Source organism: Lethenteron reissneri, chromosome 31 (assembly GCF_015708825.2).
Source record: "Lethenteron reissneri isolate LAM-NWPU_2019-01 chromosome 31, ASM1570882v1, whole genome shotgun sequence".
In the NCBI taxonomy this organism is placed as follows: domain Eukaryota; kingdom Metazoa; phylum Chordata; class Hyperoartia; order Petromyzontiformes; family Petromyzontidae; genus Lethenteron; species Lethenteron reissneri.
In genome coordinates this window covers 6,708,798-6,852,976 of record NC_083809.1, presented here as the reverse complement: position 1 = coordinate 6,852,976, position 144,179 = coordinate 6,708,798, and the positions used below count along the sequence as shown (strand labels likewise).

General features: G+C 47.0%; 3 protein-coding genes across 4 annotated transcripts; all 3 read right to left on the bottom strand.

Annotated features, from left to right (window-relative positions):
- Nucleotides 1-28,844: 28,844 nt before the first annotated feature.
- LOC133349726 (kinesin-1 heavy chain-like) lies at nucleotides 28,845-71,462 on the bottom strand. 2 transcript variants are annotated; one of them, XM_061563420.1, is made up of 28 exons: nucleotides 70,648-71,462; nucleotides 70,085-70,493; nucleotides 62,472-62,559; nucleotides 60,906-60,979; nucleotides 54,725-54,829; nucleotides 53,728-53,776; nucleotides 53,299-53,354; nucleotides 51,955-52,042; nucleotides 50,876-51,000; nucleotides 50,567-50,671; nucleotides 49,340-49,488; nucleotides 47,927-48,075; nucleotides 47,215-47,471; nucleotides 46,338-46,406; nucleotides 45,698-45,904; nucleotides 44,889-45,035; nucleotides 44,040-44,228; nucleotides 43,153-43,270; nucleotides 42,917-42,990; nucleotides 41,570-41,679; nucleotides 39,555-39,656; nucleotides 38,705-38,765; nucleotides 37,111-37,182; nucleotides 35,473-35,571; nucleotides 34,534-34,741; nucleotides 33,524-33,653; nucleotides 32,860-32,925; nucleotides 28,845-32,346 (listed from the first exon to the last, which is right to left on the bottom strand). In XM_061563420.1, exons 2-27 carry the CDS (start codon nucleotides 70,217-70,219, stop codon nucleotides 32,892-32,894), a joined length of 3,000 nt encoding a protein of 999 aa, XP_061419404.1. In that variant the 5' UTR covers nucleotides 70,220-70,493; nucleotides 70,648-71,462; the 3' UTR covers nucleotides 28,845-32,346; nucleotides 32,860-32,891. The 2 variants fall into 2 exon arrangements, with proteins under 2 accessions (XP_061419404.1, XP_061419405.1); XM_061563421.1 differs by having other exon boundaries at nucleotides 41,570-41,676.
- Nucleotides 71,463-74,040: 2,578 nt separating this feature from the next.
- Nucleotides 74,041-109,956, bottom strand: LOC133349725 (activin receptor type-2B-like). The gene is made up of 11 exons (XM_061563419.1): nucleotides 109,144-109,956; nucleotides 97,150-97,399; nucleotides 94,639-94,751; nucleotides 91,382-91,542; nucleotides 90,324-90,467; nucleotides 89,527-89,670; nucleotides 88,816-88,961; nucleotides 86,410-86,524; nucleotides 84,927-85,065; nucleotides 82,535-82,665; nucleotides 74,041-81,437 (listed from the first exon to the last, which is right to left on the bottom strand). Exons 1-11 carry the CDS (start codon nucleotides 109,205-109,207, stop codon nucleotides 81,144-81,146), a joined length of 1,701 nt encoding a protein of 566 aa, XP_061419403.1. The 5' UTR covers nucleotides 109,208-109,956; the 3' UTR covers nucleotides 74,041-81,143.
- A 12,358-nt stretch (nucleotides 109,957-122,314) lies between these two features.
- Nucleotides 122,315-128,771, bottom strand: LOC133349724 (uncharacterized). Its single transcript, XM_061563418.1, has 3 exons — nucleotides 128,552-128,771; nucleotides 125,044-125,365; nucleotides 122,315-123,969 (listed from the first exon to the last, which is right to left on the bottom strand). The coding sequence occupies exons 2-3, from the start codon at nucleotides 125,308-125,310 to the stop codon at nucleotides 123,163-123,165; spliced, it is 1,074 nt and encodes a 357-aa protein (XP_061419402.1). The 5' UTR covers nucleotides 125,311-125,365; nucleotides 128,552-128,771; the 3' UTR covers nucleotides 122,315-123,162.
- Nucleotides 128,772-144,179: the final 15,408 nt, after the last annotated feature.

Sequence of the window (144,179 nt, the reverse complement as noted above, 5' to 3'; positions counted from 1 at the left end):
AGCACAACAAGTACATTAGTCTCAACCAGGTCACAACCACCACATCAGCCTGTTGAACCATGCTGCCCAAGAGCTTCTCGAGACGTAAGAAGTGTATGAACGGCGTCTGTAGATTTTTCAGCAACGTTTCTAGGCAGAATCGGAATATTTATTTATACTGGAGGAATCCGATGAGCTATGAAGCTTTTTTTTGCACGGATGTCCAGGAGGGGCGGGTAAGAACGTTACAACATTGAACAATACAAACACACGGCAGCAGTGCAAAGGGGCCGTCCATAAATTACGTCACGCACCTGGGGGGGGGGGGGGGGAATCAGACATTTGTGACGATGTGTGACGAGGGGGGGGGGGGTGAGAAATATGACGTCACGTCAAATTGCGAAACTTTAAATAAAAATAGACAACACGTTCTACTTAATTGAATAGACGTTTTAATAAATGTTTCCTCCTACAACATCAGAGTGCAGTGGCACATTAAATACGCACTACAATGACAATAGTTTAAAGCGATTTGAAGCATGTTTAAACAAATTTGGGGGGGGGGGGCAGAGCTTTGTAACGTCATATTTGAGGGGGGGGGGTCTGACTTTTTGTGACGTCGTGTGACGAGGGGGGGGGGTCAAAAATCGTCCAAAATCGCGTGACGTCATTTATGAACGGCCCCAAAGTTCGAGAAAACTAAACAAATCACCCAACAACACACACATACAACACGAAACCATCCCCACTCGATCTGGCAAAGCCCACTGAGGATATGAGGCCGAGTTAGCATTTTCACGGGAGAATACCAGGTGTTATAGGCTTGGGTTGTGAGAGACGGTGCTAGGTGATACAAGTAACGCCGAGGCTAAAATAAACTCCACGTAAATTTACAGGGCGGTCCGGATGTCTTGTGATCCCCATTTCATTCTCTAAAACGGCATACAATTTTAAAGTAAAGTTTATTTAAAACAGAAATTAACATGCAAAGGGAGAAACAAACGCAGGGGTCAATTAATTGGGGGCTCACAAGACATCTGAGCCACCCTGTAGATGAGATTGTTGTTTTGTAATCTTTTTTTTAAAGAATAATTTCTCAGTAGGAGCCCCCGGTACAAAGCCTGTTGAGAATTAAAAACAATTTGACTGTGCAGTGTGGAGGGTGCGGACCACATTGTTTAAGTGGTGGCGGGGTGGGGTGTGATGACGAGCAGGTTGTTTAAGGAAATTAATTGGCATTGGAACCCCCCTCCCCCCTCGTGTATGACGAGGTAATTCCAAACAGTTACGGGAGGAGGAGGGGGGGGTGCATGTGCTGTAAACGATGTTCCGGCCACGTGTTAGACTTCATTCCGTTCACAAATTAATCAATGAAGCAAGCCCAGCCCAGTCCACGGCTCGTGCGTGTGTGAGGATCTCGCTCGAGAACACGATCCACGCACACACACAGACACGTGTGTGTGAAGAAGCCAGAGCAGAAGGATAACACCCGCAAACAGGCTCAGCCCAACATCCAGCCAGCAGTAGAGAGAGAGAAGAGCTAAGCAGGGAGAAACAGCCAAGCTTCATGCTGTAAGTAGCTGTGCATTACCAGCGGCTGTTTGGTCAGATAATCGTGGGGTTTGTTTTAAGTTATGTCTGTTTAAGACGTAGGCCTTTTCGCGACCAATATTATTCATAATCAACGTTTTTGAGTTTAGATCGCGTTATTTATAAATGTGTCGTAACCCTCCACCACCCGACACGGCCAATCAGCAAAAAAGTGTCACGTTGACAAAAGACAAATAGTTCACTGCTTTAGCCCACCGGTGTGTTGAAGCGTGAAACCACAACAATTTCAATTTTTTAGTACTTTGAGTACGACGTTTCGCTGGTAATTGCATCCAGCATCATCGGGCAAATTCGATTAAATAACAGGGTCAGGGTGGTATACCAGCAGTCCCTGTGTGTGGGTTGATGGTGGTCGTTTAGTGGCGGAGTGGAGACGAGCAGAGTGCAAGCCGGGGCACAGCAGGGAGGAGGGGGTAGTCGTATTGATTATAATTAATTGACATTTTACCAGAGAGAACACAATCTCATTAATATTCATGTAAGGGCCCCCACCACCACCAGCCTGATGAAGCTAGTTGTAATTGCGAAACGTCGTACTCAAATTGTAAATGTTGTGGCTTTGCTCTCCAACACACCGGTTAGTGCTGTACTAGTGACGCATTGGCATGTTCTGTTTACGTGACAACCCTTACTAGTTGGCTGTGTCGGGTGGTGGTGGGTTTAACAACACACATTTACCCGATCTAACCCAAAAAAACCTGTTATGGACAGACTCAATATACAGGCGTCGGGATCGAACCCACGACCACCTGAATACCAGGCGATGTGATTAACATCTCGCTTACCGCGGTCCACGTGTACAGGGAACTTGCTAAGAGGTACGGGGGGAAGCTTTTGGTGATGGGGTGGGTAGCATTGCAATCTCTAGGGGTTATCTGAACGTCACGGCCCACTGTAAGGGCACGCGGGCCAAGCAACTGGTGAAAACCTCTGGCCATCAACGCCGAGCTTCACTTCTTTATCTGCGGCCACAGATCTGTGACCTCTCTCGTTGCTTTATGCATTGATATACACCGAGGCCAAGTCATGGGGATAATTTGAAGGACGCTGCCCATTGTGAGGTTCCAAAGCGCCACAGAGAGTGACGATTGAAGCTCCGGCATGTCCCAGAGCGCGTGCATTCCTTCCCCCAGTTCAATGCAATAATTAAGCCGTGGTATTTTGGTGATGCAAGTGCAAGGTGAAGAGTCTCCTTGCTGAACAGCGGTGAGCTGATGCCCATCTGTCGGTCGGCCCTCAAGACAGCGGTGAAACATTCCACATCCCCCATGGCAGAAGTCGCGGCGTACCATGCTTTCAGCATGCTGTTCGGTGCGGGCCTTGTTGAAATTGGGTAATGCCCGGGACGGGTTTATGCACGACTCTAAACCGTGGCCCCGCAATCCAATTCGGGTCTCCTGGGTTCAGAGCGCGGTGTCGCTAACCGCTCTGCTGCGCCACAGCTCCATGCCGACAACCGATATATTTCAAAACCGCCTCGCTCAACCGAACCCAGCCAGGCAGCTTCGGCATTGGGGTTACCTATCCATCTCACTTCACCTGTCTCCCTCTTACAAAGCGGTGGCAAGCAAAGCTTTGACAGGTGCGCACCGAGAGACGGAATGCCTGCCCGCCTTCTTCTGGCCAATGATTCATCGTCACACATTCCCTCTCCCATCGTCGTTTTACAAAAGCCGCCCTAGAGTCGATCCGCTGCTGGACGAGGGGCGTCCTGTGCGGGTCGTGAGGGTTATTGCGACGTTGCTTCGTCGTGCTCTTACGGGTCGGTGAAAACTTATATGCGGGAGCACAGAAGTACGCGATTGCGCAACGATGGATTCTAACCCCCCCCCGCCCCCAACGCTGCCCTCCGCTGCCCTCCGCTGCCCACCATCTCTGCACCACAGCCTCATGGCAAACATCTTTAATGCGTGGCAATCGCCATCTCTGTAGCAGAGGTCGCAAACGGGTTTTGATTTCTTACCCGTACCCGTACCCGGCCGTACCAGGGTCGCAAATGGTTACCCGTACCCGGCCAGGTACGGGTTCCCGTTCCCTACCCGTACCCTACCCGAAATGAGTGACAAACGGTTACTCACTAGTGACTTACGGCCTACCCGTACCCGGCCGCACCAGGGTCGCAAACGGGTACCCGTACCCGGTCAGGTACGGGTAGCCGGGTATCGGGTAGGGTACGGGTATTGGGTACCCGATTGCGACCTCTGCTCTGTAGTCGAGCGCGCAGCCCGACAGCCTATAACACCTGCGATGCGTGGTGTGGTCACCCATCCCAAGGATGGTATCCGGGCCTAACTCCTCTTGGAGCAGGGACATATTCCGGGTGATTTTATTTTTGGTGATTCCTCACGGGACCGATGGGTAGCGAGCACGTTTGTTCCCGACGACAAGAACCACCACCACCTTTTTATTCCATCGCGGCTGCAACGTAATGTTTAGAGCAGTGGTTCTCGATCGGCGGGTACGTGGCAATGTCCCAGGGGGGGAAGGTGTGGGGGGCGCGAAATTATATCATACGATAAATCCCATTGTTGAATAATCACGGATGAATCTGCCAATATAAAGTAAAAAATAATTATATCTACTTGGCTTTACCGAAAAACCCAAAGAATATGATTTCCAGCAGTCACGAAAGCTTTAAGTCCAGATTTAATATAAAGTAACTAAGATTAAAAATGCAATCCGTACGGTAACCTAGAACGATATAAAAGACCTTTCTAAACTCGTCGATCTTTAACAAATGTTTGTTTCCAAGAGCGACCGGCGAGCACGAACGAATTTACGTCGCTCGGAGCAGAGCGTCCGTTGATTTTTTTTTTGTTTGAGTCGTTTGCAGTTTCTACTTGTTCAGGATATCAAAATGAAAATTGGCTAAAATATTGACGCTCACTATTCATACCATTTTATTTCTCAAAACCATGTTGGGTCGGTCAAGGTGCGAGGGGGGGGGGGTTACTCGGTTGACACATTGTTGAGAACCACTGGTTTAGAAGACGCAGAACTCCGATCCGTTGCCTCCATAATTATCATCAGCCGCGTAGCTTGGCACGCCGCGTGGCAGTCCTGGCGATGGCAGCTGCCAGTCTCGAATTCGTTTGTCGGTGCCATCGGCGCCCGTGGCTGCGGCAATGAATGTCGCTCGCTCGGCGTTTTGCGCCGCTGAACGCGAACAGAAAATACGGGGGGAGGTGGTTCGGCTCAAACCAACACCAAACAAAATCCCACTCGCATCTCGGCCAGTGTCTTGACCGACCGCGGCTCTCTCAATCTCTCTGTGCCACGCGTGAAAGCCGCCACTGCTCGTGTGTGCCGAGCTGGACGAGGGGAGAGAAGAAGACGAAGAGGTGGCGGTCGGAATGGAGGGGAGATGGGGGGGGGGGATGAAAGTCCGTGTGATTGTTGTTTTGTGTGGAATTGGCCATGAGTGTTGTTGTGGTGGGGGTTTGGGGGAGGGGAATAGGTTGTTGTGGTGTTTGTCGAGATGTGAAGATGTCGTGGGAGCCAAAGGATGGAATAGCAGGTGCTCTAGATGGATTATTGCATCTTACGAGCGTGAGATTGACAACATCGCTGTGCATGTATACGAGTCCATGTTGTTTTTTCTGGGTCTAAACCCCTTTCGTTTTTGGGTGCAGGCCCGCGCACGTTTCCCCTCCCATGGTGATTCTTATCATCTGGAGATTATTATTATTATCATAAACTAGGACGTACATCTTGAGGGGAGTCCCTTCCCCAATCGAGTTTTTTTGGTTAGAAAAAAAACCCTCTTATGGATGATATTGGTCGCGAAAGCCAACGAGTCCCTTCCCTGTAACATCTCGTTAGTTCACCAGCTTTGGTTCAAGCAAGCCTCGCTCTGCTGATGATGTGCTCTGTCAATACGGATCCAGATTGTGCATGTATTGAACCAGTGCTCGTGAAATTGCGCACACCCAGAAGGCGTTGTGGTTGACAGGACGTGTCAATTATTTTGTATCACGTGACGGAACTATCTTGTCTGCTTGTTTATTTCATGACTTGTATCCCTCCACAACGACGCTGATTATCTGGAGAGCGAGTCGGCCCGTGTGCCACGCTCATTAGGGATATTACAGCAGATTAATTGGATGCCAATTTAAGCATATGCAGTGGTGCAGAATAATACCGTTCAACTTACAATAGCCGCACTTTATCGCACAATTCATCAGGTCCGCCCAGATAGCAGGGACAGACGAGACTAAGTGGTCGAGTAAAGGTGCATTGTCACTCAAGGCGGAAACAAATTAAATGCAATGTCCTTTATTTTAACAACGTGGGTGGAGCGGTGGCACAGTGGTTTGGCACCATTATCGTGGTTCGTCGAGGGTGTTACGAGGAGCACGATTGATGTGTTCGGATATCACTCCCCACCAACCTTGATGTGTTCGCCGTGGCCGAGAAGCTCAACTCCTGAGTGCGGCGGCTTCTTGGTGCCACTCCGCTCCCCTCGTAAGGGGGCAGCGTAATTAATCGCACGGGGGAAATCGCTGAGTGCCTGCCGCGACAACAAATCTACTCGGGGGGGGGGGGGGGGTGTCGAGACGGCCGCATCCGACAAAAAGTTTTTTCTGTTTGATCGCGACATTTTGCTTTCATGCGAGAGAAGCGCCACTCGGTGCCGCCGCCGGCGCCGCGGCGCGCCCCCCACTTCCCGGACCCCCCCTGAAAGCGACACGAGAGAGCCAAAAACGACGAGAGGGGAAGGGAGGGGGGGGTCCCCTTGTTGAGCCGGCGGGGTCCCCTTGTTGAGCCGGCGGCGCGCCCGTTCATCATCCGGGCTCGCGAGAGGGGTTCGAGCACTCGTCTCGCTCCGCGCTCGCTGCCTCCACGGCAGGGGGGGGGGGGACCTCACGAGCATCCTTGACGAGCTCACTCGATGCATCGGTGCGGCCAACGAATGCCCTTCGCCCGTGGTAGGGGAAGGACCCAACGCGCATTTAGAATCGACGCGCTGCGCTTGTAGAGTATTTGCTGCTATGAATGTGACTGCAAGTGATTTTTTTGTTTGTTTGTTAAAATAAGCCCCTTTCGCTGATCTCTCATTTGTGATAGCCAGACCGCTGCTGATCAAGAGCTACTATTTAGCTCAGTGGGCCCTTACCTAGTAAAATTAACATTATATTTGTTTAAATAGTTTAAGAACACTGCTTGTGAACAACCAGGTGAGATCACCCAGGGTGTACAGTACACTGGCTGCTGGCAAAAAAACAAAGGTCCCCATGGCAGAGCAGGCAGCGGGTTGCGTGCGCACGCCGTGGGTTGTGTGCGCACGCCGTGGTTCTGCCTGCACGCCGTGGTTCTGCTTGCACGCCGTGGTTCTGCTTGCACGCCGTGGTTCTGCTTGCACGCCGTGGTTCTGCTTGCACGCCGTGGTTCTGCCTGCACCCCTACGCTGGGATATTGACACCGAACGTCCGTAGGACGTCGCCGGACGCCCCGGTAGTTGAGATGTGCGTCTTGCTCTGATCACGAGCGGAGAGGAGTTGGGGGGGGGGGGGCTTAAGAGGAGCGCAGTGGTGCGTGGCTTGCCGGTCTAGAGCTGTGGTTATCAACTGGGGGCGGAGGGGGACCGGGCGGGGGGGGGTTGGCTGGGGGGGGTACGCGGGCCCCTTGGGGGGGGGGGAGGGGTACGCGGGCCCCTGGGGGGGAGGGGTACGCGGGCCCCTGGGGGGGGAACGTGGCAATGTCCCAGGGGGAGGGTAGGCGAGGTGATTTTTATGAATGTGCATTTTTAGACTGTCAATATTCATTGTGCTGAAATGTTCTTACATGAGTGATGTTCATTATTCAAACATTCTATTTCTCAGAACCACGTTGGGGCCGGCAGGGGGTGGGGGTGGGGGTGGGGGGGTAGCGTGGCCAAAGAGGTTGAGCCACTGGTCTAGAGGAGCTCGGGCAAGAGCAGCGACACCCACGGGGCCACCGCCTGAGGTTACCGAGACGGATGGCTAACACGTCCAACAACCTCGTCACGCACACACATCGCCTTGCTAACCTCACCTACAATGAAAACTTTATTTCTCTACGACTGTTTTTTGTGAATTATTTTTCATTTTCTTGGATCTTTCGGTAAAGTCACGTAGAATGGAAATAATAAAATAATAAAAATACAACATAATAAAATAATGTTTCTTTCGGTAAAGTCACGTAGAATGGAAATAATAAAATAATAATAAATAAAACATAATAAAATAATTATGTTTTATTTCCATTCTACGTGACTTTACCGAAAGAACCAAGAAGATGAATCCCTGCAGTCACGAAAGCTTTAAATCGAAATTTATTTTTCATTGTTTGTACCCCCCGCCCCCCGCACCTCCTTAGCACGCTTGGCTACGTACGGTGCGAAAGAAGTTCAACATACACACTGCCCACATAGACTCAACACTGCCCACAGACTCAACACTGCACCTCCGATTAGCACGGTTCGTTACGTACGGTACGAAAGAAGTTCAACATACACACTGTCCACATAGACTCACCACTGCCCACAGACTCAACACTGCCCCTCCGATTAGCACGGTTGGCTACGTACGGTGCGAAAGAAGTTCAACACACACACACACCCCTGGGCGAGTTGCAACGAGAGGGCAGCAAAGTGCATGCTGGGATAAGGACGGGGGGCAGGGCGTGCTCCCATGCTGGGGTGAAGTGGGAAGGGGGGGGATTTTCACGTGAATGATTGACAGCCCAGCTGAGCACACTGATCCATTGTCTCGGAGCGGCAACCGAAGACGCGTTGTTTGCGACCGCCGAGTAAAGATTTTGCTATTTCGCCTGAAGGACCGAATCGGCGGCCGGAATTCGTCCCGAATGCCCATCAGATCGCGGTCAGATAAAGCGGGCAAAGAGAAGAGGCCGCATGGGATGGCTTCCCGATAGGAGACCACCGTGCAATGCGATGCAAGGTAATAGGGAGGGTCGTTGTGGAGAATATAAATAACCAAAAATAGATAAGCGGACTATGTATATACCTCCAGCGCATTGTCACCTCCAGGAGAAAGCCGCTATAGAAGTGTACATTCATATTATTATTACGCAAATGTCTCTTCACGTCAAAAATAAATAAAAAATGTTTCTGCCACAAGCCGATGAGTTGTGCACAAAACAGATCGTTACAGGCCGTACAGCAAAATCCATCGTTGGACTGTACTTCTACGCTGCCCCCCTTCTACTCATCCGCACTAACGAGCGTAGGGAAGCATGGTGAAGCAGTCTGCGCGACGCGCTCGGCGATTTGGCTCTTTAAGTGATCGAGCCACAACGCTGAGCTGCTCGATGATTCGAGTTGCACCGCCGCGTGTCGTTCGGCACGATGTCCGACGTTTCGCCCCACGTGCCTCTTCGTCGGATATCGGACCGAATAACCCGAAAGCGCGCGAGCGCTGTACAGCAGAACCGCGACCAACCTGCATGGTAAGAATACAAAACAATCGTGCAAAAGTTGCAGGTGATTGTAGTAGATATTGGTGGGTGTTAGACCATCCAGGGTGGTGGAGAGGCGAGTACAAAATCTTATCACTTGAGGGCAATGCCCAAGGACTCGGGTGCCATGGGACATTTCAAGTTTTGCTCGTTGGTTAAATATCCACAGCGGCAAGAATGCGCTTAAATGCACGCAAGAACGGTTGACAGGACAGGGGCATGTTTCCCTTGGGCAAAGTGAATTTTAAAAGGGGCTGGGGAAAAAGCCCCCTTTTTTAAGGCGAGTCTACAGCGAGGACGGCCTAATGGGTGCAGAGTGAATGGGTCAATAGTTGCAGCTGCCCTGCATCTCGAATCTCAACCACGAGCTATGATGTAGAGTAAATGTGAGGACGTAATTAGTTTCGTTTTTTGGGGTTAAATTGTGTAGGCAAAAAATGTAAGTTTTTTTTTACTAATAAGGGGTTTCCCCTTTTTTCTGGCAACAAAACTGACACCTTTTGCAAGGAATCATGCTTACATTAACCACAATACTTGCAGTCAAATGCAAACAAAAACAATACTCTGATCATTTATGCATTGTCTTTGAAACTGATTGGTCCACACCAGAGACAGCTTTCTTTAGAGCCTAGTCTCATATGGTGTTCGACCAGATGACGCCAAATGGCGCACTTGTTTGGATTTGACTGCAAGTATTGTGGTTAATGTAAGCATGATTCCTTGCAAAAGGTGTCAGTTTTGTTGCCAGAAAAAAGGGGGAAACCCCTATTAGTATATTTTGGTACTGGCAAAGGAGGTCCCATGATGTTGCTGCTCACCCCGAGCTCTCATTACTCTGGTAGTGCGTTGTCTTTGAACTGTGCGCCTTTTGGCGTCATCTGGTCGAACGCCGTATGAGACTAGGCTCCAAAGAAAGCTGTCTGGTGTGGACCAATCAGTTTCAAAGACAATGCATAAATTATCAGAGTATTATTTTTGTTTGCATTTGACTGCAAGTATTGTGGTTAATGTTATCATGATTCCTTGCAAAAGGTGTCAGTTTTGTTGCCAGAAAAAAGGGGAAAAACCCTATTAGTATATTTTGGTACTGGCAAAGGAGGTCCCATGATGAAGTTTTTTGTTGTTGTTCTAACTATTGCACTCCTCCACCTTGATTTTATTGATCGTGGAGGGTTATGATTTGATTGGCTCTGTCAATCGTTGTCACGTGTGGCCAAATGACGTTGGGTTTGTGCAACATTGGAATGTGCCGAAGCAAATACAATTTCAATAATTTTTCAATGGGACGTTTTGCTGGAGATAACACCTAGCATCTCCGGGTGTTTCAACTCGAGAGCTTAAGCTTTAGTTAACTGCTTGATGATGCTTGATGCTATTTCCATTTTATAAACGTATGGAAAGTGTAAACATTTGTGGTTGGTTGTCAACATTCCAGTTTTGATAGCATATTTCACGTAGGCTTTCGCGACCAATATTATTCATAATCAACGTTTTTGGGTTTAAATCGCGTTATTTATAAATGCGTCGTAACCCTCCACCACCCGACACGGCCAATCAGTAAAAAAGTGTCACGTTGACAAAAGACAATTAGTTCACTGCTTTAGCCCACCGGCGTGTTGAAGCGTGAAACCACAACAATTTACAATTTGAGTACGACGTTTCGCTGGTAATTGCATCCAGCATCATCGGGCAATTCTGGCGAATTGCGATTTAAACCCAAAAACGTTGATTATGAAGCATATTTCACGCGTGACAACCTGATTTCGTTGGCTCTGTCAGCTGTAGGAGGGTTTCGGTAAAACCAATTGCATTATACCTCCACGATCTAAATCAAAATAAACGGATTATGAATTAAAATATTTGTCGTGAAAGCTTCCGTATAACATTAAATGAGACAATCGAATATTATAGTTGCTTAATATTACAGTTGGGTAGCATTGTTTTTAAAGCAAATCTAATCCGAACTCCAGACCAATACGGTTCAGCAGTGATGATTTAAGCCAGAAACTCCTTGAGTATCATCGGAAAAGTCATGCTTGTTAAAAAATATATAATGCTGCCCAGTTGCCAGATGTTATATTGGCAAATGCACTCTCTTGAAGTCCGGTCAAGTAACCCCCAGCTCCCGCACGGTATGGGGAGAGGCCCACATCCAGCAGTGGATTGACAACAGTGTAGTGCACGGACACGTAGTTACATGCTAAATACCTCTTGATATGCAAATTATTTTGTCTAGGCGCTCTTCCCCCTCCAACCCAGCTTAAATATACGCTCCAAGCCTGGGGTGTTTCATTCAGACGCTGTCTTCCCGACAGACCTGTTCTTCACCTGAGGACGGCTGCTTGCGTTGTGGCCGAAACGTCGTGAGAATTATTTAATTATGTTTTATTTTTATTATTTTATTATTTACCTTCTACGTGACTTTACCGAAATAACCAAGAAGATCAGCTGTTTTCTCCGAATATTGGCTGCAAACGGCCACACTACACCTGGCACGGGCAGTAGCCAGACGCATTTGTCAATAACACTTGTCTGCAGACGCTGTAATGTGCTTCCACACTTCATTGCATTAGCGCCCATTGTTTTCGCCCAACCGACCAGGAAATGACACAGTATTATTCTAGGTGGCCGAGTGGTTCAGACGATTAATGTAATGGCCATTGTCAAGAGCACTAGACCCAGGACCACCACCGAGACCATGGGGGTTTGAATCAAGGCTGTCGAGTAAAGCGAGTTTTGAGAGTCTCGGTTCAGATCTCAACATATTCATTTTAAAACACAGAGGTCGGAGCATCGACCTGAAGCCACTGATAATCTGAGTTCATTACTGAGCAGCTCGATTTAAAAAAAACTGGCTTCTTCAGCGTACAGAGTTGATGGTCTGTCTCGGCGTGGTCACCAATGACTGCACAAATAAATCGCCACAATACATTTGGGTTTGCACTTACTATGATTAGATTCCATCTCCCTGAGCGTTCAAACATATTGGGTTGACTGTCATGCAGCGAACATTGGTTTCGTACGCAGAGTGCTGTCTCTTCCACCCCCACCCCTCCTCATGTGAACGGGATGTAGTTCTGTGATCCCCACGTCAGTGGGCCACCTGCTCACACAAAGGTTGCGTCTCTGCGTGAGAGATCCGAATAGACACTTTGTCTCATGAAATGAGACATGCAGAAGTGACCTTGAGTAGTTATGCGACAATATCTACCAAAGTCATTCTAGGTGCTTTGGGGGCCAGATGTTATCTCACGCGACTGCTACGCAGGAGGTCGTGGGTTCGATCCTGACGCTTGTATACTTGGAGTTTGCATGTTCTCCCTGTGGTTGCCTGTTTTTTTTTTTCTCCAGGTCCTCCAGTTTTTGTCCTCGACATTTTATAAACATGCGTTTTAGATTATTCGGTTGGCACTCTAAATTCCCACGTGTGATATAAACCACTTTGATGGGCCACCGTGTGTGGCCAGGTAGCCTCGTGAAGAAGAGCTAATAACTCTGTAGGCTTTCACTGCTAAACAAAATAGCTTTAGTTTATTCTCAAACACAGGGTGGTGCATTGCCAGCTGTGAGCAGTCCAAATGGAAGTGTCTTCGTCTCGTGATTATGATGCTGATAGTACAATTGCAATATGATGGTGGAGAAAATCCAACGTGATTTTAACCAGACCCCTTTTTTAAAGTGGTAACTGGGCCGTTGATAAATTACCCTCGGCAAGACGTCTGTATACAGAAGGAACTTTGCCAGACTTCCTGTAAAAGCGGCAATGATTCATTTGCGTGTTGCTAGGAAAGGCTTTTAAAAACCCGGGATGCCCTCTATACATCAAGGTACATATGGAACGCAGTGTAAATGTGTGCCACAATCGGCGTAAACACATCAACGAGATGTATCTGGGCACACTGCACGTGCATAAACCACAAGCGATACCCTACCTACCACCTTTGCTGGAAAACTGTATAACCAACAGGATATCCAAACATGTGGTGGCTGCTGACACGTGATATCCAGTGCTTTGGAGGCAAGGGTTGGTGGATCACGGTGAGATTTGTGAAACTTTCGAAACCCCGTTGGACTTCAACATGGCCATGGGATAACAGCACAGCAGATGGGTTTTAATGCACCCATCTGTGCGAGCTATGTGAGAGTGATCCACTTGTAGAGTTTCTCCTGCTTCTGCTTTCTCCTTGTATGCAAAACATTAATAATAATAATAATTGAAAATGTTGTGGTTTCACGCTTCAACACACCGGTGGGCTAAAGCAGTGAACAATTTGTCTTTTGTCAACGTGACACTGTTTTACTGATTGGCAGTGTCGGGTAGTGGAGGGTTACGACACATTTATAAATAACGCGATCTAAACCCAAAAACGTTGATTATGAATAATATTGGTCGCGAAAGCCTTCGTGTTAAACTTAATAATAGAAGTTATTGGTCAATCATCCCAATGCGGGGACCCTCCTGAAAACATCTTGAGACTCGCTGAAGCTTTTCAGGCAACATGAATTAGTCTACTACCTTGTGATATTACTTATCGGTTTCAAAGTACTCTAGGTTTTACAAGGAATGCAACATATCCCAAACGCCGTTTCCCAATTGTTCAATGTTGTGGCTCGCTCTCCATCACACACGCAGTGGTGGTGCCGACGCAGCAATACATGTGCACGTTTGTGCATAACGTGACAACTCCATTAGATGTTTTGCCGTTGGGCCGAGTGTACGACGCGCACACTTTTATTTGACCCAAAAAATCAACGGTGAATCCTCGTACATTTCTTTCTTTAAAAGTATGTCTGATTCCTATGCTCTTTGCATGAACGCATTTAAATTTGGTTGGAGCCTCAGAAATTAGCAGCGCTACCTCCTGGCCGATAGGCGTTGTAACCTCTGACCTTTCGTGCCTTCACCGCTTCTTCACTCGCGTTCACCCAAGCTGCCGACGTCATCCTCATTAATTTCCCCACTTCAATTCTCCACACTTTTTAAATGCTTTATATTAAGTTCACTTGCTTGCGCGCTTACGACCGTGCAAATCTTTCGGTCGTTTTTAACCCACTTCCCGTGATCCAATCGAGCTGACATTTTGCACACAGACTCGTTGTGCGTGACAATTTATTTTCGTGAAAAACATTTCCAAAATTTTACACTTTTTAGGAAAAAAGAAAATTATATTTAATTACCAATTGCTTAATGGTGGCAGGCAATCATCTGACCCATAGGCGGTAGCCATCTCAAGCCAGAGGACGAGAGGACTCTAGCCGCCACGCATATAAAGGATTTATAGTGAAAAACTTTGTTTTTACGGGTTAATTTTTTATGTTCAAATGACAGTAACCCTGAGAAGTTAATCGACCGATGTGACATTATTACACTCATTTGATTAAGCTCAACATCGAGTAATAGTTTATTACACTATGTAACAAATAAGTGTTATTAATAATGAATATTTTCTAATTGCTTATGCCTCAAAAGTACATAAACTGGCTGTTATTCCCCACAAACTTTGCTTTTGTGACCAGGACAGTGATATTTGGAAATGTACCTATTTTCAATGAGAAAACATGGTGTTCATTTGTGTCATTGTGACCAGGACATAAAGTCCTGGTTATAAAGTCCTGGTCACAAAAGCAACGTTTGTGGGGGATAATAGCCATTTTCCACACTTTTGAGGCATAAGCAATTAGAAAATAACACTTAGTACCCAGGAACGAACATCGTGTTACTGGCAACCAACTGTGAGACATCCAGAGCTCAAAATAATCACGGGCATCGATGAGGAAAATTATACAAATAACAAGTTCAGTAGGAAAATGTCTCCTTCACGTGTCTGTTACTTCACGTAAAAATGTTAAAAGTGTTCAACTAATCGGCCCCCACGGCCTTCTGGGGAGTGGATCATTTCAGCAGCATCGATTTAAATACGAGCAAACTCCGAAACGGCTTCGATACTGCACCGGATTAGCAAACAGAGTACAGTAACCGACCCGATGACGTAACAATGACACCAACACAGCCCACATGCGTGTGAACTTCTTTCGCACCGTACGTAGCCAACCGTGCTAATCGAAGGTGCGGAGAAGGACCACAAACTGATGATGCTGGTTGTCATCCCCGGCAAATCGTCGCCTTAAAAATTGTAAAAAAAAAAATCCTCTGCTTTGAAACATTCCAGTTTTGGCGAATAAACCAAGTCAACTCGCATATTTGCCCACGCGGCAACTTGATTTTGATTGGCTGTGGTGGGTTATAGTTCTGGCTTATAGTTGGAAAATAATGTTCTAAATCAGTGGTTCTTCACCTGGGGTACGAGATGCCCTTTCTGGGGGTGCGAGACATGACCAGATTTTTTTAGAAGGTAAATAATCGAAAACACAAATTAAGTAACAACTTGCTTTGTTTAATCAAACCCTGTGTGTTTATTAACGTTATACATTTTCTAACGATTAAGAACCAAAGGGGGGAGGGGGGTGACAAACTAAACACAAAGAAGCCGTTCCAAAAGAGAAGAGTTTAAAAAAATACTTCGACGCAGCAGTATCCGTACAAAAAGGCCAATCCATGGCATGACTGTTGTCTTAAAAAAAACAACGCATACATAAATTTTGATTTCAAGCTTTCGTGACTGCAGGGATTCGTATTCTTGGTTCTTTCGGTAAAGTCACGTAGAAGGGAAATAATGCAAATATAAAACAATAAAAATTCTCACGACGTTTCGACTGCAACACAAGCAATCATCATCAGGTGTGAAATCAACAGCAAGAAAATTTGAAAAAAGTGGCGGTTTTTCATACATATTTATAAATTTACTTAGTCGTAGCAATTACCCAAAGAGCAACACGACCCATAATGACGCGCCCACCTCCTCCCCTCCCTTACACACGGCGGATCCTTGTTTCCCAGGATCCCTCACTGCCCACGGCTGAAACGCGAGCCCCATTTCATCCTCGCTTGGCTGCTGCTCGGCAGCAGTCAATTCTGTGCGATCGCGAAACGTCAAAACAGGGGCCGGGTTGCAGCAGCAGCAGCAGCAGCAGCCCAGAGCAGTTTGCAGCAACGACGGGAAAAACGAAGCATAAACAGGACAACCGAATTTGCCAGGGAAGACCCACTGAGCTGTTGTATAGCTCTCTTTCTGAAGCAACAAATGATAACCCAACGAAGTTGGACCTATCACGTGGAAAATTTGTATCGGCAAAATACTCCAGCTCCCATGCTTGATTTATAAATGTGGAGGGGGAAAAACTCCGGAGGACCAGGAGAAAAATCCCAGCGACCCACTGGGCGAACATGCAAACTACATATATACATTTCGATTTAAAGCTTTCGTGACTGCAGGGATTCATCTTTTTGGTTCTTTCGGTAAAGTCACGTAGAAGGGAAGTAATAAAATAATAAAAATAAAACATAATAAAATACAATTCTCACGACGTTTCGGCCACAACGCAAGCAGCCGTCCTCAGGTGAAAAACAGGTTTTCAGACGCTGTCTTTCCGACAGACCTGTTCTTCAACTGAGGACGGATGCTTGCGTTGTGGCCGAAACGTCGTGAGAATTGTATTTTATTATGTTTTATTTTTATTATTTTATTATTTCCCTTCTACGTGACTTTACCGAAAGAACCAAGAAGTTACATATATACATTCGTCAAAGCTCGGATTGAACCCACACGACCAAGTGAGGAAGTAAACATTTCGCCTCCGAACCAAGTACCAGAGGCTGAAAGAGTTCTCCCACGTGTTGTGTGGCTTCTACCTCCGCCTACCACCTGTCCCTGTTCCCAGGAGATTATCCTCTCTTTGTTACCTCGTTCCCAGGATGGTTCTCGCCTCTTCCCAACTTTTTTGTGTGTTTCTGGTCCTGGTCCTCCTTATTGAGCTAGTTTCACACGTAGGCTCTCGTGACCAATATTACACTGGTCAACAACAACAAAAACATTTTATTTATGGCCTGGACTTTTGCAGCTGTTTTAGACTAATTTCAGGGTGCTGATTCCAAATCTGATCTCAGATTTACTCTATCACATCTCATTTTTATGCTATCGGCATACCCCATTTTCATTGATTTTACCCGAAATGTACTCTGTCACTTATGATTGCAAGTTGTTGCGAGTAAGTGACTGCTTTAGTGTTAAAATATGGTGCTGCATTTTTAGGATAGTGTGTTTATAATATCATTTAATGTAGATATCCACATTTATTTAATATTTTTCTTCTGCAGTTTTGATTGAAAATGCAATATTTGATATCTCAAAAACCTGATGTGATAGACAAAAACTGATGCCAGATTTGGAATCAGCACCCCAAAATTACCTTAAAACCGTTGGAATACTTTATTCCAAAAAAAGTGTGACCAGTGTTATCCCTGATAGAGGTGTTTGGGTTAGATCGCGTAAATATGAATGTGTCGTGAAACCCGCCACTAACTCTGGCTGTCGCATGAGGCTGGTTGTAATTACCGGCGAAACGTCGTACTCGAATGGTAAATGTTGTGGGTTTACTCTCCAACACACCGGTGTGCTGAACGAGTAACGAATTGGCATGTTTTATTTACGTGACGAACCTTATTAATTGGCTGTGTCGGGTGGTGGCAGGTTTCACGACATTTATATTTTCTAACCCAACAAAACTTCTTAATAAGGATAACGGTCCTGGGAAATTCTATAAGCCTTCCTGGGACCTTAAGTCTTGGTATTGTGAGTTGCATAAAACATAATGCAATACCAAGACACTTTGTGTACTCCCCTCTTGTGAGATCTTATTTTAATATGTATAGTGCCATGATGTGTATCCCGGGCTCTTTGTACCTCCCGGAAATGGCAGCATTAGTTGTTGCGGACATGGTGTTTGGGATGTTCAACATTTTCGCTCCACGCTGGGAACTTCTTATTCAGGAACCGAACTTAGTTCCTGAAGGTGAGCGTAGAAGAACACACATCTTCCTGAAGAAGCTCCCACGATGTGGAGCAAAACCATCAGACCTGTTGCCAAATTTGCCGAGCCGCCCCTACTGGACTTGTGTGAAAAAGAGGCTCATCGGAATTCCTCCCCAGGTCCAAATAGAAATTCTGATTCTGAAGCAAATTGCGGCACAAACCCGAAAAACGCATTTTGGAGAGGCACGTACAGCACGAGCACGAAGACCTACAGATTGGAGGCTTTGAAAATTTTAATTCTCCACGGGCTGATATCTGCATATAAACATGATGGATCATCTCAGACGTTGGATCCTCGTGACGGCGTTCCATCGGTGTCTTGAATGTTCACCTTCAAAGTCGTGGGACCACCAAGTGTCCGCATACTCGCGTGAGCGTGGGCTGATGCTTCTCCGTGGGTGGCCGTGAACTTGTGGTGACCTTCCATAGTATGCAAGCAGGGCTAAGTCTGTTCATGCAACAACAACCACCGTTCAATTCTCACAAAGTGGTATTCGTTTTATCAACCCTCCTTGAATAGATGATGATCTGAATTTAGAAATTACTGCAGCTGTGAAATTTGAGATTTGGGCTCTAGCAATGACATAAACTGGCCTCCACGTGCCATGGATGTACAAGGATCTTTAACATTTGCTTTTGGAGATGAAGTCATGCTTTTGGTAATTCCCCGCAGAAATTGTTGGACCGCTTGATTAATTCAACTGATTCTGTGTGAACGGGTCCTGTGCGATTTGAGCTTAGGGACCACTCGGCAAACCTTGCCGCCCGACATAAAAAAAAAAGCAAAGAAACCGCTGCTAATAATTGTAAGAGCGCAAAAATAAGCTTCAAAATGCCAGCCTCGATTAAGCAATCCAAATAACACAACGCGTGGGCAGCGGCACATGAAACAAGACCTGGCGAATGTGAATCGACGGCGTCAAAGAAATGAAACGAGATTGTGACTGACACCATCTTTTGAACACGTTAACGACCGAAGTGGTGAAGAGAAATGCGCGCGTGTGTGTGTGTGTATGACCATGGGGTGGGAGGCGAGTGAGTGTGCGCGCGCGCGTGCATGTGTCGGCTGCTCGCTCGCGCGCGCAGACATTTAAACGCGAAACGCGTGGGAGGCCTCGGATCGGCAGGCGGTGCTGTGGGGGGCAGGGGGGGGGCAGTGCCGTGAGTGGGACGAGCCCACGCTTTGCCAGATGCCCCATTGTAGGGCAGCAAAGCCCGCGGGTCACAGGGCGGCGCAATTAGGGGCGGCCTCATGCGGAGTCGTAAGCGAGAGCACGGTGGTGGCTTTTTTCTTTTGTTTTGTTCCTCTGCTCCGCTGTCCCGTCTACGCAGTGGCTTTAACATGCGAGGGGGCACTCGAGCTTAGCGGATGGCTGGGCTTGCGAGGTTGGGAGGGTGATTTTTTTGTCGGCTTTCTGAAAAGTAAACGTGGAAGTCCATTTAATCGGCGGCTCGATTCAATTGAACGGCGGTACCAAAGAAATTAATCGACTTGCAACCGATGCCTGGCGGAATGGGGGAAAGGAATCTAGACGTCGATTTGAAACATTTTGTTGTTGTTCCGAAAAGCAGGTGCTGATCTCTGCGACGCGCCGTACGGAAGAAGACGACATGGTGTTTGTACTTGGCATGGTGATGCTTAACCCCCATGGTGATCCAATGAATAGCTCGCGATTCGGTCACGATTATATTAGTAATAATGAATTGTCTTTTCATGTCTTTGTTCATATTGTTTTTTTCCCATCTCTTATGTTTCCTTGGTACACTTTTGGGTGCGCTCCACGAGCCGAAATGTAATGGACATCTCATTTGCGTGATTAGTAAACTAAAACACTTAACTGTTTTATTTTACCAGGTAAGGCCCACTGAGGTATATAGCTACTGGCCACAAATGATAGCTCAATGAAGTGACTTTTCAAGTGGAAATTGTATTGCAGCCAAATACTCACCACGTGATTCTCAATGTGGAGGGGAAAAACCGGAGGACCCGGAGAAAATTTATACGCGACCACGGGGAGAACACGCAAATTACAAATATACAGCAGGCGTCAGGGTAGGAATCGAACCCACGACCTCCTGTATACCAGATGGGATGGTTAACATCTCTCCACGGAGCACAACTAATCTAACGGTAAACAATAGATTATTGTGCAAACAATTCTAGAGCACGTATCGTGCTTTTAAAATAATTTATTTTAATCGACCAAATCGATGCGTTCTCGGGATTACTGATTGCATGAAGTTGTCGAAAGAACAATGGAATCGCGTGCTTGGTATTTATAAAGTACTCCGTGAAATATTCGAAAATGTATGCGGTGTTCCATAAAATGAACATTAATTTAAAAGAGGCACAATGACTGCTAGCGATTCTCCCAACTCACTATCCATGCTCAATCCTTTGGAGATTGCCATGGCTTTGATTTCGACTGAAACGTAATGCTCGTCCAAGTTGCTTTTTAAATCCTTTATATTAAGTTCGCGTGCTTGCTTGCTTGCTTAGGACCGTGCAAATCTTTCGGTCGTTTTTAACCCACTTCCCGTGATCCAATCGAGCTGACATTTTCCACACAGACTCGTTGTGCCAGGCAATTATTGTTCGTGAAAAAAAATTCCCAAAATTTGACACTTTTTAGGCAAAAAAAATGTATTTTACACATATTCAAATAGAACGCATTCATGGCTTTGGCTGAACGTCAGAGTGTAAGAGCCCAGAGCGTAACCCCTCCACAGGCCGTGGTGGAGTAGCGCAGTTGGTAGCGCCCTCGCTTCCCATGCCAAAGGTCGCGGGATCGATCCCCGCGTCCTCCACAGGCGAATATATTTTTTAATCCTTTATATTAAGTTCGCTTGCTTGCTTAGGACCGTGCAAATCTTTCGCTCGTTTTTTAACCCACTTCCCGTGATCCAATCGAGCTGACATTTTCCACACAGACTCGTTGTGTGTGACAATTAATTTTCGTGAAATTTTTTTTCCAAAATTTTACACTGTTTAGGGAAAACAAATTAAATATTTAATTACCAATTGCTTAATACTGGCAGACAATCATCTGACCCATAGATTGCAGCCCTCTCAAGCCAGAGGACGAGAGAACTCTAGCCGCCACGCATATAAAGGATTTAGAGTGAAAAACTTTGTTTTTACGGGTTTACTTGTTTAGCATTGGCTATGTTTAAGGAGCCATCCATTTAGTATGTACGCATGGAGGGGGGTTAACCCAAATGCGTACGCTTGTGTATGGGGGGGGGGGGAGCCTACTGACAATGTACGTACGCATAGGAAACGGGGGAGGGGGGGGGTGAAGCCTCGATAATAATTTGTCTACATTGGCCTTCAAATGAGCCACAGTTCAGTGTCTTCAGCTGTCAGACAACAAGTCCTGCCGGGAGAAGTGGGACTGTGGGAGAGGTGTCACCCGTGTGTCATCGTGCCCCTGACTGCAGCTGTCACGCAGCTCAGAAAAATAAGTGGCCAAGGTACGCGACTTAATTCTTTAATGCAGCCGGCGGTGGACTATCCGTTTGCTTAAACACGTTCATATTATTCATCCTTGATCGTTTCTGCGTGGATTAAATACCGGCCGTTCTGTAGGATTCGGGGGGGGGGGGGGTGTAAAAAGTCCGCGTGCGTACAAGGAGGGGGGGGTTACGTTTTGACAGATTTGTGCGGACCTACTCAATGGATGACCCCTAATTTGGTGGAGCTACAACTGGCGTGTACAACGCACTTCGCTATAAAACACTAAAACCCAAATTCCAACCAGGCTGCACACTTCTACAAACCTGCATTGACCAGTGTGGCGAAGTATGGTCAAATGGCGCCCCAAGCCGTGTGCGATTGTTGAAAGAACCACAAAGAGGTCAAAGATTACATTCTTACCGTGTGCTGGATCAGAAACGTGGTTTATAGTGAATAAAATTGAGCTGGAAAGGGGTGCAGAGAAGCATGGAGAGATGCATGCTTGCAATTACATTGACAGGGGATGGACCATAGCCGCTGAATATTATAACGATTTGTGTCAAGGACAAGTCATTTTTTTTTGACACCCATAAAACTCCGCTTTTTACAGACTCGACTAGGTTCAAAAGATTAATGTTACCTGTACGCCCACGCGCGCACAATAGCCAACAAATATTAGCCACAGAAAGGAAAAAGGGGGAGGGGGGCTGCACAAAAACGGAGCAAACAATGATACCCGTGGCGCATATGGTGGGCACAACAATGGCCTGCCGTCCTGCTTATGTTGGGCAATTTGCTGCGTCCGTAAGGCGCCCTACGAAGCGACTCGGGAAAGCAATGAATCATCGACACTGGGCGGGGGGGGGGGAGGAGGCTCGCGTCTTGTAGGCGCTGCAGCGTCTTTGTCCGCTATAGAAGAGAGAGAGACGTTTGACTTAGAACAGAGAGAGAGGGGAGCAGGTTCAGTCACTCAGGTGTTGTGTACGGGGCCAAGTGGCCGCATTCCCCTTTCACTTTGAAACAAAATCGTCGCGCGGCGCAGATCGATGTCGACGGCAATGTTGGCAAACTTTGGCCTCCCTTAGAAACTTGACGGACAGGGCCAAAAGCTACAAAGAGGAATTCTTACATCGTTGTGTTGAAAGAGCAACCTTCAACTGATGTTTTTATGCAGGTGCGCGCCTGCCTCCTGACATGAGAAAAAAAAACACTAGCTTTTTTTACTTTTCTAGAATTGCCTGACAACTGGATATATACAGTCCACAGTTCTCCATATACACAAGAGTACTGTAAAAATAGCGGTGGCACTTTGAGGCATGAACCTGGTGACCCAGGGTTCACTTCCCGGCCACAGCTAATTTCATTGTTGAGCGATTATCTGAACCAGACCTGGGTTTCCCTTCATCAACCCAAACTGGGCAACGCGGTGAAGTATGGTCAACGACCTCCTTGACCGACACGGGATTGTGAAGACCTTCCAGTAGTGGATTGACAAAGGTCTGGAAATAATTTTCAGAAAATGTGTTAATCTTGATTTTGAAGCTTTCGTGACTGCAGGATTCCATACTCTTTGCTTCTTTCGGTAAAGTCACGTAGGTAGAAAATAAAACAAATCACGACGTTTCGGGCGCAACACAAGCGTCCAACAGCAGGTGGGAAAACATGCTTTCATCATGTGACCAAATATAGTTTGCTTCGTGCATAAGTAGGCGAATGTACCCGATATTTTATAGCACGTTACTGGTCGATGTTCACACACACAGTAAGTTACAGCTGCACTGTTTGTGGGCAGTACATTGGCCAGGACAGAGACATGTGACGTCTTACTCTATACGAACTAAAGCATCCTGAGACCCACGTTCAAATCCCAAACGGCATCATGATAATTGAACCCAATTTCGAATTAAAGCTTTCGTGACTGCAGGGATTCATCTTCTTGGTTCTTTCGGTAAAGTCACGTAGAAGGGAAGTAATAAAATAATAAAAATAAAACATAATAAATAATATAAAATAATATAATAATAAAATAATATAATATGTTTTATTATGTTTTATTTTTATTATTTTATTACTTCCATTCTACGTGACTGTACCGAAAGAACCAAGAAAATTGAACCCAAGTTCTCAAAATGTAGGGCGTTTGATCGTCGCAGCCTAGCGATCCGGTCACTGCACAACAACGTTTGGGAGACTTGTGTAAGAAATGCACATAAATGATTTTTTAAAATATATATATACACCTTGCGGCTTAAGTTTGATAGCAGAACTGTGACGATAGAATAATGGTAACATTCAATGCAAGATATTTTGATCCATAGAAAGGGACACATTGATATTCTAGCTACTCGGGATAATTCTAACGTCGTCACATTTTTTATAATGCATACGTCCAAAAACATTTCAGTTGCCGCAAAGCGAAAGTAATATACGTATAGAAATCTAGCCATGCGTGTCATCATTTGTGGCATTTGTACATATTTTGGGGGATTTCTTGTATTGTTCTACTAATACAAACTCGACCGTCTAGACAGGGTATCGGCCCAAATTAATCCAGATTAGAAGCAGCTTTTATATCTGGGGTAGAACTCGGCTGGTGGAGCAGTGGGGTTTCCAATTACTCGACCGTCAATTCAGATCCCAGCCAGGATTTACTTGTCATCATTGACTAATTACCCTCCCTAACATAAAGAAGATATGAATAAAGGGGTAAATTATCGCGTGCTTTTATGTAAAAAACGTTCATCGTTCCTTCATACGTCGAATAAAAAAACATTGGTATCTATATTTTTAAATCCATTTCATGGTATCGATGTTTTTTTTCCCCATACATTTGCATTTATCCACCTCTACGATTATTAAACCTCGTAAGAAATTAACTTTTCAAGCCATTTATTCCGGACAGTAAAACAAAATCGGTTATCCCTGCCGAGAGCCATGGAGCGATGCTTGAGCTACTCGTCGAATTCCACATTCCCATGGCAAGTCCAGTCTACCCATTAGGACGCAAGGTTAGATAATAATGTAATGAGGTTTGTAGATCTATAATACTTGGTAGGAGACCAGAGCTTAATGCCATTCGGGGTCTGCACAAGTTGGCTGTCTTTCCGACAGACCTGTTCTTCACCTGAGGATGGCTGCTTGTGTTGTGGCCGAAACGTCGTGAGAATTTTATTTTATAATGTTTTATTTTTAATTATTTTATTATTTCCCTTCTACGTGACTTTACCGAAAGAACCAAGAAGAAGATGTTGGCTACCCAATAGATATATCCGCACCCGGCACACGACATCCAGTGAAACCTCTCGTTACACCTTTTTGCTACCAGCCCACGCGTCTCTCTCCTCCAGGCAGGGTGGGCCAGCGACAAGCATACCTTTTTTTCATAAACCCATGATCCTACCTGTGACCTCGAGGGGGTGAGGCCACGTAAGGGCAAAGGCAGCGGGGGCTATCGTTCCTCTGGGCACCGACTTAAAACCCGCGGCTGCATTCACCTGTGACCCACGTGAGACGTTTGTCGGGCCCAGACGACATTCCACCGTGGTGTATCGCCTTAGCCCGCAGAGGAAAGCCCCCCCCCCCCGCCTTGCCCCGCTCTCTTTTATTTTTTTATTACGATCAGTGGAAACAAGAAGATGCTCGGTGTATTCGGCACTTTGCTTCGTTCATCATTTCGTATTTTTTTTTAAACTTAGCTTTATGTAAACCCCAACCTCTCGCTCACTCTCTCGCTCACTTTCTCGGTCACTCTCTCGCTCACTCTCTCGCTCACTCTCTCGCTCACTCTCTCGGTCACTCTCTCGCTCACTCTCTCGGTCACTCTCTCGGTCACTCTCTCGGTCACTCTCTCGGTCACTCTCTCGGTCACTCTCTCAGTCACTCTCTCGCTCACTCTCTCGCTCACTTTCTCGGTCACTCTCTCGGCTCACTCTCTCGCTCTCTCTCTCCGCTCTCTCTCTCGGTCACTCTCTCGCTCACTCTCTCGCTCACTCTCTCGCTCACTCTCTCGCTCACTCTCTCGCTCACTCTCTCGCTCACTCTCTCGCTCACTCTCTCGCTCACTCTCTCGCTCACTTTCTCGGTCACTCTCTCGCTCACTCTCTCGCTCACTTTCTCGGTCACTCTCTCGCTCACTCTCACTTTCTCGGTCACTCTCGGTCACTCTCTCGGTCACTCTCTCGCTCACTCTCCCGCTCACTCTCTCGGTCACTCTCTCGCTCACTTTCTCGCTCACTCTCTCGCTCACTTTCTCGGTCACTCTCTCGCTCACTTTCACTTTCTCGGTCACTCTCTCGCTCACTCTCTCGGTCACTCTCCCGCTCTCGCTCTCTCTCTCGCTCACTCTCTCGCTCACTCTCCCGCTCTCGCTCTCTCTCTCGCTCACTCTCTCGATCACTCTCTCGCTCACTCTCCCGCTCTCTCTCTCGCTCACTCTCCCGCTCACTCTCCCGCTCACTCTCTCGCTCACTCTCTCGCTCACTCTCTCGCTCACTCTCACTTTCTCGGTCACTCTCTCGCTCACTCTCTCGCTCACTCTCTCGCTCACTCTCACTTTCTCGGTCACTCTCTCGGTCACTCTCTCGGCTCACTCTCTCGCTCACTCTCTCGCTCACTCTCACTTTCTCGGTCACTCTCCCGCTCTCTCTCTCTCGCTCACTCTCTCGGTCACTCTCCCGCTCACTTTCTCGCTCACTCTCTCGGTCACTCTCTCGCTCACTCTCTCGGTCACTCTCTCGCTCACTCTCCCGCTCACTCTCCCGCTCACTTTCTCGCTCACTCTCTCGCTCACTCTCTCGCTCACTTTCTCGCTCACTCTCTCATTCACTCTCTCGCTCACTCTCCCGCTCACTCTCTCGCTCTCTCTCGTTCTGCACGCAGCCCTTCTTGCAGTCCGACGGCCTCCGACGGGTCTCTCTCTCTCACGAGCAGTGGGGATGGAGTCGAAGCTAGTGCGGAACATTAGGACGTTGGGGGGGGGGGGGGGCATGCACGCACACGCGCCTTTAAAGAAACGTGACCTCGTGTTGCCGCAGTGTGGAAACAAAGACGGCGGCAGCGGCAGCAACAGCAGCAGCGGACTGGCAACACAGACGTCGGGAACTGATTAAGACGAGGCGAGCAGTGGATATTGTTCAACAGAAGCAATATCCACTGCTAGACGAAGGCCTCCCCTCCCCCAAGCTGTCGCTGTCGTTCACCGCCTCGCGATCTGACAATATCATATGCGGGGGATTTGATTGGGTTTTTTTTGTTTGAAAAAAATATACATTATTTTCGTCTGTTGGTTCATGTGACCCATGCAGCCACGAGAGGCCACTGCACCACATTGTTAACACGAACCGATTCTAGAATCTAACCGCAGCAATTGTGGGGAGGAAGGGGCGCGTGCTGGTGAAATTGTTACATCCATGGTGGTCAACTCGATGTTTGTACACATCAGAAGGCAGGGTTCCAACACCGAAAGGTCGGTGGCGAAGACGCGATTTAAAGTTTTCCGGTCAAATTTCAGCAGGTGTCTCTGACGTCCCAACGAGGCATGTTGACTGCTCCTCCTCTGCAGGTGCTCAGGTGTCGTCGTGGTGGCCTTTAATAGGCGCTCGCTAACTCGCTTCGCTCCAGCAGTGCCTCTCACTACACGTGCACCGAGAGAACGAGCGTTGGGGGGGGGGGGGGGGATACGTCTGCCGGTGTCTGTGGAATGGCATCTCAATGAAAATCCCATTTTTATGCTACCGTCCTTTTGCAAACCCCCCCCCCCCCACTTCGCCCTCCTTGAGCGGCTTACAATGTTCACTGACTAGACCCTTCACAAATACTTGTGGGCGTGTACTTTAAGACTCCCTAAACTCTCTATTTTTTTTTGCTCGCTCACTCTCTCTGCTCTCCTTCCACCTCCCCCCTCTGGGAGAGTCAATGACCCCGGCTACCCTAAACCCTTGCTCGTGACACACCAAAAAAGGGGGATAAAACAAAAACCGGCTCTTCGGCTAAAAAAAAAGAAATCTGACGCACCGCCACCCACTTACCCCCCCCCACTTACCCCCCCCCGCCGCCACCCCTCGTTGTGTGTGTGCAGGTTTGTATTTTTCATCGCGGGAGGAGCCCTTTGGGTCGGGCGAGATGCGAATCGCAGATCTGTCAGTCGGTGGCCGCCACAGTTTAGCTGGGGGAGTTGGCGGCGTGGGGGCGGATGGGCTGGACTGAGTAGCCACGAAGCCGCGTTAATGCATTCCAGCAAACGGGGCAGACTTTTAGTGGCGACGGCAGATAGACCGAACTTGAAACGAGGCGAGGATTACCCCGGGTAATCCCCCCTCGTCGCTTATTTGCTGGGACGAGGGTGCCCATCGGTTGCCAATTGAACGAATCCAAGTTGTGTGTTTTGCTTGTGTTGAGCCAATTGCTGCTCGACCCAGAGGTTTTGTTTTTACATGGTACAAAGTAGATTGAATGTATACTTTGTGTCGAGAGACGTATATGGGGAGGACGTGTAGTTTTCTGCTGATGCATTAGTTATATTCTGCACAACGGCGCTCATGAGTGGTGTTATGGTTTTGCATAAAACAACGGCTGCCCCGTTAATACAAAAAAAATGCACCCACACTTTTCTGTACGCAGTTTTCTTCAGGTGCGGTGACATTGAGACGTGACTTTAAATTCAGATTTGATTTGTAATTGTGTAGACTCTCACATAAACCCCAGAGATTGGTATAGAGACGTATGCTGACCTGGCCCCGTGAATAATAATAATACGCTCACTATGTCCTGGTGGCTTGAGATGGTGACATTTGTAGATGCCATAAGTCCTTGTTGTCTTTGTATTCTGTCATTGCGGATCTCGCCAAGAGCATCAACCATCACGTGAACTCTGGTGGCCCTCGCAGCGGCGGCTTGTGGCTGCTGGCCATCCACCAGACGGTCACTGCATCGCGTGGCGCTTTCTGATGCGCTTTTGCGGCCATCTGGAACGTTCTTCCTTCCGATATTAGGAAGCCCCTGGAGCTATGCACTTTTTTTAATCTTGATAAAAAAAACTAATTTCTTTAGAGCTGTTGTCCTCACCCCGCACATCAGCATGGCTGGCTATGTACGGCGCAAAAGAAGTTAAACATAAACATTGTATTACAATACAATTTTTAAAAGGTGGTGTTGTGATACATGGTGCGAACCACAACCGCCTACGTTCGCGAGGTCCAAATCCTGATAGAGGAAGCCGAGCAACAGCAGTTGGGGTCCTACCAAAGGAATGTGGAATTTCCACCGCCTGGCTCGGGACCACCAGGGATGAGCAGCGACTCGTGCAAATTTGACCTGGGACAAACGTGAACTTTCTTTGATTTGAAATAAAGGGAATGCCCCCTACAGGTGAGTAAGCAGGTAAAAAAAACACTCGAAACACAGTGGTGACAAAACATTTAATCGCCGATTTACAAGCTCGCTGACCGCTCGCACTAAAGGGATTAGCAAACTTGAGCGGGGCTGATGGACGTGCTTCACACTTTTAAAGTGACTTCTTTCAACACTTACAGTGCTTGCACAAAGGTCTTGGCTCGAGTGGGATTACGCTGTGCATGTACCGGGCACTTTATTGTTTAGACAGAACTGAGAGAGACCTGCCGGTCTACACAGGGTGTATGTATAACCTAGGCCCCCCCCCTCTGGCACGTGGGCCTAAGGTGCAGGTTCCACTTTTCCACAGGACTGGATCTAGACCAAGATGCTTTACTTGTCGATACTTCCTCTGTGATAGAATGTAGTTGCGTCTAGCGATCACAATGACGGAACAAACACAACCCACTTATTATTTTGGGTTTGCACTTGTTTTAATTCTCTCAACTTGAATTTAGATAAATTACCAAGACGGACCGTCATGCAATTACATTTCTTTGTGTTTTTTACAGAGTCCATGTACAAGTGCTGCCACCTAGTGTGGACCAAACTCTGCTTTGCAACATTCCAGTTTTGCGGAATAAACCAAGTCAACTCGCATATTTGCCTACGTGACAACTTGATTTTGATTGGCTGTGGTGGGTTATTAGTTCTGGCTTATAGTTGGAGAATAATGTTCTAAATCGGTGGTTCTTAACCTGGGATACGATGCCCTTTCTGGGGGCGCGAGACGTGGCCAGATTTTTTTAGAAGGTAAATAATCAAACACAAATTAAGCAGGGGCACGTAAGTAACAACATACGTTGTTTAACCACACCGATGTATTTAATAACATGATGCATGTTCTAACGATTGAGAACCAGAGGGGTGCATGCTGCAGAAAAGGGGTTAAGAACCACTGGTCTAAATGTTATGAAAAATATTGCTTCGACCCCTTGCAAACAACGGTTGGCACTTGAGATAAATTGATAGACCGGTGACTTTTTATTTAAAACCAGGCAGGAGCCCGTTGAGAATTCTCCTTTTTCAATGGAGACCTGATTTTACGAAATTAAAACACCGTACAGCAAAACCAAATGTTGCTCGCGAACAAAAAAAATCACACGGATCACCGAATAAGATAAATACACCAAATGACGAATTCAAAAGCATACATTCGAGGCAAACAAAAACACATTACGCGTACATGATAGAATACACATTCTTTGGTTCAAACCCTGGGCTCTCATGTGACCTAAACCCCGATTTCTTGAGTTTTATAGTTTATGCATCCAGTTATTGACATCAAAAGTGGAAAATTAAGATTGTGCAGTTTTGCCAAATTAAGTTGTGAACATTGAGAATTGTGAGCAGGCAGGTAACATTAAGCCTTTCAACCAGAGTACTGTGTGTCAGATGAATCTGCGTGGCTCTTGTGTGGCATTTACATGCTTTGTACAGCTATCTTGTCAGTCAACTGCTGGATGAGAGCCACCCACTACCGTGCAGGTCATGGGGGTTATCTGACCGTACTTCACCTTGCAAGTCATTGCGGGTTTGTGAAGGTGAGAAGCAGAGGACATGGAGGCATAGGAAGTGCATGGTGGTCACCCATCTCCGCACGATCCAAGGTCACATTTTCTGGGCATCCAAGGCCTAAATGAGATTGGGCACATTTCTGGGCGATCTGATGTGGTATGGGGTTACGAAAAACGGTAAACTGTCAGCCTCTTTGGCAAAATATTTCTGTAAAAAACAAGATCGGCGGAATTGAAAAAAGGCATTTTCCTACACAATTGCAACGTTAAGCATTGTTTTAATATATAGCCGAGCTCTTGGCTGAGCAACGCTTCTATAGCTGTTCCAGTCATCTAGAACTCGCTGCACGTTCTCTGCGTCTGATCACCATCCACCCTTCAAGCGACAGCTTAAAGGTTCTCGTTTGTTGAGGCTCACCTGTTCAGACCCGGCTTAGGATAAACTTGAACTCCTCTGCCTCCCACGTTTCTTTCGAACGATGCGTTCGAATCGTGGAAACGTAACGCGCGTTATACAAGTTGCGTTTAATTATCGCGAGCACTCCAGTGTAAATGTGGCGAAACCTGATGAATCGCCGTTCGATCGCCACCTCGTGATGCACAGATCTGAGATTGCATGAGAAGTTTAAGTTGCCCAAGGGAAGCTCCCCTGGTCCCACCCTTGGTGAGAACTCAATAAGAGTTCTCCGATGTTCAGATTCTTGATTGTAGACTGGGGGGGATCTGAGCTGTGAAGCTCATCACAGATGTCCAGTTCATGTTTTGTGGACATTCAAGCAGGAAGAGCCCTCGCAACCGTGCAGATGTCATCGTGCGCAGACGCATCTTTATCGCATCGCTTAAATACTAAACTGGGTTGGAAAATCATCACGGCAATTATTAAGGCAAGTGCTCGAGTCAAATTGGCATATTTCTCACAACAATTAATTTATATTGCTACGTTGTCAGAAATGTTTCACGATACAGTAACATTTAAAACCGAACAAAACCCGCGCGTGTTTTTTTTGTCCTTTTTCTACTGCGCTTGTTTGGCCAGGCGGAGCACATCGTCTCACCGCAACACGCGTCACGCGGTTCGCGCAGCATGTCGACGGGCGGCACTCGTGGTTGGTGTTGGTGTGCCGTGGTGGTTTGCGCGAGGGCGCTGCAATTTCTGCAGAACCGCGTTCAACTCCTGCTCGTGATCGCATGCAACGATCCGCGTCTAAAACATCCTCTGAACCTCCCACTGGATCGCGACGGTGGTGAGATGTTAACTGCCTCGCCTGGTATGCAGGAGGTCGTGGGTTTCCATCTCGACCCTGAAGCCTGCTGTATATTTGAAGAATGCAAGTTTCTCTCTTCCCGTGGTCCCGTGGATTTTTCTCCGTGTCCTCCGGCTTTTGCCTTATTTAGAATCGATATGCGTTTTAAGAGTATTTGGCTGCTATAAATTTCCACACAAGCCACTAAGTTGAGCTATTTTGTGGCAAAGTCGCTTCTGAGAAAGCTATAAAGCTCAGAGTGGGCCTTGGCCTCGTGAAATAAAAGTTTAATTGTTTTTAGTTTAGACTGACTCGGCCTGAAAAAAGTAATGTGTGGTGCATTGCGGTCCTTTAAAATCCGCGCTCGTGGCTAGGTGTGTGTACTGCACGTGATAAAGCTCCCAGCGTCAATGCCGGACTTGACAGGAGCTCATTAACATGTGCCCCCAGGCCAAAAAGAAACGCAAGATGCAGCCCTGCAATTTTTTGCTCACAGAACGGCCTCCACTAAGCGGCAGCTCCAGAGGTCCCTCTAGTAGTATTAGGCCTACTCTTCCATGCTGGCGCGACCGCTTAGAAAGACGGAGCACCCACACTTTAACCCCACGATATGGGTCATGGACAGAGAAACTTGCCCCATTGTTTCAACTTCCCCAGGGTACGGGGGTATTGAATGAAGGATCTGTGTGTGTGCGTGTGTGTTTGCACGCACGCACACGATTTTGTGGTGTGCGATTACGAATGTCCAGACTTCTGCTTGAGTCTCAATGCAACGTCGTCTGTACAAAGCAAACAAAAGAAAACAATAAACAACAACAACGTTCAGATACAAGTCTCAAACAAGACGTGAAAAGCCCCATTAGCATTTCCTTAAGTGCCTCATTGTCCTTTTGGTCTTAGGTCCACATCAACATATATTTTGGCAAGTTTGGTGGATTAATAGGTGGCAGCAGTGGCAGACAACTGGTGGACCAAGAGGGGTAGGTAAGGGGAGGGAGGGGTTGTTGTAGGTGTGGAGGGAGGAGGGAGGTGCTGATTTAGCAAGTTGCCTTCCACAAAATGGTACCTATTTTATCTACCCTCGAATACTATTTGGCCAAGTTGGTCCCCCCCACCTAGATTTGAACTCCCAACCATCTGACTGTGAATCATCGGGTGCCCAAGGGCATCAGAATCTTTATCAGAATCAGAATATTTCTATTGGAGAAATCGGATGAGCTATAAAGCTCTTTTCACAGATGTCCCAGAAGCCAGCCACGAACCCCATGTGGACAGACCATTCATCCCGTTACCTTGACTGTGTCGCCAAGGCTGCCGGAAGGAACTAGCTCCCCGCATCGTCAGTCTCTGGATTAACGCTGCCGGATAAAGATGGGAGAAGCAAACCAAAGGCATTGTTACAACACAATCTACTCTGGCGAGCCGTCTAAATCACCACCACTACCATCATCATCATCCCTCGCTGGTCATCTCACAATAACCAGGTGTCTGGGTGGACAGCCAGACCTCGGCAAACGTACAAGGTGTGTGCTTGGGTATCATTAATAGGTTTATCCCACTGTGCAGCCTCATAACTGACGTACTGTGGGAACTGCCCGAACAAAGGCCCTCTTCATGGGATCTACTTAAATACCACTGTGCCCTGTGGAAGGAAAATGTAGTTCAAAAAATAGTTGTAAATGTGCGTGTACATTTTTTCGAAACCGGTAAATTTGGACCATGACCCCCGGCACACATGGCCGACTAAGGATCCAATATCGTGACGGGATCTTTCACGTCCACCGCAAAGCAGTTGTCTCGTGGTATTTCGCGGTTAACGCCACCGCAGTATTAACCGGAGCGGCCGCTGGGCTCGAACCGCAATCATCCGAAACTAAACGGCAAAACGTGCCACAGCTCGCCAAAGTCGCCGCCCCCCCGTGTCGCTGTGGCGATGCCGACAATGCGGCTTTTTACCAGCGACCTCCTCCAGCACCACCTCCGGCTCCTCCACCTCCACGCACGGCGATGTGATGGCTCACGACAAGGGCGCCACCTCCGCGGATGGCGGTGGTGCACGGAGGCTGACCCGGCTGCACGCGCTTAGCTGCAACAAAACACCGTGCAGTTTAACACGTAGGAGACTTTCACGACCAATATCATCCCTACTAACAGGTTTTTTGGGTTAGATCGCGTAAATATATAAATGTCCAAAATACGTTTTTTTTAGGTTCCATCTGATGAATATATAAATGTGTCGTTAAACCCGCCGCCACCCAACACAGCCTAATGAGTAAGGTTTGTCATGTAAACAGAACATGCCAATACGTCACTAGTACAGCACGCCGGTGCACCAGTGTGTGGGAGAGTAAACCCACAACATTAACAATTCGAGTACGACGTTTCGCCAGTAACTACAACCAGCTTCATCAATGTGCGCAGTTTGGTAGTAGGCAAAGCCGTGACGCGTCGATTTCGCGGATCGGAATCGACAATTGCGCTTGCGGTGGGCGAGTTCGCTGGTCTTGTTGATCCACAGCTGGGCGAGGGCCTCCCCCATGGCGCATGGGTCGCGGGGGTTTGTAGTTCAGGTCGTGTTGCCGAGACTACCTCTCGATGGATCATGTTGGACTATCACTGGGTCGTGCTGGACTAGCACTGGATGGATCGTGTTGGACTAGCACTCGATGGATCGTGCTGGACTAGCACTCGATGGATCGTGCTGGACTAGCACTCGATGGATCGTGCTGGACTAGCACTCGATGGATCGTGCTGGACTAGCACTCGATGGATCGTGCTGGACTACCGTCCGCTCACTTCCCAACTCGGCGTCTCTGGCATGTTGAACTTCTTTCGCACCGTACATAGCCAACGGTGCTATTCGGAGGTGAGCTAATCGGAGCGCGGGGGGGGGGGGGATCAACTGGGCACCAAACGCCGCCCAGATGTGCTGGGGGCAGCCGTTCAGGTCGGGTGGCGCCACTCACGAGCGTTGGCGCGCCGCGCGGCGCCCTTGGCCCGCACGCTCTCCTTGATGCGCTCCATCTGCAGCTGGTGGCGGCTGCGTTCGCGCACGGCGCTCTCGCGCGCCTGGGCCAGCGCCCCCTCCAGCGAGTGGACGCGCTCCGCCGTGCCCCGCAGGCGCCTTTCGAGACGCGGCAGCTCCCCGCGCAGGTCGGCGTTGTCACGTTCCAGCTGTCGCGGTGAGAGGCGGGGGGGGGGCGGAGGGTTCATCGATTTTTAGCACGGCTGGCTATGTACGGACGAACACCGGCTCAAATGTAAAAACTAAACTATTTAAAACTTTATTTTAGCAGGTAAGGCCCATTGAGCTATATAGCTCTTTTTTCAGAAACGACCTGGCTATCACAAATGACAGCCCAACGAAGTGGCTTATCGTGTGGAAATTTACAGCAGCCAAATACTCTAAAACGCATGCCGTTTCTAAATGTGCAGGGGAAAAAGCAAAGGACGCGGGAAAAAATCCACGTGTTCTCGGGAAGCGATAACAAGCAAACTAAAAAAACAAGTGTTAGGGTCGGGATCGTACCCATGAATGCCTGTATACCAGGCGAGGTAGTTAACATCTCGCCACCGCTGCCGATCATCATCACACACACCCCCCGCACAGATGGATCTAACAATCGGCTGCTGTACTACCACCTCACGGGCCCCCCTTGAAGCCTAAGCCCACATCATTCGGCGTTTTCCCGAAGCAGTCTCTTATCCTGCTACGAACCTGCTTGGCTTCCGAGGTGTGACAAGATGAGGCGTTCTCCACAGTGATCTATCTGTAGGCCACCGATGAGTAGGGTCCCAACGATTATTTGAGCCCTGGATAAACTTCAAGTTTTTATTTTCTTCCGAAAACGGTACATATACAAAGTAAAAAAAAAATGCAACATTCTCACGAGCACAGTCCACACCTGCTTGTGGATAGATGTGAGCTGGCTCAGGTTTGACTCCAGGAAGCCGATCTTGTGAGTTCCGTTGGCCGCACTTTCCATCGGGTCCGTCCCCGACATCTGCAGAAGTGGCGGAGGACGAGGCAGACATCCCATCGCGGATTCATTGTTAATCCACTGCTGGATGAGGGCCTCCTCAACGCTTAGTTGACCATTTGGTGAAGGTGTTCACAGCACCCTCTGCACACCAATGCTTGTCTTGAAACAATGCTGCCGAAATGATGCACCCCCAGAAGGCCCTGCGGCTAATGGGATGTGTAAGAAATCGTTAAAATGTTTTACGTGGAAACAGATATGTGAAGGGTACACTGTCTGCTTGCCTGTTTCGTTATTTATATTCTCGACGACGACGCTCATTATTAATTTGAGTTGATGTATCACGGTGTCATTTTGACAAACTTGAACCCCACATTGTAAAGACAGGGTCCTCGACTCTAAGATGATGGGCAGTTCACGAACAGATTCAAGCAAGCTGATGAGACCCTGAATGTTAGAACCGGCCCAGAGTTTGCTCGTCTTGATACAATGCTGCCGAAACGGACTCCCAGTAGGCTATGGCGGCCGATGTGTCGCGTAAGATATCATTTTGTCTTTTACGTGGAGACAAATTTGCGAAGGAGACATTAGTTTATCACCAAGAAACAAGCAAAGATGCTCAAATACAAATGGGTTTGTTTGTTGTTTAAATTTATTTTAAATGCGTTCCCTGATGGCCAGAAGCTTCAGCCATCCAAGACCATGGACCCCCTCCGAATAGCCCAGCTAGCCAGAGCTTTAACTCTGCAGAACAATGGATTCTACTGCACCGCCCTCTGCTGACAATGCAGCCTCACAGCTTGACATCTACGATGCGTGGTGGTCACCCCATCAAAACACCATCAAGGGTCAAACGTGTGCGGTTTCTTGGAACTGATCAGATTGGATGATGCATTACAGATGATTTGGTTCATAGGCAAATTCCATCACGTGACGTGACAACATTTGGCCAATTATAGTAGTTTTTTTAGCATTCATTGGTGACCACTCCGAGCATAAACTCTCTTCAACTGAGAACTCGGTTTAATCAGAGGTGGCCATCTGGATTTGAACCGGTGGCATTGTTCATCCTGTGGTTGAGTGGATCTTTCTCCGGGTCCTCCGGTTTTTCCCTCCAGATTTAGGAACAACGTGCATTTTAGAGTATTTGGTTGCTATACATATACACGTGATAAGCCACTTCGTTGGGCTATCATTTGTTACCCGATCACTTCTGAAAAAAAGTTTTATAGCTCAGTGGGCCTTACCTGGTAAACTAAAAAAAATTGTAAAACAATAATTGTTTACTGCTTGTGAACAACGAGGTGATCACTTAGGGTGTACAGTACACTGGCTACTGGCAAAAGAGGTCCCCATGGCAGACCAGCAGATTGCGTGCGTGTGGCATGTTTTGCTTGCACGCTGCCCTGGGATATTCACAGCGACCTACGTACGCTGTCGGACGTACGGTAGCCAAGTTGTGTATTTGGCCTGGTAAAATGAAAATGTGAGTTTAGTTTAGAACGCAGGATCCCAGCTGGTGGTCTGACCTCGTAGCCGCCATGCCACCCCCTCGCCCGTTACCTTCTTAACGCGGGTGGAAACATCGTGCACAAACAGCCTCCGAAGGTTGTGCAGAGTCTGCAGCTCTTTAGCCTGCCAGGAGAAGGGGGGGGGGGGGCAAGACACAAAAGCAATGAACTGTGTGCACAGCGGCAATACCCAAGCCAGCCATCCGCAATTTCACAGGTTGCCGCACGAAGACTCCTGACATGGACCGGTGTCCAATCGGGCAAGAGGAGAGGAATGTTTATGATAAATCCCCCTCCAAGCCGGTCATAAATAGCAGGGCCCACGTGGCACGGTGGCAACTATGTTAAACGGAATTACTCGAATGTATATCTATTGACCGCTCTATGATGTTAATCCTTAACAAGTATTGTATTCAAATATAATAAACTTTCTTCATTTCAGCCGTTGCCTGCATGATCAGTTTTGTTGCGTTTAATCAATGGGGTTTTTTACTTGTGAATGCCAGGCTTGTCCAAACTTAAGACATTGAAGGGTAAATCCATTTGCCGTTTAAGAATAATTATTGAAAGCCCTTGTCAACTCCACTGCTGGAAAAAAAGGTCTCGACCTTTGCTGTGCGCTGGTCATGGAGGTTGTTTTTCCACACATCATCACACTGACCAATGCTCGATTAATTGATTAAATTATTTTTTTATAATCGTATACTTTGTGTAATTCATTCACGTGACATCTGCGACCGCTAGTAAGGCACGCAGTGGCAGCACAATGTTAAAAATCGACTTGAAATTGAAGCGCGACCCTGAAACGTGACAATCCATCGAATTTCCATCGGCGTCAGGTTCCAAATTTGCTAAGTTTGAAACTTCCACCGCAAATTACTTAAATTGGAATTACAGCTATTCCCTCGTGATTCACCAACTTGCTATCCGCGATTTTGGATGTCCGCGAATCGCGTTTGGAACTCTACACGACAGCATTGAGAGAGAAAGTGATGAGAGAGATAGGGAACTTCGATGCTTTAGAAGCATCTGCAGATGTTGCGCGTACGGTGTCCGTAGGCTAATGCCGTTATCCACGAACTTTTTGGTTCTCTCGGTAAAGTCACGTAGGTAGGAAAAATAATAGATCACGACGTTTCGATCACCACACAAGCAATCGTCTTCAGGTGGGAGGCAATCGTCTTCAGGTGGGAGGATTGCTTGTGTGGCGATCGAAACGTCGTGATCTATTATTTTTTCTACCTACGTGACTTTACCGAAAGAACCAACGAGTAGGGATTCCTGCAGTCACGAAAGCTTCAAATCAAGATTGTCCACGAAATTTGCCAATCACGAGCATCTTGGGAACGTACGCCTTTGTGAATAGCTGCAGTAAACCTCGACACTAAATACAACTCCAAGAACAAATGTTACCACGAAACAAAACGTCGCGATTCAAACCCTTCAGCAGAATTCACATTGCGATGGGACGGACGAAACGCATCACGGGGAGGACAATTTGCCCCATACACCTGCGGCATTCAATGCTCCCTACTGGCAGCAGCTGTAACTCTTTCAAATGAGCCGATGCCGGTCTCTTTTGGGTTCCCGCTTTGTTTCAACAACACTGGAGCTTCAAGTTGAACGCGAATAAACTAATTGTATACCACCGTCTCCTCCAGCTCCTTGAGGTCCTGCTGAGCTTGATTCCTGCGGTCATGCACCAACCTACGAAGGGCAGGCGAATATTAATCGTGAAGCAGCGAATACAAACTCGTGCTCTAATCGTGTTTATGAACAAAGCGATTTTAACAATCCACCCACCCCTACCTTGCCATTCAATGAACGGTCACAATTGGAGGTTATGATTCGATGAAAGGGGCAGGGCCCTGACTGGTTGAGATATATAATAATTAGCCACTGATACCATTGGAACCACTGATAGCCGTAATAATAAAAATAAATCTCCACAGTGCAGTGTGCTACCACTCAGAAAAATACAAATTTCGTGTCAATATGGCACGCAAATATAAATAAATATTTAAGCCCCCCCCCACCATCCTCTGCATCAAAGGTCAAAAATAAATGTTTTTAACAATATGCTGAATTGTGAAATCACTAGAAGGGAAAACAACTTGAACTAAATTTTAAACTCAACAATTTTTATTGTACATGGGAAGGCCCACCGAGCTGTCTAGCTCTTGTCCAGAAGCGGCCTGGTCACAAACGATAGCTCAATGACAGTGGCTTATCGTCATGTAGACATGTAGAGCGGCAGCCAACCACTCTAAACGCCTGACGTCGATTCTAAACGCTGACGGGGAAAACCGGAGGACCCGGATACAAACCCACGCGGCCACGGGGGGAGAGAGAGAGAGAGAGACACGCAAACCCCAAATACACAGGTGCCAGGGTCGGGATCGAACCCACGTCCTCCTGATTTGTGGTGTGGGCTTGGGTGGGGGCTTGTGTGGGGGGGGGCTTGGGAGGGTGGGGGGGGGGGCTTGGGGGACCCACGTGAGCTCGTGAAGGCGGCTGCTCTTCTCCTGCTCCTCGCTCCGCAGGCGCTCGTAGTCGGCGCGGAGAGCGCCGTGCTGCAGCGCCAGCTCCGCGTTGGTGCTGCGCCACCACGCCACCACCACCACCACCACCCCACCACGCACGCACGGCAGCGGCGGCACGAGCACCGTCGACGTCACAACAACAAAACATCACCGCGCGTGACGATCGTAATAATGTCTTACTTCATAAAGCGCCTTTCATATTCAAGTATGTCAAAGCGTTGGTACGCCTGTTCCCCGCACGTTCATTTTAAGCACCACGGTCAAGGCTACCGACGGAGTGTGAACTCCATCGCGTTGGCATCATGATAATAAATATTATTTCGGCAACGCACGAGATTGTCACATGAAAAGCGTTAAATGCGCCACTTATTATATTTCGGCTCAATAATACGTCGAAGAGCAACACTCTGGCCACATTTAACAATTATTGACAATTCAGTAATTCAGATATCGCATACAATTGATAACTTTGGCTGCGAGTAGTGTTCTTCAGCTCAGTGGTGACCTCAAGCAACGCGAACTGGCTGCGTAGTACTGGTAGGAACCTCCTGGTTACACCAGCCCACAGGGGATTATTGTGTCCGTCCGTCCGTCGTGCATCCAAAAATGGGAGGGGTGGGGCTGGGTAGAGAGGGGAGGGTGGGGAGGGGCTGGGTGGGGAGGGTGGGGCTGGGTGGGGGGTGGGAGGGGTGGGGCTGGGTGGGGAGGGGCTGGTCACCCCGTGGTGCCCTTATAAAACTCAACGTTTAACCTACTCACGCTGGCTTGTGCCCGCCCCACAGTCGGGTATATTTGCGGAATACACCACGCCGCCGTTGACCCTAGCCATTGACCGAGCAACCCAACGTTCCTACCAGCTCCCTGCGTAGGAATGTGTTTAAACACTCGTACAAACGACAGCTTTCACCTGCTCATTCTGTCGGGTGGTGGAGGTCCGTACGACATAAACCTGGGCCAGATCATTACGTGGCCTCGCGCAATGTCTACAGGAACTGGTCCGCACGTTGACTCTCCAAGGAAGTGCCCAATATCTCCGTATCGCCTTCTTCTAAAGACCCCGAGGTTAAAGCTCGGTTCCTGGGGTGGTCGGGCTGTTTACAACTGCGCAGTTCTCAAGCTTCGAAACGCCTTACATTTGCTCGTAAGACGATCAGAGTCGTTAGAGATAGTTACGCCTGTCTTGAAAACTCGCCCATTTAATCTGACCTTCACCCCCCCACTAGTTCTGGCCGTTTATCCTGTGCAGGTTCTGTTCATTTCTCGGCTTTCCAGTGCACGGTGGCGCAATGGGATCTACGGACAAAACGCACCCCTTTATGAATGTGAATTATTAACATCATAATATTGTCCGCGAGCTCTCGTGTGCGTGAAGTTGATCAGAGTAACCGCGTCAGCTGGAGAACATCGGCAGAGGTGGACGGCGTGTGCGTGACTGCGTGCGTGACTGCGTGCGTGACTGCGTGCGTGACTGCGTGCGTGACTGCGTGCGTGACTGCGTGCGTGACTGCGTGCGTGCGTGACTGCGTGCGTGACTGCGTGCGTGCGTGACTGCGTGCGTGACTGCGTGCGTGCGTGACTGCGTGCGTGACTGCGTGCGTGACTGCGTGCGTGTCTGCGTGCGTGCGTGACTGCGTGCGTGACTGCGTGCGTGACTGCGTGCGTGCGTGACTGCGTGCGTGACTGCGTGCGTGTCTGCGTGCGTGCGTGACTGCGTGCGTGACTGCGTGCGTGTCTGCGTGCGTGACTGCGTGCGTGTCTGCGTGCGTGTCTGCGTGCGTGTCTGCGTGCGTGACTGAGTGCGTGTCTGCGTGCGTGACTGCGTGCGTGTCTGCGTGCGTGTCTGTGTGCGTGTCTGCGTGCGTGCGTGTCTGCGTGCGTGACCGCGTGCGTGCGTGACCGCGTGCGTGCGTGTCTGCGTGCGTGTCTGCGTGCGTGTCTGCGTGCGTGCGTGTCTGCGTGCGTGCGTACTCGGTGAGTTGGTCCAGCAGGGCCTGGCGCCCGGCCAGCTCGTCACGGAGCCGCGCCAGCTGCAGGAGATGCGCCTCCCGGTGGCTCTCCAGCTGCTGCTCCACCAACTCCTGGGCGGACCACACCAAAGTGCTCAGGGTCACCGCACGCACGCATGTCTGCTTGTGCGCGTGTGTGCGTGTGTGCGTGTGCCTGTGCGCGTGTGCGCGTGTGCGTGTGTGTCGAGCGCTCATGGTGCTGGCCACCCACCCCCTCGTGTGCCGTGGGGAGCGGTAGTGCCAAGGTTTGCGCGCTGCGCTACGAATCCGGCCACCCGAGTTCGATTCCCGCTCGCAGTCAACACCGGTGATGATTATCTGAACTGGTTCTGGGCCTCCCCTAGGTCGACTCAGCCTAAAATGAGTACCTGGTGCAATGTGTAAACATCGCCACCGGGGAGACAAAGGTGGTCGGGCGTGGTGTTGGCCACCTACCCGCCCCCATGTGTACTGTTCCGGCCTTCATAGGTGCTCGCCAACAGCACTTTCCCCAACAGTGCGTTCAGGCTATACGGGGGATCTTTGTCTTTGCGAGTGTGTGTGCATCAAGCGGTCGTGGTGCTGGCCACCCACCTCCGAGTGTGCCATGTGTCGGCTATCACAGGTGATACTCGCTAACAGCACTTGCCCCACCAGTCTGCTAAAGGCTATACGGTGAGTGGCAGATGTCACGGCACTTGTGTGGTGAAGGACTCCCCTAGGAAGGATGTCTTGGGGCTCAGCTCATTCAAGGTACTTGGTTGCTCAAGGATGCCCTGGGACTCGCTGGTGCTGCTCTGTGTATGGCGACTTCACTGCGAGTGCCGGTTGGGTTTGTCTCGAACTGTATCGTGGTGTTGCTATCTTGTCTGTTAATGCCACGGTGGCAAGATGTTAACTACCTCGCCTGGTATACAGGAGGTCATGGGGTCGACACCGACCCTGACGCCTGCTGCTGTATATTTGGAGTTTAAATGTCTCTCTCTCCCCTTGGTCGCGTGGATTTTTCTCTCCAGGTCCTCCGGTTCCCCCCCCCCCCCCCCCCCCCCCGCATTTAGAAACATGCATTTAGAGTATTTGGCTGCTATAAATTTCCACGCGACAAGCCACTTAATTTTGCTATCATTTGTGCCCAGGTCACTTCTGAAAAAGAGTTACATAGCTCAAGTGGGCCTTACCTGGTAAAATAAAAATCGTTTCGTTTTAGTTTAGTCTCTCTCCCCCGTGTCTCCCTGCCTTCGCTCAACGGCAATGCACAGGGCTTGGATGCGAGAAACTAAATTTGACAACTTGAGAACGAGAGAAAAGCGGCGTGGGGGAAGGACATTACCTTCATCTCCCTCTCGCTCTGCATCTTGTCGAGATGCTCCTGCTCCTGGTCTCTGAAGGCCACGGCGCGCGCTTCTGTGGGGTTTCAGTCGGCCGTGTCAGAAACAAAACAAGAAACATTCATTCAGTCTCTCGGCAGTGCCCACAGAGAATCAGAATCTCCATCGTGGAGAAATCCGATGCGCTCTGGAAGCCCCCTTTTCACAGACCCTGGTGTTGGCTGGCGAGTAGGACCACCTTGTGCTCGCAGCGTCACAACCTCCTCGTCGAGGGCATCGAGGGCCTCCTGCAGGTGCCGCTTGCTCTGCTCGGACGCCTGCAGGTACTCGGAGAGCGATCGCACCTTGGACTCGTGCTGCCAGGGGACAGCAGCGGCACACAGGGCACAAGGCAAAGTCACCGGGGGCTACTTCCAAAGTCACCGGGGCTATAATAGAGGATTTTGGGTTAGATCAGGTAAATATGTGTCGTTAAAACCCGCCACCACCCGACACAGCCAACTAGTAAGGGTTGTCGCGTAAACAGAACGTGGCCAATTCGTCACTAGTACAGCACACCGGTGACGAATTTGCACGTTCTGTTTACGTGACAACCCTTGCTAGTTGGCTGTGTCGTGTGGTGGCGGGTTTTAACGACACATATATTTACGCGATCTAACCCAAAAACCTCTATTATGAATGATATTGGTCGCGAAAGCCTCCTCCGTGTTAAGCTCACTGGGGCTACTTAACAAGGTCATCATCGGGGCTACTTCCAAAGTCAGACGGGACGATGACAGCCGGAGGTCGAGACTAACGATGGAGTGGCAGCCCAGAGGCAGGAAGACGCCCGGACGTCGGTGGCCAAGGGAACGACCGAGAAACCCGATGGCGGCCGGGACCAGACTTGACGACACGTTGCGGGATATCGCAGAAGGCGGAAGAGAAGCAACGACGAGAACATTTGAAAGCACCGGCCGTTGTCGTCGCAGAGTCCCAAATTGAGAACCACCCACGGCCAAAACCGGCGCGAGTGGTGCGTCTCAACACGCGGCTCGAGGGCCGCAGCGCCACCACCCTGCGCTTCTCACAAACTGACACGCGCCGCCGACGCCGCCGCCGACTCCGCCCGCCGCCCGCGCTTGCCTGCGACGTGACGAGACGCGCGCCCTCCAGCTCCAGCGCCGTCGCCCGCGCTCGCCGCTCCGCGTCGGCGTGCTCCGCTTCGAGCTGCGAGGCGCGGCGCGTCGCCGACTTGGCCTCCGACTTGAGCTTGGTGAGGACGAGGCGCACCGTGGACAGCTCGTCCTCCGCACCGCCCGCCTGCTGCTCCGCCTGCACGGGACCACGGGACGGGCAGCGTCAGACGTTTCAAGCCCAGGCCAACGGCGGCGTCGCCCGTCTAAAGACGCGGTACGGGGGGTCTTGCCAACGCACGGGGCAGGGAGGACCGACGCCGTGCCGAGAGTAGATGGGCAGTAGATGGGCGCCATGGTTGGCGAGATGTTAACTAACTCACCTGATATACAGAGAACGTGGGTTCGAATCCTGACCCTGATGATGCCTGTGCATTTGGAGTTTGCATGTTCTATCGTTACTGATTTATTTCACCAGGTCACGCCCACTGAGCTATGCAGCTCTTTTTCAGAAGCGACCTGGCCACAAATGATAGCTCAACGAAGTCGCTTATCACGTGGAACTGTACAGCAGCCAAATACTCCACGTGGCCACGTGACGATAGAACATGCAAACTCCAAATGCACAGGCATCGTCAAGGTCAGGATCGAACCCACGATCTCCTGTATACCAGGGCGAGGTAGTTAGTCTCTAATTTTTCTCTCGTCGTGTTTTTTTGTTGCTGTTGTAACTTTCTGAACCCCGCCCAATCTGCACATAGGTTGACAAATCGAGCTTCATAGAGCTCATCGGATCCCTCCCTCCCTCCAAATAAAGATTTCCGATTCGGCGGGGACAAGGGCCCCCCCCCCCCCCCACCTTGCCGTCTGCGGCGCCACCGAGGGCGGCGTGGATCTCGGCGACGTCGCGCAGCAGCAGAGCGGCGCTCTCGGCCGTCTTCTTGCGCTGGAAGGAACTCGACTCGTGCAGGCGGAGCAGCTCGGCCTCCACCGTGCTCAGCCGTGCCTGGACACGCGCACACACGGACACGTGTACACACGGACACGCGTGACGGCGTGTGCGCGAAGACACGGACAAGCGTGACGACGGACGCGTGGAGACAACGGACACGCGTACACACGGACACGCGCACACACGGACACGCGTACACACGGACACGCGTACACACGGACACGCGCACACACGGACACGCGCACACACGGACACGCATGACGGCGTGCGCGTGGAGACACGGACAAGCGTGACGACGGGCACGCGGAGACAACGGACACGCGTACACACGGACACGCGCACACATGGACACGCGTATACACGGACACGCGCACACATGGACACGCGTACACACGGATACGTGTGACGGCGTGCGCGCAGCGACAACGGACACGCGTGACGACGGGCGCGCGGAGACAACGGACACGCGTACACACGGACACGCGCACACATGGACACGCGTACACACGGACACGCGCACACATGGACACGCGTACACACGGACACGCGTGACGACGGGCGCGCGGAGACAACGGACACGCGTACACACGGACACGCGCACACATGGACACGCGTACACATGGACACGTGTGACGGCGTGCGCGCGGAGACAACGAACACGCGTACACACGGACACGCGTAAGATGCGGGGTGCACGACCCAGGGCCGTCCCTCACCGTCTTGCGCTGGAGATCGAGGCGCAGCAGCGCCACCTCCTTGGCTCCCTCCTCCGCCTCCTGCGAGCGCGCGTCGTAGTTGAGCGCCAGCTCCTCGAGCGCCTGCAGCACCTCCTTGACCTCGTCGCGCGACGCCTCGTTCTCCCGCTGCAGCCGCGCCAGCTCCTCCCGCAGGCCGGCGTCGTCCCGCCGCGACCACGCCAGCATCTGGAAGGTCCCCATCCCCGTCCCCGTTCCCGTGTGAATCTCGCGCGCGCGCTTGCCGTGGCGAGTGCCGCTCGCGAGGATCCGTTAAAGTCGCAGCGACCTTAATGGATCCACGTGGCCAAACCCCCCCCCACGCAAATCGCTCATGTTTAATATACACCACGGCAGGCACTCAATTCAGGCCGAGTCAACCTAACGGAGGGCCCAGGATTGGTTCAAATATTCGTCGCGGCGATTCATTGGTCGCGAGCGGAAATTGAACTCTGACCGCCAAGTTCGTAGCGCAATGCGCGAACACACTGCACTGCCCCCCCCCACCCCCCCTACATTTCGCAGGCACGCAAGCACACACACAACAGTCGCACACACAGGATAAAGCCAATACACGAGGTCCTGAGAGTTCTAATTTAGCCCAATGCCCGGGGTTGCTCACCTCATCCTGCTCCATCAGCTGCTGCTTCAGCTTCTCCACCAGCAGAGCCTGCTGGGTGATGTCATCGTCCTGCCAACGCAACCGCACGCAACGCCACCGCGGTCACTCGCCAGCGTCGTTTTTGAGCGCAGCAGTGGTCAGCATGCTGCGCGACATAAGCCTGGCAAGCAGAGTTTAATTCTCAGCCGTGGCGAACGTAAGCGACACAAACCTGCTCATCCCCCTTTCACCGACACCGACCGGCGTTGACTGGCGCGGTGCAGTATGGTGTGGTCAAACAACGCCCAATGACCAGGTGGAGAGGCCTTCATCTTTGAGTGTGTGTGCGGGCGTTCGTCAAGAGGGTGTTGGCCTAGCGTGTAGAGCAGCGTGTACCGCAGTGTAGAAACCCAGGTTCGATTCCTTGCCAATAAAAAACTCCAGTGGCAATTGGCATCCGAGCCTGTACATGCAAATCCTTACCCCTTTGTGGACCTGGCCACAGGTTGTTTGAGAGATCATCTGTAGCTCAACCATCACAAGCCGATTAAAACCTAAAAACTGCCGGGTCATATGCACACCCTGTCCACCCGCCCAATCACAATCGTCATCATCATCATCGCTTAATATTCACACCGTGCCTCCCCACGCAGTACACATCGAGGCACCGCAGGCAGGGAACCCCCCGGGGGCAGCCGTCCCTGCCTGGCACGAGGTGAATGCAACACCGGCCATCGGGCGGCAATGTTACCACATGAATGATCAAATTCGGCAAACTTCGGACCATGACGCTCGGGCACACCTGAAGCAGATGTCAGCTACCGTCGCAATAAACACACCCGCACGGGGGTCCGCGGGCATTAATCGCGAACCCTCTTGCAACGGGCCTCTCGCGCACCTTGTCGTCGAGCTGGCGGTAGAGCTTGCGGAGCCGCTCCTCGACGACGCGAGGCTCCGCGTCGTCCAGTCCGGGGTAGACGCTGATTCTGCCGCTGCCGCCACCGCCGTCTCCCGCCTGCGGCGACGCCGGCGGCGACGCCGACGGCACGGTGTCGCCCCGCGAGGGCGGAGCGCCCGGCGCCGTCTGCGCCACGTGGGGCCTCCACGCGCCGCGCCGCTCCTCCTCTTCCGGCGACGGTGGCGACATCATCTCGCCTGCGAAACACAACAAGCATTTCTGAAGAAATCAGAAGGAAGAGCGTTCCAGACGGCCGCAGGAGCGCATCCGAAAGCGCGCGATGTGGTGACTATCTTTGTTCGATCGCCAGCCAAAAGCAAGCCGCTGCCGCGAGGATGGCCGGGAGGATTTCGCGTGACGGTCTATTCTCCTCCACGAGATCGGCAAGGTATCGTGGTTCATTTGTGCGTAATGAGTGCGACCTTGTAATGTATTCGTTCGGCAAATGGAAGCAAATGCAGCTCGGCGAGCACCGGACCTTACAGTTGCAAGTGAATGCCCCATCCAAGGCTTTGTTGGTTTTATTTTATGTTATCACAACAACAATAATAATTAATCAAATATAACGGAACTAAAATACTGACGCGACCCCACCAGGCTACAAACAATGGGGGGGGGGGGGGGGCAGCCCACGACCTCCGACCTGCCGTACCATTGCGCCACCGCTGGAGCTCGGCCTCGAGGCTGCGGATGGTGCCCTGCAGGCTCTTGTTCCGCTCCCTCTGCTTCTCGTATTTCTTCTTCCACTGCTCGGCCGTCAGCTCCAGGTTCACCGTCACCGTGTTCTTGATCATTTTCGCCCTGCCGAGGTTCCACCGGGGGTGGAGCGCGTGCACGGGTGAACACACGAACACACACGCGGGGAGGGGGGGCACGGGGTCCCCCATCGCTTTCGCTCGCCGCTAAGACTTTTAACCGGGAAGGGGTCCATCCCCGTGACCGGGTCGCCGTGGGAACGCGCCCGGCAGAGGTCGCAACCGGGTACCCGATACCCGTACCCTACCCCATACCCGGCTACCCGTACCCGGCCGGGTACGGGTAGCCGTTTGCGACCCTGGTGTGGCCGATTACGGGTACGGGTAGGCCATGAGTCACTGGTGAGTAACAGTTTGTCACTCATTTCGGGTAGGGTACGGGTACGGATAGGGAACGGGTACCCGTACCCGGCCGGGTACGGATACGGGTACCCATTTGCGACCCTGGTGCGGCCGGGTACGGGTACGGGTAAGGAATCAAAACCCGTTTGCGACCTCTGGCGCCCGGTCTTCGGCAGGCCGTGGAAGCTAGTAAGCAGGGCTGAGCCTGGATAAGGGGAGAGGGTGTCTTGGACCGGCAACCAGCGCGCAAGCACGAAACCTGGATGTGTTCAATTTATTTCACACCCTACGTAGCCAATCGTACTAAATGGAGGTGCAGTGTTGAGTCTAGGTGCAGTGTTGAGTCTATGTGCAGTGTTGAGTCTGTGGGTAGCATTAGTCTATGTGCAGTGTTGAGTCTGTGGGTAGCGTTAGTCTATGGGCAGTGTTGAGTCTGTGGGTAGCATTAGTCTATGGGCAGTATGTATGTTGAACTTCTTTCACATGGTACGCAGCCAACCGTGCTAATCCGAGGTGTGGGAGAAGAACGTCTAAAACATAAAAAAAACAGTTTTAAAGAAATTCGTTTTCAATCTAGATTATTTAAAAGTGCATAGCTCCAGTGGCTTCCTAATATTGGACGGAAGGGCGTTCCGGACGGCTGCAGAAGCGGCGCATCTGAAAGCGCCGCACGATGCGGTGACAACAAATCTATTGTTGCATCGTACCATGCTCTGACGTGCCCTGGTCCAAGCTCCCCACCTGCACCATCCCGTTCTAAAATATAATTTTCTTTCAGAAGGAATTTCCCGTTTTAACTCGACCACTTTTTACCAAACCCCCCCCCCCTCCCACCCATTGTCATCGATGCAAAGCGCCTTTGAGGTTTGACGACGAAAGGCGCCGCTACAGAAGCTGCGACCGTCGTCGTAACGTCACCGCCACCGTGGCGGTGGCGGCGCTCGCTGTTGCTGCTGCAGCTGCTGCACCTCTGTCCGAACATCAGCGTGGACTTGGTCTCCGCCTCGCTGCTGGCGCAGGGCGAGCAGCAGATGATGATGGTCGTGCGGCAGTTGCCGCCCAGCGAGTCCTTGAGCACGCGAGTCATCTTGCTGTCGCGGTACGGCACGTACGCCTTCTGCGGCTCCGCGGAAAGAGTGGCAACAATGTACGTGAGTATGCGCGAGCGTTGAACTTCTTTTGCACCGTATGCCGATCGGAGTGTTGCGACCGTGCTAACCAGAGCCGCGAGAAGTACAAAGACCCCCCCCCGTATACCCTGTAATAGAGGCGAGTGAGACTGTTAGCGAGCACCTATGAAGGCCGTCACGGCACACGAGGGGGTGCGTCGTGGCCAGCACCATGCCCGACCGCTTTTGACTCCCCGAGCGTGCGATGTTCACACACCGCACCAGGTACTCATTTAAGGCCGAGTCGACCGATGGGAGGCTCAGGGCAGTTTCAGATACTCGTCACCGTTGTTGGCCGTGAATGGGAACCCAACTCGGGTCGCCGGGTTCTTGGTCCAGTGCGCTAATCGCTACACTACCGCGCTCCCCATAGCAGTGGCGATTTAATCACCCCACACGGTCATTAAAGAGACTCTCCCCCCCCTCCGTCTGCTCAAAACCAGCAATGGACTAGTGCCCCTTAAACCATTGGAACAGCAATGGGGAATTCCACATCCATATGGGACGTTTACGTCTCTCAATAGGAAATTAAATATGCAGTTCCTATTAACCCTGTCCCGTTCCGATGACGTGCGTGTGTACGTCATTCAAACGGAAACGGATATGTTTTTTTTACATATAAATACTTTATCGGTACCGAGTCTCCCACAAGGCCAATACGGCAGGGCATGTGGCACAGTTTGGCGCCAGCTATCATAGTGCGGTCATGTCGCTACAGTTGTCTGCGGCGAGTACATCGTCGTTAAAAACGACGGCGCTCCGCCACCCCTCTAAATATAATGAACTGCCCGCGCGTTCCGAGATTCAGCGGTGAACGGGCGAGACACCCACCCCGCAGTCGCCTCGGGACCGGAAAGGGTTAAGTGGCACTTATTTTTGGGCAAAGAAAAAAATGTCGCGCTTGATTTCTCGCTCAGTATCCCCCCGGCTGGCTGTTTGGGCCTGATTAGACCACGTGTCACCCCCCTGCCCTCACCGTCGTCACTGCCGAAAGGGGTAAAGGAAGGGGACCAACGGGAGGCTCACGTTTCCCTCGGACAGCGCGGATATGACGTTGCCCAGCGCCGACAGCGACTTGTTGATGTTTTTCGCTTCGTCCAGCAGAGCTCCCTCGGCTCCCGTCTTGCTCACCTGCGGTCCAGACGCCACGGGGCACAGGCTCGGCATTCAGCGGCACACGAGAGAGAGAGAGAGAAAAAAAGCGACGCTCGCTCTATAAACTATCCCATTCCCCTGCCCATCGGTTTAATTGCAAGCGTGCAGCTCTCTCGTGAAGCGCCGTTAATAAAAAAGGATCGGCGTTGTAAAATAAGAGGGCGGGGGGGGGGCGTTCACCTTCTCGCTGCCGGCGAGATCTACCAGGTAGAGCTTCCCGCTGAGCTTGGTCTCCGTGAGGATGTTCTCCTGCTTGACGCTGATCAGGAACACGCAGTGGCTTCGCGAGCTGTGCTCGTTCATGTCTGCGGCAGGCGGAGGGAGAAAAAATTTAATCCGTAAAAACGAAGTTTTTCGTCCTCTGGCTTGAGATGGCTGCCACCTATGGGTCAGATGATTGCCTGCCACCATTAAGCAATTGGTAATTAAATATAATTAATTTTTTCCTAAAAAGTGTAAAATTTTGGATTTGACGTAAATAAATTGTCACGCACAACGAGTCTGTGTGCAAAATGTCAGCTCGATTGGATCACGGGAAGTGGGTTAAAAAACGACCGAAAGATTTGCACGGTCGTAAGCGCGCAAGCAAGCAAGCAAGTGAACTTAATATAAAGGATTTAAAAAGGAGTGGGCCCAACCAAGTCACTTGCGGTGGCTCACACGCGCGGTTGGCATACGTGGGCGCAAGGAGTGAAACGTACGCGTGTACGTACGTACAGTATGTATGTATGTAGAGCTTCTTTCGCACCGCCGTATGTAGCCAGCCGTGCTAAATGGAGGTGCGCGGGAAGAACAACAAACTAACCAGGAAAAGCAGTTCTTAAGAAATTAATTCTCATTTCTTTACGGAATTTTTTTTCCGTATATTTATAAGTGCGAGGGCAAGTCGTGCGGCAGGGTGGCACAGCGGGTCGCACTTCTGCGTGGCAGCACGGAGAGCCAGGGTTCAATTTCTGACTCGGGTGCCTTTCTGCGTTTGTAAGGTCTCTCTCCCCCCCGTTCTGCATAGGGGCTTCCTTGGAGTTCTCCGGGGTTTCCTCCCATAGCTGAAGAAAGTCACACGATTTAACTGACATTGAGCCAACATCCCGAACGCTGAGAAATGACCCCGCGGATTCCTCGAGTGAGACTGCACCCAGCGGCATCGCCCCCCCCACCCCCATTGTGAAACCCTCCCGTGAGCGAGCGTCGAGAGTCGTCCTTGGTGAGCGAGCGCACCGATAGCAACGAGCCCGATTACAACGAGAAATCCCTCTCACTTGTGACGGACACGTGCCGGTTCGACTTCCCCTCGTCCACGATGTCCATCACCTCCTCCGGACTGGATACGAACCTCTCCGTGCAGCCCTGTGCAGCGCGGGAGGGGCCCCCCGCGTCGCCGGCGTCACCACGCATCGGCGTTTGGTCACGCGCACAAAACACACGTTTGGCTTCTGTTTAACACCACGCAGGCTTTCGCGACCAATATTGTCAACAATAAAAAAAATACGATTTTAAAGCTTTCGTGACTGCAGGGATTCATCTTCTTGGTTCTTTCGGTAAAGTCACGTAGAAGGGAAATGGGAAAAAAAAATGTTTTTTTATTATATTATTTTATTATGTTTAATTTTTATTACTTTATTATTTCCCTTCTACGTGATTTTACCGAAAGAACCAAGAAAAGAAAAAAAATATTTGGGGGTTAGATCGCGTAAATATTGTGTCGTTAAACCCCCGCCCACCGCCCGACACAGACAATTAGTGATGTGACAATTGGTTACTGCTTCAGCACACCGGTGTGTTGGAGAGCACACGTGGCTTCAGCGGGGCACTAGTCTGTCAACAATCCTGAATATGATCCAAGTCATCAACAGGTCTCCCTCTGCTCATTGGCCGTGTATTCCTTTGCCAAGCAAGACATCATCTGTACATTTGTCCATCCTGTCCCTATCTCCCTCCCTCCAGCCAGCCAGCAAAACTTTCTTACAACGCAGTACGACGACGATCCCCACTTGCGAGTCGGGCGGCCACCACCACCACCACAGTTGATGATTACATTCTCACCGATAAATAAATCCACAATATCAGGCGGCGCAGCTGCGAGACCACTTAATGCGCAATCCGTGCATTTCAAATTTCAAATCCTGACGAACAGCGTTGAGGTGACGCTCTCCATTAAGCGTGTCCGCACCTCCGTTTAGCACGGTTCGCTATGTATGGTGCGAAAAAAGTTCAGCATTCATACATGCTGCCCATATAGACTCAACACTGCCCATATAGACTCAACACTGCCCATATAGACTCAACACTGCCCATATAGACTCAACACTGCCCATATAGACTCAACACTGCCCACAGACTCAACACTGCACCTCCGATTAGCACGGTTGGCTACGCACTGTGCGAAAGATGTTCAACACACATACATTCACACCGCTTTCCAGATCAGGTCCGCACCGTCTCAACAAAACCTAAATTTGCATTCTAAAAAGTGAAAACTTTTTCCGCTTCTCTGGTCCATTACTCTTTCCCTGTAGCTGTGTCGGTTGTAGATTCATAATCAGAACGACAAAATAACTTTCAATCAACCTACACCATTTTAATGCGATGGTATGTGACGTTACCTTGACGTAGGGAACCCTGTTCTTGTCCTCGTGAACCAACAAGTTCACCTTTTCCACTGCCGTGAGAATGCGCACGCACGCAGAGGCATGCGTGTCATTGTAGCTCAGGAAATGAACGGCGCAAGGCAAATTATATGAGGCTGCAAAATTAAATGACCGCACGCAGGCAAGGATGCAATGGATCCGTTGTACACAAGTGAGATTTCGATTTAAAGCTTTCGTGACTGCAAGGATTCATATTCTTGGTTCTTTCGGTATAGTCACGTAGAAGGGAAATAATAAAATAATACAAATAAAACATACTATCATTTTATAATAATAAAATAATACAAATAAAACATACTATCATTTTATTTTTATTATTTTATTATTTCCCTTCTATGTGACTTTACCGAAAGAACCAAGAACACAAGTGAGATTGTGGCTTACCGTCTAAGAGGTCTCGGATTTTATCCAAGTATATTTCAAAGTAGGAAACCTACAGTCAGAATAAAAAAAACATTTGATGTGAGCACATTTAAATATTCATATCCAACACTCAAAACACTATTTAATGATGTGCAATCCACGTATATATATACACACATGGCTGAACATGGCAAAACTTGTTTGTGAAGAATTGTCCAAGGCCCTTCGTTTAATTTGTGCAGTAATTGGTGACCAGTTTGGGACACGAATAACGGTTGGCCACAGGTGAAAATGTTCACTGCTTGCCCCGTATTCTCATCTTGGGTGGCTGGCTGGATTCAAACGAAGGCTTTTAGTGGTGCTGGCTCAGGTCATACTGGACACGTGTGAAATAGAGCGTCACAGCTCATCAGATTCCTTCTCCGGTCTAAAATACTGATTCTGATTCTGAGGCCTCTGGCAGGACGCAAGCCCTCCCCCCGAGCTGCCCGACCACCTCTGAAATGTCAAAACGACGGACCGTAATAATCACGGTAAAACCATCATGTAAATTGACGCACTCGCTTGCAAAGCACGAGCAACCATGAGATGCTGCGGAGAGAGAGATTTACGTGAACATTAAAACAGAAAATGCAAAAGGGAAATGCAAATGAACGTAAGAAAATTGCACAAAACAAGCTTTGGCTTGCAGCGACGAAATCGGCTCGCGTGCAGCTACTCGATGGATCGCTCCATTGCAGGACCGTGAGAGATGGCGACGGCCTTCATCCAGCAGCGGATTGATCATGGCTGATGAATACGATGGTGACGTATGTACCGTGTGTCGAGCTTCTTTCGCACCGTACGTAGCCGACCATGCTAATCAGCGGGTGCAACCATGAAGCTTCCTGCATCCTCGCTGCCACCCGCAAGGTTTTCGTTTCGCTCTTTTCCCCGTCACCTCGTGGCTGACCAGCGGCACGGCGAGTGAGCGACGGAGCAAGCGAGCGGGGCGGCAAGTTATCGGGAGGGGGCTGACCTTGATGTGGAACTCCAAGTGCTCGTCCATGGAGTAAATGTAGTTGAAAATGTCCCGCGCAATCCTCGGAATGATGCCCATGAGCTCCGGGTCGTTGAGGTCTCCCTGAACGCATCAAACAAACAACGGCCGAGACGTCAGCGTGCACTACACAGCAGAGCTGTCGTCACGCCGACTCAAAAATGCGTAGCCGTGTCATTGAAAACAATCCTGTGATTTGGATAATAGAGCGAGTGAAATACTGCGCGGTACTGCACCACATATCCGACAGTCACAATTCAGTCCTGGCCAGTCAACCCGCCGAGACCCAGTTGGAGTACTTATCTGTGATGTAATTTGCGATATATTTTTTTACTTATAAAGTGCCGTGAAAGTCATTTTCCCACATATATTTTGATCCAGTAGCGGATGTGTGAATGCTCTGTCATTTCCCAAAGGCGGTCACATATCCGGCTGTACTGCAGTCCCCAACGAGTTGGATACGCGACGTAGCGGTTTATAATATGTATTGTAAAAAACACATAGTGTCAGCTGGTAACTTATGCTGGCTAATGCACAGATGTGAAAACGTATGGGCAAGACGAAAAAAATACTAAATAATAGTAATACAGTATTCTATCGTTATTCATAAACTTGCTATCCGCAATTTTGGTTATCCTCGAATCGCATCTGGAACTCTACACTACTGCATCAAGAGAGGGAGAGAAAAATAAGATGATGATATAAAGTGATGAGAGATAGAGTGATGAGAGAGCATGCGATGCGAGAATGTGACGAGATAAAGTGATCAGATAATTTTCATGTATTGAATAGCTTATTTACGTATTTATTTAACGTAATTAATTAAAAAGAAAGATTTTCGTCGGCCAATATAATTTTCCGCAAAATTTTCTTTGCACGAGCATCTCCGGAACGTACCACTCGCGAATAACGAGGGAATAACGGGAGTACAACTCTAAGAACGAACGTTACCACAAACAAACAAAATTTGCGATTCGAACGCTTCGGCAGCATTCACACTGCGATGGAACTGGACGAGACGCATCGCGAGGAGGACAATTTGCCCCATCGCTAAAATATTCTGGGACGAAAATGAACATTCACAAAACACAGGCATTCATTCGGGTCCATAGCCAGTCCTCACATACGGGTTCAATTAAATGAACTTGAACGTGCATTACTCTACTAATCCGGAAGCCTGAATTCAGTCTCCGTGCTTTTTAAATCCTTTATATTAAGTTCACTTGCTTGCTTGCTTGCGCGCTTACGACCGTGCAAATCTTTCGGTCGTTTTGTAACCCACTTCCCGTGATCCAATCGAGCTGACATTTTCCACACAGACTCGTTGTGCCAGACAATTATTGTTTGTGAAAAAAAATTCCCAAAATGTTACACTTTTTAGGCAAAAATTTTTTATTTTACATATATTCAAATAGAACGCATTCATGGCTTTGGCTGAACGTCAGAGTGTAAGAGCCCAGAGCGTAACCCCTCCACAGGCCGTGGTGGAGTAGCGCAGTTGGTAGCGCCCTCGCTTCCCATGCCAAAGGTCGCGGGATCGATCCCCGCGTCCTCCACAGGCGAATATATTTTTAAATCCTTTATATTAAGTTCGCTTGCTTGCTTAGGACCGTGCAAATCTTTCGCTCGTTTTTTAACCCACTTCCCGTGATCCAATCGAGCTGACATTTTCCACACAGACTCGTTGTGTGTGAGAATTACTTTTCGTGAAAATTTTTTTCCAAAATTTTACACTGTTTAGGGAAAACAAATTAAATATTTAATTACCAATTGCTTAATACTGGCAGACAATCATCTGACCCATAGATTGCAGCCATCTCAAGCCAGAGGACGAGAGAACTCTAGCCGCCACGCATATAAAGGATTTAGAGTGAAAAACTTTGTTTTTACGGGTTTACTTGTTTTTCATATTTAATTAAAAATACCAATGTGATAAAAATGAAACTCTTACTCAAGAAAAACAGAAATGAATAATAAAATAAAACCGATGCCACGCATATAAAGGATTTATAGTGAAAAACTTTGTTTTTACGGGTTAATTTTTTGCAATTCAAATGTTGTCCCCTCCAACCCCCCATGCCTCAGATTAGCACGGCTGGCTACGTACGGTGCGAAAGAAGCCCAACATACGTACGTGCTACATACAAACACCGGATGAGCACTCTTTGCCAAACACAGATTTGCGTGGGTTGACCAATTTTGACCTTGGCTGAAACGTGCCGCACGATACACAAGAAGGGCCCTTCACGCGGAGGTCACCCCCCCCCCCCCCCCCCGCAGGCGACCGGGCCTGGCGATGTGAGATCGGGGGACAACGAGAGACTTTCCATCGCGTAGCGGCATTCCAGGCGTGCTCGTGTGCCGTCGAAACCGACGTCGGAGTGTGAGAGTGTACACAACGCGTACAGCCCTTGGGGCAATCCGCTGCTGGATGAGGGCCTCCCCATGCCGTGCGAGGCCATGGGAGGGGGGGGGGGCGGGGTTAAGCGACTATACTTCACCATGCTGGTGAAGCTGGGGGGGAGCCTTGGACGTGGCAGCATAGAAGTACCGTGCAACAAAAACTGCCTAAATTTCGATCTAAAGCTTTCGTGACAGCAGGGATTCATCTTCTTGGTTCTTTCGGTAAAGTCACGTAGAATGGAAATAATAAAATAATAAAAATAAAAATTCTATTAACTTTTTAATTTTATTTTATTATTTCCATTCTACGTGACTTTACCGAAAGAACCAAGAAAAAAAAAAAACTGCCTATATAATGAAATCCATTTACAGATACCCCACTCATAAAATAGGAATACATTTCGTGTAGAGAAAGCAATCTTTAATTTCAAAGCCTCGTCTCCGAAACCAATCTCAATGCACTTGTTGAATCGTTGTTAACGCCTCTCCCTCTAATCCGTGAAGCCATCGCCTTTACAACACTGTTGAGAGTGGAGTTATTAGAAATCAGTGGGGTATCTATAAATGGATCGCCACGTACGCTATAAACAACTTTAACCCAAAGGGTGCCTCAAGCCTAACAACCGTGAATAGGTGACTCAACAAACAAACAAAAAATCTACATCTGTTTTTTTTATCCAACAGTTTATATCGGACGCCAGAAATGCTCTGCATGAACACCCAGTGTTTCAATGTAGGCACAAGCAACCCACCACCCACCCACACTCAAAACATCATAACAGCTCATTATGTGTGTGTGTGTTTTTACGAGTACTGTACAGAGAGAGACTTTCTGCCACCCCAAAGTATTGCGCCAGCAGCTCTGCCCCGTGCACACGCAACGTGTTATCGGATACTCCGTGCCCATGGACAGAAATAGCGGTCAAGTGCGGTCTTCAATGGCAGCGCCACTTTATTCTAAATGTCAGGCTTTCCTTCCATCAGCCGCGGCGGATTACCCCGGCCCCAGACGTATTGCTGCGCACGATTCGTTTACTCTGCGAGCATCTCCGGAGACGGGCAAACAACAGCTGAAGAGAATGGGAGAATACTTGGAGCAGCAGCAGCTGCCACAAGGGTTCGATTCAAGGGTACCGAATGAACCAAAACCATTAAAGAGAATTCGCTTTAACAAGCCAAAACGCCTCTCCCACCCAGTCAAAGTCAATATAATATCCTGTTCAAATGCGGATTGAGGTGGTACTTATCTTCAAACCCAGTTCTGAACCCGAAGTGGAATTTACACATTCCTATGATAGGGAGCGAGTTTAATCCATAGGACGACCGTCATTGCATGTATGTACGTTGACCTTATTTCGCACTGTACATAGCCAACGGTGCTAATTGGCGGGTGTCGACAGCCTGGCAATCATGTTACCGACCCCGGAGGGACGATGGGCTCAGTTGAACCTCCCAACCAGGATTTGAACTCGCAATCGTTCCCGATTGTGATCCGCCTTCAATGCTCATTCGAGCAGGAAATTGCTTGGACTTTTGACAGCATTCGTTCGTTCTATTGCGACACAGCGTCCTGCTGCTACGGGTGACGTGACGGGGCCTTCTGCTGCCCTGCATGGGCTAGCAAGGCCCCCTGCATTACCACTGTTGACGATGTGGAACTCAATCTGTGGACCCTGCATGGTAAGCCAGCTCGCAAGTCGGTGGCGATCGTGCCATCACCACGTCGTAGGCTGCACGCAAATCGGTGAACCTGACCCGAGCAATTTCATTAATTCGGACAATGTCCAAAATGTATGGAAGCGCAAGGCCACCGCCACCACGACCACCTGGGAGACCGACACACGGTGAGAGAGCCTGTGCCCTTGGATGCGTCATTAACTTTCAACTGCAAGATCCGACCGTGTCCGTCCGGCGCTCGCAGAGCTGCATTTGCTTCTGGTTGACAAACGAATACATATTCTTGGGTTTTTTCGGTAAAGTCACGTAGGTAAAAAATTAAAATTAATAAAAATAAAATTTCAATAAAATAAAAAATCACGACGTTTCGGAGGCAACACAAGCTTCCGTCTTCAGGTGGAACCGTCACAGCACGCTTGCTGTATCAAGTAAATGAGAAATTCCAAAAGACTTGACCCTGTATATATACTGGTTGAGGGGGGAGGAGCCAGGACAGGCCCCCTTTTTATTATTATGGTAATGTTGGTGCGGCTGAAACTACGGCTAGTCTACTTTTATTAATTTTAATTTTTTACCTACGTGACTTTACCGAAAAAACCCAAGAATATGAATCCTTGCAGTCACGAAAGCTTCAAATCTAAAATGAATACATTACAAGGTTGCACTCATTACGCACAAACTGCCTCACACAAATGAACCACGATACCTTGCCGATCTCTTCAAGGAGCATAAACCATCACGCGAACTCCCGTCATCCTCGCAGCGGCTTTTGGGTAGACATCGAACAAAGACGGTCGATGCATAGAGCGCTTTCAAATGTGCGTTTGCGGCCATCTGGAACGCTCTTCCTTCCTATATTAGGAAGCCCCTGGATATATGCGCTAGATTAAAAACTAATTTCCTCAGAACTGCTTTTTGTGTTTAGTTTGTTGTCCTTCCCCCCAACACCTCCGATCAGCACGGTTGGCTACGTACGGTGCAAAAGAAGTTCTGCAATACATACAACCAAAAATATATCACTCGTTTAAAAATACATAAATTATTTCTTTCCGTCCCCTCCACCCCGCAAAACTATCTATTTTAGCCCCCCACGAAGCATTATTTTCACCTGTCGCCCGTGCGGTGCCCCACTTTCCCGTGCGGTGCCCGTTGGCCATTGGTATTTTTGCCTTGTGACCATCTACGACAGCTGTCGTGGGACGGCGGCTCAATCGGCTCGTCAGCGGAGACGCACGCGGCGTTCATTCCAGACAAAGTGGTGGCGTAACGCGCGCAGTGCGCGCGTGTGCGATGCGTTCTCCTTGGCTGGCAGGCGGAGAGGCAGGGCTTGTCAGGACGTGAAACGTACGTGGTTTGTTTTGACTTGACGATTTTTGCTTTACCCACTGAGCTATGTAGCCATTTTTCCAGAAGCGACCTGGCTATCACAAATGATAGCTCAACGAAGCAACTTATCACATTAAAATGAATAGCAGCCAACATTATAAACGCATGTTAATTCAAAATTTGGAGAGAAAAACCGGAGGACCTGGAGAAAAAATTACGGGCACCTAACTCGCTACACATTGGCACCTAACTCGCCACACACTGAAATCTAACTCACTTATACACAGGCGCCCCAGTGCTATCTCGAGTTGCATGCTGGGGGTTTAACGCCTGAGAGCGATCGCCTCGATTTTGCAATGTGGTTTATCCCAACCATGACATCGGCCTCACGTTTCATTTGGAACTCTTGCAGAGCAGATCAACCCTTCTGTGTGAGACAACGGCCCTCGGTCGCGGACACTCCAGCGGAGATATCCTTGCAGAGCTTTCTCACCTGCACTGCCGCCGAGACCACTCCTCATCGCACGACAGTCAAACCACTCGACATTCATTCCCAGCTATTCCCATAGCCGTAATGTCACCGAATTGAGTACGGGACAAACGTCTACCCGATGGGTTTTTTTCGCGTACGATCCTTGCGGTTACTCAGGCCGAGGACGTGAAATCGCTGCGTAGGTGGCAACCTGGATTCACAACCAGCTATCCAGCAATGCCAGAGACAGATGTATAAAGTACGAAGAGAGAAAAATGATACCTCCATCGTGTGAGTTTTTCCAGACGATGTCTGACCGTAGGCGAATATCGTCCCATTGTAGCCTTCCAGGACATCTGCAATGACACGTTTGTTTGGCTTAGGAATGTTGAATGCAACGCTTAGGAATTGTTTGACGTCACAGCGTTCTCCAATGCATTGGCAAGCGGGCGTGTCGACATCGCCCAACAGTTGGCGCACATGTTTAAATGTTTAAAATATCATCGGCACAAGCCTATTGGCCCAATAGTATAAACGGGTATACAAGAATTTTGTTTTAAAGCTTTCGTGACTGCAGGGATTCATTTTCTTGGTTATTTCGGTAAAGTCACGTAGAAGGGAAATAATAAAATAATATTAATATAAAACAATAAAAATTCTCACGACGTTTCGACTGCAACACAAGCAATCATCAGGTGTGAAATCAACAGCAAGAAATTTTTCTTGCTGTGGATTTCCCAAGAAAATTTTCTTTCTGTGGATTTCACACCGAAAATTAGTCAAATTTGTTTCAAATTTTCTTGCTGTGGATTTCACACCGGAAAATGTTTCAAAAAAATTTGACTAATTTTCGGTGTGAAATCCACAGAAAGAAAATTTTCTTGTGAAATCCACAGCAAGAAAAATGTTCTTGCTGTGGATTTCACACCTGATGATGATTGCTTGTGTTGCAGTCGAAACGTCGTGATAATTTTTATTGTTTTATATTTATATTATTTTATTATTTCCCTTCTACGTGACTTTTTCCAAAAGAACCAACAATAGGGTATACAAGAAGTGATTTGATCGCCGTTGGAAGGTGGCATGTGGTGGGGTAAAGTGCGAGTGCTCCCAACAAGTTCAAACGTCTGGCCAGCTCTGAAGAGGAGGTGGAAGTTTCTTCTCTGGTGGTGCCGTCTGGATCGCCCTCTAGTGGAGGCACTGCCCCCAGCAGTGACATGAGCGAGCACTTGCAGGGCTGCGCCTTTACATCGTGGCTACAATGCAGTGTTCAATTGGTAGTTAAATTTTTTTTTTTATCTGTTTATATATTAACTTTGCCGTGTTTCATGCAAATTTACGAGCGACGGCGCCAACGTAAGTCATTCATTATCACAGACAATTGCGGTAACGGCCACACGATTTGAAAAGCTATGCGAATATATAAAGAAACGGCGATCCATTTATTGTTATCAGGTGTGTATATATAGATATAGAATTCTCCTCTTCTTACTTTATCATCAACATCGGTGCGGTGATCCACCACAACCTTCGCCGCCTCCGGTGCCGGATTACAGACACACGCCACCGTCCACGTGTATAGTAGTCAATGCATCATCCGGTACTTTTAAGATATATGCCCACAGCTTACGCAGGCCCATATATTTTGCATGGTGCGCCGTCAAATGAGGAATTGCAAGCTCGGACAAAAAATAAAAATAAAAAGCTAAATAATTCACCGGTAATTAGTGAGCGATTCGGTCGAACGAGCAGCGACCGGGCTTTGTTTTTAATGGCAGTCACGAGATTCGAACGTGAGAAAATGGGGTGGTTAAAAAGAGTGCGAGCCCGCGTGGCCACAAGTTTAACCTTTTACGATTGCGCGGGCACACGCGTTGTAAACTTGCTCTTGCATGGCCTCCGAGGAGAAGACTCGGTCGAAGACGAACGGCTTCCCCTAAGGTGGGCGGTGGGAGAGACAGAGACACAGAGAGAGGAAAATACACAAACACATGTTTAAAATCAAAACGTACAAACAGTCCTTTCATTGTCGTGCATTTAGTTTGTTGTCCCCCGCACCTCCAATTTGCACGGTTGGATATGTATGGTGGTGTTAAAGAAGTTCAATGTACACACATACATGTCGTGTACATACATACATCGTAAGGGGCTACTTTAAAAATTGTATTTTTTACCTACGTGACTTTACCGAAAAAACCTAAGAATATGAATCCTTGCAGTCACGAAAGCTTCAAATCTAGAATTACTTTAAAATACTTCAGCACGCTGGTCAGTGTGGGTCGGTGAAGGGAGGTGGTCCAGGACCGGTTCAGGTATAACTCTACCACAAAGTTTTAGCCACAGCCCTGGGAATCAAAATCAAGTAGCTGGGCTTGACAGCGCTTTGACCTTACTTCCCCATTCTGGGCAATGTGGGTTGGTCAACGGGTGGGCCAAGACCAGTTCAGATATTCCTTTGTCACTTTTGTTCGCCTTGGCCTGGACTCCAACTTGGATTCGCCGGGTTCAAAGCGCAGTGCGCCAAGCACTATCCTCAAGTTCCACAAAATCTAGGACTCAAATTCAGGTAATCCCTCTAATTCAACTCGCCGCTCTAATAATGCTCATGTGAAGGTCTTCTCACCTCAAAGCTAAACATCTCTTTGATGGAATTGGCCAAACACCTTAATGCAGGACCCTCCTGAAAAAGTCTTCAGAATCGGTGGGAATTTCCTGGACAAACAAATGTCTGTAGTATTATTATTATTTCAAGTTGAACTGCTGGGCATTACAAATTGTACACTATGTGCAATACGCAAGTACAGACGCTGCAGAGCCATTGCCTTTGGGTAGATATTGTTTGTAATAAGACGGCCAAACAATTCTCTCATAGTTGCTGCGCGGGAGATGCGTGCGGTGGCTTGTGAAAACGCCCAGGCAGATGCCTGGGTTGTGGTGTCACGCTCGGGAGGGCAGCTATTGCAAGCACTGCCGAATGCCGCACAGTAATGTCTGAATTTAGCACACAACTGCTACCCGACACATCCTGACATCTTCAAGTGAAAAAAATGCCTCCCTGGCCAAGAACTCAACATTTCCACCACTGGCTTCAGAATCACTAACGCAGTTGAGCACAAATTAGAGTATTCGCTCAAGGCCTGCATGAGACTGTTGGGGCAAGTGCTGTAATAGCGAGCAGCACCTACGAAGGCCGGCACGGCACACGAGGGGGCGGGTGATCAGCACCACCATGCCCGGCTGTCTCCCCAGTGACGATGTTTCCTACTCCGCACCAGGTACTCATTTGGGGCAGAGTCAACCTACGGGAGGCCCAGGACAGTGTTCAGATAATCGTCACTGGAGTTGACCGTGAGCGGCAATCAAACTCCGGTCGCTGGGTTCCTAGCCGCTACCCCCCCAACTGAGTGCACACACACACACATACACGTGTGTGTGTGCACGTGAGGAGCAGATGGAGTACACGGTGCGCGATTGCTACATCTCACACAGTGCTACTCTCTGTCTCTTGTGCAGTACTATTGCAGCGTCCGCATTGACAATTGGTTCTTGTGTTGCACTCCGTTTTCGAGCAAGCGCAAAATTATTCACAGTTTCCCATTGCAAACTACCAATAGGGCGATTTGACTTAAAACTAATTGTTATTTGTGTGTGTGGAGACACAGAAGGAATTAATTCTAGATTTGAAGCTTTCGTGACTGCAAGGATTCATATTCTTAGGTTTTTTCGGTAAAGTCACGTAGGTAAAACATTAAAATTAATAAAAGTAAAATAAAATAAAAATCACGACGTTTCAGAGGCAACACAAGCTTCCGTCTTCAGGTGGAACCGTCACAGCCACGACAGCTGTATCAAGTAAATGAGAGATTGCAAGAGCTACCACTCCGTATATATAATGGTTGGATAGGGGGGAAGGATCAAGTACGGCACACTTTTTATTCATATGGTAAGGTGAGGCTTAAGAGGGTGAGCCTTTGTTATGGAGAGGTACGGTTTGTGGCTAAGCCAGGCCTACATAACAATAGTGTGAAAAAAGAAACAACTAAACATGGTAAAACAAGCCTGGCTGTCTATCAATAACCTGTAATAGTTGTCTGTCAAATAAGATTGGCCAAATAAGTGTAGTTAAATCTTTTTTGCATGGTTAATCACATCTTTCCAATAATTACTCAGTTTGTAACCATCATCACGGTTGAAATTATGTCTGTGTTTGTATATTTGTATGGCTTCGTGTACAAACCTTTGATGGTAGCCAGGAGGTTTGCAGAGAACCTTGGTCTCGGAAAAGACAATTTCATGAGAGCCCACCGAGTTGTAGCAATGATCGGCAACGGCCGAAGAATCAGTTCTGCCGTGTTTCAGATCTGACTTGTGCTCGCGGACACGATCAGAAACATGACGTTTCGTTTCTCCAATGTAGCAATCACCACAAATGCAACTCAATTTGTAGACTCCAGGATACTGTAAGTCAGGAACGACATCCTTCACAGATGGAATCAGATCACGGATTTTATGCACTGTACTGAATCGGACTTGGATCTTATGTTTGTTTAGAATTTTGGAGATCTTTTTGGTCACGCCTGCTATGTATGGTAACGTGATGATGGTTACAAACTGAGTAATCATTGGAAAGATGTGATCAACCATGCAAAAAAGATTTAACTACACTTATTTGGCCAATCTTATTTGACAGACAACTATTACAGGTTATTGATAGACAGTCAGGCTTATTTTACCATGTTTAGTTGTTTCTTTTTTCACACTATTGTTTTGTAGGCCAGGCTTTGCCACAAACCGTACCTCTCCATAACAAAGGCTCACCCTCTTAAGCCTCACCTTACCATATGAATAAAAAGTGTGGCGTACTTGGCCCTTCCCCCCTCTCCAACCATTATATATACGGAGTGGTAGCTCTTGCAATCTCTCATTTACTTGATACAGCTGTCGTGGCTGTGACGGTTCCACCTTAAGACAGAAGCTTGTGTTGCCTCCGAAACGTCGTGATTTTTATTTTATTTTACTTTTATTAATTTTAATGTTTTACCTACGTGACTTTACCGAAAAAACCTAAGAACACAGAAGGAAGTTTTGCGTTCAAATGTATTGTTGTGATTATCTCAGCAGGCACATCTGGGTAGAAATGTGTTCCAAATAAAACACCATTCTCGGCTTGACAACGGATTTGGCCTTCTACTGGTTCCTTGGGTCCTTACTAAAAGCATCTTTCTACCCACAGCACATACACATTTTCACGTATAGAGAGCGGTTGGGTTTTTGCACGTTCATGAGGATTATCCTACGGCGCCACTGGTCCCATCCAAAGCAATGTGGAACTTCCATTGCTGACTCGGGACATTACTCGATGTAGTGGCACGAACACTCGCTCACTTTGCCTCGACGATATTTGCATTCTCCGTGCATACACGTGTATATTTTTTTCGCGATACTACAACGCCGTGAATGTTTTGCGTGCAAAGTACAGAACAGGGAGGGGGGGTGGGCGTGGGAGCGGTGGCAGAGAGGTTAGTGCCACTGTGCTATAAACCAAGACACCCGAATTGGATACCCAAGTTCGACAACCGGGTTCGATTGCTAGCATCAGAGGGCGAGCGATATCCGAACCGGTCCTGGTCCAAATCTGCACTGACCAGCGTGGTGAAGTATGGTCAAACGACCCCGATCACGGATCATTCGGGAGTGCAGGGGGTTGCCTTCATCCAGCAGTGGCTTGTCAAGAGGGCCGCGCTCACATCGCGCAGCACGGAGAACACACGGCATAAACTTCACGTGTAAATGTTTTATACTTGAAGTATGGTGCGTGATGCAACGTTTCATAAAAGTTTACAGCTCTGAGTGCCACTTTTTGCCGACAGTGGGTTTTTTTTTTGTCCACTCACCTCCAGATGGGGTCATAGCTAAACTGTGATGATAAAGATCCACAAACAACAATTCAACGTAATGTACCGTCGTTTATGAATCCACTACCGGATGCCGGGCCTCCCCTAGATCACGGGGGCCGATTTGACCATACTTCACCACGCTGGTCAATGTGAGTTGGCGATAGGGATGGAGAGCAAGGGGAGAGGGCCAGAACCGGCTTAGATTTCCGTACACGACTCCCACCGCCGTGGCTAGGAGTCGAACTCAGGCCGAGGCGGGGGGCGGGGTGTTCATCATGCAGCGCGCTAACAGCTGTATCAAAGCTCTCGCCCCTATGAAACAAACAACGCGCTCGTCAAGCTGCGCTACCAGCGGGCACACGCTTAGCATCGCGAGTGACAGCTCGCGGGTTGCCCTGTCATTCTGGCTCCATGCACATCTCGAAAAACAAACAGCGGAGCTGCCCGAGACCCGGACACATGGCTCCTCCTGCGACGTCGATCAGCGTCATTGCGATCAGTTCCAGGGAGACGTAACACACTCTTTGAGAAACCTATAAAACACCCAAAATGCATCAAAGGGTTTTCAATTCACCATCGGGCCAATGGTCAATCCCAGGGGTCGGTAAACAAACTTTTTTTAGAGGAGCCATATTTTGTCCATAATTCAGTAAGAAAATATTTAAAGAGCCGCGATGCGTGTGGATACAAGACGGTGGGGGTCCTTCAATAATATTGTTACGAGGCAGTCTTTAAAAAGAGCCGCAAGTCTTCGTAGTCACGTAGAATGGAAATGAATTCAGACTCTGTTTTCTCGAAAGACCTGTTCTCCACCTGAGGACGGCTGCTTGCGTTGTGGCCGAAACGTCGTGAGAATTATTTTATAATGCTTTATTTTATTACTTTATTATTTCCCTTCTACGTGACTTTACCGAAAGAACCAAGAAGATGAATCCCTGCAGTCACGAAAGCTTTAAATCGAAAGAGCCGCAAGGTTGCCGACCCCTGGTCTATCCGCTGCTGGATGATGGCGCCCTTCCCATGCTGTCGCCAAACCTCATGGTCGGGCGATGCAGCAATGAATCCATCTCACCCCCTTGCACACGAATTGTATTCTCCATCGCTCCATCTCCGCGACGGTCGTCACCCCCTCCCCCGCGGCTGCATTCCCTCTCATTTGGCTGCCATTCCATCGCTCGTCTTGTACATATGGGGGGCACTGTCGTAGCTTCCGGATTCGCAACCTCTACCTGCTCAGGCATACACAACCCCAATTTAACGCACTCGTGAATACCACTGCCACGTGTGGAGCTGTTTTGTTAGTTGTGCTTCTGCACTACTGCCAACACAGCATGAGCATCGCCAAGTGATTGATGCTCACTTATACTGCGATTGAACAATTGATGTCTCCGATGTGCAACCGAGACTCATGGAGGCTTACGTGCATAAGTAAAGGACATTACTATTGTTGTTGTTATTATTGTGCAGTTATTTGGCTGTTATTCTACGAATATTTCAATAACCTGCGTGTTGTTTGTTCATCTCGCAAACTTCTGCATTCCAATTAACCACCACGGAGCCAAATGCCTGAACAGCACCAACAATGGCTCAGTTCTGACGAACGAAGCAAAGGATGGCATCGATGAATGCAATCATTTAATAACTAGACGCTTAATGAATGCACGCATTGCACGACGCACATTAAGCGCTGACGAACTACGTTCTTGCGTATGGAAAAAATCCAGGACGTTCAGGAGATCGATGCCCCAATGCCGAGGACTGCTGCTGGTGCTGGCTACGACAAGAGGGCTTAAGCAGAGCGAGAGAGAGAGAGTTCGTGTCGTGTCGCTGTTCCTCCACATCCGTTGAAGGAGCGCCCACCGCCACAGTGGCACTAAACACGGTGTGGGTCCAGTGGCGGCTCCTGCAAAATCTCTCAGGGGGGGCAAATGTCTGGATGATTGATAAGGATAAGGTCCACCCATGCAATGAATAAATTAACAGCTTAAGCATGTAAAGGCAACTTCGCTTCTTTAATATTAATGAAAAATAAAGTGACTTACAATACATCTTGTTTGTTTCTATACTCACTATTAAAACAAACCACTCAAGTTTATTTTATTAAAGATTCCACTAGGTAGCGATAAATTATATTGTTGGATGAAACGTGCTTACGTATGATGACGTTAGCACGTATGATGACGTAAGCACGTTAGTGCATGCCCTCCCGGAAGCCATAGAGAATGCATTGGAGCGCCCCCGTTCGAAAAAAAACATCTTTGAATGTAAGTCTATGGGGCCACTCGGGGCGATTCTCAGCCGGAGTGAAATCGCCCAAAAAGAGGCGGTACTCCACAGAACGTGACATGACGCTGATTGGACTATATCCAGAGGCACAGTGACGGCTAGCGTGACTCTGTGGTTGAATGACATTGGTGGTGCGTCGCCCAATCGCCCTAATGAAGAAACCGCCCCTGTGTGGGTCCATAGCTCGAGTTGCATGGACACAGTCGCACTTCTATGACTTGTCTTAGATGAATATCTCGATGTGTCTCGTTGAGTCTGGGTCTCTACGTATCTCGATCTTCTTGCGGATGGCGGTACGTTCAGGAGCTGGATTGCCAATGTTGAGGTCCTGCTGCTGCTGGCTACGACAAGAGGGGCTTCAGCAGGCCACCGTGTGGCAGAGGTCGCAACCGGGTACCCGATACCCGTACCCGGCCGGGTACGGGTACCCGTTTGCGACCCTGGTGCGGCCGGGTACGGGTAAGCCGTGAGTCACTGGTGTGTAACCATTTGTCACTCATTTCCCAACGTCTTGTTCTCTTCTCACAATTCAAGTTCCTAGAATCAACCCACCCGTGCCTGCAACATGGATTCATCCCAGAGGTCGCAATCGGGTACCCGTATCCTACCCGATACCCGGCCGGGTACGGGTAGCCGGGTATCGGGTACCCGATTGCGACCCTGGTGCGGCCGGGTACGGGTAAGGAATCAAAACCTGTTTGCGACCTCTGCCATGTGGCCACGTGCGTTGCGTGGCCACAGTCGCAATGCATTACATTACGCGTACCGTGCTTTGTTTTTCAGCGTTCCATTGCATTTGCTTAATGATGCGATTGATGAATTAAAGTGTCCAGCGAACGACGCAGATGACAAATGAATGAAGCAACGAAGCGATACATCGATCGCATAATTAAGCGGCTTAGCGATGATTACGTGACAATCGGATGAAGCAACGAATGACATGAACACATGATCAACGAATGGCTCAAGGCGATGAAATAATCTACAGATAAATCGACGGGCGAAAAAGAAGCAACACAATGAAATTCCTAAACGAACAGCTTAAAGCAATTAATGAATCGACGAATCGGACAACGAATAGGATCAATCAACGAACGAATCGATTAAAATAAACGAATATTATTCTCGCCGTGTGGCTGGATGTGCAGATGCCGATCAACGACCGCGATTTCACATTGAGGTGCAGCGGAGTGTGTATGCAATGAACGAAGCGGTGGACGAACGCCACACGATGGATGAACGAAATGAACGCGGTGCATCCGTGCGGAAGGTGCTCACCCCGAACAGCACGGTGTCGCCATCGCCGCAGAGACGAGCCGGACTGGCAGCCGCCGTGTCCGTCTTCTCAGCAGTGCTCCTTGGCCGAAAGCGGCACATCACCTTGATGTTGCACTCGGAGGAGCTGCCCTCCATCGCGACCGGCGACCTGGAGTCCAACCCAGGGCTAACGTCGCGGGCTACAGCCCCAGCGCCAGCCGCCTCTTGGCGTGACACCCCAGATGAGAGCCACCCCAGATGAGAGCTTTGCGTGAGCCGCTTCGATTCGAGTGGTTCGGCTTGACGCGTGGTGCTGCTGCTGGTGGTGGTGGTGCTGGTGCTGCTGGTGGTGGTGGTCGCCTCCCAATGCTACCGTGTGTGTTGAACTTCTTTCGCGCCGTACGTAGCCGACCGACCGTGTTAATCGGAGCTGCGGGGGAAAGGGCAATATGAACTAGACACAAAGTCGGAGCGTGTAAGTACATACCGCGTGTGTGTGTGTATAACGTGTAAGAATGTATGCGTTAATAGTATAGAGATATAATGTAGAGGATAATATGCACGTGTGTGAACAGACTACGTACCTGCTGCTGCTGATAGTGATGGCTTTAAATGGACTTAAAAATTGTTTTTACGCCAGCTAAAAGACAAGCTACGAATTGCTACCGTTGCCTATCCGATGATCAGATTCTGTAACTCGCAACGCATTGCGAGCGACACGAAGAGATCGTCCAACAACAATAAGATGCAGATTCCGACTGCGTACGCAAGCGGCGTGCCGATGAAAGGCGACACACGGTTACCAAACGAAGCGAGAAACATTCCCGATCTTCTAAAAAAAGGTGTGCAACCTCAAGGTTTATGCTGCCACTGCACTAATATACTTAACTATAGAACAGATAACTTAGCCGTGTATAACCATACTCGGAGCAGTACACCATCAGCTACGGGCCATCGCTGCTAAGCACATGTTGCTAGAACTTTGCTCGACGTTATATACACACGCACAGTATATACTTAGAACGTTTAAACTACTACACTAATAATAATATACGTAACCACATAACCGATAACGTAACAGTGGACACACTAAGAGCTGTTACGCTGTTAAGCATCGGCCCTTCGCTGCTCATACTGTGTCCGGTTTCAATAAAAGTTTTTTTTTTATAAAACGACACCTAACACAGAGAGGTTAACTACAGTCGTGCTAAAGGTTAAAACGTTCTCTTTACAACAACACCAACAACAAAATATTTACAACAAAGAAAATACATCGACGAGAGCGACGCGGCCGGCATCACGAAGCGCTTTAAAGTTCGCACGAAGAGCGCCGAGCGACGGACTTGGAGAGTCCAAAGGAGACGAGAAATGCGAAACTGCCCGTGGCTGCTGCTGCGGCTGCTGCTAGGGGCTGAATGGCTTCAAGCGGCTGCTACTGCTGCCCGGAGTTTATTATAACCCCACACCCCACCACGCACGAAGCACGTGGCTCGCCCACTTCACTGGAACTGGAATTGGCCACGGCACTGCAAGCGAATTGCACCGGAACGAACGGGCGGGGGAGGGCGGCGAGAGGAGTGATTTCTGCAATGCCGCAAGTCTCTGCACTCGAATGGGGTTTGGTGGGTGAATTTCGATTTAAAGCTTTCGTGACTGCAGGGATTCATCTTCTTGGTTCTTTCGGTAAAGTCACGTAGAATGGAAATAATACATTAATATTATATATTATATTATTTTTATTTTATGATTTTATTATTTACATTCTACGTGACTTTACCGAAAAAACCAAGAAGATTTGGTGGGTGACTTGCACCGGGACGGGTGAAACTTGCACTGGAACTGGGGGAGTGGACTGCACCGGGATGGGTGGCAGTACAACCAGAATTAAGAAGATTCTAACGTTTTTTTCTATTGAACCGGGTAATGGTCGTGTACTTGGATGGCATAGCTGTCAACCCATGCGGTTTAACCCGTATTCTTGTACAGGGAAATTGAGTTTACAGGTTCATATGGCGTACAGGGGCCGTTCATAAATGACGTCACGCGATTTTGGACGATTTTTGACCCCCCCCCCCACATCGTCACACGGCGTCACAAAAAGTCAGACCCCCCCCCTCAAATATGACGTCACAAAGCTCTGCCCCCCCTGCCCCAAAATAAAACATGCTTCAAATCGCTTTAAAATATTGTCATTGTAGTGCGTATTTAATGTGGCGCTGCACTCTGATGTTGTAGGAGAAAACATTTATTAAAAAGTCTATTTAAATAAGAACGTGTTGTCTATATTTATTTAAAGTTATGCATTTTGATGTGACGTCACATTTCTCACCCCCCCCCCCCCTCGTCACACATCGTCACAAATGTCTGACCCCACTCCCCTAGCTGCGTGACGTCATTTATGGACGGCCCCACAGCCGTTTCAATACGGGAATTATTTTTCGTCTATTTGTGTTTCTCCCTTGTGATGGGACTTTGTAGGATAAACGTTGAGATTTATAGCGGCACGGTAGGTGACCAATAATGTCTGAATTGGTCTGTAATAAGGCAGGGCACTGGGAAGGGGTTGTTGAACTTCCTTCGCACCGTACGTAGCGAACCGTGGGAGAGCCCACTGAGCTCTACCCCATCGCTCTGTCAGGACGCGGCCTGGCCGCAAATGACAGCTCAACTAAACGGCTCATCACGTGGACATTTAGAGAAGCAACATCCTCTAAACGCGTGATGTTGATTCTCCATGGATGTAAAAACCCGGAGGACCCGGGGAACAATCCACGCGACCACGGGGAGAGACACGCAAACTACAAATACACAGCAGGCGTCAGGGTCGGGATTGAACCCACGATCCTCCTTGCACACCAGGCGAGGTAGTTGACATCTCGCCACCAAACGGCACGACAACACGGAGCTGTCTGCACCGGAGCAGGTGTTGCTGTACGAGGAAACGTGGGTCTCTGCCATCGGACTGCACTGGAATGAGTGCACGCCACCGCAATGGTTCATGTCTTGCACTCGAAACGAGGGGGGCACTGGATTCGAACGGTCGGTTGGGGTTCCTACAGCGAGAAATGTTACTGGTAGGAACCCACTGGTTCCACCAGCCCACAGGGGATTATTGTGTCCGTCCGTCCGTCGTGCAGGGAGGGGCTTGGGTGGGGAGGGAGGGGCTGCGTGAGGAGGGGCTGGGTGGAAAGGGAGGGTGGGGAGGAGCTGGGTGGGGAGGGTGGGGCTGGGTGGGGAGGAGTTGGTCACCCCGTGGTGCCCTTATAAAACTCAACGTTTAACCGACTCACGCCGGCTAGTGCCCGCCCTCACAGTCGGGCAATATTTGCGGAATACACCACGCCGCCGTTGACCCTGGCCATTGACCGAGCAACCCAACGTTCCTACCAGCTCCCTCCGCAGGAATGTGTTCATTCACGCACGTGTGTTGCAGTGCTGTAAGTGCTGGACGGGTACAGGAGTCCCAAGGCTGGAGGGGGATATGCTGCATTGAGTCCCTCGCCACTCAAGTCAGATCCCAAAACCGGAATCAGTACTGTGCAGCAAAGTTCATTGTTGTACAGTACTATGATGCCCCCCTGTGATGGGCATGGCGTGGGGAGGCCCTCGACCAGCGGCGGGTTGGCTAAAGGGCTGCACGTGTGCACTGCACGCACCGACTGACGTGGGAAGTGTCGAATGCAGTGCAACGTCACATATCCGACACGATGGGAGGGGGGGGGTATAGGCGGATATCCGATGGGACACCATGCACAGGTACGACACTGGGTGTGGGCGGTTCATTGATTTGGGCGGACACGTGGTGGTCGGATATGCGACGTTGTCACGTGGAATTCAGACGGCTCTGTGCGGTGTTTTCTGAATGTCAAATGGAGCACGACTCGTCGCAGTTTGCATCATTACATCTAAGCTGCTATGCAAGTTGACACAGGGCACGATAAGTACTTATCCCAACAGCGAGACGTAAAAACCGGAGGAATTTATTTAGACTTGACTGTACAGTTTCACAGTTTATGCATTCGGAACAATGTTGGCTGTTTTAGGCTTCTGGACAGACATAAAAGTCGCACACAAGAAAACATGAAGACTTGAGGTTATTAGGATACAGATTTCTTTTTAAATGAAACACTGGCAACAAAAAAGGTCATTTGAACATTCACAAAGAAGGCCCAGCCCCATAGAACACTGTATAAACATGAGGACGGAACTTTTTAATGTAAAAAAAGCCCTTCAAACCGACAGAAACATCTTGGGTTGCGTGAGACCCCCCACACAAACATAAAACGTGCGCTGTGTGAAACGCCACACTCATTTCCTTCCCGTTAGAAAAATGTTAAATACTAAAATGTAACAAAAGCCCTACCGCTTACTCTACAAAAAAACGACATCAACTAAACCGATAACGATAATAATACGTTCGTAACAAAACTCGTTAATTTACAAGGTTTTAAGACCAGACACTGGGTTGAGCTTTTTTCATTAAAACAGTTGTCCTGCAGACTGAGACAAAAAAAAATGAGACTTATAAAATTGGCCACCTGACGACACGATGTTTAAAGTAGTTATTTGTGTCCAAGCACAAACAGAACTTAACAAATCTTTTAACAAACCAAAATACTGCATGTAGGCTTAACATAATACCTGGAATCTCACCGTGACAGTAATACATTATTAAAAGTATAGAAAAACGGGCCCGCATCCGTGAGAGATTGTAGGCACTCCATATCCGTAATTTAAACCGCAGTTTGTCACGTGTCACATTAAAGGGAGGCTTCCATTCAGGGGGAAAAAAAGCTCACTGCTATTAAAATTGCCAAATTTGGCACGTTTTAAAAGGACTCCACAAATTAACACTCTCTCATTGGGTAAGGCCTACATGGCAAGTGCGCCTCGCCTCTACTTGTGAAACTCCTGCAGACTCTTAATCATCTTGTGACGCAGGGCGCTTTTGCCACAGCCTTCCGCTCCTAAGAATGGTGCGAAAATACCAAATGTGCTGATGATCTGAAAGTCTTGTGAAATGAAGCCGTAGGCTATGTAGTATCAATCCATCTATTAAAAGTGTTTCTTTTACTCACGATAATTGCATAAAATTGCGCGTGACGAATTATCATAATCAATTTATAGCAAATAATATTTATTTCAATTTTTTTTTTATATTTCACCTGGGAAAGTCCATCGAGATGGAAATACTCATTTGCAAGGATTTCCAAGAATATGTTAATGTACACTGTGGACCAATGGGACAACTCTACAAATGAGACCAAATAGTATTGTCGCATCAAATTACGAGCCAAAATCGTGGCAATTCAACCGACAGCTGTGGAAACCCATCATTGCATGCATAACCCACCAGGTGTTATGTGCCCTTGATGTCAAAGGTACATTTCTTTAAGTCCGATTTTATAATACAGAACACTAAGGATATGATTCACTTCAGGAGCTGTGCATTGACCACAATATACTCCAAATTAGCAAGCTTCTCAGACTCTCTCAGCCAACCAGAATAAATATGCACTGTCACAAATGTTAACAAAATAAAATGCACAGGCCTTTCTTTTGTCAATCCACTGCTGGATGAAGGCCTCCCCCATGCCACGTTGGTCATGGCGGATGTTTGACCATACATTGCGGGCTCAAGGGAGGCCCAAGACCGATTCAGGTATACCTCGCCACTGATGGTAGCCGTGGCTTGGAATCAAACTCATGTCGCTGGGTTCATTGTGCAGTGCATAACCAATGCACCTCCATTTTACCCCAATTACATATAGGACAATTACAAAAAAACTTCCGAATTTATCCATTGTTGTGGTTTCCCCCCCCCCCCCCAAATTAAATACAGAATCAATGACATCAAGTGCTAAAAACTACTTTAAAAATTAGGCCGCATTAACAAGTGGGGTTTGCATGTCAGCAATGTTCATGATGATTGGCAAAAGAGGTGACATGAGCTGCCGTGCAGCGTAGAATTCAAATCGCTGATCCATCTTCAGCGGCACAACAAAACTGAGCAGTGAACATAGGAATGTGCAGCCCAGTGTCGCTGCTCATAATGGCAAGACTTTGACTCGTCCACGATGTAAAGCACTGAACACGTAAAACCCCCTGAGAGCTAAGGTCTGCACAATATACCACGCGGCATTAAAATGAATACGATTTGGACACCAGGAAAAAAGCTTTTTTCTTTTCTTACATCGCGCTTAACGTCCCGCAATCACAGATTTGAAAGAACGCTTGCGATTGATCAGCACGGTTGGCTAGGATGTATAAAACTTGAGCAAGAAACCCTTTGGAAGGCAGCATGTGCATTCTACCATGCTCATTGGCGCACATGCTATGTGCCGGGCACATATAAAGGGTATACGTTAACCCTCTCTCATGCATCATATCCACTGCGGTGGACTGCTACAATATATATGACCGCTATGAAATTATACAAAAACAATTATCAGCACATTGGGGGGGGGGATTTATTTTCAATTAAAATGACCTTAAACCAATAAAGAAATCGTTTGGTTTACATTCTAATAATTCTTGCACGAGAGAGGTTTTAAAAGGAAGCCTCCCTTAAACGATAATAATAATCGATTCCCAGACTTGGCGATTTTGCGTTTCAACATAGCCTCGTTTGCTCTGTAAACCTGGAGCACAAGAAGGGGCTTGCGAGTAGGATGTTGTAAAGACGGATAATTCACATTTGATGGAGAATACCGAGGAACAAACATAATTGAACAGTGTGCATCCAAGTCAGACTGAGGTATTTTCCGCTCACTTCGTACAATGAGTCTTCCCAGATCTACAACTAGAATAACCACCATTCGACTGTAAAACCATCAGCAGGTAAAAAAAAAAACTTACATCACTATACAGTATATAAAATCTGGAACGTTTTTCTCTCTCTCTCTCTCTCATTGTAAGGGTCTCTTCGATGTGGCAAAAATTAAACTTGCATTTTATATTTTAAAAAAATGAAACTTGAGGTAGTTTACAGATTACAAAAACAAAACCGTTGCTTTCGAGAGCAAGCATGGCCGTGCCGTGGATGGGGAAGTGACCCACAGAACCAAACGTCCCGTGCGATAAATTTCACAAAATCGCCACACGTTTTACACGACAACGGCGGCATGCGAAACGTCGACGGCTGACAGCGGTCCGCGGACTTGGAACGTTTTGGGAAACCGCACACCCCCCCCCCCAACCTCTGCTGAAGAGGATTCCGTGAACACAAAAAAGCTTAAGGACATCAAGACGTTGCGAGCCGCATTTGCACCACGCATAGTTCGTCACCGCTGCGCATGAACACGTTTCATTCAAATGATTGAGCCGCGTCCCCAGCATCGCTAAAACCCGACTTATTGAATTAAGAGGTTTGTATAGATTGAGGGGGGAAGAGCACAGCAGCCTCCATTGGTTGCTCGTGGTCAACTGACGGTGCATCGATTCCTAAACAGAACATGCCGCTTCGAATTTGCTAATTATAAGGCCATGATTCAACTCGGTTTATTTTTTTTTCAGTTGCCACTGTAGAATCTGCAGTGGAATGATTCCAACATGCAGAATTCGATGCATATGCAATTGGCGTAATTACCCATTTTATTTGGCGAATTATAAACTTAATTTGACCGTATGGAATGGATATGAATACCTCCAAATCCTCAATACGTTTCCTTGCTCTATCTGCAGGGAGATGTGCATGTTACTTCCCCACTGTATTCTGTGCCATGATAGTTTTACATTGCATGCAATAGGGTTGCCACCTCCAAGGTACTAAAAACCATCCAGGACATATGATGGAAATGATCTCATAATACCAGAACGGGGGGGGGGGGGGGGGGTGAGTACTACACGTAAATGCATTTTAATTTGTGGAATATCACCATTACGCAATAAAAATGGGACACTTTAACATCCTGGCAAGACTTAAGAAGATCTCAGGACAGCTACCTCCTCAACCAGAGAGTATGATCCTGGGGAAACCAGGGACAAGTGGCAACCGTACGCACACCTCCAAGTGCAGCCTGCAGCCGGCTTGTGTCCTAATATCCGGTGGCCTCTACCGTCCGCGTTCACCGGGTGTTTTGCCCCTCTATTGATGAATAAAAGCAACTATGAGCATCGACGAGGGAAGTCGTTGCTCCAGCAAAATCAAACCAGTCACAAATCTCCCGCAACGTAAACAGGCTTGAAGTACCAAAGACGAATGGGGGTGGGGGGAGGGAGGAAAAAAAAACGCGTTAAAATAACACATCTTTTAAACCCATTCAAATCGTGTCTTTTGCAGAACCATCACTTGCCGTAGTTATCGCAAAGGCTACAAAAAAGGCCCCTCAGGACAAACGAAACGGGCCTTGCACCAAGCACACGCACTGAGAATGTGTGTTCAAAGCACCATTGAAAAGATCACGTGGATTGCACGCGACGTGCGTTCACGCAGCTTCCCCACCGTACAAAGCAACAAGCTAACGCACCGTCCATTTTTGTAACTGGCATATTTTTGATTTATGCTCAATAAACAAAAAAATAAGCATTGCTCTGGGAAAGCAATGTTTGAGGAAAGTATCATCATCTTTGATGGCAACAAGCAAGCTTCATATTCTTCACATATATTCCCATTTCACTTGCCAAAGTTCACAATTATCGAGTAGAGAACCGAGACGTCTTGTTGGTTCTGAATCAGAGGTGTAAATTCCACATTGTTTTGGAAGGACCCAGTCTTTTGCTACAACAGTTGGCTCTTTTCAAAGTGGTATCTATTTCACCAACCCCAGCATCATGGATCAATCACATGAGTACCACATTGTGGGCGAGGTCAACAGTGGTAGTGGTTAGCCTGTGGGGAGACTCACCCTTGCCATAGGAACGTGAAATTTTCACCACTGGGTCAGGGCAGTAAATAGGAAATGAGTACCGCCTCATTTAAGCAGCAATTAATTTTGACTTATCTGTAAGATAATGGGATTACAACCTTGAAGGCGTCTTTTTTAAGTCTTGCTATGAGTCTATCGCTTTACCCTTCTCATATCTATCTTACCAAATCAAGCCACAGGAACATGACCCATGACCTGGGCATGTACAGTACACACATGATCAATTATTTTTTTAAAAATCGCAATTCGATATAACCGAGCAAAAACAAGGCATGAAATTATTTTAAATGACATCTTTCTTATCGTTTTCTAAAGCAGGCAATGTGAACAATTATTTGACAATGCCTAAATACCAAACCCATTGCCTGGGATGTCCCTCGAAATGCTAAAAACGCATGGCAGACTGATGAGACACGCCTCCAGAGCGAACTCAACGTGTGACACCACATTCACACCCGTTTCCACTGCACAACCTAGCTCCGCTGTGACCGTGCCGAGCCTGCCCGGCACAGCTCAGCTGTTGGTTTCTTCACCACCGGAGCCAAGTCGTGCCGCTGACGTAACAAGAAACGAATGGGTGGAGAGCCGCATGTAGATGACGCCGCGACTCTGTGTCCTTTAAGAGCTGACGGTTTGATGCCACGTGCAATGAAAAAGCAACCAGATTTCGACGTCTCGCAAGGCCAGCGTACCATCGCGATTTGGTTCCAGCTTAGCACGGTAATTGGCCGGTGGAAAAACCACCTGTGCTGTAAAGGTGCCGTGGATCGGCTCGGATGTACCAGTGGAAGAGGGGAATTACATTCTAACTAGGGTCCTGGTCAGACCTGGTTTCATGTACAGCAGGGGAGACTGGGACATTTTATCGTGAAAATAAAAATGTTTAACAAATATATTACATATTCTAATTTAGTTTATCATAAAGTATGTAGATGGTTAAAGCCAATATGACTAACCCTAGCCTTAACACTATCGCTAGCACAAGGCCTTACACCCTAAATGAGAATTTATCCCCAGCCAATATCTAAATGCTAACCCTGGCCTTAACCCTGACCGTCAGGTAAGCGTGCTTAGTAAACATTTACTTTTAAACATTCACGGTAAATGTAAAAAAAAAAATGTAATCTGGGTGAGGACAGTGTTTGGTAACCATTTACGTAGCCAAATTAGGATTATGAGTTAGCGCCAGTGTTAAGTTTATTAACTACAATCAACTGCAATGAATTACTATTTCTTAAATAAAATGCCCATTTTCTTACTACAATGCCAGAAGAGCCAATTGGAGGGAACGTGGAGGGAAAGGGGGATAATACATTTCATATTTAAAATATGCGAAGTATAAAAATCAGCTCAAGCCACTTTGGTTTCAAAAAAATTAAAGCACTATTATTTTTGTCCAACTTACGTGAACTATTTGAGTGATTTTTTTTTATAACCTCACAACGCCATGAACAGATAGCATCTCTACCTTGGTTAGGATAAGCAGGTAGTGTAAAAAAAATAATCGCTGGCTAAACTAAGCAAGTCTCCCGGTGACATCGATGAAATAAAACCAGATTGGACGGGCAGATAAACAGCTTTGGTGGTGCACACACCTTGCTGTTTACAGAACCTTGATGTGTGGTTGCATTTATATGCGATAAATATCCAAATTGTATTGTATTTGTACAGGGTCCACGCACTGAGCCAGCTTGCGGGAAATTAAAATTGTTACAATTCCCCAATGCTTAGTAGTCACGGTACTTGCACCGATTCAATTTCATCTCAACCCCTGCTGGAAAGCAGACGGCAATGACCCAGCAATATCGTTCTGACATCTGTCCAAGGGTCAAAGCCTACCAAATCCAAAACGTGCATCAAATATTGAAAACTAAATTGGGTAAAATGTTTAAACTGTTCGTACGTGACGCCCTTAAGTTTCCTTGTGAAGCATATAACGAACAATGCGTACCTCTAAACCTGGTTAAATAATGAAAAGTTATACCAACAGTTTGACGATCGCCTACAGAAGGAGTGGGGAAACCTGTCCTTACCAGGGGCCAAATAGCACTTTGAATTACCTTAGGTGGGGCCACACGTTAACACAAACAGCTTCATCACTTCTGTCAATATTCAAGGGGGCCCTTGCAGTGACTGAAGGTCACAGGCCGTATGAAATGAAGTCGCAGGCCACATCCGGCCCCGCGGGTCCATCGAGGTTCCCCACCCCTGGTCTAGAGGCTCGACTCCTTGCTGGGTGACGACGAATGAAGGTTGAGTAAGGTCGGAGACATGGAGATGATGAGGGAGTCGGAGTGAAGGGGCGCAGCAGTAGTGGTGGTGGTGTCGGCGGTGGGAGGAGAGGAGGCGGTGGTAGCAGTGGTGGTGCCACCGCCGCCGGGCAGGCCTGGAGGCCCCGGGTGGCGCCGCAACTGCACCAGGCGCTCCTCCACGCAGCCGGCCGAAAGGCGAGCCTCCGCGTCGTGGTCCCAGCACTCCTCCATGGTCACGCACAGCTGAGCCAGTCCCTGCGGGCATCATCGTTCCCCACCCCCACCAGCACCGCGCAAGATGAAAATCAAGAGCTCAAAATTTCACCATGGATAAAGCCGCTGATGCCACCGCACCTCGCCAAAAATGTCTACCCTCTGCCAAATCCCGCAGATGCTACTGCTGCTACGGTAGATATACCGCCGCCAAGATCCGTCTGAACAAAATCCCACCCGTCTGCACTTCTCGTTGGTCGTCAGGCTCATGGAGGACAACTCATCCCCTACAGGAATACTACGAAATTGTACATGGACAGTCCCTTTGCTAAATTCACTGCTTGATGACGGCCTTCCCACACTGTGAAAGTTGTGAGAGCCAAACGTAGCTTGGTTAAGGCGGACAACATAGACGTTGCAGTACGTATCCAGATGGTGCTGCACTGCCCTCTGCTGCCGCCCCCCCCCCGTGTAATCCTGAATCCTATACCAAGCTGCAGTGCATGTTGGTCACCCATGCCAACCAAGGTTCAACAATGCTTAACTTTTGAGATCCGATGCAAATCAGGTGCATTCTGGATAATTAGGTCATAGCCAAAACTCTTGAGTATCTGCATTCAAACTTGGCTTTCCCCCTAGACAAAAGGCACATGCCAATACACCGATTAATTGATTGTAATAGCTAAATGTTTACACTCGTGAAACATGTATTGAATCATGCATGTGAAAACAGGTGATGTACAATTCATGGAAAGGTTATATTTAGACTCACAGAGGAAAGAACACTGTACAAATATTCATGACAATGATATATTGTTGATATAGCGCACTACCGGCAAGGGTGTTTCTTAGCGCTTCACGTATGGATAACTTCTATCGCACCATACCTAGCTGACCATACTAATCGGAGCTGCACATTTTATCGCAAAAATCTGAAAGGGCACCCCCCCCAGTGGCAGCTGTCCCTGTGTGTCACAATTGGCACTCAGCACCTGGCTTGCAAATTGGCATTATTCTGCCAATCAGGGGCAACAATCACCGCTACAAATAAATCCCAATCAACAAAAAAGAGAGAACACAAGAAACGTTACCAACAAGACGCTAAAAGACAATTTGAGGCTGTGTCCTGTGTGCGTTACCGGGTGCTTGAGCCACGCCTCTCGAAACGCCGGCCGCATTTTCTTCTGCACCACGATGTCCTGCATGTCCTCCAGCGTGGGGTGATCACCGATCTCCTCGTCAAACGGCACACGGTACTCGTCTATGGGACCTGCCGAGGAGAAATACAAAATAAAACGTGTGCAGTCATTGTCGTCATCATCCAGATAAGCATTGATTAGCCACGAGAGGATAATCCGAGTTGCGGATTCATGGTGCGTGCGAAGATTAAACTTTTTTTTTATCAGTGTGCTCGTTTGCATGTACGTATGTTGAAATTATTTCGCACCGTATGTAGCCAACCGTGCCAATTGGAGGTGCGAGCTAAGCACAATAACCTAAATACAAAAAGCCATTTTACAGAAATTAGTTTTCAATCGAGATTTAAAAGTGCATAGCTCCAGTGGCTTCCTAATATCGGAAGACCGTTCCAGACGGCTGCAGCACATTCCAGAGCGTGCGATGCAGTGACCATCTTTGTTCGATGGCTAGCTGCATCGAGGGTCAGCGACTCATTGCCCATGTGACCACATAGTTATTACCAAGTAAACCTATTCTTTTTAAGAAATAAGGATAAGAAAAAAACTGATGACACATCCTACATCTTCAGCAACAAATAAGCTAATTCTGGACTTATTTCAACCATCATGGGTTTCACCAGCAGTCATGCTTGTTAAACAAATGCTGTCGTTGGCTTATCAGCTGTTATTGGTAACGGCACTCCCTCTAAACTATTGGGGGCAAATTCCAATAGAGAAAAGCGATATTTTATACAAAGTTCTGCTCTGCAATGATCCGCTCGAATGTTCATTAAGGATCATCAGTAGAACAGAGCCCATTTGCCTCAATGATCTTGAGGCACTCTCCAAGAATTTTTTTTTAAGTCATTCCAAAATAGTGAATGGGCATGTAAAAGAATGCAAGATTAAAGACAAACCTAACCAGAAAGGTCTTGCATCGAAGCACCAACAGAGGCGTGGCTCTGCATTCATTTAAATATGTACGTGTCCATAATATTGAGGTTTCATGGTTCATAAAATGAAGTTTTACTGCTAAAGAGTTCATACATTTGAGGTTTTACCGTTAATGAGTTCTTAAACGGAGCTTTCACTGATAATGGGATCGTAAAATAAAGATTTCACTAATAATGGTTGCCGTAAGTCGACGTCTCACTTAACGGGTTCGTAAAACGGAGGTCACTGTTAACAGGTTCGTAAAAATTGAGGTTTCGCTGTTAAAGAGTTCATAAAGCCGAGGTCACTTTAATTGGGCTCGTGAATGGAGATTTCAATGAACTGACGTCTTGTCGAGTACGAGTTCGCAAAATTGAGATTTTGTTTTTAATGCATTGGTGTGGACTGGGGTGGGGGGTGTGGAACCTTTTCCATACCAAAAACTGAATGAATACTATGTTCAAATACCCTTGGGGGTTCCATATTAACAAACACACACCTTTGTGGAATTCAGTAATAAAGCAGGGGGGGAGGGGGAATGTTGGAAGTCGACCAAAACTAAACAGGGCCCTAGAAGTGACAGAAAGTGACTGAGTGTGCTAAAATTAGTAACACGGTACTGCCAGGCATAAACTATTCCACTCTAGCCAAGATGCTTGCAGTGATTGATAAATACCACTTGCGCACCGTTTCAAAGCGACAGGCATACACTGTGGCGACGGGCCGTACAAAAATGAAATAACAGACAGTATCTGACCTGTGGTTGGAGGTCCTCTAACCCTTGATGTACACGGTTTCTATTTCCCTTTAATAACACGTTCACTGCATTGCTTTGTAACGATAGTTCACTTTTAATGTGGAATATTATTGAGAGACTGTGTTGTCTTAATGTGGTCTGGGACTACGTTTTGTTTTGCTGCCTTGCCCAAGATTGCATTTGGTGTTGAAAAATATGCATCTTGGTCTGGGACTACTTTTTGTTTTGCTGCCTTGCCCAAGATTGCATTTGGTGTTGAAAAATATGCAATTTGCATGTAGACTTTTTGTTAATTTTATATCATGACTTGCTCAGCTTTCCTATATTTGGACTCCTATGTTTGAATTGTTTGTTGTTGTAACTTTCTAACCTGACACAACTGGAAATCCGTGAAAAAGTAGCTTCGTAGCTCATCGGATTCTTCCAGTCTAAATATCGATTCTGATTCTCCATTGAAAGACAGACAATTGCTCTCAATGAGATTTCACTTGGTTCTAAATTAAACACACGAATGAACGCACGCACACATACAAATGGGGATCGCACCGTTCACTGTTGTTCACTGCTCGAGGCACACACGTGACGAGCGTTTGGGCATGAAGTTTATTGCAAAAGGGGGTTCTCGTATGACGAGCGTGCAACGGGCAACACCACACTACGCACCATCAGCGGCTGTGCACCGTGACACGAGCTCCCACAGCACGAGCCCCAACGCGTAGACGTCGATGCGCAGGAAGGCGTCGCGCTGAAAGCAGATGGCACCCTCCAGCACCTCCGGGGCCATGTAGCGCTGCGTGCCCACCTGCCCGATTCGACAACAAGGAGGGGGACACGTCATCGTGAGGCAGTGGCGACGCGCCACGCTCGCGACACGCTGTAGGTGAGGACTGACGACGTCTCATACTGCGTTTCTGTTCAGCCCCACGTGATAAGACTCGAGATGAACGCTTGCTTTCGCCTGAGCCGTCCAGGGCTGAGGTTAATCAACTCAATTGCTGCACTTCCGTATACGGTCTACATCTCAATACCCCAGAGGATTGGGGAATTTCTAAAATCTATGTGAAACACCAACCCAGGCCCCTCCAAGTACTGCATTAGAGGTGTATGTCACCAGAATAATAAACAGTTTTGAAAGAGCACCCTTTATGCTCTGCTGGGGCGTCTCACGGGCGCTTTACACACGAGAAGTGACATCACACGTTGCCCCCATTTGAAAGCCCCCCCCCCAACCCACCTCGGTCCCTGTGTGGTACAGGTTGACTCAGCACCTGGTCTGCAAGCGGGCATTAGTCTGCGAGTAGGGGGGGGCAATGATCGTTACGTGTAATCCCAATTGAGTAAATTGCGTGTCATTTAAAAAATTGGCAAATTTTTCAGCACGATGCCATTTATAATGGCATCAGGGTGATCTTAAGCATCCACTGTGCAGCAGAAGTTGCCTAGTATTTTACATCCTAAGCAATAGCCAGGGTGGCCTGCTGGAATCGAACCGGCGAACCTCTGCAACTAGCGGCGCACGAGCGAACCGCTGGGCCGCGTCACCGCCCCCGTGGCTTCGTCTTGGCACGTTGATTGGGATCCCAACGGTGTGGAGAGGACGTTTCGTGTTGAACAGTTCATCACGACGCCACGGTGGCGAGATATTAACTCCCTCGCCTGGTATACAGAAGGTCATGGGTTCGATCCCGACCCTGACAATGCCTGTATATTTGGAGTTTGCATGTTCTCCCTGTGGTCGCGTGTATTTTTTTCCGGGTCCTCCACTTTTTCCCTCCACATTTAGAAACATGCAATTAAAGTATTTGGCCGCTACACATTTCCACATGATGATGAGCCACTTCGTTGAGCTATTATTTGTGATGGCCAGGTCGCTTCTGAAAAAGAGCTAAATAGGTCAGTGGAGTTTACCTGGTAAACTAAAAATATATATTCTTGGTTCTTTCGGTAAAGTCACGTAGAAGGGAAATAATAAAATAAAAAAAGAATAAAAAATATTATTTTATTATTTCCCTTCTACGTGACTTTACCGAAAGAACCAAGAATATGAATCCCTGCAGTCACGAAAGCTTTAAATAAAAATTTAAACTAAAACATAGTCGAGTTTCGTTTGTAGAGTTCGCGTAGTGTGGATGGCCAGAGTACGAACCTGTCCGTGGGTGTCCCCAGGCGAGCATCCCGGCTCAAACTTGAGCGCCAGCCCAAAGTCGGCAATCACAGCCGACAGGTTGTTCTTCAGCAGCACGTTCTTGCTTTTGAAGTCACTGCACAAAAGAAAAAGACCGCCAGGAACGATGGGGGTGAGCAGGTGGGTGATGTGGGGCACTGTCTGCGAGTACGTGTGTGTGAGCATTCAAATTATTAGAAAGGCATCACTTACAAATTCTAATTACACAGCAGTATGAAATACAAGGTTAGGCAACGTTATTAATAGAATTAATATGGGGTATACGAGTGATTGATAATGTTTGTGCGTGCATTTGTATGCGATATGTTGCGCTGTGTATATATGTGTGGCCAGGCGGCTCAGCGCTATAGCAATCAGGAGGCTCCAGGTCCAAATGCTGGTTGGAGTTTTTGACTCGGCTCATCACCAATATGGGGTCATGAAAAATTAACCCGTAAAAACAGAGTTTTTCACTATAAATCCTTTATATGCGTGGCGGCTAGAGTCCTCTCGTCCTCTGGCTTGAGATGGCTGCCACCTATGGGTCAGATGAGTGTCTGCCACCATTAAGCAATTGGTAATTAAATATTTTTAAAAATTTCCCTAAAAAGTGTAAAATTTTGCACATTTTTTTCACGAAAATGAAATTGTCACACACAACGAGTCTGTGTGCAAAATGTCAGCTCGATTGGATCACGGGAAGTGGGTTAAAAAACGACCGAAAGATTTGCACGGTCGTAAGCGCGCAAGCAAGCACGCAAACACGCAAGCGAACTTAATATAAAGGATTTAAAAATGAGAACCACTTCATGGGTTAGTCGACGTTGGCTGTCTTATGAATAAACTTCACTCAGCCATAGGAATGTGGAATTTCCACCAGTGGCTCAGGCTTGTAAAAAGAAGCTGAGTATCACCTAATATTCTAATTTGGGCAGGAAATCACTGACTTAAAAAAAATGGTTATGTATGCATCCAGCCTGGTGATTCTGCGGTTTCGCATAAAAAAAAATCAGTCCTGAGACTTTTTTCATCCAGCTTAGCCCGAGCAAACAGCCAGTGGAGAACCACACGTACCATGGACGGCCCTCCGCGGCGTCTCGGCTCCAACGTGCCAGTGATAAAAGGGGGCGCGCGATGGTGGCGAGATGTTAACTACTTTGCCTGACATACAGGATGTCGTGGGTTCGATCCCCATGCTGACTGCCATGGTCGCGTGGATTTTTCTCCAGGTCCCCTGGTTTTTCTCTCCACATTTAGAAACGTGTATTCAGAGTATTTGGCTGCTATACAATTCCACGTGATAAGCCACTTCGATTTAAAGCTTTCGTGACTGCAGGGATTCATATTCTTGGTTCTTTTGGTAAAGTCACGTAGAAGGGAAATAATAAAATAATATCAATATAAAATAAAAAACAATAAAAATTCTCACATTTCGACTGCAACACAAGCAATCATCACAAGCAATCATCATCAGGTGTGAAAGCCACATCATCAGGTGTGGATTTCACACCTGATGATGATTGCTTGTGTTGCAGTCGAAACGTCGTGATAATTTTTATTGTTTTATATTTATAATCTTTTATTATTTCCCTTTTATAAGCCACTTCGTTGATATGTCATTTGTGATAGCCAGATCGCTTCTGATAGAGTGCTATATAGCTCAGTGGGGGGACTTACCTGGTAAAATAAATATACAGAGTGTTTCAAAAAGATGGACCCAATTTCAAAGCAGTATATTTCACGATGGCAACATGTTACAATTAAACGAAAAGGTACAAACGGTTTAATGAGTTATCAAGTATTACTAAGCATTTTATAAAGACTCTATGTGCCCTCCACCTGCTGTACGGACAACATCGAGACGAAAGTTGAATTCGTCCCTGACGCCTCTCTTCTCACGTTTTCCTCTGAGCTGCGTGGTCGCCCTGTGCTCTTTCCCTTTCATAAACAGCCTGTTTCCTCAAATTATCGGCACCAACGACAAATGCTCTTTGGCATTGGCTGATCAATGCCAAAACGCCGTTGAAACGCACGCTGCACCGCAATTACAAATTCAGTCTTGCTGAACTGCAGAATGCAAAACGCCTTGTGTGTTGCGGGGTCACCATCTTGCGAATGACTGAGGCTAGGGGCTGTTTGTGCGCTGGGAGAGGCATCTAGCGGTAATCACTTGAAACTCTAAGCCCCGCCCACTCTAAGCCCCGCCCTCCTCTTTATGCCCCGCCCTCCTCTCTATGCCCCGCTCTTTCAAGCGGTAAGAGTTTCATTCATGGGCGGTTCGTGGTTGCAGAGATATAGCGATTTCAATTTGGGTCCATCTTTTTCAAACACCCTGTAGTTGATAGTTTTATTAATGACGGTCAAACAGCAGCCAGGCTGTTAACGTACCGATGAGCGATGGCCGGCTTGCTGCCTTCGTTCTTGCCGTGGACGTCACTGTGCAGATAGGCGAGTCCGCGCGACATCGTCTCGGCAACGTGGCACAGTTCGGCCCATGACAGCGTGCTGCCCTTGAGGTAATCCGACAGGCAGCCCTAGCAGAATGAGACGCGGCCAGCAGCAGCAATTCAGCATCAAGAACACTGCCACCACAAAGCCTTAAACATTAGGCAGCTATGAGTTATTGGAAACTAAACTTTTATTTTACGGCGCAACAAAAAACAAACGTACCCATTATGCGATTCCATTTGCTGCCGCGTGTGTGCGAGCCGCAGCATATATGTATGCATGTATGTTGAACTTCTTTCAAGAGCGGTGGCGCAGTGGTTAGCGAACTGCGCTACGAACCAGTGAAAATAATCTGAACCGGTCCTGGGCCTCCCCTAGGTCGACTCGGCCTCAAATGAGTACCTGGGGCGGTGTGTAAACATGGCCAATGGGGAGACAAAGGCGGACAGGTGTGGCGCTGGCCACTTGTGTGCCGTGCTGGCCTTCATCAGTTGCTCGCTTACAGAAATTGCCCCAACAGTCTGTTAAAGTTACATGGAGAATTTTTTTTCTTTGAACTTCTTTCGCACGTACGTAACCACCTGTGCCAATCGGAGGTGCTGCGTACGATCGCGCATGACGATGGCGAGCGCGGCGCTTGCGCGTACGAACCCGCTCGTGGAAGGCGGTGATGAGCCACATCTCCATGTCCAGGTTCGCTCCCCGCTTCTCGGCGCCGATGAACTCCAGCAGGTTTTCGTGCCTCATGCCCGGCGTCTGGAATATGTCCATCTCGTTCTGCCACGACTGTTTATTCTGCGTGCATCCAGACGACAAACAATGCAAACCAAAATTACTAATTAAAGACCGTATGTACGTAGGTTGAACTCGTTTCGCACTGTACATAGCCATCCGCGCTAATGGGAGGTGTGGGGGAAGGACAACAAACTAAAACACAAAAAGCAGTAATAAAGAAATATGTTGTCAACCTAGATTAAAAAGTGCATAGCTGCAGTTGCTTCCTAATAAAAAGGTTTGCCACCATTGGCAAAGGTACTTGTTTTCATAACAATCCCCTACGGCATACGTCCTGGGTTGCTGATAAGACTGGAGTAAGTATGTGACTAGGTAGTCACAGCTATAGCCAGATGTACAATAGACGTTATGGTGCCGGGTGGGAAAATATTTTCAGGGTCACCGATCTGAAAAAACCCAGCTGATATGAAGCCTTGCACACACCATACAGATTTTACAAAATACGAGGAGTTTTGGATCACATCACTTGCAATATTGCAAGTTTCAAGTGTCCGCTGCCATGAACCACAGTATGTAACACCTGTGGCCGTTGCATTGTCTTTCCATTGAGATAATTTATTTCTATACAATAAAAAAACTTAAATATCGACGGGAATATTTCCAGGTCGATTGGTGGCACAGCAGCCTTCGTGAGGTTGTGTGTGCAGCCTTACCACGGGCTGTATGATCTTCACAGCGACGACCTGGGATAGGAGCTGAGCGCGCCAGACACAGCCAAAGCGGCCGCGGGCCCTCAACTCCAGCAGCTGCACGGGTCGCAAACCCAGCACGGGCGACGGGGGTGCCAGGCTTGCCTCCTGGTGGCAACAGAACCGTCACCACCGTCACTATCACCACCTCCACCACCACAAGATCATCATCATCACCAAACCACCATCATTACTACTGCCACCACCACACCGCCACCATCACCACAGCATCGTCATCATCACTACCTTAATCCCCGCCACAAAAAACACGACCCCCACTGTGTTTAGTTTGTTGTCCTTCCCCCGCACCTCCGATTAGCACGGTTGGTTATGTACAGTGCCAAAGAAGATCAACATACATACATACCACCATAAACTCTATACAGTAAAACCTTGGATTGCGAGCATAATTCGTTCTGGAAACGTGTTTGTAATCCAAAGCACTCGTATATCAAAGCACTCGTATATCAGTTGTGATCACGTGACGCTCGGCAGACAAAGCGGATACACGTACGACTCGTATTGCAAGACCTCGCTCGTTTATCAAATTTATATTCATTTTACATTTTTACTCGTCTTGCAAAACACTCGCAGACCAAGTCACTCGCAATCCAAGGCTTTACTGTAACTAGAGAAATGGGTTATTGTCAGAAGTCACCATAAAGGAGATGTTTAACTACTTTCATAATTTAAATAATTTTAATTACAAGGCTTTTTATTCATGAACATAATACATGCACAGTGTCCGTGTACGAGTCAATTATTTCTAAGTTTGAAAACATGTCAGCATCACTGTACATCAGACAGTTACTTGCGAATGAATAGTGATTCATTGTTCAGGGCAACCGGATGTGACGGTTGGAAACGTGACGTATTATCGTACACTCTGAACCTATCTCTTCATGGGCCTAACTCGCAAGCAAACCGACACGTCCCTGTTATTCCCATAACTTTACACAAAAGCACGCGACAAATGCCGGCCGCCGCCTCGTGTCCTGGAGCACACATGCACACACACACACCTGTGGAGGCAGTGCGGCGTGCGCGTACGCCAGCTTGTGGTGCCGGTACGTCCAGAAAGACAGCAGCAGCACCATCGTGACGGCCAGCAGGGGCACCAGCGTGTAGAGGAAGGCTCCCGACGCCGTGGACTGCCTCTCCGCCACGCCGGGCTGAGCCCCCTCTGCACAGGAGCCCCAACAGTAAGCCAGTTAGGGTCACCTTATCGTATTTTTATTGATATTACGCCTTGTGCTGTCCTGGAGTGTGCTCAGAGCACCACACTCCAGGAGAGATTACAAGGAGACACGGGATGACCAAGGCGCTGAACAAAGAATTAACTATTTTGTACAGCAGAAAGTGTGATGAGGGGAGATGAGTTTATGAGAATCATGGCGGTACGCGAGTATGATGATGCGCGAAATAAACGATCGATGAAAGTGACAATGAGTGTCTAGTGAGGACTGTGATGAAAGGGTAGCGAAGTTGGGAAAGGGGATTACGGTGTTAATGATGGAGGAGGGGTAAGAGGAGCTTGGGTAAGCGTGCCGGGGAGCTTCTTCAGCGAAACGTCGGACATCATTCCGAACCACAAGCGGCACCGCCCGGAAACAATTTGGCGAGCTATACAGCACAACTGCGAAAACCTAAGCATGCAAAAACAATTAATGAGGTTGTAAAATCATCACACCAATGCCCGCTTTTGATCAATTGCCAAGTTACTTGGCTCACTCGCCAACCTCGACATGAACAAATAAACGTCGCTGATGAACTCCCCATCATACGAAAGAAGACTATGGCAGAGTGCTCAGAGCACCACACTCCAGGCCAGATTACAAAGAGTCTCGGATTAATTGATACAAATAGCCGTCAGTGAAACCGTGCGGGCTATATGGTTAGACAAGCGTGCCGACAACCATGCTTAGCAGTATGGAAGTAGGATCCGTTATCGTAGATGCCGAGGGTTTAATTTCTCAATTAATAAATTCCGGGCCACTTGTGGACTGGAATAAGCGGCACATGTCTCGTAGCCACAGCAAGAGGTCTACTGAATGTGGTTTGTTTGGTGCGGAAGTATTTTATGGACAGATCTGGCCAAAATTCATGTCTGCCTTACTGAAGATCATCTGGAACACAATTAAACTGGCTGTCTGAATTGCTCAAAACTATTTTATTTATCTGAAATGTGACTTTTTAACAAATGTGTTTAATGTTTAATATTTTTACCACGTGAAAAACCATGCAATTTTCACTTCTGCAAAGCAATAATTGTTTTTTGTTCATGATACAAAAAATAGAATTTTTTTGTTTAATACAAAAATTCTGAAATAATTACAGTGCTAAAAGACATTGTTGACAATGTGCTTGATGAAAAAATAACCAAAAAACTCACATTCATCAATATCACTGCCTTAACAGGAAAAATATATAAGTCGACATTTAGTGCAATGGCCCTTTTCGACTGCACAAACGATGGCCCTTCGTCATTGCACTTTTATTTTCTATGAAGGCCCATTGCCCGAAATGTCACCTAGAAATGTCATTTTAAGGCCAGTGTTAATGACAAATGTGTCGAGTTATTTTGTTATTTGTGCTTGAGCTTCACTGCCAATGCACTATCACCAAACACGTACATTTGCTGACCGAGAACAGGTCGATATAAAGTCACTGCGTGGTACTTCTTTAATGGACTGTAAAACCATTCATTGTGAAATAGGAAACTTAGTTTGCGACAAATGCACTGGTCTCCGATTCAAATTGATTATACATTGTGTGAGTGTTTACAACGCCGTGTGTTTTTGTAGGCGTCTGTAGTTCCAGCTTTAACGCTCGTGTTTATACAAGCCCTACAGTGCATCACTGCAGAGTGAGGCACTGCCCATATGAGCATGAAACACTAAAATATTTACAAGGAATGAGATCATTAACATTACTTGGTGGTTGGTTGCCCGAATGGTTGAGTGCATTTTCCTGTGGACCCAGGAGTCATCGGTTCGAATACTATTAAATGCTCTTAATTTAGCGGTGCCAAATGTTAGTCAATCGGTGGTGGGTCGCATGTAGTGGGATAGAGTGTGGGTACGCCCAGCTTCTCCACGACGTCTGGCAACGGTGGAAGAGCAGACCAAGTACCCTCTGCGGGGGCTCTCTAGAGCTCCTTCTAGTGGAGGCCATTCTTCCAGTAGTGATGAAATCAGGTAATTGCAGGGCTGCACCATTACATTTTTCCCTTTTAAAAATGCAAATGGTGCTAGAGCCTAATGAGATTAGCTCTTTTTATCACAGTAGCCTAATGTAACTCTAGGTTTGCAGAAACAGTATTTAATTAACTCGCGCTGAAGCCATGGGTTAATCAAAGATTTGATTTAGGTCATGACAGTGACACGTAAATATAATATTCTTGCAAAATTAATCCCGGGATTTTTAATATCTACTTTAGAGAAGATTACACACGCTCGAACATTGGGCCACAGGAAATTCAAAGTGGCTGTGGGAATTGAGACTCCGCTGGCAACCCAAGCTTAATACTGGACCGGTTTTCACGGGGTCAACAGTTCAAATCCTGCTGTCTGGGTAATTTCTGTTGAAGCGTACGGGAGTCCTAGAGCGGCTCACTGCAGGACTGCACCGCTACTGTTTTTAACTCATGATACACAGGACATGCAGGGTATATATCCGCCAACATTATTTTGAGGATGCACTGATATTACCGACCACGTGGCTGAGTGGTAGAGCGAGCGGCTCTCAATGGGAAGGTTGCGAGTTCAAATCCTGGTTGAGGGTTGACTCAGCCCATCACCTCTTATAGGGTCGATAAAATACATACAACCTCGTGTGAAAGTCAGCCGTGGTTGTCTAAGGGAGAGGAGACTTGTTTCCACCATGGGAATGTGGCATTTTCCACCAATAGACCAGGGTTCGTGATGGATGTGCTGGATTTCAACGACAGCCACATTGTCAACTGTGACTTGCAAATGTGATTTTGAGAACTATGGTGTTACAGTTTTAAATGTCTAATTTATAATTTGTGTAATGTTTAACTATTTGCTTTTTGGATAAAAAAATTTCTCTACATTATATTATGCCGTCTCATTCAAGCTTGCGTACGGTCGTTGAAGGTACCTAGTTTCCCTCTGTAAAAAAAAAAAATTGCCATTGCCCACCAGCTGAGCTTGGACACAACCTGTGACAAAATAACTTAACAACAACAGCTCTAAGGATTCTTCCGGCGGCTTTAACTAAGAAAAAGTTGTCTTTTGTGTGTTCCCAAAACACTGACCGTGGGCTCGGGGCTGTAGGACGGGCAGGTGGGTGAACATGGCGTTGCACAGGTCCCCATCGCAGCAGCAGAAGTACACGGCGGGATTCTCGCTCGACTCCACGCACTCGCTCCTGCTCATCACAATCAATCGGAGTCCTTCTTTAAGACTGCTGGAGGAGGAATCCGATGAGCTCCATGAAGCTCGTTTTTTTGCACAGATGTCAAGTATGGCGGCGGGGTGGTCAGCAAGTTAGAACAACAAACAACAAAACAAAAAACATATAGGAGTGCAAAATAGAGAAAAGGATAAGCAAGTCACTGAATATAAATTACTTATTTAAGGCCAATTTATCAAGCTTGGACAAGGCAGAAAAAACAACAAAACAGTCCCAGACCACACCGAGATAATACACAATGCAGACGCAAATTAAGACGAGTGGGAACACTGTGGTTGTTTAGTAAATAGGGCGAGAGTTAACGTGATCGATCGCCTTCATGAGTTCCAGTGGTGCACAATGCATAAGTAAAATTAATGAACTGGAAACAAAAACCGTGTGGAAACTATCAATGAATGGTGAACCGAGGAGCTTCAGGATGTAAATACAGGATGATAGATATGGAGAATGCTCCTTCATTCCTCACCAACCCACAACATTCCTACAATAATACTCGATCGGCAAGATGACATGCGATGGAAAATCCGTTCAGAAATGTTGCAGAGCAATGCAGCCTTCGCCCCACCCTTGTAAGAGAATCGCTGGTTAAAGCAGACATGATACAACTACTTCTGAGATTCCTTCCAGCATGCTCTAATCCGTATACTAGAGTGTGGCACTTTCCCATGCTCTTGCAGAGTAATATTCATTACCCGAAAGTAAAGCTATTAATTTCAATTGGAATTTAGCTCAAATAAGTGCAGGGCTAAATTTAACGTGAATGCTGTTTTGAGCAGTGAGTGGCAAATGGGCCTAGACCATCAACTCGCTAATACTTTGAGAACCTGGTTCATAACAAAACCCAAGCCCAGAATCTCAGTCAACAATGCCGGCCGCGTGATCCGGCCACGTGCTCAAACCTCCGAACCACCCGGCCACCCCCATGATTCCTTAACATTTAACAACCGTTTTCTTTCATTTGGGTTTCTATGACAACCTGAAATTGTTGTTTTCGCAATCTTAGAAAACCTGACTACAAATACATTTGATAACTTCCTTTTGCCCCACCTTAGTTTATATATCTTGACAGCTGCTGGTTAATGTTCCATAATATAATTTTAATTACACATTCACGGGCACTGTATATCAGTGGATTTTCACCAGGAAAAAAATTAAAGACACCGAATGTGGCATAGAACTTTAAGGGGTTACCTTCCGTAAGCAATGCATGGCCGGTCAGTTGAACGACTAAGATAAGCCAGCTGAAATCTCAGTTCGCGACATACAGTGGGTCCTTGTGTAAGTGTTCGGCGCTTGTGGATTCTTGCAGGGAGCTGTAAAGCGATAGCCCCTGCATAGGGGTCTGCGAATTAGAGGTGGCATCCGGTGTGGAAATGTGCTGCAGCAAGGGCGCTATAAATCACGGCCAACTCTCCGGAGGTTTACTGCACAAAGGGCCACAGTTGACCGATGGAGAGAAATTGCCAGCATATCCACTAGGTGGCGCTCCAAAGGCTTCAACGGCGTCATAAAATCACTTATGGTGTTTCTTTGTGTGCTTATCATCGCCTTGCTTACAGAGCCCTGAACCACTGGTGAAAATTAAACATTCTAGCCATGGCTTAGGGAGGCGTTCATCCAGCAGTGAATAAAACCGGAATTATACTTATTCTTGGTTCTTTCAGTAAAGTCACGTAGAAGGGAAATAATAAAATAAAAAATATATAAAACAATAAAAATTCTCACGACGTTTCGACTGCAACACAAGCAATCATCATCAGGTGTGAAATCCACAGCAAGAAAATTTCCCTTCTACGTGACTTTACCGAAAGAACCAAGAATATGAATCCCTGCAGTCACGAAAGCTTTAAATCTAAATTTAATTATACTTGTTTACCCAAGAAAACCTCACCGAGGCTCAGGACTCTTTTTTCACGAGGGTCCTGCCAAGTTTTTGCAGGAGGTAGCGTGGATTGATATGCATATCCAAACCGAGTAACTTGCGGGTAATTTAAAAAATCTGCCAAATTTGGACCGTGAACCCAGCACACGATGGCGCCTACCCTTTCGGACGACTTCAAGGGGATCTTTAATGTCCACCGCGAAGCAGACAGCATGTATTTTTACGGACAATGCAGCATCATCTCGATCCATGGGCAGATAGTCCGTTGGTGGCCACTACACATCTCGTCATTTGGACAATGCACCACGCGGTATCAATCATTGTGGCCTCCGGATTCGAACGGCGAACCCTCTTCTTCGTCGTTATCACCACCACCACCGCTGCCGACGAGCGGTGAATTCGCAGCCGCTTCGGCGACAATAACCTCCCGAACACGCCCCCCCCCCCCCGCCTCACGGCGCGCTCGCTCACCTGTCGTAGCAGTTGAAGTCATCCAGCCAGCACCCCTGCCTCTCCAGCCGCACGCCACCCGACACGTTGCGCCACGACGCGTAGCAGTGTTGCCGCTTCTCGCGGTCGCCATCGCACGCCTCCGTGCCTCCGGCGGCCGTGCCCTCCTTCTCCCAGTTGAGGTTGAAGTAGACGCACTCGCGCGTCTCCACGAACGCAGGCGGTGGCCCGGCCAGCGCCAGCGTCAAGCCACCCGACAGCACGCCTGGAGCTGTGAAGGGACGAGGCAGCGCGATGGCCAAGGGTGCTTAAAAATATTAAACTATTTTTATTTTTGCCAGGTAAGGCCCATCGAGCTCTACAGCTCTTTTTTCAGAAGCGTCCTGGCCACAAATGACAGCAAAACGAAGTGGCTTATCACGTGGAAATGTAAAGCAACCAAATACTCGAATATGCGCCAAGTACTTTAGTGTCAAGACAGATCTCACCGCGATATGTCAATCCAAGCAGAATGTACGATGAGGCTGACCCTCTCGCACACGCAAACATTTTTGCGATCAGTTCATAGTTCCATCTGGCGATGCCGATTGATACATAGCACGGTTTGCTACATATGGTGCGAAAGCAGTTCAACATACATACAAAACTAAGTTGTTAGGTTTTTTTTGTCTTTACCCATCCCAATGACTTCCACGAAAGTAATCACGTATAATTTGAAACTTCGCACCCTTTCGCAACCTTCAGATGCCCTTTATGCATGATGTTGCCTCCCGAGTAAAGAAAATATGGTTAGAGGTGGCTGGCTGGCTGAAAAGGGCAGAGCACTGAGCTGGCACTGCTGAGATCCTGGGATTGAATTCAGTTTCCCAGATTAAAGCCGATGGTCTCAGCCCCAGCCACCAATGATTACAAAGAGACAATCACATTGAATATGATTGTCCACTGAGGTGGCAGGGTGGCTAAGAGGTCAGAGCACTCCACTGGCAACCCAAAGTAGGATATAAACTAAGGTGATGTGGAAAGTATTCACATTCAAATTGGCCAAGAATACATGCAGTTGGAGCATACAAACCAAACTGAGAGGGAACAGTCCATAAATGTAAGAGACATGGAGTGGACTGGTTGGCTCAGAATGTTAAGCCTGCACCACCAAAATACTGATTTTAATTCCAGTTTTCAGCTGCACAACTGTGATGAAACCGATTCTGTATACTAACCACTGTGCTACTAGGCCCCCAAGGAAATGCGTGAACACATACACACACGTGTACACAGATAATCTCTTAGTATGGTTGGTCTTGATTTAAAGTTTTCGTGACTACAGGAATCCATACTCTTGGTTCTTTCGGTAAAGTCACGTAGTTAGAAAAAAATAATAGATCACGACGTTTCGATCGTGACTTTACCGAAAGAACCAAAGAGTATGGTGACGAGGCAGTTGCTAATATCGGGAATCTATTGAGATTGGATAATTGACCATGTGCCATTGTGGCGTCTGAGACCACGACTCGCAATATGGAAAGTTGCGATCTCAAATCTCAGCCGTCATGCACCGACTGCGCCCCTCTGCTGTCAATATATAGAATGCACGTCACTGACACAGCGCCAAAGGGAGAAGAGCATGGCGCCACGCTCTTTGTAACGAGGAGACATTTTAACTATTGTTGGGTTCCTCAATTGACGGCCCCGTGGGCCAGATGTGGACTGCAAAGGCTGGCTCGAGTGGCTTGCGGAGGTGCGGCCTGCTGCGACATAGAAGCTTGTCGAGGTTTGCAAGACGAAAAGAGAGACAAAGGACACATCGAGATGAGAGCCGTAAATGGGAGGCATATTAATAAGATGAAAGCGAGAGGAATAACAAGGACTTTGGGAGGAGAGATTTTAATGGTGACATGTATAGAGGTTATGATGTTACGAGGTCTGACGAGTGATGATACATGGCCCACCAGCACACACAAACTGTTATTATGTGTGTGCCTATGTTTTGTCTCTCTCTATGTATCTCTGTGATATCTGTCTGCTTATATGTCTGTCTATATGTCTCTGGTTCTGTGTTTTATCTCTCTCTCAAATTTAGCATTGTCAGGAAGAACGTAATCAACCAGGTAGGGTGTTGACTGTTATCCGACTCTCTGTTGTATTACATTACATTTCTAAGTATACTAGATGTGTGTTTCTATTTCATTTATACCTGATGATGATTGCTTGTGTTGCAATCGAAACGTCGTATGCTAGTATTTAATTTATTACTTTATCTTTATAAGTGACTTTACCGAAAGAACCAAAGAGTAATTCCTGCAGTCACGAAAGCTCCAAATTAAGTTTGTTATTATGTGGCCCATGGGAAAATATAGTTGAAGAACCCTGGACTAAAGTATTTGACTGAGGCTATCATGGCACGCAATGAATGATGGGGGTCAGCACCAACCTAGCTCCAACCAATTCAGTATCTCCCAAGTACAGACGGTGAGACAATGCAAAAGGTAACTTGTTTTAAGTGGTGATGACCTTCGGAGGCCCTTGGAAAGATTCAGATGACGCATATCAAATATCAAAACACTGCCGTCTGCTGCAGAGCTTATCACGGGCATGTCACGATCTTGTTTGACCTCTCTAAATTAAACAAACACTGTTTCATCCAGCGACTGCCAAAAAGCCAAGTGGCTTTCATAATCGTGCTGAGATGAATGTTTCACTTTAAGCATCACATTGTTACTGCTGCGTAGACCAAAACATCCACTTGGAGGATTTTTCTCAAACATGTAACTGCGAGTCCATGTTGTTTCTGTTGCATTTTTAGGAAAACAAACTTCATTTGCTGACAGATTGTTTTTTTAAAGCATTATTTAACGTTTTTAAATTTTTACATCTTTCATCTGGGGTGAGTGATGGTACAGTGGTTCACGCAATACACTATGAGCTTGGCAACCCCAAGTTGGTTTCCCGACCGCAGCTAACATTAAAACCCCTTCACCAAACCACACTGACCAGGCCAAACAACCAACGCAATTGACAGATCATGGAGATGTCTTTGAGTGGATTGCGCTGAATTTGTATTATTCCATTAAAGAAACTCAGATTTTTTTAAAACAAATTGGCTATATTATGAACAAAATCTGTTCAACATTTTACACGGTCATCCGTACACAATCCCTAGCTGCGCATCAAGAATATTCAGTCTCTTTAGTGCACGCAGACTGGGCAAATGCTAACCGACAACAGCACGCCACTATTTGCCACTACATATAAACGATGGCAGATCAACAGGAGACGATGTATATCTGTTGCAATTGGCTCAGGCAGACGGCTACTAAGCACCATTTGACACCAGACCCACAGTGATGAAATGACCCACTGAGAAACTGCAGATTCAGGGTCATTCACCCTGTGTGATCAGATGAGAGTACAAAGCAGTGAGTGATAACAAAAACAGCAACAGCAAATCCTACTGTGTTCACCCCCACTCCCAAAACCACAAAAATCTAACTTTCATTGCCAACGATATTATATTGCATGGGTTATTAGACTTAAGCTGACGAGTGACATCTTACTCTCAACGCTGCACCCCCAATCCCGTCGGTCCCTTCCATGCCTTCAACCCACACTGACCAGAATAATGAAGTATGGTCATGGTTAAAGAACCAGCGTCAAGTACTGTCCAGGTCAAACATGTAGGGTCAAACAATAACGATGACCGACATGGCATGGGGAGGCCTTCATCCAGCAGTGGACTGAGAAATGGACTGCACATGGCCAATATTCCCATGCAATTGTACACGTAGCATTGCTTTGAAATTGTTAAACAACAGGACGACCTGCCTTAACTCGGCAAACATGCATCTTGGCCAGGGCAATCATTAAAAAAAAGAGGACAGTCAAAAGTCAATAGTTGGGTTAATAAAGGTCAGTCCCACACACTGTGCTTACACCAACGCGTACAAAAGCGCATTGGGGGCAATTCTCAATGTCTGGTTGCATCTCCACCCAAAAATGGCTTAATTCTGCAACTAATGACACGGGATCCAATGCAGCCGTCAATTATTAGGAGACTGTGTACTTTCAACTGCTGTGCTGTAACCACAATGCACAACTGGAAAGTTGAAATAGAGTTTGTTTTAACCGAGCTACTGGTGAGCACGAAAAATAATTGGCACAAAGGTCCAGGTGCAGCCCTGCAATTTCTTGCTCGCATCAATGCTGGCAGAAGGGCCTCTACTCGAGGGAGTTCTTGGGAGCCCCTCTAAGAGGGTAGTTTTCCCCTATCATACCACATGGGACAAACACCCTGGAAGAGGTGGGAGTAGCCATATGTGTGGTGTATCCACTTCTACTGCTGGGGTGGGCAGACGCAAGGGAAGAGCATTTAAGAGTTTTGCCCAATGCTTCAACTGGCATCCAAGACATAGAAATGGCAACGTCTGGATTGCAAGTCGAGTGCGATAACCATTACACTAAGAAAGCATCCTACACTAATCGCATTTGGCAAAAAAGCGACATTAATTCTACAACAAATATAATAAAGGTAAATATAAGAATAACAAATGCATATATATTTCATATACAATGCAGCAATTCCTCAATTGAGCAGGATTTAGAATTTTTATACCCCCATTATGGTGCAAAAATCACGAAAGAACCCATAATTTATAATGAATTCTGGCACGAGTAAGTTGCAGGGGCGTATTGCAGGGGCACATTTCAGTATTTATCCAAGCGAGTGGTAATGCCGGCAATTTACAAATGCGCGCGTTAATCACTGCGTTGGCGTTAAGCGAGTGCTTTTTTCTAGGAACCGAAGCAAAACGGTTTCTGCTAATGATCACAATTTAAACAGTGCCTTGCATGCATGCGTGCCAGCACGTGACATACGGCAAGCAGGTGTTCCGAGACACCTAGGCCAGCTGTTGATGTGCTTTCCATCACCACCGGCTAATTACAGGCAACCGTGGCAGACAGCACGCTCTTTAATCCATTTCCACCAGTTGTTGTTCCCATTCGACAATTCTCGCTTTAAAAAGCCAGACTTTTGCCTGGTTGGTAAGCTGCAATGGAGGCTGCTAGAACGTTTTTATGACATGCATAATACTATTCTTGGTTCTTTCGGTAAAGTCACGTAGAAGGGAAATAATAAAATAATAAAAATATAAAACAATAAAAATCAAGCAAGAAAATTGTTCTTGCTGTGGATTTCACACCTGACGATGAATGCTTGTGTTGCAGTCGAAACGTCGTGAGAATCTTTATTGTTTTATATTTGTATTATTTTCTTATTTCCCTTCTACGTGACTTTACCGAAAGAACCAAGAATATGAATCCCTGCAGTCACGAAAGCTTTAAATCAAAAATACATGATACTTTTAAATGGCTCAACAATGCCATTAACATAAGAACTGTGGTGAGATTGTGGTGGCATATGCAAAAGAGACATGTATGTATGCTGCACTGGTCCGTAACAAATGCAAAATGTGATGAGAACACATTCGATGGGGCTAATGATGCCATTGAATCGATTGTAAAACTAAACATGATTATAATTCGTGGAAATACTACGATGGCATGATTGTTGCATGATGCTGATAATGATTGCATTATAACAATTTCATAAGAAATGGAAGATGATGGATGCACAGTGATGGTGATGAAAATGATGATGGGACCCCCATGACCGCCGTTATCTCTAAAAACGTAGAGCTCTCCTTCGATAGTCTGGTGAATTCAAACGCAATAAATCAAAGCGACAACAATTTTTCAAGCTCCAAGCTAAATTCGTGAGTTCTCAACAGTCGCGGAGAGAGAGAGAGCCCTGAACGGGATCGCTCATCTCCCCAACGGTGCCGTCAAGCAACTCACAGCGGCGACGAGCAAATTGACAGCATTCACAGAGCTCCTGACGGATGTCACAGAGCCTCCGATAACACAACTGCACTACACCGCCCCCCCCTCGTGCACGCTTAAGATGGAAAACAGATGTGCGCTCTCAATGTTGCGCACCTGTTTATCCAGTCAGATCACATGGCCGAGCAATAACACCATGCTCACACGCTACCATCGCTCAACATCACTCTGCTGCTCATGGCTGGAAGGTCTCGCAAAAAAAAAATCATTTAAAATAAAAATTCTTAGAAGGTAGAATGTCGTTTTTTTTTTTTGGGGGGGGGGGGGGGGGACTGCTGTACACTGTACTGGGGTGTTGGATAATATAAAAAAACACATTCCAGTTACTTTCAATAATTTGGTGCCAGTTTGTTCACCCTATGTGACATAATACCCACACAGTAACGCGTAGAAAACCAGCAACTTGCACGCGTTCCTTCAATTTTATCACGAAACTCCATGGGAGGAAGGGAGGAAAATTACTTGGCACACGACTGATTGGGATCATATATTTTTTTAATGTTTAGCATGAGACCCACAAGTTGGTTGATCCTGCTTTACAAATTAAACCAATCAACGTCTGCGTTGATTGAAATATTTGATTGACTTTGGCTTTCAGATTCTCCTAGTTATTAAAAACACACTGGAATAGTTGTATCAAATTAAATGTTACTAGCCCTTCCACGAGAACTTCATTAGAATGTACTTCAGTCACTCAGTTACGATAATCTACGTTCATTAGGAAATTCAAGGGGGGGCTCATCTGTGATAGCGTCACTGTGCTAATGGTAGAAATTACACATTCCCATGGACGAGGCCAGTCCATTCACTGGACAAACCACTGTTCAGTATTTTCCACAAACTTAAATACTGCATAAACCCTCAGGGTGGATGATTTTATTTAACCAGTGTTTACATGAGCACATACGGTCTTGTTTATTACCGTCTACTTTCTTATTGCCACATGGTAAAAAAAGGGGTAAAGGTTCAGCCCTGCAATGTCTTGCTCAAACCACTGCTGGTGGAAGTGCCTCAACTAGAGGGAGCTCTATAGAGCCCATCTAGAGGGTACTGTGGCCTCGCCTTCCATGATGACCACGTGTCTTGGAAGAGGTGGTAGTTACCCACCCCCCTATTTACCCCAGAACATGTGACCTGCCAATCAACTGCGGTTGTTTCCATTTATACTACTGGGTGGACAGAGAGAGAGGGGGGGAACGATTAAAGAATATTGCCTATTGTTTAAACTGAAATGCCAGGTGATTAAATCGAGCCAGCGACCTCTGGCTTGGATGGTTCAGTGTACTAACCATTACACACTAAGGCAGCTTGCCATTACTGTATTACTGTTGTGTGGTAATGTAATACATTACAAATACAACGCATGTGGCGTGCATGCCCGGGTGTGTGCGTGCGTAGTAGCTTAGCGGCTAGTGGTGGTGTCGCGGTTAGCGCGCTTCGCTACGAATCCGGCGACCCGAGTTCAATTCCCGCTCAAGGCCAACACCCAGTGACAATTATCTGAACCGGTCATGAGCCTCCCACTCGATTGACTCAGCCTCAAATGAGTTCATCGCCACTGCGGAGACAAAGGCGGCCGGGCGCGTGGTGCTGGCCACCCATCACCATCATCGGGTACCGTGCCAGCCTTCATAGGTGCTCGCAAACAGCACTTGCCCCAAACAGTCTGCTAAGGCTATAAGGGTGTGTGTGTGGGGGGGGTTCTTTGTCTTTATTTGTGTACGTGCGTGTGCGTGTGTGGTGACCTAGTGCGGATTGGCCAGGAGCCAGGGGCTCGGCACACACATGGCTGAGAGAGCGCGGTGCGTGTGCTGCTGATGCTGCCGGGCCGTTTATCCCAGCAGCACGCTTATGAAGTCGTAAGCACACTCGGATCTTGGCAGAAAACCAGCGCGGGCCCAAGGTACGGCACACTTTGTTTTGTCAAAATAGTCCACACGGGGTCCCCCCCCCCCCCTGTTCAGAACGGGCGGATATTTAATTTGTCCCATACTAAAAAAAAAGAGTAGGTTAAAGTCCCGTTCTTTGAACAACAAGAGCCGCACGGATGTTATTTAAAAAAAAAAAATTAAGGGAACAGTTATTTACAGCCACTTGTCAAGCAACTGGTGTGGGGAGTTGTACTTTATCATGCTGGCCAGTGCGGGATAGTGAAGTTATTATATGAAGTAAAGAGATGATTTGTCAGTAATCCAACCTACACTTGAATCGTCGGCCATGCCACTGTTAGCCATGGCTGGGAAACGAACTCCAGTCACAGGGTTCATCACGCAGTGTGATCCATTGAGCCCATGCCAACTCACTTAAATATGATAGCATATCATTCAACATTCATTGCCCATATAAAGCACTTAAGAAAAGTGAGCTTGGCCACGGCATGTTGCTACTAGGAAGGGATGACAGCCGTGAGTCGAGTATAGTGTTGGAATGGCAGCCAAGGAATGGAACGTGACCGAGAGGAAATCCTTCGCAGCACCGAAACCAGCTCACGTGCAGTCACTGGGTGGATTACTAACGGCATGCTGCTCCAGATAAGGCACTTTGGAACGTAAGACGCACCCCACAACTTGAAACCTGTGCACAGTGCCAAAATTATACAATTTTGGTCACATACACGCACATCTACTGGATTAGAATATGCCCCCCCCCCCATATTTGCGAGCAAACACATACGGCGACTAAATGTGCGTCTTATAATCCATACAATACGGTACATTACATAATCGCGATATAATACAGTAACCAGTAGCTTGGAGAAGCCTTCATCTAGCAGTAGATATTGACCATGGGCTGATGTCGATGGCAAAAAAAAAACACTGCTACCACTATACTTCTGCCAATTCGCATGGTAACAATTCTTCTCGGGGCCCATAGAATAAAACAAGGCGTTTGGGTCTCAAAAGGCACAATGCTCTTTCAGAGCATTATTTATGGCCCTGTTGCAGACCCTTGTAGATCACAATGGCTGAGGAGAGGAGGTCTCTGGAAATTAGACTATGGCAACATTTTTGTCTCCCTCTCTCTCTCTCAATGCAGACACAAAACAATGTTATTCTCTGTAAACTTTATACTTTTAAAACGAGGAGCAACGGTGAATAACTCTCCACAACACACATAGGAATGTTACTTGTTTTTAGATGCTATAAATAAAAAAAAGTTACGTTTTTATTAAAGATTGCTCTGGGCAAGCCATGCATAACATAAAAACAATTGCCCAGTGGTGTATTGTATAACATTTGTTATATTGTATACATACACGGCAGTGTATAATTTAGAGAACATACATCTAAATGCCAAATGTTAGAGGTCTCAGGAAGGGGTTTAAAGTACCGGCGGTTTTCGCAGTTATGCTGTATAGCTTTCCGATAGGTTTTCTGGGTTGAACCACGTATTGTTCTGCAAAATGTCTGATGCTTCGCTCCATGTGCCGTGGGAGCGCCTTCAAATCCGCAAAATTGAGTTCCTAAAATAAGCTTCCGCTAGGGCACAGAAACATTTAGAGGGCTCCGAAGAACACGCGGTAAAAACCTGAGAACACATCCGTACGGTTGACGTACACTTACATGTATGACAATTCATTTATTTTACCCTTTCAGATGTGGACTTAACATTTCAGAGAGGCATAGTAAACTATCATCTTTCTTGATGTCAAGTGTTTTGGATCCGAATTAATATTTAATATTTGGAGATGGTGACCTTTCCTACCACAACGACTTTGTAGGCTCCCGTATACCCAACAAAAAATGGTTATCATAACTTGCCAAAAAGACATTAATCACACTCTGCCACTGACATGAATATGTACAGTATATATAAAATACATGTACATCCCCTTTTGTGAATCCTCTGCAGGATGAGAGCCTCCCCATGCCATGTGTGTCACTGGGATTGTTCGACCATACTTCACCATGCTGGTCAGTGCAGATTGGTGAAAGCGGGGAACATTGACGCAGGGACATAGGGGTAAAGTGCAACGGATTTTGCCGTGCTGACATCTTCTGCCCATCACGTGGCCCCACAGTACTGTGACAACCTGGTGTTTGCGAATGGTGGCCATCCATCCAAGTGTATCGGAGCTCAAGCCTGCCTAATCTTCTGAGACGTGATGAAATTTGGTTGCATTCCGTGTGATTTATACGACTGTCTCGTATGCCAACACGAACTGCCGTGGCAAAACAGATACCGTAGTGGTTATGGCCAAATAAGTCAATGGGTAGACTAATCCGGCCATATGAATGGGGAAAGGTCCAACATTTTCTCAGGGATGTAAACAGGATTTTAGTACCACCTCACAGTGCCTAAACAAAATACTATTAAACTAGTCAGTGGTACAGAGTCGCCGAGCAGACAGCAAACTCACCACAAACTATTCCATTATAGGTTGGCTTCTTGATAAGGACTAATTCACCAACCCGAAATGACCAGTGAAGTATAGTAAGGCAAACCACGAGTCAAACACATCCACCGTTGGATTAACAAAAGGCTGTAAATATAAATTTCAAAAACATGCCAAACTTAACCATCCGAAAACAAGTCACTAACTAAAAAATGTTTTTCATTTTAATTTCTCTTCAATTAACTTTATAAGACAAAGTATGTCTTATAGTGTGTACGTATAAAGTAATGGTTTCTTTCTGGCCAGCACAAAATTAACATTAAAATGGTATGCCCATTAACTACATTACTCAATGTTTTATATTTTTAAAAAATCTATGATGCATTAATCAATGCACAATAATGTCTACTATACATTTGCTGTAATTGCAACAATTTTTGCCAGAAATGTTTACTTCCTGGGAAAACAACCTTCCAGGATATTATTACTAGACGAAGCCATACACATTTAAATGTGCAGTGTACTAATATAGTAGATTACAGTGCAAAACAACACTCTTAAACATATGATGAAAACCATTATACTCTAATGTAGTACCGTATTGGGGCGTAATAATGGCCAATTGTCTTTGAGGGTGACATATGGCAAGCGATTTGTAGCTCACACCAATTCACTCCTCCATCACACAGTGAGCATGTCCACTCTGATCACATTTGACTCTAGTTCACAAGAGATAACAGTTCAGACCATGACACACCATCACCATCAATGTAACCAAGATCATCAATCACCACAATCATCATCACCACCACAATACCAAAAAAATCATAGCATTGCAGTATTATAACCATCACACGGTAATTATCTATCGATATTGTTATCAATAAGTGTATCAACATCACCAAAATTAGCATTATGATCAGAAAATCATTATTACAATCATATCACCACCGTTACCATCTTCCAGGCCATCCACATTCAAATATCTCCTCCACGTGTAACATCTTCACCATCATCCCTCTTACCGATACACACCCTTTTACCGTAGTTACAATCACCACAATCATCAACATAACCACAGTAAGTTCACTACCATCGTTCATCAAAACGTTTACCACGATGACCACTCTTTTGAACAACCTATCCGCGCCACCTTCTGCATCTTCACCACCATCAGCATATCAGGGCCATCAATCTGCTCTTGCACCCCTGTCCAAGTCACTATCAGCACAACTGCATCACATTACCATGACGACCATGACTACCTCGGTTCAACCAGCTCATCCAAACACCACAATTACCATCAAACAACCATCACCACCCTCCGATTCTAATACCGCCACCATCACTTAACTAGCAGATTTCAGAAGCATTAATACCAGCAAATCATCACATGGCATCACAAAACCAACATCACCAACCATTGCGAGACCCACATCACCACCATCACCACAATCACATCACCACCATCACCACAATCACATCACCAGTACCACGACATACACAATAATCGCCACCATCATTACCACCACCACCACAATGTTCTTCACCATTACCACTCATTGACCACCCTATCACTTCACCTCGAACACCATGCAATTATCACCTTCACAAGCATCATCGCCACTACCAACACAACTCTCTCTACACCACCACAAAAGCACCATTATAAATAACCACACCATCAAATCACCAACCATTTCAATCACCATCAACAACACACACATCACCAGTGCCAACATCACCCTCCCATCACCACACCACAATCAACATCCCTTGCTTACCCGCTCGTCGGCACATCATCACCACCGTCATCAGCCGAAGTATCAAGCATCTCCTGGGCCCCATTGTCGAGGAGGATGATGATGATGAAGATGATGAAGAAGTTGTTGACTTTTGTGGTCCAGACAAAAATAACCCCCCCCTCCCGAAATAAAACCAAGATCCAACAAAAACTCGCCACTTAAATAGTCACTAAACGGAAGAAAAAAACTGTAAAATAAAACAATGCGTTGACGATTAAAGTCACGAAGTTAACATTCGCTGAAGTTATTCTTCGCTACTAGAAACAAGTAAAAGTCTCATTTCACCGCTCGCTCGCTCTCTCTCTCGCACGGCCTTGCGGGCGCACACAACGCGTTGTGGCCGCGAGGAAAGTTTAAATAAATGTTTAAAATAAAAAAGAAATAGCCCACGCCGTAGGGAAAGTGAATACGCTTATGACTGCCTAGAAAATAAAAGGCCACGCGTGGTGGTTGGCGATGATGCAGCTGGGATCAGCCCAGGAGCGACGGCGCGGTTTGGTGCCACAATGAGAAACGGCTCCATATCTCCTCGGCGAGAAGATGGTGGTGGTGGTGGTTGGTCTTCTCCTCCTCGTCGGTGGTTGTCCTCCTCCTCCTGGTCAAGATTGGTGGCGGTGGTAGTGTTGTTGTTGTGTGTGTCTGTATGTACGACAATGATCGTTGTTGTGGTGGTTTTTTTTCTGAATGGTGGAAGTTTGTTGCGTGCTTGCAGGCGATTGTTCGTGTTGGCTCACTGGCCCAACCAGCTCTGCCCGCCTCTCTCCCCTCTCTCTCTCTCCCCGTGCGTGTCAGGGCGAGGTGGAGGGGGGAGGCAGCAGCAGCAGCACGAGGAGGAGGAGGAGTTTGAGCTCCCTGGAGTCGAGAGAGAGTGGGGGGAGAGATGGGGCAGGGCCCCGGATGTGCGGTGCCTTTCATGTGCGAAGCCGGCCCCCCCCCCCTGCACCCACCCCTCCCCACCCCTCCCCTACCCCCCACCCCCTCCCCACCCCCCACCCCCTCCCCACCCCTGCACCCTCCCCTACCCCCCCACCCCTCCCCACCCCTCCCCTACCCCCCACCCCTCCCCACCCCCACCCCTACCCCTGCACCCACCCCTACCCCCCCACTCCTCCCCACCCCTCCCACTCTCCCCTACCCCCCCACCCTCCCCTACCCCCCCACCCCTACCCCTCCCCGCCCACCCCCCCACTGCCCTCTCCCACAAAGACAAAGCTGCCCCGTCTAGCCTTAGCGGACTGTTGGGGTGGGTGGGGGTGTGTGGAATGGACAGGGGTTGATGTTAGCGAGCACCTATTAAGACCGGCACGACAACACCTACGAAGGGGGGGGGGGGGGGGTCAGCAACCACGCCTCACTACCGCCTCTTTTATATCTCCCCCCAGCGTTGATTACACACCGTACCAGCTTCTCGTTTTAAGGCCGAGTCGATCTAGGGGAGGAGGAGGAGGCCCAAGAGCGGTTCAGAGACGTTGGCCATCGATTGGCGCTAACCACTGCGCCACCGCTCCCGCATCACAGGAACGCCAGAGGCTGCGTCCATGAACTGCCCATTGTATTTTAGCGCGGTGCCTATTGTTATTGTATTACCATAAGCCTAATTATTGCTACTATTGTTATGCGCACAAAACATTCGCCTATTCAGATACTGTACTTTGTTCACTGCCTTTCATCCCAACTCTACCCTCTGCAACATAAAACAATAATATATAGTATGTGTGTCCTCTAGTATTGTAGTTTATTGACACACGAAATGTGCACAGTATAGCAAGAGGCGGCTACATCACATCGGTTATGGTATTAATACTACAGTACTCTATCCTGTATAGTATTGAAATATCTTATAATTACTGCTGTTCTGCATTACTATTTTACTGTATAGTGTGCAATGTGAAACAGCCTATTCAAGTGCAGATCCTGCCATGTCACACTAATTAGTGTTACAGTATAGTAGTGCTTTTGTCATTACTCTTGCGTTATATTAATGTGGCGACAACTCGTGAAATCATACTTGATGATGTAGCTCTTATATCACAAGATTTGTCAATACAGTTCTACACAACCACTCACTGAAGACCAACACAATCACTGAACCCACCATGAATCCACCCCATAATCCACTCACTAAACTACACACTAACTCTATAGCCACTTATAAAACACGTACTAAACCACGCTGTAAACGTTAAGGCAAACACTAAACCATACGTTAACTAGTCACTTAACCACACACTAAAATGCACCGTTAATCACTCATTAACCCTCTCACTACACCGCATAAAATCACACACTTCCGATTGTAGGAAGATATGCACTTTTAAATCAATATTGAAAACTCATTTATTGAGAACCGCGTGTTGCGTTTAGTTTGTCCTTCCGCCACACCTCCGTTTAGCACGGTTGGCTACGTACGGTGCGAAAGAAGTCAAACATACGGAACATACATACACTCATCCTATTCCTCCGTGTACAATTTCTGCACTACCCCCTTCTTCATAATAATCATCACGTGCTGAATGAAGGCCTCCCTAAAGCCATCTTCCCATCTGCCATGGTTCCTGCAGTCGAACAATCCATCTCCTGCATATGAGCTGATTTCATCGATCAGTCTCTGTGGGTGGTCATGTTCGCGGGCAAATCCTCTCCATCGGTTCCATTTCATCGAAGTTCTTCGTCTATCAGCCATTACCTTCCTCCTAACCGTGAGATGCTGTGCCCAAAAGCCATCTTCCCTTAAACAGGCAGTGTCTTTGATTTGCATTTGTGACCTACCCAATTGTCGTTGTATGAGAAACACAGTACCTGCTATAAATGACAAATTTTAATTGAAGAAAAAACGCTACAACACTCACAACCACGTACTAAATCCGGCATTAACATTATAATAAGTCACCACGACCACAGATTGACGAGTCCCTTCTAGTGACACGTCGCGAGAAGTGATGATGACCGGTAGTCCAGAATAATGACATTGGCTCAGCCAGGGGAGGAAACGTGCCCATTAGCACGGTTGGTTACGTACGGTGCGAAAGAAGTTTCAACATACGGTGCATACATACAAGAGGACGTTCACCATGGAAATACTGCAGAGCGTATTCTTTGGTTCTTTCGGTAAAGTCACGTAGATAGAAACATTATAATAATAAAATTAAGTGAATACAAATAAAAACATTTAAAAACATTAATGTAGACTGTAGCCTGGTTCTTAATCGGAGTGAGTGTATTGGCAGTCTATAATGTAGACTGTGGTCTGGTTCTTAATTGCATTAGACTGCCAGTACACTCACCCAGCTTAATAACCATTGCTACAGTCTACATTATAGACTGCCAGTACACTCACCAAACTTAATAATCAGGCTACAGTATACATTATAGACTGCCAGTACACTCACTCCGATTAAGAACCAGGCTACAGTCTACATTATAGACTGTCAGTTCACTCAACCAGCTTAATAACCAGGCTACAGTCTACATTATAGACTGCCAGTTCACTCACCCAGCTTAATAACCAGGCTACAGTCTACATTATAGACTACCAGTACACTCACTCCGATTAAGAACCTGGCTACAGTCTACATTAATGGTTTGTGTTTTATTATTTGTATAATTTGTATTTTCATTCACTGTAGTTTTATTATTACTTTTCTTCTATCTACATGGCTTTACCGAAAGAAACAAATAATATGAATTCCTGCAGTCACGAAAGTTTTAAGTCAAAATGTACTGCAGAACGATTAAATAAGCTCGTCTGCAGGTGCTAGGCAGTTGTTTCATCGCGGGATCATGATGGTGATGGCTTGAGGGGGGGGGGGGGGGGGGCCTTCATCCAGTAGTGGATTTAGCATAGCTGCTGATGATGAGGATGCGAGGGTCGGCACAGACGCCTGAGAATTTCTACAGGGAATTACCAAAAGCGCTCTCCAACAGTGTGGAACAAAGGCCACGTGACAGCTTTCACAAGTGGTGTCCATTGTTTGTCATTGTTATGGTCTTCATCACGATTTTTTGTAAATAAATGTTCGTGAATTCAGTATGCCACGCTCTATAAACATAACTCCGTTCTGTGTCTCCGCATAGATGCGTATTAAAACTGTTTTAGCTTCCCAGAACAAAATGATCAAGCATCATTTCTTCAAGGTTGCAAAAATAAATGTTAAAAATCCTAACGGTTCCCCTTCCATCCGCACTGGCCAACGTGGTGAAGTATGTTCAGAATAACCCCCTTCCCCCAAACTGACATTGCCTAGGGAGGTTTTCATAAGATTAATTATTATTAATTACAATGGAGTAAAACATAAAAATTCCGACGATACCTACTGCCCAGCATAAATACCGTAACCAAGTCAAACAAAAAAATAAAACGAGACTGTTGGCAGGCGTACACGAGCACAAACACATGGCCACATTCATCATAAACACTGCCTTTGAACAACAACAATATTTTAGGCTCGGTTTTATGGGGGCGGGGGGGGGGGCAATGGCCCTCTTTCAGCCGGTGGTTATGAAAAACACGACGAGTTAACTTGCGTTGTATTGCTTTTCCACCAATGTTTCCCCATCGCAAGTAGAACATTACAATGGATTTCAATCGGCTCTCGCCTGGTTAAATGAAGGAAATTGATTTAATTGATGAGGCTTGTAACACCAATGAGCGTTATGAGTGCTGACATGGAACTTTACACAAACACACCGCGCATGAGCCAGCAACCCACAAGCAGGGCCCCTGGCCCCATGACCCCTGCACCGCTCCCATCACCACTCCCTCTACTCTATAGTATAGTGTGACCCGACAACAACAATCCCCACCACCACCACCACTGCACCCCCCTCCTCCCAAGGCTGCCTCCTTTCAATGTCCATGTGGCCACCAACACTTGCCTGCACCAACCCCACACTCTCGCTCTCCGACTTGCCGTCGGGTCCGTACCGTGTGTCGTGTGCCACCGTTGTTCAATGTTTTTCGTGCCACGTGGTGGAAAGCTTCTTGAGCGACTAAGTTCAGAAATCTCGGACATCGTTCCCGGACAACTTCAGGCATAAGCCATACGTACATATATCGGAGGATCTAAAATAAAACCAGAAACAGTACATGTGTCGAAAGCACTGCCCCAATTGACAATATATACAGTAATCGGTGACACATCATGTAATTTCCCCTAATCATAGCCAACAGATGACCTCTCTGCCACGAAGAAGGACCATTGCCCAAACACGTGTGTTGAGTCTTTTGTTATTTATGTTTGTGCACCACTTGCTAACGTAGTATCTAAACAAAATCGTCTAAAACAGAAGCTTTTGCTCCGTGTGTTGGGCGGGTTCTTCAGTGGAACAAGCCCAAAACACATCTGAGAAGCTATAGGGCACGAACCGCAAAAAAACCCACCAGTAATATATAATACTCATACTCTTTGTTTTGTAGAATCTAGAAGTAGTATATAACTCCATGCTCTCCCTGTCTAATGCCCCCTCCCCTAGTCCCCGTAATGAGAATCCTGCAAGCTACCGCCACCCCACACCATCGGGCGGGGTGCTTCCATCTGGTCATAATGTCTCCTTTTAGATTAACGAGCCACCCCATAAAGGGGGCTTCCCACTGGGTATGTGTGCGTTGTGTGTGAGAGACAGTGCAATGGAGAGAGGGCTAGGAAGGGAGAGAGATGGGGAGGAGTTGGCGGCTGTGGTGACCACACCACCACACTATAATCCTGGTGACCCGAGTTCAACTCTTCCCCATTAGCAAGCGGTGTCTAAATCCGGTCTGTCTGTTGTCTGCATGGTGGGTCTCCCCCTTAGGTTGACTTAGTGTAAAACGAGTACGGAATTGTTGAGATTATCATCAACGCCCAAGGAAACAAAACAAAGGTGGAGGAGACATGTGTGCGGCTCTCGACCCAGCTCCCTTGTGTATCGTACTGGTCTCAACAACAGGTGCTCACTAACAATTATTTCTCAAACATCTTTGTGTCTATAGAGATGTAAAAAAAAAGGCAATGGAGAGAAAGATAACAATGGTAACTTTGGAGAGCGTGCACAAGCGAGACATCTATTGAGTGATTATTATTGCTGCTGCTTTAAGCAAAAGCCACGATTGTAATGCATCTATTCCATTCTATCGCTATCCTCTTCAGGTCGGTAGCGCTTGTGGTAGGGTACATTCTCTGGTATCATAAGTACACATGTCCTAAAAAGTAGCCACAAACTGGTGCCTCTGTCACAACAGCAAACCAAACACGTATTTTTTTAGAGTAACAGCATGGTAATCTTCTAATGTAACTCCAACATTCCACTTTCAAAATACTGTATTGTATACATAACAAAAAAAACTCAACATACTCGTCAACAACACTGGCTTAAAATAAAAATCTACAATCAGTGACGTTTCGGGCAATGACCCCGCTTCAGAGCACATGTACAGTATAAGGGGTGGAGCAGTGGCATAGTGCTTAGTGCACTGTGCTATGAACCCCGTGACCCGGGTTAGATTCCTGGCCACGGATAACATCAGCAGCGAGTCATTATCTGAACCAGGCCAGGGCACAACAGCAACAACAACAACCGCCATTCACCACTAAGTGACGGGTACGTCACCACGGCGCTTGTGCCATGCGAGGTGCACTTTGAGGCCACGTAAAATTTCGAAGGCCTGCTAAAAGGTCACTTTCCTTGGGTTGACTGATTGAGATGACTGGCAGATGCACCAACTGTGTTCCCTACTGTGCAAACTCTCTGCGTTTTAGCCACCCGGCGCTCAGCTCGTTGTTGTGAACGTCACTTCTCTTTCCCCTCCTACTTTGTTGCTGGAAGACGACTGACTCGAAATCCCCAGTAGCGGCCTTCACAAACCTCCTCTACAAAGGTCGATCTTGACACTGCCGGTAAGTCATCAGCAAGTCCAATCAACTCCACATCCTTCTGTACCACATCAGTCCATCACTTCTCGAGCCTGTGCTGTGCCCGTTCAGCCCCCTTTATCCGGCCGGACAGAAGCACTCTTCATACTCTGCCACCCAGTGACCAGCGTGTTATGTTCATCCAGCAATGGATTGAGAAAAGGACATTCAATTTAACAAAAAAAATAAAGTTAAGTTCGAGTTTTATTAAGCCCACAATTGTAGGTAATGACAAGGGCTAAACGGCTTTATTCCAGGGGGGCACTTAAAGGGAATATCAGAAAAAGCCAAGGGAACATTTTATTTCGTTTAAATATCACAACTGTTTTTTTTCCCATTAATGTGTAGGATGAAAATAATTCGTGGAAAAATATTAGTACATCTAATTTGATTAAATTTTTTATACAGTCTTATGCAGGACTGCATTCCATTTTGACATTTTCAGCCACCTACGTTCGATTCCTTACATACTCCTCTTCATCCCCTATGGAACATAAGGCAACAAGTTCAATTCCTGGTCATGGCTAACACCGGTAGTGAGTGATATCTGAACTGGTCCTTGGACCTCCCTTTCACCAACAGGCAATGACCAGTGTGGCGAGGTTATGGTCAAACAACTCCCACAACAATACAAGCCGAAGCCGAGGCTTGTGTTGTTGTGTATCCGGTAGTCAATTGACAAAGGTTGAATATGATCAACAATATATTTGACGAATTACAATTTCAGCATCCATACAGAATGCACGAAGATGCCGCGACAATTTTCCATGCCGCTCACTTTGTATTGAGCAGTCACATCGTGCGATTGTCTCCGAGCTCTCACCATAAAATTCCTTACATTCCTCGACAGATCACTTGAGAGTCTCGCTGATTGGATTTGCATAATGAGTTCTCCCATTAATGGCCTTCTCCATTCGTCTGCCTATCCCCCACCCCACAACCCACCCCCTGTTCGTTCCACAGCAGCGGTTGAGCTTCCTTAGCTTCGGTTCCCCCCAGTTCCCACACTTTGCGGAAGGTGATCGTGGATTCTCAACGCATTTTCGGAATGATGGTCCGTGTCCTAATGTGCCCCTTTCGTCCACACCCACCCCCGACCACCAACTGCAATCAACTCTCCCATCCCCCACTCACGACATTTTCCAGCACAGAAACCCAGTTTGGGAGTTGCCCGGTAACTGGTGGAGTTAATGCAATGCTCGGCACAAGATAAAGCTGTGTAACCCGTAAATGTGCCGGTCATGACTGTTTGCACGGTGGTGGTTGTGCATACGGTTTTTTTTGGGATGTATGTTGTTTGCTTTACTGCTTTTGAGTGTCCCATTTTAGCCCACTGATGTTTTCGTGCTTGCTGTTGTTTTGTATGGGATGTAAGTGTGTATATTTCACCTATTTCGCACCGTACGTAGCCAACCGTGCTAATGGGAGGTGCGGGAAATTGTGTCGTGATGCATTGGTTGGAATCCAATCCAGGAGTCGCCCGTTTGATTTCCCGGTGCGGCAATTGAAACAATGCCGGCACGTTTCTTAACCCCCCCCCCCTCTGTCAAACCACAAATATAAATGGGAAGACCCACAGTTAATCAGAAAGTCGCGAATGGTGGGGTAAAGTGAGGGTTACTCCCCAGCTCTTCCAAGACCTCTGAAAACAGAGTAGACCAAAATAACGTCTGCTAAGCGGGGCAGCAGTGGCATGAGCAGATTATCGAAGGGGTGCACTTTTATGCAGTCTGTTCTACTATAACGCGGTAGTCGTTGCGTTCCTGAAGAACACCGCATAATGGCATAATAAATTATATGGGGTTACGTAAAGCACAGTCCGCGATAACACGTAAGATGTGTTTGCAGGCTGAACAAAGACCGAGGCGCATGTGCAGCATCTAGAAGCATCCAGCAGCGATGATGTGACGACGAGCCAACAGTACAACCGCTTACTCCTACTCGCACGACGTAGTCTGTTCACTCAATAGCGTTATATCCAATTCGCATCCGCGTTATAAAAAAAAATGTGTTCCACGATACATTTTCATCACGTTACATCCAAATTCGCGTGATGAAAGCACGCGGCGTTATAGCAGCACTGACTGTGTTTCGCTTGCATAAACATATTCTAAGAGGCCTCTAGGGCCTTTTGGTGACCAGTAGAGAGCAGTGTGGAGTCATCCATTCTTTGAGTGTATTTATATGCTCCCTACATCTATGGTTTTCTACATTCGACAACCACATTTTACCATAATCGTTAACTGCGATCAAGTAAACACCACAACATGAACGGTGTAGGTAGACCCTCATCCAGCAGTGGATTGACAATGTTTTGTATTCCAATACCGAGTGACACAGGTGTGCTGAGAATTAGTCGTATGGACACAGACCAACTACTTATTAAAATACTCTTAGGTTTTGTCGGTAAAGTCACGTAGGTAAAAATAATAATGAAATAAAATAATACACGAAAATAACTAAATGAAATCATTTATTATTCTTTTATTTCATTGCATTTTTTTTACCGACGTGACTTTACCGAAAAAACCTAAGAGTATGAATCCTTGCAGTCACTAAAGCTTCCAATCCACTTATTAAAAGTCAAGTGTATCCTTGTTCTCATCTCTGTTGGTGGCCAGAAATCAATGGCGGATATTCCACATTCCTAAGGTGACTTAACACTGGTGACTTCAAACAACGCAGTACTAATTTTCGATTTAAAGCTTTCGTGACTGCAGGGATTCATCTTCTTGGTTCTTTCGGTAAAGTCACGTAGAATGGAAATAATAAGATAATAAAAATAAAACATAATAAAATAATATAATAAATTAATAGAATATTATAGAATAGTTGTTTTTATTATGTTTTTTTATTATTTCCATTCTACGTGACTTTACCGAAATAACTAAGAAAACGCAGTACTAAGTTCAGTCGCCCAAAAGCGAATGGACTTTGAATAGTGAACCTTCCGATTTTGAGTCAGTCACTCTATTTATTGTTACGACTATCCTTGTTCACAATTGCACGGGTTTCTGCCAACAGTTGTCGCAGTTTTCACAGCAGGGGCCAATGTACAATCCCAATTGAGTAATTGAATTATTCAAATTGTTAAAATTTGGACCGTGACGGTGGCACACAAAGCCGGCTCTTGCGAATTACATCACAGGGTCTTTAACATTCACTGTGAAGCAGACGGGGTATATTTTGACGGTTAATACTGGTAGGAACCACCTGGTTCCACCAGCCCACAGGGGATTATTGTGTCCGTCCGTCCGTCGTGGGGGTTGGGAGGGGTGGGGCTGGGTGGGGAGGGGATGGTCACCCCGTGGTGCCCTTATAAAACTCAACGTTTAACCTACTCACGCCGGCTTGTGCCCGCCCTTACAGTCGGACATATTTGCGGAATACACCACGCCGCCGTTGACCCTGGCCATTGACTGAGCAACCCAACGTTCCTACCAGCTCCCTCCGTAGGAATGTGTTCCACCCGCAGCGTTAATCAGGGTGGCCACGTTACAAGTCACTATAACCAAAGCGAGGCTATATTAAAAAAGTTTGATCTAATTTCCAATAATTTTATATTTGTATGGAATTGCCGTGTTAGGGATGCTGGCAGTACGAGATAAGCTTTTATCCAGATCGTGGATTGATCAAAGCTGATAACGAGTCTAGTCCTCGTGGTTGGTATGATCACTCCTGTACAGTTTAGCTACATTTTAGAGCCGATGATTCGATCCTTGTGGATTCCTGGCACTATTGCAATGAACATATCAAAAGATCCTGTGACATAATTCACAACAGCTGGACATTGTGTTGCGGCTTCAGTCCAAATATAAACTGAACAAGTTATATAACGCCGGTTTAGCACGTAGGCTTTCGCGACCAATATTATTCAGGATTTCTCCACAAGTCTGGCTGTCGCCTGATGATGCTAGTTGTAATTACTGGCGAAACATCGTACTCGAATTGTAAATGTTGTGGATTTAATCTCCAACACACTGGTGCACCGATGTGCTGTACTGGTAACGAATTGGCATGTTTTGTTCGTGATAAACCTTACTAATTGGCTGTCGGGTGGTGGCGGGTTTTAACGACACATTTATGTTTACGCGATCTAACCAAAAAAACCTCTTATGGATAATATAACGCTTTCCAACTTGTGCATGTTCTCGGAAGTTTATATTAGCCGTATAAGGAGCTGACGGCTACCCAGTAAACGAATAACGTTGGTCTAAAGTTGGTCTAATGGTTCCAACCACATGTCAACGTTGGCCCAAATGTTGAATGCTTACTGGGTTAGCTATCAGGGCAAAAAAGCACATTCGCATTTTTAAAAATTATCTTTTTTTTCCCAACGGTTTGGAATGTTAGTTTTGGGCAACCCTTTGATCAATTTGGCTTCTTTTCAATCGGTCCAAGTTGTTCACAGTGACAACTTTACACAGTACAGTACTACAGACCTGTTCCTACTGGACCATCTATAGACTTAGTGCACCCCCCACCGCCCGGTACAGAAAGCGCACGTGCATCAACGCTCTCGATCTTAGTTGGAAAGCATTTTTGTATCTGTCACAATGGCCTTCGGTTATTTATATTATTTTGCTGTTATAATTTTCTATATGATGAACGACTTTGTTGAGCTATTATTTGTGGCCAGGTTGCTTCAGAAAAATAAGTGAATACCTCAATAAACTTCGCCTGGTAGGATGGGGATGGTTTAATGTTGTATTTGTATGTGTTTGGACAATTTATTTACCTTTCCTGTACTTTGCACTACCATCGTGGTTTTCGCATTGTTTGTTGTTGTAACGTTCTTATCCCGTGCCCCTACTGGACATCTGTGAAAATGAGCTTCATAGCTCATCGGATTCCTCCAGTATAAATACTCAAGATTCTGAGGTTGAAATGTGAACGAGCTGCCGCATCGCCCTCTTGTGGTTGAGCACACGCGGTGCAGTCTGCTTTGCAAGTGGCATTTCTGAGACGGCAACACTTTCAGAAATCATGCATTTCGATTGGAGGAATCCTATGATCTATGAAGCGCTTGTCACACAGATGTCTTTTAACACGGCCCGCGTGGCCGATCCGATTCCAAAGTGCGGGACTATAAAATTGTATAGCTAAAAATTTGAACGCTACCAAATCAGTCAAAGATTACCCTATATTTATATCTGATCTTGCACATTATTACAGATTTTCATTTGACAATACTGGAAAAGAATTTGCCACTACACGTATTGGCTTTAGTGTCAACCACCACATTTCAGTCTTACCAAAACCACACATTATCTGGTTCACCGATGGAAATAATAGGTTTGTTGAGCACAGGCATTTGAAGCAAGGCTATGCCTACTCTGCCCAATGCGTGAACCCCACCAAACCTTCAAACCATAAAAACCGTTCAACATATATTTTTTTTCCAGTTAGAAATAGACTTGACTACAGTTGTGCAATTTTTTGGTATTCCAGCGCTGAAACAAGATAATTCGAATTTAATTGTCAGTCACAATCATTTAGACGTAATGTACCCAATTTAATGTGTTGCGTCTTCGTTTCTGTGTGCGTGGTCATGCGTTTCAATTTTAGCCCAGGGGTTGGCAACCTGCGGCTCAAGGACCACCATCTTGTATGCACATGCATAGAGGAATTTTTTTAAAAATCGAATTCGAAAAAAATGGCGCTTGTTCTTTTTATTGCCAACGGATATTTTTTAGCCTATGAGCAAGGCCAAATGGGGCCTCCAAATTCTACAAGGTCAATGCCGCTGTTAAATTATTTCAGAACTGTGCCAAGCGGGAGCTGTATCACGGCAGATGGTGGTGCACCGCGCTAGGAATCTGGCAACCGGAGATTTAAGAGCAGTGGCGAGTGGCATCAGCACCAATGCCCCCCCCCCCCGTCTCCTTCACCAACCCACACGGACGTATGCAGAACTTATTTTGCACCATACGTAGCCAACCGTGCTAAATTGGAGGTGTGGGGGGGGGGGGGGAAGAAAAATAAACTAAACACAAAAAGCAGTTCTAAAAGAAGATTTCAACCTACATTTACAAGTGCATATAGCTCCAGTGGCTATATGGGAAGAGCATTCCAGACGGCCGCGGAAGCGCATCTGAAAGCACGCGATGCGGTGACCGTCTTTGTTTGGATGGCTACACGAGGGAAGCGAATAAAGTAGTCGCTACGCCCCTTGACCGATACGGTGTGCAGGCCTTCATTCGGCAGTGGACTGACAAAGGGCCTTGTTTGTGTTTTTGACAATAAAAAAAGTAAAAATCACATTCATTTCTTACTTCCAAGTTTGTTTAATTGGGTGTAATTAAGAATACATGTTCACCATGAATAAAGATACCACATATCAAACACCGATGATTACCATAGCCTTAACGCCAATGATATAATTGTTTAGCCATTTAACATGCAAGAGAGGCTAATATAGCTACAGTATACAACTAATACAGTATAACAGATTCGTGTATATTTAACATAAACAGTAAATATTTATCAAAATATTTTTGGGATAGGTTGAGATTCACTATCTTTGACAAGTGAGACTTGGTCAAATTTAGTGAAAGGAACCGTAGTTTTTTTTTAAGTTGTGACATTCAAATGCAGGATTTTAACATGAGCATACATTTTAAAACTAACATTAGCAATTACCAACAAGACCTACCACTCAACATAACTGGGTTACAAAGATCTTGCTTGTAAACGGTGATAATTATAATTCATTTTATAAGCTATTAGTAGGTTAAAAAGTATACACTTAACCGATGTTCTAAAAATAAGCATGCTATGGTCAAGTCCACTTAAAAACGGACGTCAATTTTCGGTATTTTCAGCGGAGAACAGTGAAGAGTGCAGACTGAGGCTGTTATTTGATGATGTCCATCATCTTGTAAAACTCAAATTTGAGAGACAATTTCCCAATGCGTGCGCTAACTTTCTTGTAGGTCACAAATGTTTGTTTTAAACTTCTCTACATCTTGTTCGAGTAATTATTCTCGTGGTATTTAGGATTCTCGATATGCCCATTAGCGCTCCTAAAACTTTACTAAACCAATGTAAGTTGTGAAATCATGACCAGTCTGACAATTACACTTGCTTCTTTTTCCACCCACGAAATCTTTCAAGGGGAGCCAACAATGGAGGCGATGAGTCGACGTTTGGCTGCAGCCACTTCCTCAGCAAGACGCTCGGCTTCGGCTTTAAGATATTTATTCCTTGCTGCAAGTGTGGTCAAGAGTCCCTCCTTTTCCTTTCCCGTATCCTTCTGTCGCTTCCTGCTACGCACCACCCGCTTTCCGCCTCCTCCTCCTCTTTCTTCTCGACCTCCTGTAGAACTTTCCTCACTCGTGCCAGCTTTCACCACCTCATCCCGCTCCAGGCGGGATGGACTGGCGTTGGGGACGATCGCATCGCGTGACAAAAAATCGGCGTTTCCCACAAACGCGGTTTCACCACCGCCATCGCCACTCGCCGCCGCTGGTGGATTGCTACCATTGGCTTCCCCAACATCTTCTGCCAATTCCACACCTTCTGTCGCTTGCTCGTCACCATTTAACATTCCACCATGGCTCTCAGAATTTATTGGCCTCGTAGGTTGTGCATCGATGATGCCCGCACCCTGGGAAGATATGTCCTCAAAGACAAAATCACTCAACGCATGGTTGGATCCACCACCACCAGTGAAATCGGTTTCAAACTCATACAGAGCATCCCAAAATGAAGACATCTCGTTGGTTAAAGGCAACATATCAATGCCACTCTCAAGCCTCATGGCACTTCCGTCTTCAGAAAAATGTGTCCCCACCTGCACTGAACTTTCTGATCTAAAGTTTATGGCGTCACTTGCAGACGGACGAGGCCCACTGTTGTACGCGTCACAAATGTCCAAGATGTCATCGGTGATGCGGTTACTGTTCAGGTCGCCATCCTCCATCAAAAAAAAAATAAACAAGCATTTTGTTAATCTGTGCACTTTAATAGCCAGCGACTGCAATGTTCAAATACACAGCGATTTGAACGTGAATTGAGATATATTAACAAGCCTGTTATTGAAATTAATAATGCACAATACTTTGCATTACACTTTGCCCATGTTAAAAATACATTTAAAATTAGCAGTGGCCAGTCATCCAGCTGAACAGACCCATTACTGGCAAATTTAACTGCACTTCAGAATCAGAATATTAATACTCGAGGAATCCGTTGAGCCATACAGCTCTTTTTAACAGATGGTGTAAGAAAAGAGGGTGTTCCTTGTAGTGACGGCCAAGATACTGTCAGAATACCATGCCAGTCTAAACGTGAAGTGGACACAGACCAACTTATTCCTCAGTCTTGTGGTTTACATACCCTATACCCTTCACAGAAGTGCGTGATTTGACACCTCCATGGGATATTTATTTTGCTTTACAAAAAACTAACATTCCATACCAGAGGTGAACGGTCACAAGTTCTTTATATATAGCATCAGTTGCCAAGCACAGGTCGAAAGATTCAAGCGGCGGGCAATAAACAACGCTATTAAAGTTGTATCGGCAACACGTTTCTCCCAATTGAGCAATTTTGTGCAAGGAAATAGGCAGAAATAAGTATTTTGACCTGCCGTATGGTTATTGAACGTAGTATGGACGAGATGAAACGGTCTGGCAGTACTGTCAGTCACTAGACCAATAATACTGGTAGGAACCTCCTTGTTCCACCAGCCCACAGGGGATTATTGTGTCCGTCTGTCCTGCATACAAAAATGGGAGAGGTGGGGCTGGGTGGAGGGGGGAGGGTGGAGAGGGGCTGGGTGGGGAGGGGCTGGTCACCCCGTGGTGCCCTTATAAAACTCAACGTTTAACCTACTCACGCGGGCTTGTGTTCGCCTACAGTCGGGCATATTTGCGGAATACACCACGCCGCCGTTGACCCTGGCCATTGACCGAGCAACCCAACGTTCCTACCAGCTCCCTCCGCAGGAATGTGTTAAATGCAGGGCCCTACCTACTACTCGACTCACCTTCATGTTGCAGTTGTGGTCAGAGTCGCCGTAGAGTGATGCGACTCGCCCACTCGCACGCCGTTGATTCGAGTGCCAAACTGGGGCGGCCGAGACCTCCCCAGGTTTGTCACTGGGATCGTGTGCGGGTCCCTGGGGCCCCAGCGGGTCAGCCCAGTGCTCGTCCCACAAGCTCCCGCACGTGCCAGTGCTCTGGAACCACTCGTGGGTGGGCATGTTTGCGCCGAAAAGGCTGCGTGTCGCGTCGTAGCCGAACTCAGCCTGCATTGCGCTTGGTAGTTCGGGAATGACAATGCGTTTGATTGATGCGCCACGGTCTCTTCTGGTGGGGAAAGGGGGCGGGGACGACAAAACACGCACACAAATTCAGTGGGATATTACAGCATTCAGTTTTTAAATACCCAAATACAGAAAGGCCATCTTGTTTTCCCCGAGCAAAGATTACAGATGATCACCAATGCGCTGGCACTTTCCTTTTCATTATTTTCCATTTAAACATTTAAAGCACTCCGGCAATGTATGCTTGCAGAACTTCTTTCGCACCGTACGTAGCCAACCGTGCTCATCGGAGGTGCGGCTCAAGGACAAACTAAACGTTATTCCCCTGCACCTGATGCACGTGGCCATTGACGTGACGTGACAATCGTGGCCGGGAATCGAGCTCAGGTTGTAGGGGAAATTAGCAGAGCGCTAACCACCCTGACCAGTAATATAACATCAGATTGCAGTGGGTTACAATGCTTGAGGGTCGAATAAACGGTTTTAAATCTGGTTTTACATTAACGGTTTGAGTGAATTATTAATTAAGTTCACCGTGTAGCCATCTGTGGGCAGATACAATAAAAACCCTATCAAGGGATTGTCAAGCGTTTTAAAAACGAGGCCAAGAGATCGAAACGTCATGGGTTTTTTGCTTATATCATTTTCAATTTATGATTTTATATTTATTATTTAAATGTTATTATTTTAATAAAAAATTTAGTTTTCCATTTACATGACTTTACCAAACACAATGGATCAACAATTCTTAAGGAAATCAACTCGTGTGTTTTTACACGCTGTGCATTGCATTCGATGTGGGTTTCAATGCGTGTTCACGTTTTGCAACACCACACATTTAATGGATCCTCCGAGGCGGTTTCAACTTGTAGCAAGTCGCGTGGCTTATACAACACGAGTGACCAGTGTCAGCTGTTTTGGCCGCGCCTTCTGCCTCTCCCAACTTCCCCATTGCCAAGTGACGGCAGCGTGACTCTGCGAAATTACCCCGCACAACACGAAGAGCCAGGGGAAGCCTGTGGCTTGTCGTGAGCCCCCCCCCCCCCCCCATGGAGGACGAGGGGGGGGGGGCATCTTCTTTAAAAAGCCCACCACAGTCAGCGGGTAACGAAATATTCATATATTTCGTAAGTCACTGGGCGCTCGTGACAAATATGTCACCGTAAAGGCAGCAACACCCTCCCCACCATACACGCTCTCCGCTACTTCCTGACGTAATTATCTTGGCTCGACCCCATCTCAGTGTTTGAACCGGCATCCTGTGCCTAAGGCAGGGGTGGGGAACGTCCGGCCCGTGGGCCGTAGAAGGCCCCGCGAAATCATTTGGTGTGGCCCTGCCGAGGCAACCGCAGGCAGGACTCGAAAATCAATAAATCTAGGAGCAAACCTGGAAAAGCAGTTGCGAGTAGCAACATCATCATCAACACCAGCTAACATCACACGCCTCGCCAAAGAGAAGCAGTTCAAGCGTTCACATTAGGGGCGAGTTAATTAAATGTTTGACTAAAATATAACGGGATAATTTTTAAGTTGATAATTTTGTATGGCCTGCGAATGATGTTATATTAATATCCAAATGGCCCTTGGCAGAAAAAAGGTTCCCCACCCCTGGCCTAAGGGGACAGGCCACAGATTCAAATATTCGCTAATTATTGCCCATACCTGTCAACTCTTTACCAGTGCCCTAGCTTATTACAGACCAATTCAGATCTTATTGGTCACCCCCGTGCCCGTTATAAATCTCAACGTCCATCCTACAAAGCTCCATCACACGGAATAAACACACACAAATAAGACAAAAAAAGTGTTTTTCCCGCATTTAAAGGGCTGTATGTCACATGGACTTGAGAACCTAAATTTACCTGGATTGACAGGTACATACACACTCATCCTATTCCTCCACGTACAATTTCTACACTACCCCATTCCCAATCATCAGTCATTACGAGCAGTGGTCTACCTACTGCTGGATGAAGGCCTCCCTAAAGCCACCTTCCATCTCTTATGGTTCCTGCAGTGGAAGGATCCATCGCCTGTACACGCCGGGATTTATTTAGAACTGCTTGTGTTTAGTTTGTTGCTGTGATGTTCTGACACCGTGACAATAACTGGACATCAGTGGGGGAGGGCAAAGAACTTGATAGATAATAGGATTCCTCCTGCAGTATAAATGCACATTTAGATTAAGCGAAAAGTATTTGGAGAATATTAAAATAGTCTGATTAAAGGAAAGTATTTGGAGAATAAATAATGAAATATATCCCGTGCAATACATTTGATGCACAGATAACTTTGCACATAGAAATAATATAAAACATTAGCTCTCTCGCTACATTTCTTTCTGCCTCTGCAGTCCGACCGCTGTATTTGTTCACCTGAGAACGATTGCTTGTGTTGCGATCGAAACGTCGTGATCTGTTAGTTAATTTTATATCTACGTTACTTTCCTGCAGTCACGAAAGCTTCAAATCAAGATAAGTATATCGACCATATCTGATATAGATAATACACGACAAGCTGCCACGGAATCAGTAAATTGTAGAGGTAATTAAAACATTATATAATCTTTCAACTAGTTATTATGAGGATGACATAAACGGTCTGTTTACCAGTTAAATATCCATTCATTTCAATAGCTGAAATTCTACCAATGTATGTAAAACCAATTAAAATAATTACATCCATATATAATCACAGTACTACTAAAATCCTTACAAAAATAACAAAAAAAAACATTGCATCCGAATGGAAAGACATTCGGACTGCCAATATGCCAAAGGAGACGCATTTAGAATGTGCTGCAAAACACCAAACGCGATTGGAGAGGGTTATGCAACTTGACCTACATACAGAACCCCACTTTCATTTAAGCCCAAATGAAGAAACCCTGCCCCTGTCACCCCTTTAAAATACAACTGCCTCCCATCAAACCATCATCTGTGTACACACATCCACTATGGACAGAATGACAGCAATCATCACACCAAAACATGGACATAACCAACAGTATATGCATCAACGCATACAGTTCATGCGTTGTTAAAATTAATCACTCACAATAATTAAGACATTAAGCAAACTGGCCTTGACAGCAGCGAATTACAACTGAAATGCACACAACCACCATCGATAACAGCCATCACACAACACCACAAACACCTGGGCCCCGAACCACATAACAACAACAGTGCCCTTACGCATCAACAGTTTACACACAGCGTTAACTCACCGCTCGAATCGAGTACTCTCTCGTGTCCTGGCGATCGCGAATAAAACATCTGCGACGGGCTGTATAGCAGTACATGGTACAGCGAGCGAGGGCTGTGTTGTCCGAAGACGTGGGATGTTAGCAGTAGCTGGGAAACAACAGTGGCGGCAGCAGTAGCAGCAGCCCTACGGTACCCACACACACAAGGGGAGGGTCACTCCGACTGCGCAACCGTAACCGCCCGTGCCCCTCCTTTATATAGAAGCCGGTGGGCGGTGACGTCACCTCGTCACGCGCCACGGGGAAATTCCCCCACGCAGCCCCTCCCCTCCTGCTAAACCACGCCCACCCCTCGCCCATCTCCCGTCCAACCCCTCCCCCACGCAGCCCCTCCCCTCCCGCCCAACTGCCCTCGCCCCTCCCACTTACCCCTCCCAACTACCCCCCCCCCTACGCTCCCCTCCCGCCCAACTACCAATGCTCTCAACCCCCACGTGCCCCTCCCCTGTCTGCCCAACCGCACCCCCCACAAGCCCCTCCCCCCCCCCCATGCGCCCCTCCCCGACCAACCACCCTCGCCCCTCCCCTACACCCCCCAAAGCCCCCCCCCCTCCTCAATTTACTTCCACAACGTCACGTGACCCCCGTGCGCATGCGCGTGGAGTGTCTCGGGTCCATCACGCGCTTTAAAGGCCACGTGGCAGCCTTGACGCAATCCGGCGTCGCCATTGCGCGGCGCCGTCTCGATTTCGATTCTGCCAGGCGTGTCGTTGTTGCGGTTGTAATCGAAGTATTTACAACGGTTCGAACGCGCTGTGTACACTAAACTCTGCTTTTATGATATTAATATTATAGCGAGGCAGCTGAGAGGTGAACCCGGAACAAATAACAAAGGTGTTCCGCAACAATTTCTGGTTTTCTTATTTAATTTGTTCCGGAATCGATTCAACGATTCCGGTCAATCAATTTTAATGGAATCGGAATCTATTGAGGAGGATGATCTCATCGCGATGCAACCGCGCGCGTGACCGGGGCACGTGGTCAGGATTGGGGTGGGGGGGGGTTATCCAGGGTAGGGCCATTGCTTTGTTAACGTTGAGTCCAATGTCAAAAAAAGTCATAGGCTGTAACATAACCTGCTCGAGAAAATCTGAAGCAATTCTCATCTCCGTTGGCCATTCGTGGAAATTCCACATTCCTATGGCAGGGTCAGTTATTACACAACACAACCATTTCTGACCCCACAGAGTGCTCCACTTAATTGGCCATTCGTGGAAATTCCCCATTCCTATGGCAGGGTCAGTTATTATACAACAACCATTTCTGACCCCACAGACTGCTCCACTTAATTGGCCATTCGTGGAAATTCCACATTCCTATGGCAGGGCCAGTTATTCCATAATACAACCATTGCTGTTTACACAATGTGCTCACCTTCGTTGGCCAGTCATAGAAATTCCACATTCGTATGACATGACCAGCGATTCCTTAATACAATCACAACCTTTGTCTTTCCACTGCTATATGAACGCCTCCACGCTGTGTCCGTCGGTCGTGGGGGTTGTTTGACCGCACGACACGGGGAATGGAGTTGGTGAAGATTCCTAGGATGGGTTCTGAAAACATTCACCATTGACGGTAGCCCTGGCCGTGAATCGACCTCAGGTGGCTGAGTGCTCAGCTCAATGACGACGATACACAAAGTGGTACCGATTTTATAACCCCCCTCCCTTGGCTGAGCTGAGACCGTGGAACTTTCTAGAATGTAGGTTATAAAAGTGGAATGTAGGGCAAGGGTCTCGGTGTTCTGATTGGTTGGGGTTCACCACAAGGGCAGATGTTGTGTAATGCGTTTCAAGCCACGCGTGTTAAACAAATGTTTAATTTTCAGGGGTTTCTCTTCAAGAAATGGGTATCGACCCAGAACTTGATTTTTTTTTTCTAAGATTGTAAATCTCTTTTTGTCAACGGTGCTTTTCGAGCCCATTCATAAAACCAACGCTAAGGTTGTGGGTTCAATCCCAGGGTGTAATCTTATTCAGCTAATAATTTCACTCAGGGTCAATAAATGAGTGTCACTTTGTAAACCCAGCCATCGTGCGATTGATAGACTGGCCCCTGCGAAGGAAATGTTGAATTTTCATCACTGACCCAGGACCACCGGTGGAGGTTCGTGCTTTTTCACGTTCATTTCAACACGGAAGAAACGCTTTCAATTGAGAGCAAGAGGGCTAGGTAATTGCAGGTTTGAAGCATGTGGAAAGACGATACCTTCAAATCCAAAACACCATTTCATGATGACATTGACAACGTTGATTTTTAAGTACTGTAGTCTGGAACGCCTTTCCCCCCAGAAATTCCTGCTGTGGACCCCCTGCCCCTGTACAAGTCCAGACTCGAGACCATGCCTGGGGTCGGCAAACCAGAGCCGCGTGCAGCTCTTTAAGGACCGCTTCGTGAGACGTTATTTATTGAGGACCACCATTGCCTCGTATTCAACACGTGCATTGCGGCTCTTGAAATATTGAGGGTTGATTTGAAGCTTTCGTGACTTGTAGGAATCCATACTCTTTGGTTCTTTCGGTAAAGTCACGTAGTTAGAAATAACATAAAACAAATCACGACGTTTCGATTGCAACACAAGCAATCATCATTAGGTGGGAAAACCACGGCAAGAAAAAAAAAATTTGGTTTCTTTTTTTAACGAATTCGAAAACAATGTTCTACTTGTTATTTTGGTTACTGGACATCTGCGAAAAAGAGCTCTATAGCTCATCGGATTCCTCTAATATAAATAAAGATTCTGATACCGACTATGTAATATGTTACAAATATGCCCAGTGATTCTGTACACAGTCTTGATATGTGAATCGTATGTATAGTATTGTAAATTGTATTGGCAAATGAATGGAACATTACATACACTGTGCTTTTGTTTTACTTTCACTGAGCGCCAAAGAACGCCGATACATTTAGGACAATTCTTTTTTTTTACGAGGACGTTTTGGTAGCACGTTGCCAAGTGCATTCGCGTTACATTTCAATCGCGAATGTTTTACGGATTACCTCTTGGCAATGCTATCTCACGAGATAGGGCGTCGCATGACCGTCACATGACGTCAGGTGGCTTTTTTTTGCAAAGTCATCCTGCGTGCAGTTTAGCCCGGAGGACATGGTTTACTTTTACAAGAGAGGCAGCGTCAGCCTTCATCCACAGTTTAGAACGTTGTTCATTACACAACGTCGCATATCCGACCGTCACATCCGCTCCGACCGAATGCACCGCTCAGTACATCGTGTAACTAATCGTCTAGAGATGTCCACTTATCTGACGTGTTACATATCTGGGTCAGTCGCCGTCGTGTACTGCAGTCTCTTGCGGTTACTGTTGGGAAAGGTGGAATTCGTGTGCGGAGGGATTGGGTGGTGAATCGCGGTTGTGGTCGACAGATCAAAACCAGTGACGGCTGGTGGCTCTTTAAACTTCACACTTTTTATTATAAATTTAAACTAAACTTACACTTTTTATTGTTTTTTAATCAATGGTGGGGAAGTGTCAAGGCAGCAGCAACTGGTCCTGTATTCGCCCCTTCACCAACTCAGCCTGACCAGCACAGTGAAGTTATGGTAATCCCCCCCCCCCCCTTCAACAACCACTGTTCTCCACTGAATGGTGATACCGTCACCAGGGCGCTTGTGCCAACCTAGGCGCGCCGCAAGGCCACGTGAAGTGTCGAAGGCTGGCTGACAGGAGGATAAGACCTCAGGTGCCATGGGTTGACTTACGGAGATGACTGGCAGAGATGCACCAGCTGTGCACCCTAATGTGGCAACTTGCTTGAAGCTGCCTGTTGTTTTGCCCTCCGTTGTTTGGAGGGCGACTGTGCCCATTAGCTCTCTTTACGAGCCTCCTTCACATAGGCCGGTCTTTTTACACCGTTGGTGAGAGTCATCGTCGTGTCCTATATGAGCTCCACATCCTTCTTCTTTACCGCATCAGCCCACCTCTTCTCGAGCCCGCGCCACTCATCCACTCACTCACCCACTCATTCACCCACACACACAACGTTACACCACTACACGCACGACATTGCCGATTAGCACGTTTGCCTACGTACGGTGCGAAAGAAGAAGTTAGAGTCCATATTTTCCCAAGCCCGTGCAGTGGCCGTTTAGTCCCCTTCATCCGGCCAAACAGAAGCTGTTTGGACATGCAGTGGCTGGGCATGCAAGTGGCCTTGGCATGTTTTTGTCGGGCTGATAGCACTGGTCAACACACTTTTTCTGGCATAAGTTATTCCAACGGTTTAAATGTAATTTTGGGGTGCTGATTCCAAATCTGGCATCAGTTTTTGTCTATCACATCAGGTTTTTTAGATATCAAATATTGCATTTTCAATAAAAAACTGCAGAAGAAAAATATAAAATAAATGTGGATATCTACATAAAATGATATTATAAACACACCATCCTAAAAATACAGCACCATATTTTAACACTAAAGCAGTCACTGACTCGCAACAACTTGCGATCATAAGTGACAGAGTTAATTTCGGGTAAAATCAATGAAAATGGGGTATGCCGATAGCATAAAAGATTAACTCGTAAAAACAAAGTTTTTCACTATAAATCCTTTATATGCGTGTTCAATGGGCCACAACCCAGCCCACATTGGTTTTTGAAACGGGCGGCTAGAGTCCTCTCGTCCTCTGGCTTGAGATGGCTGCCACCTATGGGTCAGATGATTGCCTGCCACCATTAAGCAATTGGTAATTAAATATAATTTTATTTTTCCTAAAAAGTGTAAAATTTTGGAAAATAAATTGTCACGCACAACGAGTCTGTGCAAAATGTCAGCTCGATTGGATCACGGGAAGTGGGTTAAAAAACGACCGAAAGATTTGCACGGTCGTAAGCGCGCAAGCAAGCAAGTGAACTTAATATAAAGGATTTAAAAATGAGATGTGATAGAGCAAATCTGAGATCAGATTTGGAATCAGCACCCTGAAATTAGTCTAAAACAGCTGCAAAAGTTCAGGCCAGAAAAAAACTTTTTTTTTTGTTGACCAGTGTATAGTAGGGTCCCATTTCTTAGTACAATGTTTGAAGTTTAGCAGTAGGGTCCCCAACTGCTCGGAGTGAGCAGCAATGACCAGATCATCAGCACACGCAACATGGTTGACCAATAGGGAGGCCATCCCTTGACCGCACGTGGGCATCGATCAGCCTCCCATTACGTCTCTACCAGATGGAAACTCCTCTGGTACAGCCATGGAAAGCATCTCTATGTGATCATGCATACACTCTTACAAAGACAAAGATCCCCCGAGCCTTAAAAGACTGTTGGGGCAAGTGCTGTTAGGACACGCCTATCAAGGCTGGCACGGGACACAAGGGGGTGACCAGCATCACGCCCGACCGTCTTTGTCTCCCCAGTGACACACACCGTACCAGGTATTAATTTGAGTCTGAGTCGGCCTAGGGGAGGCCCAGAACCGCTTCAAATAACCGTCACTGGTGTTGCCCACTCGGGCCGCCGGTTGAAAACCACCATGCGTGCCCAGCATTTGTTTTGGCTGGGATGTGCCAGTTTTGTTTGAGCTTGTTCAATTGTTACTGAAATTTGAATGGAAAATATTTACCCTCCAACTCGCCACCACCAAACGCAATGTTTCGTGTATCGCCTGGGTTGTAATGCGCACGTAAGTGAGCGCGTGTGTTTTTTATGACACGCACGCTTTTGTTGTGTTAGTCATTCACTTCCCGACACTGGGGTCTGCTCTCTATTTATGAGCTTTTTGTTTGTTTAATTACCGTTTGTCTAAAACGGTAATTAAATGTCGGATGTTTATCCTATTTTGGGGTGCCGCGGTAGCGAGATGTTAACTACCTCGCCTGGTATGCAGGAGGTCATGGGTTCGATCCCGATCCCGACCCTGACGCCTGCTGTATATTTAGAGTTTGCATGTCTCTCTCCCTGTGGTCGCGTGGAATTTTCTCCGGGTTCCCCGGTTTTCCCCTCCACGTGTGTAATCAACATGGGTTTAGAGTATTTAGCTGCTAGAAATGTCCACGTGATAAGCCACTTCGTTGAGCTATCATTTGTGGCCAATGTCGCTTCTGACAAAGAGCTACACAGCTCAGTGGGTACCTTACCTGGTAAAAAAGGTAGTTTAATTAGACCAAATTAGCGTGGCAAAAGAGGGAGGCAATCTGAGTTCTAGTTGAGATTCCAAATCCATGCAGCAGCAGCCTACCTGCTCTGGCAACAGCAGCAAGAGCAACCTAAGGCACATTACTAGCGGGTCGATTGCGACATGCGAGATTTACACAACCGCGTTAACGTCACTCTGCTTCACTATCTCCAAAGCTACCCCTCACCTCCTCCTGAGTCAAGGTCAAGGCAGCGAGTTAGAGTGAAGGCATAGGGCCCGAGGTTAATGTTAAAGGCTAGGCAGTGCCAGATTAAGCTAGTGCGGGGCCTGTAGCATATGTTACAAAGGGGCCCTAAATAAAAAAAATATTAAAAGACAAATGCTTAAATTGCATAGTCAAGTAATTGTATTTTTTCATTTTCTATACAGCCAGATAATATGACAAATCGCTAACCTTAAACACCCAGTCATGGATGACTTTCATTTTGTACTGGTGCAAATGCTATCCGTGAATTTTTTTAAATATAAAAACACACGAGAAACAGCACTGAGCGATGGATAAATTCGATACGTAAATTCCGCGTCTTGTAACCGTACTTGTTCGATGGTCATCACACTGAGGCTACAGCAGAGGGCAGTGTGGTTACATCTGAAGCGGTAGAGAGCTCCGACGCAGGGACCTTGCTCACGTGTCATGATGAGTCACGACATCGTGTGGGTGACACATTCCCTATATCCATGGCGCGTCTCTGTGGATACTCACCAACACTATACGCTATGAAGTAAAAGTTAATTATCCTCTGAAAAATTAACATAAGTACATATTCTATGGGCCTTTTGGTAAAGCCACGTAGATAGAAAAAAAATAATAAAAAATATCACGTTTCGATCGCAACACAAGTCTTGTGTTGCGATCGAAACGTCTTGATATTTTTTTTTCTACGTGGCTTTACCGAAAGACCCGTAGAATATGTATTCCTGCAGTCACGAAAGCTTTAAGTCAAGATTTCACTTAAGTACATTCGCCATTTGTTGCAGGGGATCACTGGTTTGAATCCAGCGGCTGCCCTGATTAACGCTGCGTTGTGTGTATTGTATTGTTTATTCCAGCAAAAAAGCCAAATGAAAGGCGAACAGTGCAGATTTTAAAACACACAAGGTAAAAAGGTGTGCAGGTGAGGTTGGAACCCCAAGAGGGCTTATATGAAACCCACACCGAAAAAAATGACTATATATACAAAACAAATTGTTCAATCAATGAAACAAAGCATACAACCAATAACCATGACAATACTGCGCGCCATCTGCTTCATAGTGGATGTTAAAGATCCCGTGGCTTCATTCGCAAGAAGAGGCCAGCGTGTGCTGGCGTCATGGTCAAAGGGGGGCGCGGTGGTGAGATGTTAACTCCCTCGCCTGGTATGCAGGAGGTCGATCCCGACCCTGACGCCTGCTGTATATTTGTAGTTTGCGTGTAAATTAAAGCATACGTTGAGAGTATTTGGCTGTTATACATTTCCACGTGAAATGCCCCTTCATTGAGCTATAATTTGTGACCAAGTCACTTCTAAAGAAGAGCTATATAGCTCAGTGGGCCTTACTTGGTGAAATACATTTTAAAAATAGTTTTTCATTTTAAACTTGGCCAAATTTGAAAATAACACTCGCAAGACTTATCAATTAGAATGCAAATAGCAATCACCGCCACCTCCTTCTAGTAAAATCTTGGCAGGAAAACCGAGTGAGGTTTCCCTGGTGCAATAATCGTTATACATTATTATATATTAACGTTCTCGGACATCGTCTGGTGTTGGGCAACTTTGCCAACCTTGTTTGGTGATTGCCCTGCAGGTGCCCGATTTGACCGCCAGCTTCCCCCAAATTGGCACGGCGAGTCCGCTCGCGGCGGAGCGGAGAAGTGACAACACTGCAAGTAAATTGAATCTTCTCTTCTTGGTTCTGTCGGTAAAGACATAATTATTATGTTTTATTTTTATTATTTTATTATTTCCCTTCTACGTGACTTTACCGAAAGAACCAAGAAGATGAATCCCTGCAGTCACGAAAGCTTTAAATCGAAATTTAAATTGAATCTCGTGCAGTTACCCTGGGGCGTTTGTGATGTCTGGATGAGTTCCACGCCTGTGTTTGATTCGTCATTGCGAATGGTCTGTGACACCAGCCGCGGTGGCGAGATGTTCACAGAGAACTCAAGAGACCACGATGAGTCTCATCTAGAAGATTGATCTGGGTCACCAAAATGGCAAAAGTAAAACAAACTAAACAAAGTAGCGCAATGAAGTTAAGTAATTAGAACAAAAATGTACATTTTTTTTAATCACATGAGGAACTGAAAATATTTAAAACATTACACATATATTAATGTTAATGCTACAAATTCTGTCTGCCTAAAGTAAGGGGTGCCGCGGTGGAGAGATGTTAACTCCCTTGCCTGGTATGAAGGAGGTTGTGGGTTCGATCCGAATCCTGACGCCTGCTGTATATTCGTAGTTTGTGTTTTGCTCCGGTCCTCTTTTAGAATTAACAACACGCGTTTAGAATATTTGGCTGCTATACATTTCCACGTGGTCAGCCACTTCGTTGAGCTATCATTTGTGGGCAGGGCGCTTCTAAAAAAATATCTACATAGCTGAGTGGGGCCTTACCTGGTAAAAGAAAAATAGTAAATAAAAAATCTTTCAAATCTAGATAGAAATAAAAATAAATACAGTACCGCAATGGCTTTCCCATCGCTTCGTCTCACGCGAAGAACTTCCCCCTGTACCACCACTATGTGGAGCCGTCGTACGACAGACTATCCCCTTGCTTAATCAAAAAGTGTTACGTTGTAAATTTGAAATCCCAGTTTTGAAATCGAAGAAAAACCTACGCGCGAATAGCTGCTTGAATTATCTGCATGTCACAACGGAGAGTTTAGTAAATACCGTGCACGTTTGATCAAGAGGAGACTTCAGCTTTGCATATCGCTACTTTACATTTGTAGTTAATGTTTATTTACTTCAGGTTTGGGCAAATATCATACATCATCGTACCTTTGCTGTGATTGTACCCGAGTGTGATTGTATCCGAGTGTGATTGTATCCGAGTGTGATTGTACCCGAGTGTGATTATGTTCGAGTGTGATTGTATCCGAGTGTGATTGTATCCGAGTATGATTATGTCCGAGTGTGATTGTATCCGGGTGTGATTGTATCTCAGTGCGATTGTATCCGAGTGTGATTATGTCTGAGTGTGATTGTATCAACAATTCACACTCGTTTCGAGGCAAGCAATAATTCCCCCCTCCCATGATTCGATGGCCACTACTTCGAGGCCACGATTTTTTTATTCAATAATCTTTTGGAATTCACGGTCTCGTTCAGTTTTACTGTCACTGGGAGGTCGCTCCTTCTCTTCTGCTTCCCCCCTAAAGTCTGGAACTCCCTTCCATCCAGCCACCCGTGCTGTCGACTCCCCTGCCCCTGCTCATGGCCCACGCTCAAGACCCTTTCCTTTCTAGATTTGAAGCTTTCGTGACTGCAAGGATTCATATTCTTAGGTTTTTTCGGTAAAGTCACGTAGGTAAAAAATTAAAATTAATAAAGGTAAAATAAAAAAAATATTAAACATCACGACGTTTCGGAGGCAACACAAGCTTCCGTCTTCAGGTGGAACCGTCACAGCACGATAGCTGTATCAAGTAAGAGAAATTCCAAGAAAACAGTCATTGTATATATACTGGTTGAGGGTGGGAGGAGCCAAGGTAGGCCCTGAATATTATTTTTGTGAGGTTCGGTGCGGCTGAAGCACGCTGTTAGGAATGAGCCTTTGTTTTGTAAACTAGGTGCGGCTGATGTAAAGGTGCGTGTAAATGGGACTGAGCCTTTTGTTATGTAGAGGTGGTACGGCTGAAACCGCTGCCAGGAATGAGTCTTTGCTGTGTAGAATGGTTGAACTGGGAGGTTCTAAGAGTTGTTAAGGTGCGGCTGATGTAAAGGTGCGGCTGTACCGAAAAAAACGAAGAATATGAACCCTTTCCTTTATTCCTCGGCCTGTGACTGACCGCCTCTCTCTCTCTCTCTTTAAAATAAATGTGCCCTGCACCGTATTCTGTGCAGCGTCTTAAAACGTTATTGCTTTCACATGCTCTGTAATTCCACATCGTGTTATGTTTTACAATTTTCATTCGTTTTCTCTCCACTTGATAGCGTAATTGGTTCAATTGGCCTAAATTTAAGATGTGCATATACTTTTCATAAAACTTGCAAATTACAACCTGAGCATTACAAACGGAATGTTTTCCCCGTTGCTATTAGACTGGGGTGGGTACGTGACTCGTAACCACAGCCATAGCAAAAGTTATACTGGATGTGGTGTGCCGGGTGTGGAAATATTTTTCAGATCTCCAACCCGGTCAGACTTGGCAAAAAGTTATGCCCCAAATAAATAAATGGAATTAATTTTATTCTAGTTTCGACCAAACTCATCTCTCAGGGCTTATCCAGTCGACAGTTGCTGTGTGAACCATTCACTCATCTGCAAGGCTGAAAAGAAGAAGCCCTAGGCAAAGTTATGTTATGTAAAGGTCTTCAAGTGTCGTTTTTAGGTCACTCTATGGGATATGTGTCATGACTGTATAAAAATAATAATACTAGAATGAAAATGCATTTTATTTAGTGTCAACATGCCAGTAATGCAAGCGGGATATAAAACTACACTCGTAGAAAAATATAGAAATCACAAAATGATCATTTACAACACTTTATCAATTCCACTGCTGGATGGAGACGTCCCCGCGGTGTTGTGTTTGTTTGACCATACTTCACCACGCTGGGCAGGAAGGGTTGGTGAAAGTGTTGGCTGGCACTGATTCAGATATCACTCTGCACTGATGTTAGCCGTGGCCTAGAATCGGGTTCTGGTCGCTGGGTTCATGTTTGCAGTGCTGGTAATTTGCCATGCCACTGGGGGTGCTGGGGATTGTGTGCGTCAGGTTCGGGTAAGCAACTTGGAGGTTCAGAATAGAATACAACAACGCATTAAATTAAATTGTTTTTATTTTACCAGGTAAGGTCCACTGACATATCTATAGCATTTTTCGGAATCACAAATTACTGCTCAACGAAGTGGGTTATCATCATGTGGAAATTTATAGCATGCAAATACCCTAACACACGTTTCTAAATGTGGAGGGAAACATCTGGGGACCCGAAGAAGAATCCACGCGACCACGGGGAGAGAGAGACACGCAAACTCATCAGTGTTGGGATCGAACCCACGATCTCTTGCATACCAGGAGAGATAGTAAACATCTTGCCACCGTGGCGCCCCACGTGTGTGCATGAGCAACGGGGATTTGTAGATGTGATGCAATGAGGTCGGGGACGTGGCATGATTGAGCGGTATCGCGATCGACACTTGTTGCAGAGCCTTTGTGGTTCGACTCCCAAGACCGCCCTGGTTAATACTGCGAGTGTATTGTCCACGAATACCCGCCGTCTGCTTTGTAGCGGACGTTTAACGATTCCACGATGTTATTCGAAGATAGTAGACCACGTGTGTGGATGTCACGGTCAAAAATGTTCTAAATGTAATAAAAACGTTGCCCTCCTTATTCTGAAAAGAAGAAAAAAAAACGATATGCAGACTCTGCCTGTGAAACGTAGCGCCCGTAGGCGAATTAGCCTTGCGCTACGAGAAGGGGCCAAAGCACCGCATGTCCTCACGATGCTCGATATGACAGGTGGGGGAAGCGCCTGTGCAGAATTGCAGGAGAGCGGCTCACCGGAACAGGGTTTGTAGAGGGACCTAATGCCGCCAACCGCTCACAAAGTGGATTGGGGGGGGGGGGTTCAATTTATAGCCTGGCTTGGCACGCTTGTTTTGTTTTTCGGGGTGATTCGTTTTTTTTTTTGGGAAAATTCCCTTTGGATCGGCCGTTGCATTTTTTTTTGTTACACGTGTGCACCGTTTGCAAAGCGGGGGGTCGGTGCCCCCCCCCCCAAACCCCGTCTCCCCCCCCTCCCGCCTTCTCCCCCCCCCGAGGGGTTCCTTGTCACGCCTGGCTACCCTCCCATTCCACGTCGATTTGCGGGAAAGGCGCTGGTCGGCGAGCGAGCGAGCGAGATGGAAATGTTAGTGCTGGCGACGCGAGTGGGACAGGAGGGCTCGCGGGGGGGGGGGGGGAGATGTAGGGGGGGGGTGACGGCAAAGACGTGTGCCTGTCAGGGACCGTGGCTCAATATATCACGTGGCCTGCTGGGGGAAATTAACGTCAACGTCCAAGGCCATGCAGAACACGAGTTGGCGATCGCGACGTCACTTGCCAATCTCTCTACCCCCCCCCCTCCCCCGTATGGGGTGGAAGGCGCTGCTGTGTATGGGTTTTTAAATCCTTTATATTAAGTTCACTTGCTTGCTTGCTTGCGCGCTTACGACCGTGCAAATCTTTCGGTCGTTTTTTAACCCACTTCCCGTGATCCAATCGAGCTGACATTTTGCACACAGACTCGTTGTGCGTGACAATTTATTTTCGTGAAAATTTTTCCCCAAAATTTTCCACTTTTTAGGGAATTTTTTTAATATTTAATTTAAAATACCAATGTGATAAAAATGAAACTCTTACTCAAGAAAAACAGAAATGAATAATAAAATAAAACCTGATGCCACGCATATAAAGGATTTATAGTGAAAAACTTTGTTTTTACGGGTTAATTTTTTTTTATATTTCGGAATAATACCGAGGGAATGCAAAAGAAGGAACGGGACGAGAGCGGAGGAGATGGTAGCAGCGAGATGAAATCGCCGATGACTTTTTTTTGTTTATGTGAATCAGAGCGAGTGAGCGTGCGAGTTCAGTGCATGTGAGTGAACGTGTGTGTGTGTGTGTGACTGGAGTTTACATGTTCTCCCCCTACTCTGTACGGTTTCCACGGGGTTATCCAGTTTATTCCCATAGACCAAAAAGAACTCCACATAATGTATAACCGGTGTTCGCCAAAACATCGCACCGCTGGAAAGTTTACACTGCAAATTACTCGATTCCGATCGCACACAGCAACATCACCTTCGATTGTGATAACTTGGCAGGACCCTCCTTAAAATTAATCACGAGACTCAGTCAGGCTTTCCTGGATGATAATAATAATAAAATACTGGACAGCAACAACTCGGATAAAATATGGAATGGAAGAAACCCGTGGAAGCGTTTTCCCAGCAGTTGGAAGTTTACAAATTGACAACATAATCAACAACAACAACATAATCAGCAGAGTTATGAAACAAAAAGCATCGTTCATACCAAGGCCGTAGCCATGGAGTCAACATTGGGGGGGTCCAAATCCCTCAGGGGGTCCCCCCCCCCAGAAAAAAAAATCCAAATTTGAAAACTAATTTCCTGCCATTTCCTGCCTACAATATAATATAATAAAATTCACTAACACATGGGATGGACTTTTTATTTATTTTTTACAATAATGTCTAATAGTGTATTGTATTACATTGCTCTGTTTTTTTCTTTTTTACCTTTTCTTGTTTCATTGTATGTAATGGCAGAGATTAGGGATTAATAAAGTACAACCATAACCACAATCATATAAACATAAATCTATTTTATAGCAATATATTGGGGGGGACATTTTGAGCATATTATTATAATTACGGCCTTGGTTCATACCTCTATCCACTTTACTCCATGTTGCTGTGGAGGGCTTTTCGATTTAAAGCTTTCGTGACTGCAGGGATTCATCTTCTTGGTTCTTTCGGTAAAGTCACGTAGAATGGAAATAATAAAATAATAAAAAATAAACCATAATAAAATCATAAATTAAAGATAATTATTTTATTATGTTTTCTTTTTATTATTTTATTATTTCCATTCTACGTGACTTTACCGAAAGAACCAAGAAGATGTGGAGGGCTTGTTGGTTGAGGTTGCAAGGTGGCTCGCAGTGCTGAGCGGACACCTTGAGGTCATGGGTTTGAATCCAGGTAGCCACTTGTGATTAAATCGAGTTTTCAAATGTAGTGAGTAGATGATCATCAGCAATTTATCCGATGATGATATATATATTTAAGACAATCATCATACGAAATATGGTTTTGCCCTTTACTTGGCTGAATTCGAGCTGTGTGAATAACAAATATCGGCGTTGACTGTCGTACGACGAACATTGCTGCGACAGTGCGGGTGGCAAAGTGCTATTCCCTAGTGCATGGACTAGAGTTCTGTTGAAGGTATCTGAACAGAGATACAGGGTGGAGCGGTGGCACAGCGGTTAGCGCGCTGCACTTTGAATCAGGAGTTAAAGCCGAGATCGACTCCCAGCTACGGCTAACAGTCAGTGACAACAAGTATATATATGTGCATGTTGAACTTCTTTCGCACCGTACGCATCCCACCGGCCCTGATCTCCCCCACGCTACAACTACACCGCCCTCCACTTTCACCAAACTCGCACTGACCAGCGTGGTAAAGTATGGACCGATTGAGCATGGGGAGGTCGATTGAGCATGGCTGGTATGTATTTGACTCGATCCATAACAGAGGTTTTTTGGGTTAGATCGCGTAAATATAAATGTGTTGTTAAACCCGCCACCACCCGACACAGCCAATTCCGTAAGGTCCGTCACGTAAACAGAACGTGCCAGGGCATTACTAGTGCAGCAACCACCGGTGTGTGTTGGGGAGGTAAACCCACCGACGTTAACAATTATTATGGATAACATTGATCGCGAGAGCCTACGTGTTAAACGTATATCCCTCGCTAACAACAACAACAACCAAAGACACAATTGCCAAGTTGCGTGCACCATTGTGCTCTCAGGCCCCCCTCTTGCTTGTCGGTGCCCACTGCGATACGAGGTTTTGCGGTCCCCCCCAGGCGAGTCGATCTATATGCATGGTGCTGGTGGTGGTGCGGGCAGTGGGGGGAAAGCAAGTGAAAATTACATTTCGGCATTCGAGACGTTTCCGTTGGGGGGGAGGTAGAGGGGGGCTGGTTTTTGTTGTTGTTGTTGTTAATTCGCCACTGTTTCACGCCTGTCTGAGCGGCGCGAAAGATGGATAGCTGCCCGCGATGGCGCTGGTCTGGGAGTGTGCGGTCGGGTTAAGCTGCCGCTCTTGCGGAGTTCTCGCCCGTTCGCTGTATGAACGCTTTCAGTGACTCCTTCATTCATCACAGGACCCCATGCGTGAGCACGGTCGTCTCCCAAGCGAGGCCCGCCGAAGTGGTGGTGGGGGGTGTGCGGGTGATTCTATACGAAACCGAAACCCTCTTACATCACCCCCACCCCTACTCTTCGATACGGACAATCATCACGGCCACCGCCGACTCCCACGAATTCCGTGAAGTTAGTGAGTCGATGAAAGTCGATTAATCGACGACATTTGTTTCATCGGTCACTTTTCTCGTGGTGGATTTTTCGGGCCTTTTGAAAAACGGTCTCCGACGCTAATAACAATAACCACGGGCCCGTATGTATGAATGTATGTT

What these genes read in the sequence shown, in the direction of transcription:
- LOC133349726 (XM_061563420.1), bottom strand. Translation starts at nt 70,219, where the DNA reads ATGGAGGGCAGCTCCTCCGAGTGCAACATCAAGGTGATGTGCCGCTTT. An exon ending in TGCCCGCGCAATCGTAAAAG is followed by an intron (nt 60,980 to 62,471) that starts GTTAAACTTGTG and finishes GTGTCATTGCAG; the next exon opens with ATGTCCTGGAAGGCTACAAT. An exon ending in ACTTGGAGTTCCACATCAAG is followed by an intron (nt 53,777 to 54,724) that starts GTCAGCCCCCTC and finishes TTCTGACTGTAG; the next exon opens with GTTTCCTACTTTGAAATATA.
- LOC133349725 (XM_061563419.1), bottom strand. Translation starts at nt 109,207, where the DNA reads ATGGGGCCCAGGAGATGCTTGATACTTCGGCTGATGACGGTGGTGATG. An exon ending in TGAAGATCATACAGCCCGTG is followed by an intron (nt 89,671 to 90,323) that starts GTAAGGCTGCAC and finishes GGATGCACGCAG; the next exon opens with AATAAACAGTCGTGGCAGAA. An exon ending in TCACCGCCTTCCACGAGCGG is followed by an intron (nt 88,962 to 89,526) that starts GTTCGTACGCGC and finishes TCATTCTGCTAG; the next exon opens with GGCTGCCTGTCGGATTACCT.
- LOC133349724 (XM_061563418.1), bottom strand. Translation starts at nt 125,310, where the DNA reads ATGCAGGCTGAGTTCGGCTACGACGCGACACGCAGCCTTTTCGGCGCA. An exon ending in ACCACAACTGCAACATGAAG is followed by an intron (nt 123,970 to 125,043) that starts GTGAGTCGAGTA and finishes TTTTTGATGGAG; the next exon opens with GATGGCGACCTGAACAGTAA.